This window comes from Eptesicus fuscus, chromosome 4, assembly GCF_027574615.1.
Source record: "Eptesicus fuscus isolate TK198812 chromosome 4, DD_ASM_mEF_20220401, whole genome shotgun sequence".
NCBI lineage: Eukaryota > Metazoa > Chordata > Mammalia > Chiroptera > Vespertilionidae > Eptesicus > Eptesicus fuscus.
Window position 1 is genome coordinate 31,436,044 of NC_072476.1, and position 123,452 is coordinate 31,559,495.

A 123,452-nucleotide genomic window follows, 5' to 3' on the forward strand; every position below is an offset into this window, starting at 1 on the left:
TAAGTAGTTTATGTGTGCCATGAGATGAATGGGAAAGGTTGAAAATCGCTGCTGTAATCAGATCGCCGCCTTGCTTTTTCCCACCTTCATGCACTCTTCCTTACATTCCCTCCTTAATTCTAAATACATAAAAGAAGTTCCAAACTGTTGTTTTTCTTAGGTTTTTTTTTGTTTTTTTTTTCCAGTCTGATGAGATCTTGCTTCCAGGATATTCTGTTTGGCTCAAATAAATGAGGTTTGGACAGTCTTACATGGACCCCTATAACGTAAGCCGTCCCAAGGAGCCCTCCCACGTCAGAGGGTACCTGGACACCTATAATTTAGGAACCGCAGTAGAGGGTAGAGTGGGGAGTCTTACCCGGGACCAAGACAGCCAGGCTTTTCCAACCCGAGGCGCCAACCTCTGGTCCCTCCAGACCTTGCCCCTGCCTGGTGACTTCCCGCCCCCGACCCAAGCAGGCCAGCATTCCAATTCTGAGGTCGGGCAGGAGGGACCCGGACCCCCTGTGCACGTAGCCTGGGTCAGGAAACAGGGCCGCGGGGCAGAAAAAGCGGCGAACACCTTCCAAGCGCGACCTACAGCAGGCTGGACACCGCGGTGCACAGCCCTGGCCCCGTGGTGACCCACGAGAGGGTGGGCAGCGGCCCAGGGCACGCAACGAGGGGGACAGGAGAAGCGGTCCGCTCGGGAGTCCGGCCCACCGCAGAACCACGTGCCAGCTCTCGTGCCCGGATGCCCGGCCCGAACGCGGAGGGGGCGTGGCCCGGCGGCCCGTACCAAGAACACGGATCCGCAGGGGGAAAACCTGGCCCGGGAGCGCGCGGCCCTGTGGGGCGGGGCGGGGCCACCGAGGGCCACGCCCCCACCCCCGCGTTAGGAGCGGGCGGTGGTAGCACCTCAGTGGTGCGGGCCTGGTCCGGCTCAGATTCGGGAGTGCTGCGGGATAGCCAGAGGTGAGTGCGGGAAATCCAGGGGTCCTGGTCGGTAAAATACAGGCGCCTGGGCTCGGGGTGCCGTAGCTCCGCCGCCCGATGCCTTGTGGTCGCCGCGACCGCCCGGGCTGGCTCGGAAAGCGCGGCTCCCACCTCGGCTCATCCCGGGTGGACCTTCCCCTCGAACTGACCCCCCTGCGGCGGCTCGAGGGTCATCTTTTCCACAACCGAGGATGCCAGCCCAGCCCCTCGGGTCTCGGCGTCAGAGGGCGCCGGTTCCAGGGCCCGCGCTAACCCTCGGGCTAAGCCACTTCTCCTCTCCAAGCCTCAGTTTCCCCGTCGGTACGATGGCTCTCCAGGCGGCAGTTTTGGGGGTAACTCACGTAGGAGGCGCCCTGTGAGTGCGAATGGGACCCGAATCCGACCCAGCAGCATCAGGTGGGCTCAGTCTAGGGAGCAGGGCAGCCTGGCCTCTCCTGGGAATCATTTCGCGTGTGGTCGAGGCCCAGGCATCCCTGGGGAGTAGTGCCTGTCGCAGGTAGGTGCCTTGGCAGCCGCTGCGACAGATATTTGCCGGGCTCTGCTGGGCAGCCTTGACACCCTTACTTAGCTCTTGGGAGCTATTGGGTAAGAGGTCAAGGTCTCCTGGGCGACGGGAACTTGACCTTGCATTTTGCTTTTTATTTCTTAAGACTGGTCACCATTGTGTAAGTTGGTGACCAGTACTGAGGAGATTGGGGCCGTTTAAATGGACGTGACTGCCTCCTCTGTTGGACCTCCAAAGTGCAGCCTTCCCTCTGAGCTTGGCCAAGCTAGAGAGTAGTGCTGGCACCAAGGAAGACAAGGCTGGAGTGGATGGTCCTGGGTCTGAATCTTGGCACCTTGGCAAGGACGCTTAACTTCTTGAGCCTCTGTTTCCTTCTCAGTAGCACAGACAGTGATACGTACAGCCCACCCTGCTGCCACCACAGGTTTGAGGTTCTGTGGATCCAAAGAGGGTCTTGGAGGGAGGGTGACACTGAGAACTTAAATTCCTTTAAGCTGAACAATTAACTAACCTTCTGGGATTCATTGTCCTCACTGTGCAGTCCTATAATTCCTGTTGTTTGGGGAGAAGCCATTGATTCATTAACTGCGCACAAGTTCCGCCTACACAAATCCCCTTTGAATGGTTGTGGGGTTGGCTTGATCAGGGAAACAGTCCAAAAGTCTCAGTAAAGGAGAAAATGCAGAAGGAATCACCGTCTTGTCTTTGTGTCCCTCTAAGGCAGTGGTTCTCAACCTTTCTAATGCCGTGACCCTTTAATACAGTTCCTCATGTTGTGGTGACCCCCAACCATAAAATTGTTTTTGTTGCTACTTCATAACTGTAATTTTGCTACTGTTAAGAATTGTAATGTAAGTATCTGTGTTTTCCGACGGTCTTAGGCGACCCTCCTAGCGGTTCTCAACTTGTAGAGCCTAAGACCATCGGAAAACAGATATTTACATTACGATCATTAACAGTAGCAAAATTACAGTTATGAAGTAACAACGAAAATGATTTTATGGTTGGGGGTCACCACAACATGAGGAACTGTATTAAAGGGTCGCGGCATTAGAAAGGTTGAGAACCACTGCTCTAAGGAGTTCTTATTTTCCTTCTGAGAGAGTGGTCAGTTCTTGAGCTTCTCATACTTCTCATACTCCTGATGTAGAAAGCTGTTTCATTGGGCACATAGCTTAACCATTATCTCAAGAGTCCAAAAAACAGATCTGCATTTCAGAGAATGGAGTATTTCCAGTTGTGTTGTGGTGTTGAAAACTTCAGAGTGGTCTTAATTCTAAAATTCTTCATGTCTAGCACGTTAAAAAAAAAAAAAGGCAGGTAGGTTTTAGATAAAAGGAACCTCAGGGTTATACTTCAGCACCTGGAGATAGCAGCATTGACTGCAGCCAACAGGAATCAGGCAGGTAACTACCCCTGGGTGGTACCCTATATAATAAAAGGCTAATATGCAAATCGAACGGCAGAATGACTGGTCGCTATGATGCTCACTGACCACCAGGGGGCAGACGCTCAGCGCAGGAGCTGCCCCCTGATGGTTGGTGCACTCCCACAGGGAGGTGTGCCATTCTGCCAGAAGCTGGGCTCATGGCTGGCGAGCGCAGCGGCAGTGGCGGGAACCTCTTCCGCCTCTGTGGCAGTGCTATGGATGTCCGACTGAGGACTTAGGCCCGCTCCCCGCAGGGAGTGGACCTAAGCCATCAGTGGGACATCTGGGCTGAGGGACACCCCCCCCCCTCCTCCAAGTGCACGAATTTTGTGCACCGGGCTTCTAGTGAGTTTATAATCAGCCACAGATGTCAGTTGCCTGAGAAACCTGAAGTTTTAGGACCTGCCAATGACTGGCTTGATCCTCTTTGAAATCAGGACCTGAGTAAGTCCGAGTGTACTTGGGAAATAGACTTTGAAATCAAACTTCTTGACCAACCCTGAACATTTACTTGCTAAACGCATGGAACATTTTAAGTTAATAAGAATTTAGCTCTTAAGCAACTTCTTATTTTTTCCCTGATGGAAGCTTTTGTATAGTTGTAAGACCTTTAATAGTTCCAGAGAGCCCAGTTGTCCCTGCAATATCTCTGCTTCTTGTGATTTAGGAAGGAGCAGAGCACTGGATTGGGAGTCAGGGAACCTGAGTTCCAGCTGTGGCCCTAGCACTGTTTCTTTTGGCAAACCCATGGACCTCAGTTTAGTGCTTTGGGATTTAATTTGTATGTCTGATACTTTTGAAAGTTACAACCAGAAAACAGTAAAATGGAGAAATGACTTTTCATATAACTATTTTTCTGTTTACAAAAATATTAAGTCCTCATTATTTTAAAAACTATTACAGAAATATGCACTATAGTGAACACCCCACGTAGCCTTTCACTAAGACCAAAAAAAAAAAAAAAATCACTGCTAATGGTGTAGTATATATTCTCCAGATATTTTTCTTCGCATATAAAAAACATTTATTATCTGTTTTTAACTTAAAACAACAGAACCTTTTTACTATTTTAATTTTAAACAAAAACTTAGATATAACTAGTCATACTGTTCTGAGGCTTGCTTTTTATTACTTAACATGAGATCTTTCTATATCACTATGTAGAGAACCAACTCATTCTTTTTTAAAGCCTCATTCTTTTTTCTCTTTTTTTATTTAAAAATCTTTATTGATTTCAGAGCGGGGTGAGGGAGAGAGAGAAACATCAATGATGAGAGAGAATCATCAATTGGCTTTCTCCTGCATGCCCCTTACTGGGGATCCAGCCCACAACGCATGACCTCCTGGTTCATAGGTCGATGCTCAACCACTGAGCTACACCTACCAGGGTAAAGCCTCATTCTTTTAAAAATGACAGAATATTCTAGTAAGCAGTATTATTGAAAAAAAATTTATGTGGTTTGTAGCTTTTTGCTATTATGAATTCTCGATGAGTGTCTTGTTCTTTATCTTGTGCAATTGGGCAAATATTTTTGTATAATGAATTCTTAGAAGTGGAGGAGCTGGAACAATGTGAGCTTTTAAGTGTGTTCAGTTAATAATTATTGACTATGTACCAGGCAGTTTTTGAAATGTCATGGGTATAACAGTGACCAAAACAGACAAGTCCCCTATAGATCTGATTGTCTTGTGTGTGTGTGTGTGTGTGTGTGTGTGTGTGTGTGTGTGGGAGAGGGAGGGTGGGGGCGGGGGAGACAAATAACACACATGGTTTTTCAAATGGTGATAAATAATTTGGGATTTAACTTTTTATTATATGTGAGATTCATTTAAAAATTAAAATCAGCCCAGCTGGCATGGCTCAGTGGTTGAGCGTTGACCTATGAACCAGGAGGTCACAGTTCAATTCTCTGTCAGGGCACATGCCCAGGTTGTGGGCTTGATATGCAGTGTGGGGAGTGCAGGAGGCAGCCGATCAATGATTCTCTCTCATCATTGATGTTTCTGCCTCTCTCCCTCTCTCTTCCTCTCTGAAATCAATAAAAATATTTTAATAATAATAACAATAAAAGTATATTAAAAAAACAAAATCAGAAGAAATTAAATGGAGAAATTACTTTTTATAAAAATGTATTTTTTTCTGTTTACAAAAAATCTTAAGTGCTCATTATAAAAAAGACTGTCATAAAAATATGCAATATAGACAGTGAATGTCCTTCATAGCTTTACACTGAGACTTTTTCCCCCCCCATGGAGAAAAATAATGCAAAAGAGACAGAAAGAGAGAAAGAGAAGAGTGTAGAATGGTGTGACTTTAAATGTCAGTAGATATTGTCAAATTCCCCTCCAAAAATGATACCTTGTTATGTTCCCACCAACAGAGACTCATCATTTAAAAATTCATAATTCTAAGGCCAGTTGCAAATAAAAGAGAAGCTTTATTTCAGAAAAATTTGTGCCAGACTGTACGAAATTTATATCATGTATGCCCACTGTGTGTGCACATACAGACATACACATGTATATACTTTAAGTTCTTCTGATGACTCCAAAAGCTGGTGTTTCCTTGCCCACTTCATAGCTGGGAAGGGATCTCGGCAATGAAATCATTTGCTCAAGGCTGTGAGGGTGAAGCTGAGGCCTCATCCAGGGCCATCTTTTTCCAGGGTCCTCACTCCTCTTTTTGTGCTATATCTCATTTTCTGACTAAGAGGATTGGTTTTTTGTTTGTTTGCTTTGATGGAAGGAGAATCTCCTAATACATATAAGTAATTAATAACATGATTATTCGTCCTCACTTGCAATACCGCAAAGCACAATAAGCATGTCTTTCTTGTATGTTTCACTGTACATTTAATTATAGTGTAAGAAACTTAAATGAATATCTGATAGATGATGGCAGTTCTTTATTATTCTTATTATATAGGCTGCAGAACAAAATTCATTTTTCTGGACAGTTCTGTTATCTGGCATTTGACAGAAACTTAGACTTATTGGGTAGGTAGGGAGAAGCTCCTGGGTCAGTCAGCTTAGCAGTTTACACAGGGAGTGGCCCACACCAGGCCTTAACTTTCTTCATCAATGAAGTGGGTGAAAGAAGGACTATTTTCCCTTCTTCCCTGGAACAGCTCAAGAGATGTTTATACATATTTCTGCAGTAATGCTCCCTTGGCAGTGTTTCTGTCCTGTGGAATGACACTTATAAAACACATATTTGGTCTTCTGGGTCTAAGCTTCTATGTTTAGGGCCTGGTTTAGGCACTTGTGAACTCTGCCGGGAAGGGGAACAAACATAAAGTAAACAATTATGGCAGAGCCTTCAGTTCATTCTCGAGATAAATGCATATGAAGTGCTTATCCTTGGTGCTGAGGAGCACTCAGGATGAATTGTCCTTATGTGGGGGGAGTCTTGCAAGGCCCAATAGAAGAGGTGACATTTGAGTTGGGTCTTGGAGGGTAGGTAGGGAACCCACCAAGGCACACCCGCTCTGGGGCATGTAAGGTGTAGTTTGTATGAGGGTTGGAGTGATTAGGGCTTACCTGAAGGTGGCTGTGAACAGGGAAGGTAGCTGGGATGGGAAGGTCTTTAAATAGGCCATTGATGTGACTGGCACAGAGTGTTTTCCTGTATTGAATATTCAGACTTTCTTCTTGCCCAATATCTTTCTCTCTGAGTGACTTCATCATTTGGGAATCTAACTCTGCCTGAATCTGTATCATACCATTTTAGAGCTCCACATCCTAAAAGGTTTTTTTCTTCTCCACCCCCTCCCCACATGAGGTGGTTACATTAATTGTATAACTGTTGGTGTGTGTGTGTGTGTGTGTGTGTGTGTGTGTGTGTGTGTGTGTGTGTGTGAGAGAGTGAGAGAGAGAGAGAGAGAGAGAGAGAGAGAGAGAAGGTGGCAGAGGATTCCCATGGGCAAACCATGGCTCTTTGAATTTTTAAAAATATGTTTTTATTGATTTTAGAGAGAGAGGAAGAGGGTGGGGAGAGAGAAACATTGATGTGAGTAACATCCTTCGGCTGCTTCCTGCATGCCCCCTACCTACACTGATCTTATCATCCCTCCTTTGATCAAGCCAGCAACCCAGGCATGTGCACTGATCAGGAATTGAACTGGCGACCTTTTGGTGCATGGGATGATGCTCAACCAACTGAGCCACACCGGCCAGGGCAAACTATGGCTCTTTGAAGATTAGTGGCTCCTGTTGGTTGGGTCTATTGGAGCCAGGTTCATCAGCCTCTGTTATGCCTGATGCTGGTTGGTGTGGCAGCTTGGTTAATGCTTGGGTATGTTTTGAACAAAGCACCTGGTAGACCTTCTGAGTGGCTTATGGAGAAAACTGCTGATGTGGGGGGCTTATTTATTTTACTTGTAAAGATGACTATGTTGGGGAGAAATATAAGAATTATCTTGTAATTGTGGTGCTGGATGGTGAGGCATTCTAATATCCTTTGCACAGTGTCTGTGCACAGCTTAGAGAATGTACAGATGCTCCCAGAAATTAATCAGTTTCAAGACTAGAATATAATGTTGGGTCAGACTGTGGTGCCATCAGCTGTGGACTGTTTCTCAGAGAATTGGATTCTTTAGGAGACATCCTGTGGTAGAAAAATAGAATGGAAGTAGTTGGTTTTTGTCTACCTGTTTGTAATAACAGGAGGAAATGGATTCTGTGGCGTGTGCCCTCTGATGTGGGACTTATATAATTTACTTCCAGGTGACATTTATTATTTATGTTTAGTCATTTTTTAATCTCCCTGTAGCTTTATCTTTAGTGCCTTTTCTTGTGGTCCTGCCCACCCCACCCGGTTTGCCAAGCTCAGCCTTCCACATTCCCTCTTCCTTTGGTGCTTATGTAAGAGCACCATGATCTTGCAGTACTTCGATCCTCACAAGCACACATCATCATTGCGTTGAGTAGGCTGGATCTGTACAAAGGTTTGAGGACGGTAGGAACACATGAACTCGTGCTCACCTTCTCTGAACCCAGATTGGCTCATTTTGTATCTTAGGTCATTTAGGGTCAGTTTCTAACACTGCAAAGAGGGATGATGGTTCTTGAATATACAGGAGAATATATTAGCCAATTGTGCTTGGCGAGGGGGGGAGGCGTTTAGGTGGGGACACATTCCAGGCATAGAGTCAGGGATTTGTAGTCTTGTAAGGAAGAGCATTTGTTGGTTTCAGAACCTTTGCAGTGTTATGTGGACCAGTTGGATGAAGTTCCTTATGTAATGTAACTTGCAAACTCTAAAAGGTCATTTAGCATGACAACAGAGATGAAAAAGCCCATGGCCCATGGCCTACCTGGAAACCCCACCAGCAAGATCTCATCCCAATTAGTGACCTCACCATCTTCCAGGTCTCTAAAGCTCTAAGGACAAATGACATCTGTCCCTTTTTCCTGTCTTCGTTCTGGATTTCCACCACCTTGCTGTCCTTTCATTGTTTTTGTCTTTGAATCTCTTTCCACTGCCATAGCCTTATTGTAGCCCCTTGTTATTTCCTGGTTGTGCTAGACCCATAAGTGGCCTTCTGAGTCTGTAATTCCTTCCCCACTCTGAAGACCTGCCCATGGTACCATTGCTAGATTGATCTCACAGCCCTATTTTTTTGTTTTTAATCCTCACCCAAGGATATTTTTTCCATTGATTTTTCTTTTCTTTCTTTCTTCCTTTTTTTTTTTTTTTCAGAGAGACTGGAAGGGAGGGAGGGAGGAAAGGAGAGAGGAGAGAGAGAAACATTGATGAGAGAAGGAGACACATTGCTTGGTTGCCTCCTGCATGTGCCCGGACCAGTTTTGTGCCCTTGACCAGGAATTGAACCTGTGACTCTTTGGTGTGCGTGCCGATGCTCTAACCACGTAGCAACACCAGCCAGAGCTCACAGCCCTGTTTTTATCACCCCTCCTTTGAATTTACAGTTGCCCTCACTGTCTTATTGTTTTGTGTTTTTCTTCCCTTTCCATCTACTTCCATAAAGGATATGGACGTAGCTTATAATAAAACGAGTCTAAATCTCCCTCTGCCTAATGGCAATATGCTTGGAGTAGACTGTGAATTCAGTGAGTACAGGGAACTTCTCATCATTTCCATGAGTATGAGCCAGTGCATGCAGCAATGCCAGGTGTAAAGGTAGTCATTCACTAAATACTAACTGGGTGAATGAAGGAATAAATGGATAAATGACTGATTATGCTTTTTCTCTCCCAAGTATACTGCTAAGCTTTCTTCTGCATATTAACTGTTAATATTGAGTCTTATCTGTATTTTTCAAGATTATTCTAAGATGCCACCTGAACTTTTTATAGGATTTTAGTTTTCCATATAGGTGTAAAATTGTAAATGTTTTAAGTTCTTCCAGCAATTGATAGTTTATTTAAAATTTAATTCAATAATCATTAAGAAGAGAAAGAACTTGAGTCCCCACCCCACAGTAGTCACGTCTATTTAGATATTTCTAGGTCAGCTACCTGGATGCCAAAAACATGAATAAACTTGTTTATTTTAAAAATTCTAATGAAATGAATAAAAGGGATCTAGTTTAACCTTTGAATGTATGTTATAAGTCAGGCCCTGTGTTGGATGTTTTATGTCCAATGTGATGATCATAACTGTGAAGATGGTCAACAAGGGGACTGAGGTTGAGTGATAAGTAATGTCATAAGTAAAGGGCCCCATTGTTTGTAGATGGCATATTTGGGGTTTGAAGCAAAGTCTGTTTACCTGTAAAGCCCATGTTCTTTCATGGCTCACCTGGCTTTTAAGTTTATTGAATGTCAAGGCCCACACTCTTTTCAGCAAAACCATTGAGAGAAGGACCCTGAGAGGCAGGTGACTGTACCAAAAATCAGTCAAGGGAAGCTATTGTGATTGAGCAGGCGTTTGCAGAGCACTTCATATGTACTAGGCCCTCTTTAAGATGCTGGGACTGTATATGTGTTTACAAGATCAACAGGATGATGATGGCTTAAGTGCAGGGGTGGAGGGAATATTCCAAAGAACAGTAGAGCATGACCCACAGTTAAGTAGCCCTTTCTGGGACCCATCTTGGGTAAGGGCAGAGAACTTTAGGCTCTAGTATAATAGTAAGGGCAGATATAGGGGATGGGAGCAAGAGAATAGACTCAGAGTGATGTATTTTATCATCAGGGGTAAAGCGGGAGAATCTGGGAAAGTGAATACAGAGAGACCCTTTGCCAGAGGTAGGAGACAGACAGTCCACAGTGGAGGTCCTGAGGTTTTAAAGCACATCTTATGAGTAGTGTCCTGCCGTTTTGCTATGAAAATTGAAAAGCCTGGCTTAGCTTCTTGCCCCTTAGTGGGTGGCTTTAAGCAGAACCAAGAGTTCTCAGAAGGAAGCACCGGTTCTGTTCAGATGCTCATGGCTAAAGAGCCAGCATGCTGTATCATTGTGTGTGGAGTGATAACTCTGGTTTGGGAGATTTTATTGATTCAGTAATTGGGTAAATATATGTATTGAACACCATGTTATACCAGGCTTCTTGATCACTAGGGGAACGGAAATACAGGATAGCTTCAGCCACACACCAGCTTCTACCATGCCTCTAGGGTGTATTTAATTTGGAGTAATATTATCACCTGATGGTACAACCAGGATGCCAACTGCAAAACGAATCCCAGGTCATTAAGGAAGCAACTTCTATCTGTAACTTTGCCTTGTTCTAAAAAGGTTTAGAAGGGCATGCAAGTGGATGACAGAGTGGTTCTATTGCCAGTTAGCCTGGTTTGAATCCGGCTTCTACCACATATCAATTCCTTGACTTTGGACACAGACTTTAACCTTTGAGATAATTGTGGTTCCTATACGTCAGAGGGCCTGTAAGGATGAAATGAAATAGTAGAATGTAATAGTTTAAGTGCCTAATCATATTAATTATTGGTACAATTAGTATTTATTTAGGAAAAAAATAGATGAGACAAATAGAAAATGATGGGGGTGGGGAGAATGGGACCTAGGGTTAAGGATACATAGTATAGAGGTTCTTCCATGATTTCCAGAGCAAAAAAAGGGAAGAAAAGCCCGGAATGGGAATGAGATTTCTTTTTGGGGTGATGAAACTATTCTGGGATTAGCAGTGATGGTTGCACAATGGGTGAATATACCATTAAATTATACACTTTAGAATGGTGACTTCTATGGTAAGTGAATTACATCTGTATTTTAAGAAGTCCAGTTTATAGGTCATGAATCCTTGAGCAGCTAGACTCCTAGTAGTTCTGCTGCTGGCTCCCCATCACGTTGAATAAGCTCTGCACACCTGTGGCAGACACACTTAACTGCTCACTGCATATTTCTGTGCTCCCCACATTTCTTATCCCTCTTGAGGTTAGCTTTGGCTAGTAACCTCTGAGAGGGAGTAATATGTGTCACTTCTGGCCTGAAGCATTTAAGACCTGGGTCTGATTCCTCCCATAGTCTTCTCCCCATCACAGAAAACCTAGAAGTTATATGCTGAGGAAGTCACAAGGAAAAAGCTGCTTGAACTACTTAGACCCTTTATGGAGGCCAAGTGCAGAGCAGTCACCTTGCCTACACTGGACATTGCATAAGTATGCATTAAGGCACTTGGGTATGGGTTGATGCTTAGAGGAGGACACCTTTTCCTAGTCTTGTGACCTCATTTCCCCTCACACAGGTGTGCTATTTGATGTGGTAGGCGTTTTTTCCAACAGGAAGCCATAGCAGATGCAGTGGCGCTGTGGTTCTTATAACTCAGCTGTGTCCCCACAGCCCGCTGCAGCCGGGTACACAGCTCTCCTCATAGCGTCTGTCAGAGGGAGCATTACACTGTCAGTGTCAGGAGCACCTTGAGTGACCTAGTGTACCTGTCCCAGGTGACAGCATGGTATAATGTCAGGCCAGCTTCAGAGGAGTTTATCTTCCTACTCACTAAGAGAACATGGTCAGGGCAATTTGAAACTGTCATTAGCCACTGGTTTATGCTGATGCACAGTCTTGTAGATGGGGTGTATTCATTGTGGATGCTTTTATAGACACTACAGTACAGTCCTCTATCACCATGGCATCTGTTTATTACTGACTGGTTATGTTGTTGTGAGTTTTTAATAACCCCGTTAAAATGGTTTGGAACAAGTACAGGCTACTGTTTACGCCACAGCAAACAGGTGAAGTTGGATTAAATGCCATAGTTTTTCCGTTCTGGCCAGTGGAAGATTGCAGAGATTGAGCTGATGTTGTCTAATGATGGTAGAAAAATGGGGACAGAGGGGCACTGGGGTTTAGCAAGAGTTCTGAGTTCTAAGCTGGGTGTGTGTGTGTGTGTGTGTGTGTGTGTGTGTGTGTGTGTGTGTGTGTGTTGTTAATCCTCACCCAATGATATTTTTTCCATTGCTTTTCAGAGAGACTGGAAAGGAGAAACAGGAAGGGGGAGAGAAACTAACATCCGTGTGACACATGATTGGGATTGGTTGCCTCAGAGGCTTTTGTGAGCACAGTGCTTTTTAGAGTTGCTCCCTTCTCTCCTGGTTAGCAATGGGTCTTATAGAGGGAGAGCTGCAGAGAAATGTTGAAAATGAATTGCTTTTTGGAAAATTATTTGACAGCAAATCAAGAGCCTTAAAAATACTTATTTCTGTTGATTCAGAAATATTTCTAAGATAAGCTCAGAAACTATTTTTAAGGAAATAGAGGTGCATGAAGATTTATCTTGAAAAAATATTCATCATGTTTATCACGGCATTATTTATTACATTGGAAAAAATGATTATATTTATAGACTGGAATAACATTTGAGAATTTACAATGTTTACAATTTAATAAATGAAAAAAGCAAAACAAAATTATATGTAGAATACTTGGGCTGGTGAACACACAATACAGTGTACAGAGATGATATATTATAGAATTATACACCTGAACCCTATTTAATTTTTTGAATCCTCACCCAAGGATATGTTTTCATTGGTATTAGAGAGAGAGGAAGGGAGAAGGAGAGAAACTTCAATGTGGGAGAGAAACATGGATTGGTTGCTTCCGGTATGCACCCTGACCAGGGATTGAACCTGCAACCTTGGTATGTGCTCTACCTGGGAATTGAACCCGTGACCTTTTGGTGTATGGAATGATGCTCCAGCTGAGTCACCACAGGGCAAAACCTATATAACTTTATTAACCGATGTCACCCCAATAAATTCAATTTTTAAAAATCTGGAAAATTGAAAATAAATTTTAAAAATTATATGTAGTATGCACTCAATAATGTTAAAAATATATTTTATAGTATACACGTAAAAAAACGAGTAGAACAAAAACAAATAGTAGGTGTTTGGATTGCATTTTCTTTAACTTTGTTTTTTTAATGTAGCATATCTCTTCAGTAGGCAGATATTATTCTTGGCTCTTTATTCTGAAATTGTTTCAGATTTACAGAGAAGTTGCCAAAATAATCCAAAGAATTCTTGAATACTCTTCAATTAAAATTCCAAAGTATTAACATTATTCTGTGTTTGCTTTATCATTTTCTCTGTCTATACATGTTTTTAAACATTTTTTCTTGACCTACTTGAGATATGGTGCTCATTTATTCCTAAGTACTTCATTGTTTGTTTTCTAAAAATCAAGGTCATTTTCTTACATAATCATAGTACAATAATCAGTATCAGGAAATGAACATTGAAAATACTATATTGTCTAATCATAGAGGTGTTTTTTTTTTTTCAAATTTTGCCACTAATGTCTTATAACAAAAGAAAAACAATTTTTTTTCCTAGTCCAAGATTTCATTTAACTGTAATCACTTTTTAGTTTTCTTTGATGTAGACTGATTCCTCAGTCTTTTTCTGTCTTTTATGACCTTGACATTTTTGAAAAAGTCATGCCATTTCTTTGTAGAATATTCCTCAGTTTGGATTTGTCTGATGTTTTTTCATGATAAGATTAAGGTTATGTATTTTTGGCAGGATATCACAGAAATGGTATTGTGTACTTAGGAACACAGGAACATCATCATATCAGGTGGCAGGTGATGTCACTTTTCCCCAATATTAGAGCTGTTAAGTTTGATCACTTATGGTGGTGTCAGCCAGGTTCTCCATTATGAAATTCTATTTTCCCCTATGTAATCAATCAGTTTCTCATCAAACGTTTACCCACAAGTTTTAGCATTCATAATTCTTTTTTTTAACATTTTTTTTTTTATTGATTTCAGAGAGGAAGGAAGAGGGAGAGAAAGATAGAAACATCAATGATGAGAGAGAATCATTGATTGGCTGCCTCCTGCACGCCCCCCAATGGGGATCAAGCCTGCCACCCGGGCATGTGCCCTTGACCAGAATCGAACCTGAGACCCTTCTATCCACTGAGCCAAACCGGCTAGGGCTAGCATTCACAATTCTTGTCTGAGATAGTTATAACTATGGTGGTTGCTGATAAGTGGTTTTCTGTCTTTCATTTCTTCTACATTTATTAGCTGCCATTCTTCTGTAATGAAGAACTTTCTCTTTTTGCCCATGTATTTATTCATCTATATATTTATCTCAGTATTGACTCATAGGTTATTTTTTTAATCCTATGGGTTATAATCTGTCACTATGTTCTTTATGTTCAAATCGTCCCAGATTTGGCCAGTGAGTCAACCCCCCCATCCTCATAGATTTCTATGTCCTTTGGACATGTCCTGTCATTACTCAAGCCCTTCCCTATTCTTTAGCACAGCAAAATGCTTCAGGTTTATTCACTACTTTTCCTTCCCTAGTTCTGGAGTCAGCCATTTTTCCAAGGAGCCCTGGTTCCTTTAGATGGAGAATGGCTTAGAAACCAAGATGGCTCCTTGTTCCTGAGTAAGTCTAGGCCCTCTCAGCAGACAAAACTAGGAAATACACATAATCATATACATATGTCTAGATCTATCTTAATATATTTTAAAAAAACATTGTGCACATGGATACCTCCAATTTCAGTCCAACACCACAGGGTTCATTTCTCATTCTCTTTCCATATTTGTAACTTCCTTCTTCAGTATGCAATCCAGCTCCCATATATTTATTTTTAGTTTCCAAAGTAGCACATGAATATCAGATGTCTCATTATAGAAGGACAGACAAAGCAAAGCTCTCTTTACATACCCACCACCCCAATCATATTCTAGACATTCAGGAAATCACCATTATATTGTACCTATCCTCTCGGATCATTTTCTGGAGAAATATGTAATTTTCCTTTTATTTCACTAATTGCTTCATAATGAGGATATGACTTTCTTTTTTATTTAATGTGTTTTGGCAGTCTAATGTGCCATTAATTTCATCTAATTATTTTTAACTACTGCACAGCATTCTATAATTTGGATTGAAAACATAGCAGTGCTGCAGTGAACATGTCACTGGCCCAGTGAGAGGCACATTACAAGAAGAGAATCCCTGGTCCTGGGGACCAGGGTGTGTGTGGTTTTTTCCCATAAGAAAATAGCTTTAAGAATATTTTTCTGATTAGGTAAATAACACATGCTTATTATTTTTTTAAAAAAAGCTGTAAGTAATACATTAAACATAAAGTGGGGGAAAAATAAACTCTCACCCCTGATGCAATATTTTTGTGATGATCCTTTTATATATCATCTTTTGCATACACATACATAAATATTTTCATCATTGGGGCCATAGCATATATGCTATTGTATTTTAGACGCTTACTTATTTTGCAGTAACTTGTGTATAGTAAGTTTCACAAACCTTCAATGTACAGCTTCATGAATTTTTACATAGATCAGCTCCCCCTGTAACTACCCTGGAAGTACCAGGTCAAGATACACATTGTCCAGCATGCCAGAAGCTTCCCTTTTGTTTCCTACTCATGACCCTTGCTTCAAAGATAACCACTATTCTGATATCTATAATCATAGATTACTTTTGTCTATTCTTGAAGTTAAACTATAAATGGTTGGTACTTTTTCATGTTTGACTTCTCTCATTCAGTATTACATCTGTTGAGATTCATTGTATTATTGCATGTAGCAGTAGGTCATTTGTATTCATAGCATAGCTGCAGCTACTTAATTTTTGGTTGTTGTTTCTTTCTTATTCAGAACTTTTAGTAGTAACAGCTACATTTATTACCTACTCTGGGCTAGGTACTGCTCTAAACCTTTACAAATGCAGCTTACTTAACCCTCACAATAACCCAATTAAGTGAGTACTGTTATTGTAATAACATGTACATGACTCTATCAGGTTGAAATAGTTCTCTATTATTCCCAGTCTACCCAGTGTTTTCATCATGAATGGATGTTGAAATTTGTTAGATACTATTTCTCCATCTATTAAGATGATCATATGGGGTTTTTTAAGCCTATTTGAGTAAATTACATTCTTTTTGAATATCAAACCAACCTTTATTCCTGTAGTAAACTCCATTTGATCATAATGTAGTATCTTTTTTATAAGTTGTAGTATCTTTTTAAATTTGCTAATATTTTAGATTTTTGCATCTATGTTTTAAGGTATGTTGGTTTGTAGTTGTTGTTTTTTGTTTTCTTTTTGGTACTACCTTTGTCTGGTTTTGGTATCAGGGTAACACAGGCCTCATAAAATGAGTTGGAAAATCTATTTCTGACAGGTGTTATATATAGTTGGTATTATTTCTTCCTTAAATGTTTAATAGAATTTACCAGTGCTATCTGCTCCTGGTATTCATTTTTGGTGAAGTGTTTTAACAGTGGAATTTGGATTATTTTAAACTTTTCAGGTTACTTATTTTTCTTGGGTGAGCTCTGAAAGTGTGTGCTTATAAAGAAATTTGTCCTTCCCATACTAGCAGTTAGCAGCTGTGCATCACTGCAGGTTGCCCAGGACCAAACCAGAGAGAGTCGGACCTGCATTACCACCATTTGTCCACCATCCAGAACTGAAATGTCAGTGCTGACATGTACACATAAGGAACTGTTGGACATTGAAATTGGGTCTCAAAAGAACTGTTGGCCCAGAAAGAAACTCACTACAGACCGATTCATTTGCCTGTCACCATAACCATTATTGCTTGTCTCATTTTCGGTTCTTATAAGTGTATTTCTAATAGCACATGATCTCACTCATCTAGAGGAAATAATGAACAACATAGACTGATGAACAAGAACAGACCCAGAAACAAGGAGGCATCGATCAGACTGTCGGGCCTCAGAGGGAGGGTAGGGAAGGGTGGGATTAAAGGGGGAGAGATCAACCAAAGGACTTGTGTGCAAGCATATGAGCCTAACCAGCGGTTAAGGACAACAGGGGGGTGGGGGCATGTGTGGGGCGGGGTGTGGGATGGGAATGGGGGGATGAGGACAAATATGTGATACCTTAATCAATAAAGAAATTTAAAAAAAAGAAATTTGTCCATTTCATCTAAGTTATCAAATGTTAGCATAATGTTCATAATTTCCCATGTTACCATAGTAATGTCTCTAGAATCTAATGATGTCCCTCTTTTATTCCCTATGTTAGTAATTTATGTCCCCCCCTCTTTTTTTCTTATCAGCTTGGCTAGAGATTGATCCTATATGTAGACAACGTATCTAGCAAGAGTTTTATAAATTCAAATCTAGTTGAGAATTTAAGGAATTTTTTTAGAGAGAAAATCTTTTTTATTTAAAGATGCTTGTATTAATATTATTTAGGGAGGAAATCAGAATGGACTTCAGAAGTAGACACACATTTTATTTATTTATTTATTTATTTTTGTAGACACATATTTTAATTCAGTCTCTACAACTTACCATATCACACAAACCATTTAAACTGATCTGAGCATTGAACTCATCATTTTAGGCCATAATATTAATTTCAGTGGAGGTGGCTGACATAGTAACATACATACACCCAAGAAGTGCCAGGCCCCATGCTTGCTTATAATGGGCAACCACTGCTACTCTTATTTAACAAAGTGAGGAATTGGAAACAACCCTGCTAAAATTGCCCATTTATGGAGTATTCCCCCATTTTCCTGGGACAGGTTACTTACTTCTCTATCCTCACAGCACTGTGATTTTATTGCATTTCTCACATTTGACTGCAGTGTTTTCTGTGTTTCCTTGACCAGATTGTGAACTTTTGCACAGCAGAGCTGTGCTTTTCTCTCTCGTGCCCATATATATTTATGTGATCAAAAATATTTCAATGAATGAAGAATAGGGAAGTAATTAAGTAAATAATGGTACATCAAATCAGTGGACTATTGGACAGCCAAAGGAAATATCCTCATAAAGGGTCCTCTAACAGCATGAAAAAAAATGCTTATAAAACAGAATACATTTTCTTTGTTTTAAAGTTCCCTTTTTTAAAAGTATTTTTTTTAATTGATTTCAGAGAGGAAGGAAGAGGAAGAGAGAGATAGAACATCAATGATGAGAGAGAATCATTGATTGGCTGCATCCTGCACAACCCACACTGGGGATCGAGCCTGCAACCCGGGCATGTGCCCTTGACCGAATCGAACCTAGGACCCTTCAGTCCGTAGGCCGACGCTCTATCCACTGAGCCAAACTGGCTAGGGCCATTTTCTTTGTTTTATGTATGAGTGCATGTATATGTGTGTGTATAATATATTTATGTATGGAAAAAAAAGAAAGAAAACACTAGAGAGAAACACTATGTGGGTGATCAGTTTCTGGCCTGGCCTTTTTTTTTTTTTTTTTAATTTATTGAATTCAGAGAGGAAGAGAGAAGGAGAGACTGATAGAAACATCAATGATGAGAGAGAATCATTTTTAAAAATATATATATTTTATTGATTTTTTAAAAAATATATTTTATTGATTTTTTACAGAGAGGAAGAGAGAGGGATAGAGAGTTAGAAACATCGATGAGAGAGAAACATCGATCAGCTGCCTCTTGCACACACACCACTGGGGATGTGCCCGCAACCAAGGTACATGCCCTACACTGGAATCGAACCCGGGACCCTTGAGTCCGCAGGCCGACGCTCTATCCACTGAGCCACACCGGTTTCGGCTATTTTATTGATTTTTTACAGAGAGGAAAGGAGAGGGATAGAGAGTTAGAAACATCGATGAGAGAGAAACATCGATTCAACTGCCTCTTGCACACTCTCCACTGGGGATGTGCCCGCAACCAAGGTACATGCCCTTGACTGGAATCGAACCTGAGACCCTTGAGTCTGCAGGCTGACGCTCTATCCACTGAGCCAAACCGGTTAGGGCGAGAGAGAATCATTGATCGGATGCCTCCTGCACGCCCCCCACTGGGGATTGAGCCTGCAACCTGGGCATGTGCCCTTGGCCGGAATCATACCTGGGACCCTTCACAGGTCAATGCTCTATTCACTGAGCCAAACAGACTAGGGCTGGCCTGGCTTTCAATCAAATATTTGAGCAGGGTGAGACAAGGCTGGGAAGTGGTGGCTGTGCAGGAAGAGTCTGGAAATTCTGGCACAAATGGTTGTTGAGGTGCCTGAGTCCTGCATTCCTTTTCCTCTCTGTCACTGTTTGCAGATACCGAGTCCTCCCCCTTGGAGCCAGAAGGAGCAGTGAAAGTACCATTAGGGAGCAGCATCTGTGCAGCCCGAGTTGTGTCTTTTTTATTTATTAATTTTGAGGTGGGGGGGGGGGAGGAAGAGAGAGAGAGAGAGAGATATATGGATTTGTTGTTCCACTTATTTATGCATTCTTTGGTTGTTTCTTGTATGTGCCTGGACCAGGGATCAAACCTGCAACCTTGGTATACTGAGAGAACGCTTTATTAACCAACTGAGCTACTCAGCCAGGGCCTGGAGTTGGGTTTTAAAGACATAATTAGGACATGATAATGGTGTGCTGGGGGGAGCCAGGCCATTTACCCGGTAAGAAGCTCCTTGATAACGCTGAGACAACTCTGTGTGAAGCACAGACTGTTGTTAGGACCAGTTTGTGTTTTTTTTTTAAATTAAATTAAGTTTTATTTTATTTCCATCATCATTTATCCTCCTATACCCTCTACCACTTCCACCCACCTCCCTCCCCCCAGCCCCCAGTCACCACACTGTTGTCTATATCCATGAGTGCTTTGTCTTGTTTTTCTTTTTTTGCTCAGTCCCTCCCTGCTTCCTGCCAACCCCCACCCTGAGAGCTGTCAGCCTGCTCTCTATCTATGAGTCTGTCTCTGTTTTGCAAGGTAGTTTAGTTTGTTCATTAAATTCTACATATAGTGAAATCATATGGTACTTGTCTTTCTCTGACTGGCTTATTTCACTTAGCATAAGGTTCTCCAGATCCATCCACAATGTTGCTAAGGGTAAAATTTTCTTCTTCTTTTTTTACAGCTGAGTAGTATTCCATTGTGTACTAGTAAATGTACCCTAGCTATTTTATCCACTCATCTACTGATGGACACTTGGGCTGCTTCCAAATCTTGGCTATTGTAAATAACATTGCAGTGAACATAGGGTGCATATATTCTTTCGAATTAGTGTTTTGGGTTTCTTTGGATAAATTCCCAGAAGTGGAATCACTGGGTCATAAGGCAGCTCCATTTTTAATTTTTTGAGGTAACTCCATACTGCTTTCCACAGTGGCTGTACCCGTTTGTATTCCCCACCAACAGTGCACAAAGGATCCCTTTTCTCCATCCTAACCAACACTTGTTGTTGATGGTAGCCATTCTGACAGGTGTAAGGTGATATCTCATTGTGGTTTTAATTTGCATTTCTCTGATGGTTAGTAACATTGAGCATCTTTTCATGTCTATTGGTCATCTGTATGACCTCTTTGGAAAAGTGTCTATTCAGGTCCTTTGCTCATTTTTTAATTGGGTTTTTTTTGTGTTGAGTTTTATAAGTTCCTATAAATTTTGGATATTAATCCCTTATCAGGGGAATATGTTCTCCCATTCAGTTGTTTGTCTTTTCATTTTGTTGGTGGTTTCCTTAATTGAGCAAAAACATATGGGACCAGTTTTTTAAATAAAAGAGTTAGTACTTCACCCTTCCTGCCATTTTCATTTTCAGAGATCTATCCTAAGCCTCTTTCCTGGGGCATTAGGATATGCTATGGGATCACATATCACTGTGGAATGTCTGTCATTGTGTCCTTGCTTTCCATAGCTCTTATTTAATGTAAACTGAAAGAGAGAGAGAGAGAGATTTCATTCAGAGTGTTCAATGCAAGAGATCCAGGAGTCAGCATTTAAGTATTAAAGGTCAGAGCCTTGGGGTTTCCCTCAACATTGTTACCAATCAGCCAGTTCCATTTAATGAACATTAATTTGGTGGGTCTGTGTCCCAGGCCCCTAGGATGGCAGGTACTCTCTCTGTCATTAAACTCAGATCACCCAGCCTTCTGTTGGCACATTTGCTAAGATAGGGGTCCATGCCTCATAGCAGTTTGTTCTTTTTCCAGGCACCTTTGTCAGAAAGCTCTTCTTACAGAGTGTATACAACTCTTCCCTCCATCACCAGGCTCCACTTCTGCACTTTGGGGCCTCTCCTTTCTCTGTTTTCTGACTACCCAAAGAAGGTATCAGCTGCCTCTGACTCTACTTTTCCTTAGAATAGTAAACTTTCCAGTTCTTTACTGTTTCTCACGTGACATGTTTTGGGACTGCCCCATCCTGGGAACTCTTTCTGGTTGTGTTCCAGTTTGTCCTTGATGCTACATGTGGAGTCATCTGTACCTCTACTAATGAGCCCTTAGTGCACATTCACTTTGGGAGGTCATATGGACCTTGGCCCATCTCATTCTCATTTCTGTAAAACGGGGAGGGTGCATCATTGTCTGTGCCACAGGCTTGCTGCGTGTGTGTTGTGGGGGGAGGAGGGGTGTCGGGTCTGATTGCTCTCTAAGGGTTCTTGTCAGACTGTCATCCCTTATTCCTGCTGATGTACTAGAGGCAGAAGCAGCCTTCAGAACTGGTCTTACCAGAACCTGAGTAAATTAAGGCAAGTCTCAAATTTGTGTTTCTCTTTGCCTTATTTGTATTCAAACTTAATTGAGACAAAGGGATGGTCAGGAGGATGAAGTTGTGTTAGAAAAACCCAGTCTTCCCTCCTGAGTCTTTCCTTTACTCTCACACTACTACCACAATCGCAACCCTTCATTTTCTGTGACAACAGCTGGGAGTCCTACAATTTAACTCAATTCTGACATTGTCTACCTGCAGATATATCATCAGATCCCATAAGACCACCCTGTCAGATGCCAGTTGCAAGTCTAAGTGCTAGTGACCGAAGGCTATCAATGGGGGTTCTAATGACCTCCTCCTTGGGTTCAGTTAATTTGCTAGAGTGGCTCACAGAACTCAGGAAAACAGTTACTTACCTTAACCAGTTTATTGAAGGATATAGTAAAGGGTGTAGATGTACAGCCAGCTGAAGAGGTTCATAGGACAAGGTGTGAGGGGGTCCTGAGTGCAGGAGCTTCTGTCCTGTGGAAGTGGGAGTATGTCACCTCAGGATGTGGATGTGTTCACTGACCTGGAGGTCTCAAACTCCATACTATTGGAATTTTATGGAGGCTTCATCACATAGGCATCATCAATTATTAACTCCATTTTCTGGAGATTGAGGGTTGGGGCTGAAAATCCCCAGCTTCTAATCATGACTGTGTCTTTCTGGTGACCAGGAGACATCCAGGAGCTGCCTCATTAGAACAGAAGATACTTCTATCACTCAGGAAATTCCAAGGGTTTTAGGAGCTGTTCCAGGAACCAGAGACAGAGACCAATATATATTTTCTATTCTCTCACAGAACTCCTCTGAAGTATCTTGTGCCCATAAATTGCCCTGTGCTGACTTTTAATAATATTACTAAGTTATATCCACAAAAGGCTCTGGAGTATGTTGCCAAGGGCTTAAGGCATCTGTGGGTTCACCCCACATGGTGTTCAGGCTAAGTGGCCAAGGCTCCAGAAAGACTGATTGAAACAAGCCTGCAAGGCTCTCCACGACCAGCTGCAGTTCCGGTTCCACAAATTGTCAGCTCATTTTGTGCTGAGTGATGCTGGCTCTTCTGTCTGGTTCTCGCCAAGTCATGCTTTCACAGATCCAGCTTTCACAATACCAGTCATGTGTCTCCAGATCACACTCATAAGCTGTTATGTAGGGGAAAGGTTGTTAGTTAGAGGCATTTGAGCATCTGCTGTGGAGCATTGGCCTGAACGTGTTCTCGTCTAGACTGCCTTGGTCAAGGCTCTGTGACTTACTGATATCATGACGTGGTGCAAGCACCAGTGTATGGCAATACCATCCTATGGCATAGTTCTTTCTAATCATGTCACACCCTTTCCCTATCGTCACTGTCTACCCAGGACCCAAAGACTTTAGACACATAGAGGGCTCCTGGGTCCTGGTCTCAGTCTCATTTAAAAGACTCATCTCTTACCACCCTTACATCCACACATATAAATGCATCCCATTGTGCTACACTTGAATTACACCAAATTCTGTAGCCATTTTTCTTTCATGGTTAGGCCTTGATACATGCTAATTCTGTTGGGGATTTCTCTTATCTCCCTTATCTGATTTGTGGACTGTTTCATTTTTCATGACCCAGCTCAGATGCTAGTATAACTTCTTTGACTGTTTTGGACCATCTTACTTTCTTTGTCCTCAGACCTCTATTCTCTCCCCCCCACCCCCACCCCCCAGGCTTCCCCATGGCATTGCAACTGTTGGGCTATGCCTATGAATGACAGCAGTGAATTGGTGCTCTCCATCCCCCACCAGTGTGGTGGCAGAGGAGGCCTGAAAAAGAAGATTTAAATAAAAAGAGAGGATACAATAAAAAATCACTCACTAGCCCTGGCCAGTGTGCATCAGTTGGTTACAGGATGGCCCTGAACACTGAAAGGTTGTGAGTTTGATTCCCAGGTAGGCACATACCTAGGTTGCAGGTTCAGTCCCCAGTCAGGGCTCATGTGGGAAGGCAACCGATCAATGTTTCTCTCTCCATCTCTCTAAAATCAATAAGCATGTTGTCGGGTGAGGATTAAAACAAAAGAAATCACTTACCATACTAAGAACTATGAGGTTCTCAACTTGACTGGAAAAAGATAATCAACAGATGCCAACATCAATGTGATACAGATGTTGGAATCATACAAGATATAAAGAAGACCCAAACAGACATCCTAGAACTGAAAAATACAATACTGAAAAATAAAAAACCTCAATGGATGGCTCCACCATAGAATGGAGAAGACAGGAAATCATCAGTGAACTTGAAGATAGAACAGTAGAAATTGCCAATCTGAACAACAGAGAGACTAGACTGATAAAATTGAAGAGTCCAGCAGGTGTGGCTCAGTGGTTGAGCATCGGCCCATGAACCAGGAGGTCATGGTTCAATTCCTGGTCAGAGCACATGCCAGGGTTGCAGACTCAATCCCCAATAGGGGATGTACAGGAGGCAGCCAATCTATGATCATCTCTCATCATTGATGTTTCTCTCTCTCCCTCTCACTAAAATCAACTAAAAAATATTTTTTTAAAAAACTGAACAGAGCCTCAGGAGCTTATGGGACTAATAAACATTTATGTCATCATAGTCCCAGAAAGAGAGGAGAAAGAGGGTGGGCTGAAAAAGTATTTGAAGAAATAATGGCTGAAAAGTCCTCAAATCTACAAATTCAAGAAGCTGAGAAAATCCCAAAGAGGATAAACCAAAGAAATCCACACCAACCACATCTCAGTTTGGATGATGAACTTCATGGACACTAGCTAGAGAGGAATCTATTCCAAATGCCCTTTTGAGCACTGCTCTTTAGCAGGCTGCCTTGGGAAAGGTACCCTGAGCACCTCTCAGTTTCTGGAGGATGAGTTTTAGGCAAGAGCAGTCTTTATTTCCTTGAGGATTTTCCCTCACCTTAAAGCTACTAAACCTTGGCAGAGGTTTTGGGCCTGGGCAGACTGTTCTCACTGCAGCTGGGGGGTGGATGCCAGACTCATCTGGGCTGCCTCCGGGTAACAGTGACTGTTTGCTGCTGGGTGATTTGCATGCTGAAGGGGACGACTAAATTGCTTGCTCACTTCCTTCTTGCTGCATCAGGTGATGGGCTCACTCTGATGTCAGTGCCGGGTTGGTTGACCAGTCTTGTTTATTGACCAGAAGTTGAATATAGTAAATGAAAGCCACAATGCTTCATGGAAGGTGATTTTACTCTTTGATATTGTAAACAGTTGGATGGGGAAAGGGACCTTCTGTTCTTACCTTGTTTGTTCTTTCAGAAGCTGGTGAAGGTCCACCATTGCCCCTGACTGTAAATAAATAAATAAAGGAAGGGTTCTAGAGTAGCTGGGTTGGCAATACAGATTACGGAGTGGCTTTATAATCTGAAAAGCACAATACAGATGCGCCGTTAGAACACAGAGGTCAGTGATTTGTTCATCTCTTCTGCATTGTGGTGGGCTGCCTGCTGGCTGGTGCTGGGACTGTGTAGTTGCTAACCTTGGCCCATTAGTGGAAACTGGCTGGCTATTTAAATTCAGGAGGAATAGTGTCTGTCTATCTCTGCCCTTTTCTGTCTTTTATAATAAAAAACTTATGTGTAGACCTAATTTATAATAAAATACCAAGTCAGATCTGTTCTCTTTGGAGTGGTCTTTCCATATACCCCCTTTTCTGTGCCTAATTTTACAGATGGGGACATCAAAACCTACTGCCCTTAAGAGATTTACAGAGGCTCAGCCAGTTGATGGCAGGGGTGTGGCAAGACTCTGGTCTAGTTAATAAATTACTCTTTCTCTTTTCTCATGTCCATTTCTCTCTCTCTCTCTCTCTCTCTCTCTCTCTCTCTCTCTCTCTCTCTCTCTCCCTCCCTCCCTCCCTCCCTCCCTTCCTCCCTTCCTCTTTTCTTCTGTTGCTGACAAATCTTACCTTTGACCCCATGAGCTCAGCACGTGGAAAGAAGAAATTACTCACAGGGCAGAAAGATCACACAGGGCTTCCAAAGTCTCCTTGGAGTGCCTGCGGGGACCTCAGATAGTCTTATGGTCACCCTGTCACACTGAAATGGAGGACACTTGTCAGGCAGGACATCAAAAAATTTCCCATCAAAATATGTCACACAGCAGAGGAGAGTGACTGTCATAGGATCTTTGTTCCCAGACTACTGAGGCCCCGACAGTAAACCTCCAGAGGTGCCTAATTTTCCAGTGCAGTGGAAGTCCACATTAGTGAAAGCCCACATCTGTCCACGTTAGTACTGTCTTGGGATAGTTCAGTTTCAATGTTAGATCTACATTTCTTTTGATAACTTGTGTCTTTGCAAAGGGTTTTTAGTGGTTGTTTAGACTTGACTACTTCCCATATGGAACTATTAGGTATTGATTTGGGCCTAGAATACCCCCAAAATTTTACTGAGATACCAGGGATTCCATGAATTGAGAGAGTTTGGGAGCCTCTGTCCCATTGCCAAATTTCATTTAAATCTATAATCTTCAAGTTAACGATTGATGTAAATTTTACATTCTGTGGCATAATGTATTTATTGACTGCCTTCGCTCATTCCATGGGTAGTTAGTGAGCACTGGATTATGTGTCAAGTAATTTGCTAGGAAAGTGTGACCCGTAGAAGTGACATTTATGCTGAGGTCTGAAGACTGAGTAAGAAACAACTAGAAGAAGAACATTTCAGGCACAAAACGACTCTGGAGCAGGGATACAAAGATGCAGGCTGGAGATGTGTGTGCTTCCGTGTGAAAATAATGGTTTAAGTAGATCATAATAATGGTTTAACAGCTTATTCACAGCTTCAGACCCCAGGAACGATGCTCTGTGTCCTAGTGTAGGAAGTGTGGGGCCAAGGTTTTTTCCCCAAGTTCCTTCCTTCTTGCCAGCCTGCCAGCCCTTCCTTCCCACCATGTGCCAGATTCAGAGGTGCCCATGAGTGTATTCTTCCCTCAGGAGTTCACAGCAGAGCAAGGAAGAGATATGTGTTCAACATGTCTTTCTTCTCGGATGCGTACGAAACATAGCCCTTCCCTGGGAAGCCGTAGTTTTGCCACTTGGCAAGGTGCTTACCCATTTGGATCCTCCAATTCCGCATTGCAGATCAGCCTCAGATAAATGTTCGCCAGCTGTTTTCCAGCGCTCCTCCGTAGCTCTTGTCTGTCTGAAGTTTCAAACTTCAGAGTCAGAGCTGCTGGGGACATTCTCAGTTTTGTCGAGACCCCACATCTGTGTGCTGACAGTGGCCAGTGTACTGATGGGGGGGCTTCAGGAGGAATAGTGTCTGTCTATCTCTGCCCCTTTCTGTCTCCCTACCTGCTACAGGGAGTCAGTTACATTTCCAGTGGGAGTGCCTACTTATTTTCACTGTTGGGGGCAGAAATTTCTGGTGGTCTGACTCTGAACTAAGACAGAGAGGCCTGAGATATTGCAAGAATCAGTAAGTGCAGGTATTAGAGACAGCAAGAGTGAAGAAGAGTGGACATAACTTCACAAACTGTGTTCTAATGACGCATCTGTATTGTGCTTTTCAGATTATAAAACCACTCCGTAATCTGTATTGCCAACCCAGCTACTCTAGAACCCTTCCTTTATTTATTTACAAGTTGATACTCGGTGCTCATTATCTGTCAGGCTGTGAACAAAGTGCAGTCCCTGCCCTTGTGGGCTAAGCCTGTTTTCAGGGAGATGGCCAGTGGAAAAACATGTGTCAAGTAGTGATCTGTCTTGTGAGGGGGCAAGGGAAGGAAGAGGGACCAGATATGATAGTGAGGCCAAGTCTCTCTCAGGTGGTTATAGTTGAGACTTGAATGAAGAGAGAGAACCCTGGGCAACATGTTAACATGTGCATAGGCCTTGAGACATAAGGGGGTTTGGAGAGTAGCATGGAGGCCAGTGTGACTGGTGAAGTGTGAGGAAAGGGCAGAGTAGTAAGAAACGTGGGGAGGGGCCAGATCATACAATGCTCATTGGGAAAGACTTCAGATTTTGTACTAAGTATGAAGCCATTTAAGAGTTTTGATTAGGGAAGTGACAAGATCTGACTTACTTTTTCCAAAGGATCCCTCCGGCTACTGTGTGGAGAAGGGCTTGTTGGGAGTTTCTTGCAGTGGTCTGGGTGGATTGAACCCAAACATTATTAAAATAATGGGATTGTATGAGTGCCGATGTGCAGTCTCCTTAGCCCTCCAATGCACCATTGCTTTGAAACCACCTACCAGGAATGAGCTTTCTCTTTTGAGTTGTACAATCAACTTACATACCTATCAACAGTTTTAGATTTAGTTACCCCTTGGTAAAGAAGGGGGCTGGGTGGCATGAGTTAGAAGGGCAGAAGGACAGGAAGCAGAAGTCCATTTACTACTGCTTTGTGAGGCATGCCAAGTGCGGGCTTTCCCATGGCAGCACATTAGTCCTGACCAGAACCCCCTGCTGGTTTCACCAGAGCTCTGAGTGTCTGCTGCCTCATGATTTTGTGGTCCTCCCAGAATCCAGCCCAACAGGTCCTCCCTCCATGGTTTTGTGAGAGCTTGGCAGAAGGCTTTGGGCATGACAGATAACACGACTCAGTTGGATAAAAAGATGACTAACACTGAATAAATATTGAATGTGTTTATAAGTTAATACTTAAACAGTCCTCTCTGTGGGCACTGGAGTTGAGTTTGTCCTTTAACATAAGATATCAAAAGGGATGAGTTGAGTTTATCTCAGGAGCTCAGACATTAGAAAGCACCTCAGATTAATAAAGCAAAGAATGAAGTTTGAGGGCCCATTCTGAATAACCCATTCCCAACAAGTTGCAGAAGGGAAGGGCTGATGTCAGGAGCCCTCAGTTGTTAGGGTGCTCTAGTTGCTCAGGGCCAGCCCGGTGGTTTCCTGGAGGCAGTGGCAGCTAACGGAAGTCAGATATGTAGCAATCTCCTATTGCCTGAGTTGCTGAGATATGACAGGCATTTCTAACTAAGTCTGGAAGCCATGCTTGTGGTGAAAGCAACCCAGTTGGTAAAAGCCGTGATTGCAAAATGGAATGATGCAATTCCAGAGCTGAGCCTAGCCTCGGTAGGTGGCAGAAGTGGGCTGCTGAGGTTTCTGGTACTCTTACTTTGGTCTTTGTTGACTCATATAACATCCACCTGTATGTCAGGTTTCAGTGGTGGAAGAACCAGTTGAGCATCTTTCAAGGAAACTAAGAGGGTTGATGTATTGATAGGTTCCCCATGACCATCCTCTGGTTTAGTGATTCACCAGGACTCATAGAACTCAGAAAAGCTGTTTTACTCCCAGTTATGGTTTATTATGGCAGAAGGGTACAGACTAAAGTCAGCGAAGGAAAAGGCTTCATAGGGTGGAGAAACCAGGAAATCTGTCTTTGTAGCTTCCAGTTGTCTTCTCTCAGGAGTGACACGGACAGCTCTTAATTCCCCCAGCAACTGTGTGTGGCAATGCATATGAAGTATATATCACCAGCTGGGGAAGCTCACTTGATCCTTGGTGTCCAGGTTTTGTTTTTTTGTGTGTGTGTCTTTTTTTCATGGTTTTTTGGTCAGTCTTTTTGGCATGGAGCGTCAGTATCTCTAATCTTAATCTCCAGCACTCCAGAGGTCAGACTGATACAATGTGATTCAGAGTCCCAGGTATTCACCTTAAATGACATTGCTGCCTAAACTATCTGTGTATACAGAGAAACTCTCACCAGGCAACATATACCAAGGGCTCAGAGGTTATTCCCCAGGAGCCAGCAGCTCCTACCCTGATGCTTGGCCTGTTGCTGCAGCCCATGGGCATGAGGCCCAGGCTGAAGCTGTCAGGGGTCCCCCCAGCATGCCTCAGGTGGACCCTACTCCTCCCTGCTGACGTCTGTTATTTCTCTCTTCCCACAGTTTCGTGATCAACATGGGCGACTCCAACACAGATACCAGCGCCACCGGATCTGAGACTGTGGCTGAGGAAGTGTCTCTTTTCAGCATGACGGACATGATTCTGTTTTCACTCATTGTGGGTCTCCTGACCTACTGGTTCTTCTTCAGAAAGAAAAAAGACGAAATCCCCGAGTTCACCAAAATTCAAGCCATGTAAGTGATGCTGTCGGGATCTCTCTTCCTCAGCATTCTAGAGCTCTGGGATGTTTCTGGCCCAAGCAGCATTCTGTACTTGGGCCTCGGTCAGGAGTGAGCCAGCCGAGAGCGACACAGGTTCCCTGAGGCATCTGGGGATGAGTCTTGGCTTTTGCCTTATTGGTAGACTGTGCTTCAAATCTTTTTTCATGTTTACACAGCACTTTAGAGTTATGTCTGTCTTATTTGAACTTCACAGGGACCATTCAGAGTAGAAGGCACCATTTTACCGATAGATAACCTGAGGCTCAGTGATGTTACAGATGCTGCCCGGGATCATCTGCACAAGGCAGAGCTGGAACTGGCACCTTCCCAGCCTGTGATCTTTCTGTTTACCCGCAAGATGATGAGACCTTGTTTCTTGTCTTCTTGAAGGAAAGATTTCAGACAAGAGACAAAATGCAGCAAAGCAAGCAAGAATTTATTGGCTACAGCAAAAACACACTTGGGACAGTGAAATAAGGAAGGGCATAAGTTGGGGGTGTGGGGAGCTGCTTTAGCTCACTGGGAAGTCAGAGTAAAGGGGGTCCTGGAGACAGGTTCAGGGGGTTAGCCCAGAATGAGCTACTCCTGCTGGGTACTTTGCATTGAGGATATTCTCTCTCTTGCAGGTGGGAATCTTAGGGGAACTCTCAGGGAAGGGTCTCAATAGAATATTCATTAGCTTTCCAGGTGTGCTCTTTCAGGGTCCTTGGGCGGATTGGTTGGAGCCAGGACAGGGGGTGATTAGTCAATGCAGCTGTCTGAGGCAGCCATGGTGTCAATTGTCTGGTTTTGCTGCTTCTCTGGGCCTAGAGCTGAAATACAACTGAGGCCTAGATGTTATCTCTAGGGAAGAAAAGTCAGGGGTCTAAACCACATGACTCGCTGATATGAAAGGTCAGGAGTTCAAACCAAGCACATGACTGGCGATATGCTAGGTGAGGAAAGGTTACCGTGGGGACGAGGTCCTTGTTTTCCCAATTTTGTCACTTGATCGGTGACCTTTTGTACCTGGCCCATCATCCATGTTCTGCTCATGTCTGTCTAGCTGCCTATTACATTTCCATTTTGTAAACAGATGGGATCTTAGAGGTGCTGTTGACACAGGACCATAAAGCAAGGTGATGACTCCTTTTAGAATTTAAATTCAATTCTTTTCACTACTGACAAGAAGAAAGTTGCAGTTTGGTGCTAAATGTGTCCTTAAATCTAACAGTTGCTAATTTCTTTTTGTAAGTGAAGAGGGCTATCACCAGCTTAGAGTTTTGGAGAGTGACACTATCTGAGGAAAACTATTTTTTCCCCTCAACTCTCAACACTCCCTGCACCAAGCAGTTCTCAAACTCTCCTCATACCAACTGTCTAGAGTTAGTCAGATCCCACAGGTTAAAGGCTCGGTCCCATATGACTCCCTGCCCCCTTCGGATGCCAATCAAAAGTCCAGTTTGTCACCAGTGCTTCTGACCAACCAGCTATAAACCAGAGGTTCCCTCCTCAGGGTGGATTAATTTGCTAGAGTGATTCACAGAATTCAGGGAAGCAGTTTTCTTACTAGGTTACCAGTTTATTATAAAAATATATAACTCAGGAACAGTAGATGGAAAAGGTGAGTAGGTCAAGTGTTGGGGAAAGGTCACAGAGCTTCTATGCCCTCTCCAGGTGCTCCACTCGATAGCACTTTCACCCATTCAGCAACCCTGAGGCTCTGCAAACCCTATTCTTTTGGGTTTTTATGGAGGCTCTGTTATGTAGGCATGATTGATTAAATCACTGGCCCCTGGGGATTAGTTCAATCTCCAGTCCCTCTCCCCTCCCCAGAGGTCAGGTGACGAGGCTGAAAGTAAATCTCAGGGTTGGTTCCCTTGGCTAGTAGCCCCATCCTTAAGGGCTTTCCAAAAGTCACTTCATTATAAACTCAGGTGTGGTTGAAGGGGCTTGTTACAAATAACAGAAGATACTTTTATCGCTCTTCTCACTTAGGAAATTCTAAGGGTTTTAGGAGCTCTGTGCCAGAAACAGGATGAAGATGAAATATGTATTTTTAAAATACATTTTTATTGATTTCAGAGAGGAAGGGAGAGGGAGAGAGGGATAGAAATATCAGTGATGAGAGAGAATCATTGATTGGCTGCCTCCTGCATGGCCCCTCCTGGGGTTTGAGCCTGCAACCCAGGCATGTGCCCTGACCAGGAATCAAACTGTGACCTCCTGGTTCATGGGTTGATGCTTGACCACTGAACCACACTGGCCGGGCTGCATTTTTTAATGTTACAATATCACACACAGGCAGTATCTAGCCTGACTTTACTAACACTGTTTTCTTTTTAATTTTTTTTTAGCCTTCCATAAAACTTCCTTTTAATAAAGTTTAATTAAAAAGGTGATTTAGTTTAAAGTAAAATATTAAGGAAGTAAGAGTGAAGTTTTTTTTTAGGTATGAAAAAATGAGGTGCACCACGGTCTCCTCAAGATTGAGTTCCATATCATTCCTGCACCAGGTCATGTTCTTTCAAGCAGGTGTGAGTGGGTCTGCCAGGCCAGGCTCTGTGCTGAGAGAACCCCAGGGCACAGCTCCTTGGGGGATCCAAGGAACAAGTCGCAGGTACAGAAGATGGGGCTATGCTCAGGTCAGATCTCCAAGGGTTGGGCAGGGTGAACATTCAGGTTTCTGTCAAGTCCTAATTCCCTATTCCACTTTTGGTAACAGTTTTCTCTCCCAGAAAAGTTATAGTCCTCCAGCTTTAAAGCAGATATTCAGGGAATACAATTTATTAAATCCTCACTTAATATTGTTGATAGGATAATGAAACCAGTTTTGACACAGGCTTGATAAAAGCAAGAGTTAAGTTCCTAGGGCATTCATTATTATTAAAATTATGTTGAATGAAACAACATTACATAAGGACCTACTTTACCATTAACAGGGCATTAATTTTACTTTTATTTTATTTTATTTTATTTTATTGATTAAGGTATTAGATATGTGTCCTTATCTCCCCATTACCCCCCAACCCCCCATTCATGCCCTCACCCCCCTGGTGTCTGTGGCCATTGGTTAGGCTTATATGGATGCATACAAGTCCTTTGGTTGATCTCTCCCTCTTACCCCCACCCTCCCCTACCTTCCCTCTGAGGTTTGACAGTCTGAAAGATGCTTCTCTGTCTCTGGATTTGTTTTTGTTCATCAGTTTATGTTGTTCATTATTTTCTATGAATGAGTGAGATCATGTGATATTTATCTTTCTCTGACTGGCTTATTTCGCTTAGCATAATGCTCTCCAGTTCCATCCATGCTGTTGCAAATGGTAAGAGGTCTTTCTTTTTTACCACAGCGTAGTCCATTGTATAGATGTACCACATTACTTTTACATTTTAAAAAATTTAGCAAATATTTACTGAGGCCCTACTAAGTCCTAAATAACCATGAATAAAATAGATGAAGTCCCCATGTTTATCAAGCTTGCAGATCCTGGGCAAGACCCTTAACCTCACTCTGCCTCAGTTTCTTCATCTGCCAAATGGAAACACTAACCCCGATCTCACGGGGCTCTTGCAAGTATTAAATGGGATAATGTTTATGATGGTCACCTAGCATTATTCCATGGTAGCTGCTTAGTGTTTGTGTCAGAATGTATTTTGCACCAAGCCCTAGCTAGGTGCTATAAGAATAAGAGGTGGCATTTACATTATAGAAGTTGAGAAGTGAGGATGTTGAAAAGGACTTTTAACAAGTGGTTTATGAAGCGCTTTTATGTGCATTATCTAATCAGGGCCTCTGCAACAGAACTGTGTGCTAGACCAGGTGGGTGGCCTCAGAGAAAGGCCACCGATGAAGAGGATGCTGGGGGGAGAGGGAGACTCTGGCTGCCAGAACTCTAAGAAAGGTATTCCCCCTGGTGGAGAGACCAGAAAATGTGCTGTGGGAGGTGGTATTGCAAATGTCCTAAAAGGTGGTGATGCATCCAGAGGCTGAGAGGGCTTTGACATCAGAGGGCCAGAGGAAGGACAGGAGGATGGGTAGGTGAGCCGGAATCCAGCCTGTTCCAACTGGGGCTGATTCAGGTGCATTTCTGGTATAGCAGCGTATTTTTGGTAGGGAAAACGTGATACTCAAGATAAGGGGACCAGCATCCAGTTCCCAGCTTACAGTAGCCCTGCATTTCCTCATCTGTAAAATGGAGGTGTACCCCCGACACCTACACTGAGTGGATATGGATGTTCCATGGGAGCACATGGAACTGCTGTTCTCCCTGTCACTTCTCTTACCTTGCAAGATGAACTTGCAATAAAACTCCTAGACCAGCCAAAACCGGTTTGGCTCAGTGGATAAAGCGTCGGCCTGCGGACTGAAAGGTCCCAGGTTCGATTCCGGTCAAGGGCATGTACCTTGGTTGCGGGCACATCCCCAGTAGGGGGTGTGCAAGAGGCAGCTGATCGATGATTCTCTCTCATCGATGTTTCTAACTCTCTGTCCCTCTCTCTTCCTCTCTGTAAAAAATCAATAAAATATATTTTAAAAAAACAAAAAAACTCCTAGATCAGGGGTCCTCAAACTTTTTAAACAGGGGGCCAGTTCACTGTCCCTCAGACCGTTGGAGGGCCGGACTATAGTTTAAAAAAAACTATGAACAAATTCCTATGCACACTGCACATATCTTATTTTGAAGTAAAAAAACAAAACAGCACAAACACCTGCATGTGGCCCACGGGCCGTAGTTTGAGGACGCCTGTCCTAGACTGTGGGAACGCTTGTATTTTGTAGATTCTAATTGTTTCTCTTTGCCAGGATGCTGAAACTATAGTTCCCTCTTCTTGGTCATAAAATTTTAACCTTATATATGTAGTGTCCCCCCCTCATTATATCATGTTGAATATTTACTATGGCCAGGGATTTTATAAAGGGAAACATTTATAGTACAGTGGCTAAGTTCTGGGCCCTTATAGTTGGGTGACTAAGGTTTGAATCCTGACTACCACATAGTAGCCATGTGACATTTGCCGTTACTTAATCTTTTGAAGGCCATATCCTCAACTGTAAATTGAAGATAATAATAGTACTTTCCTCATAGGATTGTAACAATTAAATGACTTAATCCATTGTAGAGCTTCTTGCCCAGTTCTGGTGTATGATGAGCCTCATAGTGTCATGTTATTATTTTTTCCTTATTATTGGTATCTCCAGTCTTACAGGAGACCTTCCAAGAAGGCATTATAATCTCACTAGAGGCCCAGCACACAGATTTGTGCACATTGAAAGGAAATTAATTAAAAGGTGGCCGGTGGGGTGGGGCTGGGCAATAGGGGCTGGCCACGCCCTGGAGCCAACCTCCCACGATCCCTCCCCGGCCGGCTGAACCTGGGGTGTCTGCAGAGTAAGCAGGGTCCCTCTGGCAGGGTCCCTCCCTTGGCCTGGCCTGCGGGGATTGGGCCGAAACAGGGGATTGGGCCGAAACCATCAGTCCGACATCCCCCGAGGGGTCCCGGAGTGCGAGAGTGTCTGCTCTCTGGTGGTCAGTGCACGTCTTACCTACCGGCCAGTCGGCCGGTCACTTAGCCTTTTTTATATATAGATTTTGCAGATGAGGAAACTAAGATGTGAGTGGTTGAGGAGTTTGCTCAAGGCCACCTAACTTATAAGTAGCAGAGTTGGCTTTTAAACCCAGATCTGCAAACTTCACGACCCATGTTTCTCACACTTTGCATGCTGCCTTCAGTCCCTTAGATAGAATCCATTTCAAAGATGGAAAAACAGTCTCAGAGAGATTACTTAGCTGATTCAACTGTCCACAAGCCTGGACCTTCCACTATAAACCCTACATTATGGTCCCTGACTACTTATTTTCGTTGAGCACCGGTGATCTCTGCCACAGCCCAGAGCTTCCTTTACCTAGCAGGTCAGTGGGGTGTGATATGGCTTAGTGTGGGGACTGTGTGTGGCCTGGGGCTATGCCATGAATTCCCACTATGATTTCTGGTGGCTTCTGGTTGGTGTTTTAAGGTCTTTTAAGGCCTTAGCAACCTGGGACACTGTGTCTAAACCTTTGGCCATGAATATTTTTAAAAACCAAACCAATGGGACCAAAATCAATGGGACCAACTATGTCTGACCAGCAAGCATGTTGAATAGCATGGAGACATTAAGACACATACCTGCAGTCCCCAGACCCTGGACTTGTAGGTACAGGGGATCCAGGAGGAGGCCCTTTGTGCTCAAGTGAATCTCTCCAGGTGTGCTGGCCTCCGGGGCCCTCATCACATTCTAGATTTGGCTTTCAGAACCTCAGGATCCCAGATGCCCTCTGCTGCCATTGTCCATGAGTGGCTGGCTGACAAAGATACCACCTGTGGACACTTCTGGAGCCTGGAGCTTGCTCTCTGAACAACTCAACATCAGTCCAGGAGGGTACTGGAGACAGTCTTTGCCCTCCAGGACAAGGATGGGAAAAGGTTTAATACACCTGTCATAGTAGACTTTGCTCTAACTTTTCCCCTGGGCAGGGTTCTACCTCAAGAGCAACACTGTGGGACTAGAATGTTGACAGTAACACAGGGGGAGCAGCACATGGTAGCTACCCAGCCTCTGGTAGAAAGGGGCAGGAGGTGATGTTGAAATCTGGGATCCATCAAGTCAGACAAACGTTTCTATGAGACTGTGTGTTAAGTCTTTGGGACAGACAGATGGCTAAAACGAAGTCCCTGCCTTCCAGTCCCTTGGGAAGGGCAGTCACAAGAATAGATCCATCTGGAGTGGGCTGTGCTGGAAAACACACTTGTGAAGAGCCAGGGACACCCAGGACCAAGGACAGGCTTTGACTTGAGGTTGTGGAAGGCTTTCAAGAGGAGGTGAGCCCTGGCCAGTTTGGCTCAGTGGATAGAGTGTCAGCCTGCAGACTGTGGGGGGGTCTCGGGTTTGATTCCAGTCAAGGGCATGTACCTTGGTTGCGGGCACATCCCCATTGGGGGGTATGCAGGAGGCAGCTGATCAATGTCTCTGGCTTTCTATCCCTCTCCTTTCCTCTCTGTAAAAAAATCAATAAAATACATTTTTTTTTTTAAAAGAGGAGGTGAGTTGAGTCTGTAAGTAGAGTGGGAGTTTGTCAGGCTATGGTGGTCCACCTGAGGTCGAGAGAGAAGGACCACATGATGTGTTAGAAAGGTAGTGCTCCGTTTGGTGGGATGGTGAGGGTGTGTGTTCAGGATAAGGGGGAATGGGGGTGTGGAAATGGCAGGCTGGAGCCTGATTGGAGTGTTCAGTGGAACAGTGAAATGACCAGACCCCAATTTCAGAAAAGGGCCTTTCAGGAAGTGGTCCAGTGAGATGATAAGGCCTGAGAAGAGAGTTCCAAGGAACAAGTAATGTGAAGGCATAGCTGATGGGCTGTGGGGGCCTGGCTGGGCGTGGAGAAGCCAGGAGGGACAGTTGAAAATGAGGCTGACAAGGCACACAGGCTCAGGAGCAAGTTTGGGAAGGAGCGGGAGAGGCTTGACATGGAGGGCGAGGATTCCTCTGGGAGTAAGCTGATGGGGCAAGGGATGTTAGCAAAGCCCAAATTTAGGAGATTTGGTGGATAAGAGGCAACTGGAGAAAATAGATCAAGGCTGTTAAAAGGAAGCCAGTGAAGTAAAAAAAAATTTTTCAAGACTGATCGAGAGCTGTGGTTAGCAGGGTTAGACCACTTACCACTCCTCTCTCTGGTCCTCAGGACCAACTTGTAGAGATGAGCATGAGATAGGTGGCAGCCAGCCCTCATCCAGCAGGCCCAAGCCCCCGGATGCTGTGCTCGCTGCTCTGAGAAGCACTGTAGTGCACCCCCAATCCTGACCCCCCACCTCTGCTTCACTTCTGGCACCTAAGAGTGCTTTAAAGAAAAAGAAGCTTTTTATTATGGAACATTTCAAATAAAAACCAAAGCAATGATCATCTCCCCACCAATCTTGTTTCTTTCACCTCCACTGCTCCTGGATTCTCTTAAATCAATCATACAATTTTATAATTAATCATATAATTCATAGAAATGATGAATAAAGAAATTATTATTTTACTAGAGGCCTGGTGCATGAAATTCGTGCACAGGGGAGGGGTGTGTCCCTCAGCTCAGCCTGCACCCTCTCCAATCTGGGACATCCCTCTCACAATCCAAGACTGCTGGCTCCCAACTGCTTGCCTGCCTGCCTGCCTGATTGCCCCTAACCACTCCCCTGCCAGCCTGATAGATGCCTAACTGTTCCCCTGCTGGCCTGATTGCCCCTAACTGCCCTCCCCTGCTGGCCTGGTCACCCCCAACTGTCCTCCCCTGCAGGCTTGGTCACCCCCAACTGACCTCCCTTGCAGGCCTGGTCACCCCTAACTGCCCTCCCCTGCTGGCCTGGTTCCCCCAACTGCCCTCCCCTATAGGCCTGGTCACCCCCAACTGCCCTCCCTGCAGGCCTGGCCACCCCCAATTGCCCTCTTCTGCCAGCCTTGTCACCCCCAGCTGCCCTCCCCTGCAGGCCTGGTCCCCCCCAACTGCCCTCCCTGCAGGCCTGGCCACCCCCAATTGCCCTCTTCTGCCAGCCTTGTCACCCCCAGCTGCCCTCCCCTGCAGGCCTGGTCCCCCCCAACTGCCCTCCTCTGCTAGCCCAGTCACCCCTAACTGCCCTCCCTTGCCAGCCTGGTCACCCCCAACTACCCTTCCCTGCAGGCTGGGTCCCCTTCAACTGTACTCCCCTGCAGGCCTGGTCGCCCCCAACTGCCCTCCTCTGCCAGCCCAGTCACCCCTAACTGCCCTCTCCTGCAGGCCTGGTTCCCCCCAATTGCCCTCCCCTGCAGGGCTGGTCCCCCCGCAACTGCCCTCCCCTGCAGGCCTGGTCACCCCCAACTGCCCTCCCCTGCCAGCCTGGTCACCCCTAACTGCCCTCCCCTGCTGACCTGGTCACCCCCAACTGCCCTCCCGTGCTGGCCCAGTCATTCCTAACTGCCCTCCCCTGCAGGCCTGATTGCCCCCACTTGCCCTTCCCTGCCAGCTGTCTTGTGGCGGCCATCTTGTGTCCACATGGAGGTGGCCATCTTTGACCACATGGGGGCAGCCATCTTGTGTGTTGAAGTGATGGTCAATTTGCATATTACATCTTTATTATATAGGATAGGAAATTGGAAATATTTCTTATGAAATTGTATGGAAATATGCATATATTTTAGTCTTCTAAAATTTAAGTATGCCCTTTTCTTTTTTTGATATATTTTTATTGATTTCAGAGAGGAAGGGAGAGGAAGAGGGAGATAGAAACATCAATGATGAGAGGGAGTCATTGATTGCCTGCTTCCTGCATGTTGGACTGAGCCCACAACAACCCAAGCATGTGTTCTTGACCGAAATTGAACCTGGGACCCTTCGGCCCACAGGCTGGTGCTCTATCCACTGGCTAGGGCAGGACACACCTTTTAAAACAGAACTTAATGTCATACTCCTGAAAGTCAACAGTAAGCTCCAGTATAGTTACTCAATCAGCATTTGTTCCTAGTTCCTTGATTGACTGATAAATCTTTTTAAGCTTTTTTAAAAAAATTAGGATCTAAACAAGACCCATACATTGCAATTGATTAATAAATCTTATAAGGCTTTTGGGGGCAGGGGCAGTCAACATGCAATAAATTTACCTTTTAAGAAAAATTAAGTAAAATTCACTATTTAAGTGTACAGTTTGATGAATCCTGAGATGTATGCAGGTGTGTAATCAGTGTTATAACCAATATACAGAATATTCCATCATCCCGAAAAGCTCCCCACAGGTCCCTTTGCAGTCAGTACCCACCCTTCTCTACCTCAGCAACCACTGGTCTTATTTTGGTCCCTGTAGTTTTGCCTTTTCCCACATGTCACACAAATGGTATTATGTAGCTACAGCCTTTTGTGCCCGGCTACTTCTTACTATGACAGGAAGTCTCTCAATTCAGGGGCTTCTATCCATTTTTTCCCTTGAAGCGTTTTTGAAGAAACCAGATCATTTGTTTCAGAGTTTCCCACAGTCTGGATTTTGCTGATTGCATCCCACAGGGGGTTGCTTGTGAAAAGCCACAAAAGAGCTCATGTTCCTGTGAGTTGTGTCTGGGGACTTACTCTGGACAGAAGGTCCAGGAAAGCCAGGAGTCAAGGCTGCTGGCATCGTTTCTATTCAGCTTTGTCTTTTGAGTGTCGACAGGTGGAAAGTGAGCTAGAGTTCTTTCCACATCTAACTTTCTGTAGAGAGTTTCTTGGCTCTGCCAAACATGAAAATAGAAACAGAAATGAGTTCACCCATTGTCCGTGGAAATGGTGAGGAAATGGGCTCAGGATGTTCACCCTGCCCCTGTAAGCACTGGCCAGGGTTTTCCTCCGCTACCTGACCACTAAGGGACTTCACCTGCCTTTCCTTCTTTCCTGTTCTCTGACGAGATGGGCTGGCTTTGCCCTGCTCGCTAGTGTCTGCATCTTCGATGGCGCATTGTCTACGGAAGCGATGCAGAACTGAACACAGGTGGATCTGTTGACCTTACTGGGCATCATCGGGGCACTTGGTGCTGGTGCCTCAGGGGTTTTGTATCCACACCTTTGCACTCACTTCTGCTGACTCCCCATGCTGGCTTCATCGCTGTTCCCCAGCTACCCTGCTTTCTTGCCCTTCCCCCTTTGATTGCAGATGATGGCAGGGCCATTTTGTTTTTCTCTGTCACTGACAAGCAGCTGAATATCCCTGAGCAGCTCCTTGGACCTCAGTTTCACTCTTCACTCTCCTGCACAATAGCAGCAGCCCTGCCTAACACCTGACTGGCCAAGTCACTGCCCAGTGGTCTTTAAGGTTCAGAAGAGAGAGGCCAAAGAACGCCCTGCGGTGTTGGGAGGGCAGGCGGCCAGGCCTTGGCAGGTTAAGGAGTCCTTATCTTGGTGGATACATGTTGAAGGCTGTCCATGAGGGGGTCCGTGAGAGAAACAACAGCCCCCTTGTGTCTTAGAGCACCCAAATGACAAGGACCTAGGATGCCTGGGAGGGCTGTGAAGTGTGCTTTCTGAATGTGCCCAGTGACACACCTGGGACTTGTGTGCCTTGACAGACAGGTTGGGGAAGGTAGGCACAGCCACGCTCAGTGAGAGCAGACATGAACCCTGATGCTGGACCACGGTGCTTGGAGTTGAGTTACCGCTTCACCCCCGAGCCTCACTCTCCTCAGGTGTCAAATGTGGATAGGAATCCTTGCCCACTTCACAAGCTTAGAGGATTCAGTGAAAAATATCTATAATAACAAAAGGGTAATATGCTAATTAGACCAGATGTCATTCCAGATGCCCTTCCTGACAAAGCTGGGGCCCAAGGGAAGCCAGTCCAGGTCCTGGGTGCCTGCGGGTGGCCTGAGGGAAGCCAGCCTGGGTCCCACATGCCAGAGAGAAGCCAGTGCCAGCAGCCGGGGGAAGGAAGGCCTACTCTTGCACGAATTTTTGTGCATCAGGCCTCTAGTGTGTGTGTGTGTGTGTGTGTGTGTGTGTGTGTAAAGCTCCTTGAATACTAGCTGGCATGCAGCAGGCACTCAGTAAGTAGAGATCCCATTTGCTTTTATTATCTTTGACCCATGGCCTCCCACACCTGCTTTAACCTCCAACCTGCTGAAGGCCGCTCTCTCAGGAGGCACCTTCCACATTGCTCTCCCGTCAGTGCTGGTTTCCATTCTGGTCCCATCAGTTGAGAGAGCTATGGTGTTTTTTATTTAAGCTCCAGAAAACCACTTTGTTTTCACAAAAGTCAGCTTTTTCAAACTAATAGCTTTCTGGCCCAAGGACTACCCATGGTAGAGAAATCTGGGCCCTCTTGGTGGAGCCACTTCCCACGGTAGAAACCTCAAAGTCTAAGCTTGTTCTGTGCCAGCCAGCCTGCGCACAGCCCTGCACCATCGTGTGTCGTGTCTCAGCTCTCAGCCTCCCTCTGACTAGGGGACCTGCTACCTTGGGGCCTGGAGAACTTGCCGTCACACACTGGCAGTGGAAGGGAGCTATTCAAAAGCATCTGCCCTGTGTGTCGCCAAGGGCAGGAGAAAGTCCCAGAAGAAATCAGTTTGGCTGTGCAGAAAATTAAATTTGAGTTGCAGTTTTCAGAAATCCTGAGCGTTCCATGGGACTGAAAACAAATGAATCACACTGGGACGTCTTGGTTCATCTCTGTCCAAGTGACTCAGTGCTTTTGTCCACCCCCCTTTTGTCGTTCCCACACAGAGGGCTCCAGTTGACTTCTGAAGCCTGAACCAGAGACTCCTGCTCCCAATTTAGGAGTGGAGAGCCCTAATTGGAACCTTTTGTGCTCCATTCTGGAGCTGTGTGGTCTCTGGGCTCATAGCCTGGGCCAGCTGTGGCCTCTTGCGTTGGGGTGTTTACACTTAGGTTATTTGAAGGAGCGCTCCTTTAGGCGAAACATCTCAGCAGCAAATGCAGTGACCACCTTGCCAGGCAGTCCCCCACCGCGCTACGGGAGGGTAAGATGTGCTGGTTTCACAGCGCACATGCTCCAGGTGACAGACTGAGACTAGTGTTTTAGGCTCTGTTGCCCTCAGTTCTTTTGTGGGGCGGGAGACGGGAACCAGATTTAATTTAATATGATCCTGAGGCACCGGGGCAGCGGGATCAATGCGGCTTCCTTTATGGAGAGACGGCCCTGCCATAGCAACCTGCACAACTGCCTTCTAGTGTCTAGAAGAGCTTTATTCAGCCTCCATGAGTTCCTTTTATTTTATTTTTTTCAAATGGGAAAGGAAAGGAGGAGGCTGTGGAGAGAAAGGGCTCTGATATAAACAGTTTCCAAGGAGACCCGAGGATTGGGGTTGGGAAGGTTTTCTCCTTCCCTCAGTCCATACCGAAGGAGGAGGGGTGGGTGCCCAAACGCAGGGGATCACGGGAGATTTCAGCCCAGAGTCCTGGTTCCTCCCTGCTGGAACTGCCAGATGTCCCAGTGTTCTCAGGCTTATGGGGACGGATGCACGCAGGGGCTCAGCCGAGATTCCAGAGGGAGGACTTTGGGGTGTCCCGGAGCACTTTCAAAGTTAATAGGCCCAGCCCTCTGTAGAGGATAGACAGAACCCGACTTCCTAACTGCTGGCTCCTGGCCTGTGTCCAGAAGAGAGCTACAGCCTGCTTTCTTCCTTAAGTCCTGGAGCTGGGAGTGAGAAACCATGGGGTGCATGTACTCATCTCCGCAGGACGAGCCCACCCTGAGGTCAGTCCCAAACTGTCCCTGGCAGCAGACTGTGTCTATGGCCCTCTGACTGAGGGACACTTGACACCTGTACTCTAGGGCAGCGGTCGCCAATCGGTGGTCCGCGGACCACTGCTGGTCCGTGAGGTCCAAAAGGTTGGCGACCCCTGCTCTAGTGAGTTGGAACTTCTTTTTGGGCAGGGATGCCCCGGAGGCATGAGGAGGGTGCTGTGTAGGGTTGACCAGTATAGTTGGAGTGGGCAGGGGCACTGTTGGTCCCGTCAGTCCCGGATTCGTAGGCTACATTGTCCTGCTTCTGAAGGACGGGATACGGACTGGAAACCAGGAAGACCCCAGTCACTGACTCCTGCGCCTGTGAAAGATCAGGTTCCACGTGCAAATTCCTATGTGGAGCTGTCAGGGGGGTAAAGCCAGTCAAGGGCACTCGGGTGTGGAGACAGGTTCTGCTGTGCCCCTGCAGGTCAGGTGTAACGAGTGAGAACATCAGGAAACAGCCCTATTGGGGCACTGGCTAGAGGCATGGGGTCTTCTTCAGTTCCCTCCGGTTTTCCTAATCTCTGGAAGCCATCCCTGGAGACTAGGAGAGAGGGTGGGAGTGTTCTTCCTTTCTCTGGGTGTTGAAGCTAGTAAGGGACCAGGCTGGCCTTACAGAAGTGCTCATGCTTCTTGGGAGAACCCTTCTTCCGGGAGAGGCAGGGCTAGCCATCTTGCCTGCCTCTGACGTTCCCAGCCAGACCTGCCTAGAGGGCTCCCCTCTCCGCTCCCAGAGCTTCCAGCCTGTGACTCCCGCCCTGTGACATTGCATTAGGAGGCCACACTGAGGCCCTCCTCCCCACCCACTACGCACTGTCAGGGCTGTAGCTGAGTTCCCCCCGGCTACATGGGCCTCATCTAGGAGCCCTTCGGCTGCCGGTTCCCATGGCTTTCTCTCTTGGGAGCCGTTTTGTCTCTGAGACTAGAGCTCAGCTCTTCCAAGAGGCCCTTCCTGGTTTCTCCAGGCATGGTGCCTGCTCCCTCCAAAGCCCTGTGGTCTGGGCCGTCTGATCCATCTGTGAGCCTTAGAAATCAGAGTGACCCAAACCACCTCATTCTACTGAGCACACCCTCTATCCCTGAGAACTAACCAAGTCCCAGGTGCTGTGCAAGGCACTGGGAGGCTGCAGAGCCAGATGCAGTATTTTCAATAAGAGGAACTTCAGGCCTTGAGAGGCCATGACTTGTCCCAGGCTCATCTGGTGGCAGAACCGGGATTTGAACCGAGTCTCTGCTCCTGATGTGTGGCCTCTCCCATCCCCCCACGATTATCCTCAGGGCCCATGTTTCTCCCTTGTAAGAAAGAGGCTGCCTTGTTTAGTCTCTTGCCCTTGGTGCTGGCACAGTGCCCTGCCCACCCCAGCTGGCACGTGTCACCTGCCGATGGAGGAGCAGCCCAGCATTCACTGGGCAGTGGGGGTGCTTCTTGTCCCTTTCTTCAGCAAGGCATCAAACCCACCTTCTTCAGGTTGTAGCTTCTGTGGAAGCCTCTTCCTTTTGAGAAGAAGTAGGGTTTGGCTTTTCAGCTGATGTCAGGCCACCTCTGCCAACCTTCTGCTGGGCAGAGGACTCAGGACTGACCACCCCAGAAGCTGATCAAATGTGTGCTGACTGCCAGGGATTGTGCTGATTGTGGCCTCTTCCCTATTTTTAGACTTGTGAGTTGTCCCCCATTTTTTAAAACTTTAAAATGTATATTTAGTTATAAAAATAATGTGAAAATCAAAAAATTGGAAAATTATAGAAACCATCTTACCTATTATCCTAACCTTTCAATATTCTCTGTCAAGATGCTGGTATATTCTCTCCAGGCCCTTTTTCTGTGAATAGTTAACAGTGTACACTCCATTTTTTAAGGACACAAATTCTTGTTTTCCTCCTGCCAGTCACACATTATACCCTGAAAGAGGCTGAGTGTAAATGAAGGTGTGTTTGTTACCTTGCTGTCACACCATAGCTTGTGTTCCCACTGGCTCTGAGTGTCATTCTACATTTCTGCCAGGGCTTCTGCCATGTTCGTCCCCACCTAGGGACTAGCAGTGGTTGAAAAACTGAGAAAGAATTGCATATAAATGAATATTCCAAAAACTCAAGCCTAGCCCTTTTTAAGTGTCAACTAAATGCATTTAGTTTGTTTTCATTTTTTAAACTGAGTTAAAATTCACCATATTAACCATTTTACTAGTAAAGTGTGCAATCTTGGGGCTTTTAGTATAGTCACAGTGTTGTTCAACCATCGTCACTATCTAATTCAAAAAAATTTTCATCACCTCAAAGGGCACCACTGTTCCCATTAAGCAATCTTGCCCCCCTTCTCCCCCAGTCCCTGGCACCACTCTGTCTCTATGGATTTGCCTCTTTTGCACATTTCATATAAATGGAAATTGCATTTAGTTTTGTATGTTTTTTTCTCACATTTCATCAGAAACGTTTGTCTAGGTTGCAGATAGTTTTCTTAACCATCTGTTTAAATTTATGTTTAGTAAGTAATATATTATCATGACTCGGCATTCAAAGGGAACACAGCGTAGAATTCACATTGTTGTGCACCTTGCTTTCTTCATCTAACAGTGTGTCTTGGGGAGCATGCCATGTTAGTGCGGAGACAGAGGTTTAGTGTTCTATTTAGGCTGCACAGAAACTAGAGGGGTAGTGAGCATGTGGATGTTGATGGCTGGACATGGGTAGAAGTTGGACATGTAGGAAAGATGTCCAGACACAAGACCCCTTTGGAGTGTAGGCTGGAGCTGGGAGTTGGGAAAGAAAAGAGGCAGGCCTGAGGGCCTCCATTCATGCTCTTGCCATGGCCCTGCTCATGTTGGGATGTCTGCCTGGGGGTGCTAGGATAGTGGGGAGCTGGGGGGAGGGCCTCTCTGAGTTCCTAGGAGGCTAGGCCATCACAGGGTGGGAAAGCCGAGCAGGTGGCTGGTCCCCAGCTGCCTTCCTCCTGGCTCCTGGAGGGGCTGCTGCACTGACAGGGCCTCCAGGACAGAGGGAGAAGCTGGAGTGGCCAAATCAGGCACTGGGACCTTGCCTCCACAGGGCCCACATGTAACATTATTTACCACGAAGGCCCTGAAAGTAGCCTACTATTTCATTCTAAATAGTTTAGTAGGCCCTAATAGTCCTGGACCTACTAACCTAGTGAAAAACCCAGTGGGGGCTTAAACAGCAAACTTCCATCTTTATGTTTACAAGATTATGTGTCTAAACAGCTTTGCTGAGGCATTCTTAAAAGAAACTTCACTTAGTAAGTTTTTCCATGGACTTCAGGCATCTCCTCCTGAGGGACATCACTTTTACGCTGTTGTGACATGCATGTGTGCGCCTGCTGGAATCCCACTCTTTTCTACCCTCTTCCATGTGCTGGAGGATGTAGGGGAAAGAGCAGAGGCCTTGGAATCAGGCTGGGCCACTTACTGGCCAGAGGACCGTCTGCTGTTGAGCCTCTGTCGACTGTCTATTAAGTGGGCATTCGGCACCCCCTGTACTGGGGCTGCGGATGAGCCTTCTTTGTGGAAGGAGCTTCTTCAATTGTGATCTCACAGCACCTTCCCTGAGACCCTGCATTTCTAACACGTCACCTCAGGGGCAAAGTGCTTGGCCGTCTGCAACTGCATCCTCACCGCTGGCCAGCCTTGCTGACCAGCATGTGGACCCTCGGCTGGCAGGCTGAAGGCAGAAGGGAGCCGCTGCTCTAGGCAGCCTCCAGAAAGCCCTAACAGGGAAGGGGGAAGGTGGAGGCTCTGCGCCCTCCCCAAGGCCAGCCCCATCTCACTTCTGATCCCAGCTCATCCAACCTGAGACACATCCCACTTTGGGCCCCTTCATACCTCATCCAGTCCCTTCTGCCCTGCTTTGATCCCATTCATGACCCATCCATGTTTTATGAAAAACACAGCTGCGTGGCTGGACTTGTCTGAATTGGGAATTGGAATAATCTTGGCTACTCATTAAAAAAGATTTGTTAAATAAGTAAATGGCATTAGTGTGGAGGCCAGCCAGCAGCTAACTTCTGAAAAACTGGGACTACTCAACACCCTGCACACACCCACTGTCACTCTGTACCTCAGCTTTTGTGCAGGGACTTGGTGGTGCCCTCTGGCTGCCCAGAGACTCTGCTGTTGACTGTGGTCTGGCAGGGGAGGTGGCCAGGCAAGTGCCTAGAACTCCCCAGTGACAGCCATCAATCATGGAGCCTGCCTCATGCTAGATGCTCTTCTTTATATACTTTTTCTTGATTTGACCTTTGCAGAAACCTTTGAAGTGTTTTGTTATTCTCATTTTTTAATTGAGGAACAATTAATTCTGGTTCAAGTTCACTCAGCTGCGAGTTGGCAGGCTAAGAATGGCACCCAGGGGTGCCTGACTCCAGAGCCCCTGCCCGGCCTCCTCCACCTCATTGCCTCCCATGCCTGCCCAAGAATAAGTATAAACTTTTTATTGAAGTATAATATCTGCAGAAAGGTACATACAGATCGGTGATTCTCGCCATGTGAATACGTGGTAATCACCTCCAGATCAAATATTTTGCCCATGACCAGCACCCCGGGAGTCCCCCTGCCGTCTCCTGCCCACTGTCCCCACGTATTAGTTTTATCTGTTTGGAGACTTTATATAGTGAAATCATACATGTATACTCTTTTCTGTCTGGCTTATTTCACTCAACATCATGTTTATGAGATTCATTCATGTTAGTTTGTGTCGTGATCATCTGTTTCGTTGCTGACATGGAGAATGTTCCATTGTGTGAGTACACCACAGTTTGTTTGTTATGCTGATGGACAATAGGGTTTTTCCCTGTGGGGATTCGCATGTCTAATGCTGCCAGGAACATTCCTGGCACTCCTCTTGGTGCATAGGTACAAATGCCCTCTAATGGGTGCATCCTGAAGAGTGAATTTCTGGTTACAGGAGATACTGCCAAACAGCCTAACAAAGGAGTTGTGCCATATTGCCCTCCCCTGGAAGTGCTCCACCCCGCGACCTGGACATGAATGTTGGGCACCTTTCCATGAGTTTTGGCTGTTTAGGTACTCTCCCTAAGAAAGTGCCTGTTAAGTCTTTTGACAATTTTTCTGTTGGATTATATATTGTTTCTGATTGATTTATAGGGATTTCTTATATTCTCAACCCAAGTCCTTTGTCAGATATTCGTATTTTTCAAATAGCTCCTGTTTTTCCCACTTTAGATCTAAAAGTCCCTAGAGAGGCTCACTTGGCTTTTTTAGATGGCCCTACAGGCCTAAGGGGCAGGAAAGAGAGAAGAAAAAGGACAGGAAACAGGGAGGGGCAGGAGCCTGGCAGCCAGGAGGTAGAGAGTGGACAGAGGATCCTGAGGCTGTGATGTACCCAGCGGTAATGCTGCTCTCTGAGGGGACAGGGCCTAGTTCAGGGCTCTAGAAAGTGCCAGGATGACAGGGGAGTTGTACTTAGGCGGGGCCTTGAGGTGGAGCAGGGAGCTATTGGTGAGGAAGAGTAATGAAGATGCTCTGAGTGGAGGTGATGACTTGGCAGAATTCAGAGGGCTATCATGGAGAGACTGGTGTGTGGTGGGAGAATCGGGCAAGGCTGGGGACAGATTCTGAAGGGACTTGTGTACCCTATCCTGTGGGTCATGGGAGCCATTGAGGGTTTGAGAGTGAAGCAGGCAGCGGAACAGTAAAACCCATATTCAGAAGACTCCTGGGTGTTGTGTGAGTTAGGGATTGGAGGTAAGAAAAGGCCGTGGGGATCATTGGCTGTGGATGCTGAGGGATGGGGAAGTGAAGTCCTTGACTGTTCTTTGTTCTCATCTGTGTGGGGGTGGGGCTCCTGGCTCTGCCAGGTGTTGGATTTACTGTCAGGGAAGATGGAGGAGGCCTGGAAGCCCCGCATTGGACCAGAGGTGGCTGCGGGCATGCTCACTGACAGTGCTTCTTGATACTGCCACATGTATCCCATACTTACCTGACACTTGTTTTTCAGGACCTCCTCTGTCAAAGACAGCAGCTTCGTGGAAAAGATGAAGAAGACGGTGAGTTTGCTTTCTGTGTTTGTGCCCTTGCCAACAAGTCTTGGCGCTGGCGAATGCTTAGGGGAGTGCAGCAGGAGGCCAGCTACCCTGGACCGGAGAGAGTGGTGGGAACCCAGGCCCAGCTCTCTTACAAGTATGTTCTTCTCTTACCCAAAGCCCCGAAGCTCCAAAGCTGTTCTGCTTTTGCTGGGACCATTTACTTTGTTATCTGAATGTTTATTTCTTGAACAACTATAAGAACAAACGGTCCCTCCAGCTCAGGATGCCCTGCTGTCTCTTCCCTCCCAGTCCAGGCTCTGACCATGAGCAGATATAAACCTCACATAGCTGTGGTCATGGCACAGGTACAGTTTTATCTTTGTTTTCATTTATCTAAATATTTTTAAATATATTTTTATTGATTTCAGAGAGGAAGGGAGAGGGAGAGAGAGATAGAAACATCAATGATGAAAGAGAATCATTGCTTGGCTGCCTTCTGCATGCCCCCTAATGGGGATTGAGCTGGCAACCCCAGGCATGTGCCCTTGGCCAGAATCAAACCTGGGACCTTCAGTCCACAGGCTGACGCTCTATCCACTGAGACAAACCAGCTAGGGCTAAATTTTTTTTAAAGTTATATTTTTATTGATTCAGAGAGGAAGGGAGAGGGAGATAGAAACATCAATGATGAGAGAGAATCATTGATCGGCTGCCTCCTACACACCCCTGCTGGGGACTGAGCCTGCAACCCGGACATGTGCCCTGACCTGAATCGAACCATGACCTCTGGTTCATAGGTCAACACTCAACCACTGAGCCACACCGGCTGCACCATTTACCTAAATTTTTAATTGAATGGAAAGGTACAGCAATCACATGGTTAAAATCCAAAGCAAACTATTCAGTGGAAACTCTCTCTCTGGTCCCAGCCACTCATCATCATTATTCTTAGTGTTTTATGGAACCTTCTAGAGCTTCTTTGTTCACAGACAAAACCACAGAGATTCTTATTTTATATTACACTTTCTTAAAACAAAAGAATGGCCTAGTATATACATTGTTATAGACCATACTAATTTAATGATATATCTTGGAGATCCTTCCATAGCGATACAAGCACACCTTCCTCATTCTTTATTGTAGCTGCATGATTCCATTATGTGACTATACTCTTATTTCTTTAAACAATACCCTGTTGATGGGCACTTAAAATATTTCTAATCTTAAGGTCTTATAAACAATGCTGCTGTGACTATGTAGATTAATTTGCATATTTGCAAATGCATTAAAATCCCAGAAGTGGAATTATTCAATCAAAGGTGCTGGTATATTCATTTGTAATTGTGATGGAAGCTGCCAAATTGCCCCCCATAAAAGTCACACTAGGGCACTCTCATTAGCAATGTGTGAGAAAACCTATTCCTCTCAGATTTGCCATCAAGAATTTGTTATCAGAATTTGGGGTTTTGCCAGTTTTCTAGGTTTAAAAAAAAAAAGCTATCTCTGTATAGTTGTAACTTGCATTTTTCTTATGAGTGAGGTTAAGCAGATTTTCATGTTACAGTGGTATTCATTTTTTTCTGTTTTTATAGATTATCTGTTCAAATATTTTGCCCATTTTTCTGGTGAGATTGATCTTTTTTGAGGAACTGCTTAAAATTCTTACCTCTTGTCTGCGATATGAAGTAAAAATGTTTTTCTCAGTTAATAGTTGCCTTTGACTTGATTTATCGTGTGTGTGTGTGTGTGTGTGTGTGTGTGTGTGTGTTTGTAAAAGTTACATAGTCCACTTTATTCTTATTTCTATTACTTATGGACTTTGAGTCATCATTTGAAAGACCTTCCTCACTCTAAAGAGATAAAGGAATTCTTTCATGTTTTCTTCTAGTACTTTTATGATTTCATTTTTCATATTTAAAATTCAGTCCACTGGGACTTTATATCCTGGCACAAAATGTAAGGTATGGATCCAATACTACTGTTTTTCTTTTAATATATTTTTTAATTGATTTTAGAGAGAGAGGAAATGGAGAGGGAAAGAAAAGGGAGAGTGTGAGAGAGAAACATCCGTGTGTGAGAGAGAAACTTATAAGTTGCCTCCTACACACACCCCGGCCAGAGATTGAACTGCAACCTGGGCATATGCCCTGACTGGGAATCAAACCGGTAACCTTTCTGTGCATAGGATGACACTCAACCTATTGAGCCATACCAGCTACAGCTACTGGGTTTTTTTACAGAGTCGAAATTCCTTGTAATAGAGTCTGTCATTTCTCCATTGGTTTTATCATACACATAATTCCCATGGGTTTTTGGATCTGTTTCCATATTTCCCTATTTTTATACTTTGATCTAGCTGTCTGAGTATGTATACTATCAGACTGTTTTAATTATTGAAGTTTTATACTTGTTTTACTATCTGGTAGTGCCAGGCACTTCTCCGCCCCTTCCCATCCCTTCTATTTTTCAGTTTTCCTGGCTCTTATTTCAGATGTATTTATTTCTTTTGGGTAACAGTTTTATTATGATAAAATTAACATTCCATACAGTTCACCCATTTAAAGTATTTTAGTGTATTTTTAGTATATTCACAGAGTTGTGCAAACCATCACCACATTCAATTTTAGAACGTTTTCATCGTCCCCCCAAAAAACTCGTACCTGCCCAGCCAGTGTGGCTCAGTGGTTGAGCGTCAACCTATGAACCAGGAGGTCACAGTTGGATACTCATGCCCAGGTTGTGGGCTTGATCCCCAATGTGGGGCATACAGGAGGTAGGCAATCAATGATTCTCACTCATCCTTGATGTTTCTATCTCTCTCTCCCTCTCCCTTCCTCTCTGAAATCAATAAAAATATTAACAAATAAAATTACATGCACTCAAAGGATGAGACTTAATACAATTAGTAATTCTTACTGTTTCATTAAGGTTATTCTTAAGTGAAACTAACATTTCTACAATTGCGTGAGAGTGCAGAGTGTAATGACTGCTAGGTCCCTTTGCCGCCACTGTCTGGAATCTTACAAGGTTTATTTCTAAGTACTTTATATGTTTTGATGCTATCATAAATATTTAGCTACTATTTATATCCTGTTTGGTTCCCTTAACCTGATATCAGAAGCATTTTCTACTTTATTTAGTAGTTTTTATAGTGATTATTTTAAAATACCTCTTTAAATGATTTGTAGAAAATTCAGGAAATGTACAAAGCATGAGAACACTTTAAACCAATTGTAACCCATATGTTTTATTTTGTCCTTTTTACCTGTATCAGTTGGGGCTAGGTGCAAAAACCAGAGACCACTGTAGGGGTTGGGCTCTGGATACCACTGCAGAGAAACCTCATGTCTACATAGGGGACCAGAAGGGGGCCTGTGCCTCATTTCCACCTTCCAGATCTCAGAAAGCCCATCCTGTTGGCTGCGCCTAGTTTGCTGCATCCATGGCTGCAGGAAATCTGGGAATAGAGATGGGGCTTTTTCAGTAGCTGCTGTAGAAGGCACAGCAGGAGGGTGGGATGAAGAGTGTGTGACCCAATCCATATGGTACTTTTCCCTGTTGTCTACATTTTCATAAGTATGTGTTACTTTTATATTCATCCAGAAAACCTACCCATAATTCCCCATTTAGCTCTTGGTATATTTCTTGCCAGTCTTTTTCTTTTGTGTATGTATGCATATAAACAAAACATATACATATATACACACATACACATATATATGGGTGTGGATATATAACAAAATTGGATTATACTACACATACTGTCTAGTCATCCTTTTTTACTGAACACTATGTTGTGTCTTTCTGCATGTCATTTAAAAATCTGTCCAAAGTGTGATCTTTAGTAGCTGTGTGAGATTACCTTGATGACGGGAGTCAGCTGGGTGGCCTTTGCCCTCATCCACCTGGGAGCTGTGGCAGTGAGATCCTAGCCCCAGATTGACTTAGAAAGGACTTGAAGCAGCAAGGAAGCAGGGTGTCCTTGAGGTGCCCCACCTAACTGGCCTGCCCCTGTGGTCACCTGGAGTCTCTGGGGAAGCCTTTGCTGCTTGGCCCTTCACTGACCCTGAGTATCTGGCATCCCCAGGGCAGGAACGTCATCGTGTTCTATGGCTCCCAGACGGGGACTGCCGAGGAGTTCGCCAACCGCTTGTCCAAGGACGCCCACCGCTACGGAATGCGGGGCATGTCAGCAGACCCCGAGGAGTATGACTTGGTGAGCTCTCACCACGCTGTGGCCCTTCCTCCCAGCTCTTCCAGCAGCATTAATTTAAGGACAGCATCTCTGGCTCGTGGAGATGCTTTAAGGGTTGAGTCGACCAAAGGGACAGACAGGAATGGATGTCTCCTACCATTTGTACTAACAGCCAGGTGGCCCTAGTTTTAAGGACATTAAGAACACATGAGGAGGGTGGGGGGTATAAGAGAGTACGTGGGGATAAATGGTGATGGAAGGAGACTTGACTTGTGAACCCTCAATACAATGTACAGATGATGAAAGCCCATTTAAAAACGAAAGCAGGTCAGGAGAGGAATTTTCCATCTGAACACCCCACCTTACCCCCCACACTGACATGGCAAGGGAGCCAACTGAGGGGGAATCTGGGCTCTAATCCCCTGGGCGAGCCCCTGCCCCTGTGGGCCTTCCTTGCCTCATCTACAGATGAGGAATGTTAGACAGCCATCTCTGGGAACCTTTCTGCTGGGCTTTGAAATGAGGCCATAAACTCCTGTGTTCGGGCCAGAGCAGGAGCAGGGACGGGACCCGAGGGAAGAGTGCAGCTTGGAGAGGGACCAGGAGAACCTGAAAATGGAAAGGCCCTGTTTGGAGCTGCCGGGTTACTCCCCTCCCCCCTCCCTGTCACTCCTTCGGGCCACCACAGTACTGTCTGCAGAACTCAGCCCTGGCTTCAGCCTCAGCCTCCCTGTCTGACTCCAGCCTGTCTCTGAGGGCTGTGGAGGAGGCTCACCTTGCTCATTCTCCTCCTGGATTGGCTCCTTTGTCCTTGTTCTGCCCCTCGCATGGGTGCAGCTCTTCAAAATGTAAGAAACTTCAAGCAGCCCTCTTGCCTGTTTCTGGTCAGGAGAGCTAATGACAGCCAAGCCACCTGCCCAGGTGGAAGCAGTGGACAGGGAAGGGGAAGCCAAGCCTCAGGTACCCAGGAGGGAAGGAGGCTGGCGGGAGCCACTGGTCCTGAGGAGAATCCTCGAGGAGTTGCCTTCTGGCTTCTCCCCTGGTGGGGTCATTGCTACTCATTGCCCAGCTGCTCATGCAGCTCCGACAGTACAACAAATGTCCTTCCCCTCAGGACCACTCTCTTCTGAGTGCCAGCTGCTTCCTGCTCCTGCCACTCCATCTCCCAAACCAAACCGCCCTCCACCCTCTCCATGCTGCCTTCGGTCTCGGGGACAGGCATCTATCTGTCTCCAGACCTGGGTTTGGAGTCAGAGAACAGTTGGCTAGGAATTAGTGAGAGCCTAGGCCCTGCCGTGCTCCAGGGACTTTGAGGGACAGTGAGGATCTCTGTGGTGGCCAGGGCTGATACACAGGGAACCACCTTCTGAGTGCCAGCTGGTGCCTGGAACCCAGCCTGTTTGTGCCTGTCAACACCCTTTCCTCTGTAAGTGTACCCCCTCCACTTGACCCCTGGACTCGCTTGTCTGAACCCCATCAGGTACAGACCTGACCTCAAGCAGGCTGAGTCATGGTCGCTGGGCCTGGGCCCTGCCCTTGTCTCTCCAGGCCGACCTGGGCAGCCTGCCAGAAATAGAGAACTCCCTGGCAGTGTTCTGTATGGCCACCTACGGCGAGGGTGACCCTACTGACAATGCTCAGGACTTCTATGACTGGCTTCAGGAGACAGATGTGGACCTCTCTGGAGTCAAGTATGCGGTGAGTCACCCCATCTTTCCTCCAGTGGCTCCCTGGGCTCCCAGGTGGCAGATTGTGGTACCTCCCCCGACCTTTGGACCCCTGTGTCTAAGAGGTCTCACCTCATTCTGATCATGGAGGGCAGGCCAAAGTGTGAGGACAGGGTGGGGGAGGCTGGCAGGTAGCTTGAGTCTCAGGGAAGGCTGCTCATGGGGCAATGGAACCCCTCTTCCACCCTAGACTCCAGCACTAAGAGAGCTTCTGCTCCCATGTCCCCAGCCCTGCTTTGCTCCAGGGAGCATTTGTTGCTGGAGACTAAAGACAAGAAAGGTGTGGTGGGATGCCCAAGATTTGGCTGGACAAGGAGAACCTGGGGGGTGGGTGAATTGCCCCTGCTGGCCACCCAGGGTTGAGGCTTAGAGGCTGACTGTGGAGGGGGCCCTGGTCTGCAGGTCATCAAAACAAAACCACTTCCAGGGCCAAAGGTGGCCCACCTCACAGTGCTGTCTAGCAGCTTGGCCAGCGCTGTAGGGAAACCACCCCTGACTGCTGGCTGGGCCTCAGACCCGCCCCTCTGTCCACACAGGTGTTTGGCCTTGGGAACAAGACCTATGAGCACTTCAATGCCATGGGCAAGTATGTGGATAAGCGGCTAGAGCAGCTTGGTGCCCAGCGGATCTTTGAGCTGGGGATGGGCGACGATGACGGGAAGTGAGTGCCCCAGACCCAGCCTTGCATGCTGGCCCCCCTCCCCAGAGCCTCCCACCCCAGATGTCAGGAACCCTCAGGGTTAGGGATTGGCTGTGGCACAGGGGAGTGCAAAGCCATGGGGTCTGCTGCAACTCCGAGACACACAGGGAAGGGAGCCGCCTACCCTCAGCCCCACACAGGCTTTCTTTGCTTTTCCCCATCCTCCTGGTTGCCCAGCTCAGATAGAAACCATCCATGGTTAGCACAGATACTCGAGATACTTCCTGATGCCATGGGTTATATCACTGGGCGGGCCAGCTTGAAATGAGCTTTTGGGGGTGCTGCGGAGTTCAGACCTTTGGGGAAGCCAACCCATTGCCACAATTGGGTCGACTGGGGCCTGGCTCATCACCTCCTCTCCCCAGCCTGGAGGAGGATTTCATCACATGGCGAGAGCAGTTTTGGCCGGCTGTGTGTGAGCACTTTGGGGTGGAAGCCACTGGAGAGGAGTCCAGGTGAGTGTGTGCCCATAGATTGGGCTGGGGATGAGGGTGAGGGTGGGGGTGGGGGTAAGGGTCGGGGTAGAGTGAGGGTGAGCGTGGGGGTGAGGGTGAGGGTGAGGCTGGGGTAGAGGTGAGGGTGAGGGTGAGGGAAAGTGCCTCCTAAGGGTGGGAGACCTGGCCTGGTTGTTGGTGGTGGGACTCGAGGATGAAAGGCTGGTGAAAGCTCGGTCAGGTACAGGAGGGTGCCGAGTCCCAGGCTAAGGTGCTGGCCTGCCTTCCCTTCTCAAAGAACCCCTTGGAAGCTGCTGAACCCCAGGCTGCACCAGCCCTTCCCCAGCTCTATGCTGCTCCCTCCCACCTCTTGTGTCCAACCTGGACCCTCATATACCATCTCCTGACAGTGTCACTCCCTGACTCAGCCTCCCTCCTATCTTGGGACTGATCCCCGAGCCTCCTACCGGCCACCAGCTCCCAGCCTCACACTTGGTCTTCCCTTTCCAGCATTCGCCAGTACGAGCTTGTGGTTCACACAGACATAGACATGGCCAAGGTGTATGTGGGTGAGATGGGCCGTCTGAAGAGCTACGAGAACCAGAAACCGTGAGTGGAGAGCATGGTTCGGGCCAGGCCCTGTGGCTCTTGGCATACCCATCTCAGGCGCCTGGGGACAGGAAACATCGGGTAGTTTGTGTATCCCTGCAGACCCCATCCTGTGGAGTGTCCTTATCTCCACCCTTTTCCAAAGGTGGGCATGAGTGAGGGCATGAGGCCCAGAGCAGAGAGAGGGGAGGCTGCTCCATGTTTAGGGCCCTCAGGACCCCTCCCCACCCAGTGGTCCCTCAGGCCAGGGCACAGCCTCTGAGAGACTGGCATTTGCTGTTTGTACATTATTTGCTGACATTTTGCTCTGTAAATATATTGGGGTGGGAGGTACATACCAGTTCCTGAACCAGGAAATAACAAGTTCTAGGTTGAACTTTGGCAAAAGGGCACACTCCTTAAATTCTCCCTCAAGTTTTTGTCCAAAAACATAAAGTTCCTCACGTGGGCCCTTGATTTGCCTTACACCGGGTGCTGCCCAGGAAAGTCCTGCTTGTACCACCAGGATTCAAGACCAGCAGCTCTGCTTAATCAGCCCGGCTGGAGTCCCACTATAACAGGAAGTTCTAATGTTGCAGTGACTGTACAGAGTAAAAGTTCACCTCCTGGCCGAAACCGGTTTGGCTCAGTGGATAGAGTGTCGGCCTGCGGACTCAAGGGTCCCAGGTTCGATTCCGGTCAAGGGCATGTACCTTGGCTGCAGGCACATCCCCAGTAGGGGCTGTGCAAGAGGCAGCTGATCGATGTCTCTCTCTCATCGATGTTTCTAACTGTCTATCCCTCTCTCTTCCTCTCTGTAAAAAATCAATAAGATATAAAAAAAAAAAAAGTTCACCTCCTGTTCCTGTTGTAGGCCCAGGCACGTTGGGTGAAGCAGCTCTGCTCCACACAGTCACTCAGGGACCCAAGCACCTCTGCCTTGGGGAGCTACCTACCTTCATGGGCCTAGTCCTCCTTTGCACTCAACTCACCATTGGGTTCAGAGTATGGAGGGTTTCCCAGCCTCAGTGTCCATATCTGTAAATGGAGACATTGATAACCAAGCTCCACCTACTTTGTGCAGTTGTCAAGAGCACTGCTTGGGATCGGGCTGGGAGAGCCCTTTACATACTTGGAGAGGTTTCCTCATGGCCCTTGGTGCCAGCTCTGAGTTCTGTGAAACCAGAAGGGTCCCTTTGGGGCAGGGAGATTCAGATTGAAGACCTGGCCAATCACTGAGCTGCTCTCCTCCCCACCCAGCCCCTTTGATGCCAAGAATCCATTCTTGGCTGTCGTCACCACCAACCGGAAGCTGAACCAGGGAACTGAGCGACACCTTATGCACCTGGAATTAGACATCTCAGATTCCAAAATCAGGTACCAGCTACTGCCACTCCCTCTCCCACACCTTCACTCGGGGCCTCCTGATTTGGGTACAGAGGCCTTCCACCCTCCTCCTGAGCCTTACGTCTACCTCCCTCCAGGTATGAATCGGGTGACCATGTAGCTGTTTACCCAGCCAATGACTCTGCCCTGGTCAACCAGATCGGCGAGATCCTGGGTGCTGACCTGGATGTTGTCATGTCCCTGAACAATCTTGATGGTGAGTTCTGGAATCAAGGCCACTCCCCCTTGCCTGCCTGGGCCTGAGGTGGCTGACAGGAATAAGTCCCTTGGCAAGGCCCGTAGGTTGAGCTGCTTAGGCCTGAAGCCCTGGTACCCACAGTTATCGGTTCTGTGGCAAACTTGGGGGGCAGGGAGCAAAAGTAGCTATGGAGGTCTAGTCCTCTACCTTGGGGTTCCCTCCATCCCTTCACCGGCATAGCCCTATGAGGGAGGGCGTAAGGGCGGGAGGGAGGGAGAGAAGAAGGGAGGCCTAAAGAGGGGACTCCTGGCAAGGGCCCTGTTCCCTAGGCCTGGCTCCACCATTACTGGCTACTGATGACCTAGGGCTGCCCTCTCCGTTTCAGAGCCTGCATCCTCTCACCTGTAAACTTGGGGATCAGAGTCAGCAACGCTAACAGCCCTCCAGGTCCATGCAGGGTGCTCAGAGTGCAAGAGGCACTAAGTATGGTATAGGATTTCCCCCAAGGTTTCAAAGGCCTACCTCTGGCCTCTTGCTCTGACCCCTTGGTACTCCCACTGACCATCCACCTGGGGCCCAGCTCTACCTGGTACTGCCCTACTCACTCTCGTCCTCGGTCTCCTAGCCTGGCTGCTCCTTCTCACCAGGAAAGGGGGCTGATTTATATTATAATTAGTTATGACAGCAGTGGAGGCACAGTGGACACACACTGGGTCTGTCTCTCTCGTTCCGTGGGGATGTCATGTCCCTGTGCCATCGGAGGTGGCACCTTGCTGGGGAGGGTGTGGTGTGCTCACTCTCCCCCCAGGAGAATCTGAACCCCTGCAGGGGACACTTCATTGCTGAGAACTGCTCAGAAAGAGGTGCAGAGGCTCAGAACTCCCCACGGCAGATGTGTAGCTTTAGGAAAGGTGCACTCACACAGCATTTCCTGCAGTGTGAAGCCTGAGCCCTGTTTCTGGGCTCAGTACAGAGGGCTGTGGGGTGCTGGGAACACCCAGCTTTTTTATCTGGGTGCTAGATACACAAGGATGTTGTGAAAATTCATTATGCTATACACATATAACTTGTATGCTTCATGTAGGCTATACTGCAGTAAGAAGTTCAAACCCTTCCAAAAAATAGACCCAAACCCTTAAATGCTGAGCCCTTCCTGGGCCAGGCCCTGTGTCCTCGGCAGAGGCTCGTCTGCACAGGCTTTATATAAACAGCCCCCACAGTCATGCCTCTAAGAGGGGGAGATGCTTTTTGTCTGGAAGGAGGCGGTCAGTAAAGCTGGCTGCTGACTGGTGGCAGAGAAGGCTGCAGCAAGGCTGGCAGTGGGGCCTGCACCAGGGGCTGCACCTGGAGCGTACGGACGCTGCACCAAGAGCTCAGCTATGTGCCGTGTAGACCTCCAGCTGTATCCAAGCATAAAAACTGACCTGGAGGGGCCCTGCCATCACAGCTGAAAGCCGCAGTGTTGGCATCTCAACAGTCATGAGCCTGGGGCCCCCACAGTAGACTGGGCTCAGCCCGCAGGCAGGCACACACTGGGCGAGCCCTGCCTCTGCGGCCCTCTCTCTGAGCCGCTTAGGAACTGACTCTGCTCGAGTGGCAAGGTCCCGCCTCTGAGGACTACCTGTCTGGCCTGAAGTTTGAGGCTGTCTGAAAGCCTGAGACTCAGCCTGAGGGCCCGCAAAGAGCTGGCCCTGCTTCCACTGCCAGCTGGGCTGCCTGCTTCCTGCAGAGCAGCCTTCGGCTTCCCCCACCCCAACCCCATGGCACCCCCCTCACCAAATCCTCCTTCTCTGTCCCTGCAGAGGAATCCAACAAGAAGCATCCATTCCCCTGCCCCACCTCCTACCGCACAGCCCTCACCTACTACCTGGACATCACCAACCCGCCACGCACCAACGTGCTCTATGAGCTGGCCCAGTACGCCTCGGAGCCCTCAGAGCAAGAACACCTGCGCAAGATGGCCTCCTCCTCGGGCGAGGGCAAGGTAAGTCTGCTGCTTTCACCCCCAGCACCCAAACTGCCACCACCTCAGCCCTGGGTTGCAGCTCCACCAAGCCACTCTTCAAGGGGTTTGGGTCCAAATTCAGCCCTGTCCCCTGGAACCACTGTGTGCCCTCACCCGTGGCTCACCCCAAGTTCTGTCTTCCCCAGGAGCTGTACCTGAGCTGGGTGGTGGAGGCTCGGAGGCACATCCTGGCCATCCTGCAGGACTACCCATCCCTGCGGCCCCCCATCGACCACCTGTGTGAGCTGCTGCCTCGGCTGCAGGCCCGCTACTACTCCATCGCTTCTTCCTCCAAGGTGGGGAAAGGCTGGCAACTTACAGAAAGCATAGCATTGGCTTCTCTGAGGGCCTGGGAGCCCTGAGCACGGCTCCAGCTCTGACCCAAGCTCCTGGGTTCACTGGGCAGAATTCCATTCACTGGGCAGAATACCCAGTAGGCTGGCTGTAAGATTGCACCCTGCTTCCAGCCCTGGTGGCAAGAGCCAGTCAGGAAAGCTACTGGAAAAGGGCTTTGGGGGGTTGGGCACCATGAAGGGTATGGAGAAGCCTTAAGGCAGCTCCGGTGACAGGGCTGGTGGCAGGATTCGGCCTCGGGCACCACTGTTGATCTCACTCCTGCCCTCCTCCAGGTCCACTCCAACTCTGTGCACATCTGTGCTGTGGTTGTGGAATATGAAACCAAGTCTGGCCGAATCAACAAGGGTGTGGCCACCAGCTGGCTTCGGGCCAAGGAGCCCGCAGGGGAGAACGGCTGCAAGGCCCTGGTGCCCATGTTTGTGCGCAAGTCCCAGTTCCGCCTGCCCTTCAAGGCCACCACACCTGTCATCATGATAGGCCCTGGCACTGGGGTTGCCCCCTTCATAGGCTTCATTCAGGAGCGGGCCTGGCTGAGGCAGCAGGGTGAGTATGTGGGCCCAGGTGGATGTGAGGGGTGCGGGGAGGGGCAGGGATGGGACAGATTCCATGCCCACGCTGGGCACTCTCCCCTCCAGGTAAGGAGGTGGGTGAGACGCTGCTCTATTATGGCTGCCGCCGCTCTGACGAGGACTACCTGTATCGTGAAGAGCTGGCCCAGTTCCACAAGGAGGGCTCCCTCACCCAGCTCAATGTGGCATTCTCCCGGGAACAGCCCCAGAAGGTGAGGAAGGGGCCGATGGCTCTGGCAGGGTGGAGGGCTGTGAGACTGGCCTCCTCACGGGCACCACCCTCTGCCCTCAGGTCTACGTCCAGCACTTACTAAAGAGGGACAAGGAGCACCTGTGGAAGCTGATCCATGAGGGGGGCGCCCACATCTATGTCTGTGGGTGAGTGAGGGGAAAGGAGTGGAAAGATTGAGGCTCTGTCTGCCCATGGGGACACTCCTTGCCCAGCCCCCAATGCCACCTTCCCCCCCACAGGGATGCTCGGAACATGGCGAGGGATGTGCAGAACACCTTCTACGACATCGTGTCTGAGCTGGGGTCCATGGAACACACCCAAGCCGTGGACTACATCAAGAAACTTATGACCAAGGGCCGATACTCCCTGGATGTGTGGAGCTAAGAGTCCCGCTCTGCCCTCACGCCCTATAGACTTGGCTTCCCCATATAATCACTTTCCTCCCCTTCTGCAGCTTCCTGGATGGGTTCTGCTGGGCCGTGTCCCAGGATGCAGACTCAGTGACAAAGACTGCTCTGAGCCCAAGATGTGCCCTCTGAGGCCCCCTGCCTAAGGGCATATGGCCACGGGTGACCAGGTCCTCACTTGGTGAACACCTCAGGCCTCCAGTGGCTGTACAGAAGGGGCTCTTCTCTCAACTGAGCAGGCGCTTGGCCCCTCTACGTGATTTTCAATGAATGTAAATAATTTTAAATAACCTCTAGCCCTTGGAATAAAGTTGTTTTCTGTATTTGCCTGATGTTCCTCAAACAGATCTGGGGCCTCCACCTAGGTCTACTTAATTGAGACACCAGAGAGAGCAGCTCAGGAGTCCCAAGAACCCGTGCTGTGGCAGCACAGAGAACCACCAGGAGACCACACACCTCGCGCCACCTCTGTGCCTCTCTTCCTTTATTAAGGCCACTGGCCCCCAGCTTGCCACAGGCTGGGACACAGGTCCACATCTTCTCCAGCATAGCCTTTGGGGCCCACAGAGCCCACAGAACCCAGAGAGCAGAAAGACGTTGGGAACGAGGGAGTCCCACCTCCTAAAACAACACATGGGGTACAGAAGCCCCTTCCGGGCCAGTGGGCAGAAGACCCAGCCTCAATCTGTCTTGCTCCTGTGCCGCTGACTGTGGAATTTCTGGTGCACGACCCGCAGGGTGGTGAAGAAATTGCCAAGGAAGAGGATGAGGAAGGGGAGGCCGCACATAAGCACCTGGGAGAGGAATCAGGATTAGGACAGAGGCCGAACCACAGTCCTCCCAGCGTGCTTCCCAGGGTCCCTGGCTCACCTGCCACTCCTTGCACTCAGGATCCCGGGCCAAGCTGAACAATGTCACCGCGTTAAAAAGCTGCCAGAACTGGGAAGGAGGGGGGGGGGGTTTCACATAGAACCCAGTCCCTGTTTGAGCCAGAGCAGGGGCTGGACAGCCAGATGGAAGGGGACACAGATACAACTTACATGTCCAAAGAAAAGAAAGGGCAGCAGGAAGGTGAGGCCCCGCCACATCCAGGACTGGAAGCCCTCTGTGAGGGAGAAGGGGCAGGGCATAGAGTAACCAGTGACAGAGACAGACGCTATCACTCAGACCCAGGCAGAGAGGAAAGGACTTCCCCTTCCCAGCTTCCTGGTCATGGTCCAGTGGAGGGCCACACCCGACTCACCCACAGTGAGATCCATGGTGTGCCTCTCACCCAGGGCCCGAAGGCGGTACAGACAGCCGCTCTGATAGTAATACTGCAGGAACTGCACGAAGCCTGGAGGGTGGAGGGCATCAGGATTGAGCTGGAGCCCAAGTCCTTTCCCCGCCCCTCTCTCTGGGCAAGTCCTGAGCTGAGCAAGGACCTGAGACACTCACTCTGGTACATGGAGAAGGACAGGAATTGGTTCCGGAACTTCTGATACATGAGGCCGTCGGGCCTAAGGCAAAAAGCAGAGGGAAGGGTGGGAGCTTGGGGATGCCGAGTCTTCCTGTCCTGGCTCCACCACTTCCCCCACTGCCAAGGCCCTGAGACCCAAGCTGGGCCACTCACCATGTCAGCATGACTCCCGACAGGAACGTGGACACATAATGATGGAAAACCCACCAGCCTTTGATCCTGTATCAGGAAGCTGCTGTCACTTCTGTAACCCTTAGCCCCCAGGATTGGTGCTCGGGGACAGGGAGCTGTCTGAGGTGGGAAGAAACCAACACCCCAGCCCAGTCCCTGCTTCTCAGAGGGCCGTGGCACCACCACTCCACTTTCTAGGGTAGCTCCAGTACCCCCTCCCTCCCCCCAACCTCCCAGGAGCTGGGGTCAGGCCCTTGCCCACCCACCTTGAACCATTGTTGATAAGGATGCTCTCTCGGATGGTCAGTGTGCAGTAATACCAGACCAGCAGGAAGTTGAAGGCGGCGTCTGTTACCCTGCAGAGAGAAACACAGGGTTTGTGCTGGAGCCGGAGAAAACAAGGTCTGGCCCCGAGCAGTAGGACACCCACCTGGAGTTGAGGAGGAAGCGACAGGTGAAGGAGATGAGGATGAGGATGATGGTGAGGTAGAGCTTGAACTTCTCGTACTCATCTTTGTAGGCAAACCTGGGGTGGGCACACACACACATGGGACAGGCTGGGATGCTGGTGGGACCCACCCTCACCTCTGCCTGAGAAGGGAGGCACCTGCTCCAGCCACACCTGCATGCATGGCATGGGCCAGCATGAGGGAGTAGCCCCTGAACCCCAAGGCTTGGCCAGGGCAGTTGGAGCAGTGGAAAGGCCCCAGAAGGGTGGAGAGCTGGGCTGAGAACCAGCCTACAATAACCAATTACTTAGCCTGCTTGCTCAGGAGTGTCACGTTGACGTTGCCCAGAACCAGGCTCAGGTACAACCTAGGGAAGGGGGAGATGGAGTAAGAAGAGGCCCCAAATGAAGGCAGCCAAAAAGCCGAGCCCTGGAGTGTGCCAGACCAATCGCTGGATCACCACCCCCTCCGCCTTCCCATGGCCTTGGCTTAGGGCTCTGACCTTGGGATGCTGTAGACCAGGAAACACTGACACGCAGCCTTTGTTTCTGCCTACTCCTAAATCCTGCTTCTAGGTAAGCAACTTTCCCTCCCTCCTTTGTCATCGTCACCTACGCTCCCCCAGCGCCCCCCACCGTGGGTCCTCGAGCAGCCTGGCTCTTCCACCCCATGAAAGCCTAGCCCACATCTCAGATCGCTCCTGTGGGTCTGGGCAGTGCTGGGTGAAGGATCACCATCTAGCACCTACCCTACAGTTCCTGCTACTTTCGAGAACCTGCAGCCCCAAGTCCACTGCAGCAACCCACACTCACAACCACTCCAGGACCACCTCCCAACCAAGAATGGCCTCCTCGGCAACACTGGTTATAATTCTGATCAGAGTGCCCAGCCGCCCAGCCCTTTTCACCACATGGACCCTCCCCACACAGAGGCTCCCAGGCACTGTTGACCCTGCTCCTCTTTCCTGAGCCAGCTAAGTCCCCAAGCCCTCCTTCACATGTCAACCACTTTCTTGCCAACTTGTAACTCCCAGTTCCTGGCACTACCATCACACCCATCAGCTAAGCTTGTCTTGTCCTTCTCTGCCAGAGAAACCTCAAGATTCAGAGACACAGTCATGTACTAAGCAACTAACACACATGGACTCTTGTTCACATTCAAGCCATATGGATGGGCTCAGAGTGGTTAAGGGACTTGCCCAAGGCTGTGAAGAAATTAGTGGACACTTAGACAAGGCTGCCTCTCAGGATGGACTGGCTCCCCATCCCATCCTTTCTCCTTCCTGGCATCTGACACCTCTCCTGCCTGCACTGTCACGCTTATCTCTGCACCTCCTCTCATCCCCAAACAACAGGGGCCCGGGTCCGGCCCTCTCCATCTTCCCAAGAGTTTTCCTCCATCACTTGGTGTTCCTTTTCTGGGTCTCTCCCTCTGCTGGCCCACCTTTCAGCAGGTAGGTATACTCATTTGTCCTATGTTTAAGGTGACCAGACGTCCCGCTTTTGGCGGGACAGTCCCGATTTTTAACAATTTGTCCCGCGGCGTTTTAAAAAAGTCCCGATTTTTGGAAAGAATGCACGACAAGCTAGGGAACATGGGAAGGGAATATACGGTTTTTGGCGGCCATGTGGCTATTTAGCCAGGATATGAGTTTTATATTATTTTTGTTAATTTTATAATGTTAAACTTTAATAATAACAAATAATTGTTGAGAACTGATTATCGAGAACTGCTTCTCAAAGTTCGCATTGTTGATCAGTTGTTAGAATTCTACCACCATTGTTTGGACTTAATGAACAATGGCATTTTTAGGGATTGGCAACGACGAAAACATTTTGTAACTCTCTCAGACGATACACATCGTACTGCGTGCTAGTTAGCTAGTTAAACAAGTGATGTCATTACAAATCAGCTATTCAGATAATTTAGGTAAGTAATTTATTTATTTATTTCATAAATACATAAATTTTCTTGAATTTAGCAGACAGTACTCGTATTATTTATATTTTATAGTGGCGGCAAAAAGTCTAGCGCCGGCCTTGAAAGTGACACTTACGACTTACGTTACTGCAAATTCAGAGGAAAAATAATACAAGTTAGTATTGTTATTATTTAGAAAGAAATATAGGATTAAAGTAATTTTTAAAATATAGTTACTTTATAACAATCAAATTAATTTAATTTATAAACTAACAATAAAATATGTTCATGTAATTATGTACCTACTTACTGTGTTTTTAAGCACTATGTATATAATAATTTATAATATAATTTTAAAACTATTTTTTTTAGATTTTTAACATAAGAAAAGATGCAAATTCAATGATGATCTAAGAAGTGAATTCCCTTTTATTAAAAAAAAACAAAAGCGATTACAATATAGACCAAATTTTTAATCAAGAACCCCCCCCACACACACCCGGGTCGAAACCGGTTTGGCTCAGTGGATAGAGCGTCGGCCTGCGGACTCAAGGGTCCCAGGTTCGATTCCGATCAAGGGCATGTACCTTGGTTGCGGGCACATCCCCAGTAGGGTGTGTGCAAGAGGCAGCTGATCGATGTTTCTCTCTCATCGATGTTTCTAACTCTCTATCCCTCTCTCTTCCTCTCTGTAAAAAAATTAATAAAATATATTTATTTTTTTTTAATATATTTTATTGGTTTTTTACAGAGAGGAAGGGAGAGGGAGGGATAGAGAGTTAGAAACATCAATCAGCCGCCTCCTGCACACCCCCTACTGGGGATGTGCCCACAACCAAGGTACAAGCCCTTGACTGGAATTGAACCTGGGACCTTTCAGTTCACAGGTCGATGCTTTATCCACTGAGCCAAACCAGTCAGGGCCAATAAAATATATTTAAAAAAAAAAAAAAAAGACCCCCCTCCCCCAGTCAATGGTGTCCCGCTTTATCAATGTTAAAATCTGGTCACCTTACCTATGTTCAAAGTTACACATACGCTCAAGCAAAAGCTGCACCCCAGCCCCAACCCTCACACTAAGTTCTAGGTACTAGTTCCTCTTTCCATTCACAGCCAAGCTTCTGAAGTGTAACCTAAACTTGGCTCTCTCCTCAGCTCTTCTGTCATTCCCAATATCAACTTCCACCCACACCGTCCTGTGAAGTGGTTCTCTCCAAGGTCACCATGACCTCCAGGAAGTATTTCCCCTTCATTACTACATTTGACCCCTGAGGCCATCTGATCTGAGGCTGGTCACTCCTTCTTACCTTGCCCTCTGGGACATGCTCTCCCCCAGCTGTCTGGCTACCTGCCATCTCTGCTGGAATGTTTTTCACTCAGCCTAGGATTCTGCACTGTACCTACTCATCCTTCTCAGTTGTGGAAGTGCATACTTACTTGACCTGTCACTCCCCTGCTTACTGGGCCCAAAGTGGGCTCTGCAGCCTGGCTCCCCTGCGGTCTCATCAGGACCTCTCACCTCCCACTGCTATTACTGCCTTCCTGAGTTGGCCAGGCTCAACTCCACTCAGGCCTCAGCTACTCCCTGACCTCCTGGGCTGGATTAGGGGCCTCCCTTACTCCCCTGTTCACTATAGGTCCACCCCAAAGTACCCAATCACAGTGAGCTGTCACTCAGCTGTCTCCCCTGAGATAGACTGCTCCCCTGAGGATGCTTCACTGCTCCGCCCAGAGTGGGCCCAGGGAACATCTGCTGACTGAACGATCAAGCAGAGGAAGAGTGCGCTTCAGGCCCATCTGCCAGGAGTGGCTGTGAACTGAATTTGGGGGCAGGGTCTCACCCATTCTTCTTGGGCAAATAGGCTTCCATATCGAAGAAGAGGCCTTGGCGCTCCTTGATCTGGTTCTCCAGCTCTTTCGAAGCCTCCTGGACCGCCACTGGGAGAGAGGGTTTGCATCTGCAGGTGGGACCACAGAAGCCAGTCAGAGCAAGAGTATCACAGTAACACCTGTGGGGCAGGAGGGCTACCATGGCTCAGAGAGGGGAGGAGCTGTGCCAAACACTCCCAGAGTCAGCGCCAGCCCTCCACCCCACCAGGTGAGACACCCACACCCAAACCAAGACACCAAGACTGAGGAGCCATGGAGGGCCCTCGGGGGGGGAGGGGGTCCTAACTTTTTTAGGACGAGGGCCAGCTCCTGGAGCTTCTTCTTCTGCCGACTGATGGAGCTGGTACAACTGTTCTGCAGTTTGATCAGCTCTTCCAGCTTCAGACGGTACAGCCGGTGGGTCTCCTGAGGACCAGGATGAGAGAAGGGTCACACTGGTCGGAGGGCCATTGAGCCAGAGCCTGCTGGGCAGGGGCTGGGGCACAGATTCCTCCAGGGCTCCTTGGGAGGGTCTCAGCAGGAGATGAGGCAGCCAGCTGTGCCCCCAGGGACCTCCCTAAGGTTGCTCTCTCTCCAAGGCAGGCAAGGAGATAGGGTTCTTTCTGCAAGCCCAGAAGCACCCATGGCACCCCTCTCCCAGAAACTGGCTAGTTCCCTGAAGGATTTTTTAGTCTAAGCTCATCTACTAGTTGTTTCCACCCCTCTCTGCCCCACCCTGAGTCTGGGCTCTAAGCCCACAGGTCCACCTTCTGGACCAAACAGGCTACCTGAAGCCACCCTGGCCTTGGCCAATGCTCCTGCCTATCCAGCCACATGTGCAGGTGGAGCTGGGAATGTGCAAGATGCCTCTGCTCGGGCACTCCCTTCATCTTCCTCCCAGGTTAAAGGTCATCAAGCTTCAGTCCTTGGTCTTCCTACTATAAGACCAGTCCCATACACCTCCCCCAGTACCTTTGGCCCAAAGCCTCCCGGAGCACTTTGCCCTGGTGGGTGAGTCTAGAGAAGCAGCCGCCTGGAGACTGGGCAAGGGGCAATGTGAGGAAGGTCAGGCAGGGGCTGAGGCCAAGACAGTGGTGATCAGGCTGGGAGACTAGGTCGGCTATACTTAGGACTCTAGGGAGAAGCACTAATGGCAGCAGGTATGGCCGGCCAGGGGTGCAGCTAGGCTTCAATGTGAGCAGGAAGGGACTGGAATCAGTCCAGGAGAGGTAAAGTCCTAATCAAAAACACAGCTTTCCTGAGCTCTACCCTGAGTATTGTTTCTCTTGCCACCACGCCCCCTCAGAACCCAGCATGTTCCACCTCGGCCCACACCCAGCCCCACCTCTCCTTCTTCCTCCCTGGACTCTCCACAGAACAGCAGAGCGGCCAATACAAGCCTGCGCCAGCCAATTCCTCCAGCGGCTTCCCACTGGTCTCAGAGAGACTCCAATCCCGGCCAGGCCCCTGAGATGCCTGAAGGGTCTGGTCCACCCACTTCTCCCCCGACCCTGCAGCAGCCACTGTCCTTCACCCTGGATCGGCCCCGCCCCATCCAGACCCGGGACTTCACCTAAACACCACCTGCCCTGGCCCAAGCCCGACTGCCTCCCGGGGTGCACCCCGGGTGCACTCAGTCCAGATGTGCTCCCTAAGGGGCGGGACGGCACTACTCGAGGCTCCGGTCGGGCGGCGCCCACCGCATGTTTGCTGAGCGACTGACCCAACGCTGGGCCCGGCCAGCTCTGACTCAAGCGGCCATTCTTCTGTAAAAAAAGCGAGGTTGGGGTCTGGGTCTCTTTCCGAGGCCCTCGCGGGAGGCCCTAGGTCCCACGGGCGCAGTAGGGTCCGCCGGGGTCTCCGCGGCCGTGCGGGCGAAGTGTGCCTCCGTCGGACACTGACATGAGGCCGAGAGGAGAGTCCAGGCGGGACCCCGGGGCCCCGGGCCTCGCCGCCCTCAGGAACGACGCCAGGGTCCCCAACTCCTGACCGCTGTTCCCCGCGGCCAGACATACCGCGGCCCGACCAATGACCCCCAGCCAGAGAGACAGGGCTCGGGGCCAATGGGCGCCCGCATGGTCGCTCACCTGGATGCTCTGGAAGTCCTGCTGCAGCTCCTCCCAGTCCCGCAGGCAGTCGCCCAGCGGGCCCGGGGGCGTGGGATGCATGGCTGCCAGGCCCCGCGCCAGCCGAGGGGAGGCTAGAGGACGCCGCTGCAACCCGGGCCGGCCGAGGTGCCTCAGTGTCCACCGCCTCCGCCCCCGTCCGCTTCCGGGCTCGCGCCGCGGCTCCCACCAATGGGAGCAGGGCCTGGAGCCGCGAACGCACTGGCCCCGCCCCCTCCGGAGCCAATCCCGGTCCGGGGCGGGGCCTGGGCGGAGCCAAGTGCTCCCTGAGCCGTTTGCCCGGCGACTCGGGACCTGGACGAGGTCTGGGGCTGCAGCGGTCCCTCGCTGGGCTCCGCTAGTTGTGCCAACCGCGTGGTGTAGCCAGCAGTGCCCCGGCCCGTCATGCTGGAAGTAATCCAGAGCCCACAGAGGTGCCACCTGCTTCAGAGACTTTCGTTCTTGGGAAGTTGCGGCTCAGCGAGGAGGGAATTCTGAACCTCTGACCTCGCTTGGATGTTTACAGCGGCCTCCTGTCTCTGCCCCCAGGCTCACCGCTACTGTCCCTTCACACAGCTACAGACTGCCCTTCCTAAAACAAGGCTAATCCCCACCATGTCCCTGACAAAAACTTCCCAAAGGGTCTGCCCTGCCTACCACAAGGACCCTAACGACAGAGGCATCACTGCAGCCAACCCAGGATGTGTTCCAGCTAAGAACCTGACTAAAGCCTGCGTGGCCAGAAAAGCCCTTACCCCACTCGAGGGCTTAGGCTTGCTGGGGGTAGGTGGGACCTCCAACCTTCTGCAGAGGTGAGATGGCATTCACCTCTATGTCCCCAGCCCTGCCCAGGTGGCAGGGAATATTTGCTGAATGAACAATTGGTGGACATCCTAAATTCCTCATCAGTCCCCTTGTCTGTGCCCTGTCCTGACTCCAGGCTCGTTCTATGGGTGCTACGAGTGCTCAGAAGTGCATTCTGAAGAAAACTCCTTTTATGACCTGAGGAATTTATAGAAGCCTGGGTGTGGAAGATGAGAGGACTAGGAATCTCTTCTTGGTGAACACAGGTAGGCAGAAATGAGTGGGAGGAAGGCAAGGAAATTGGTACAAGTGATGGAATGGTGGGGCACGCTGGGACTGGAGATGAGACAAAAGTGTACCCTTAGGCCAGGAGCCTCTCAGTTGTGGAGTTTGGGCTTGCATCTCTAGGACTGGGGAATCTGTGCCCATGGGTGGGTATTGTGATACCCCTATGATCTACCACTGGCAGAGGGAACCCCTAGAGCTCCCCCAAGGCAGCCTTCAAAGGGTCCAAGTCGTGGGGGGCACATGGGGCTGCTCTGGCAGCCAGATGCTCTTCCAGAGGCAGCCTCAGGAGTGCAGTGGGGGTGGTCCAGGAAGACGGGGGGATCAGGGTGCTTGCTGAGTTTGAGCAGAGTAACTGCTATGTAGCATGAACAAGGAGCTTGGGAAGAATCAATGCAGGAAGCTGACAAGAGGCTCCAGTAGCAAAGGCCTTTTTCCACACCAACCTGGTTACACATCCCAGCCCACGCCCCACAAGAAGCTCCCAAGCAAAGTTCTTCAGGACCCATAGCTGGGCCACAGAGATCAGCAGAGTGGAACTGAGATATCTGTGACAAAGCCTCCGAGCACAATCGTCTCCCATTGTGATAGCTGAGCCACTAAGGCCCGGTTTGGACGCACGTTGTTTTTGCACTTCTTGACGTATTCCCAGGACTTCTGTGAACATAAGGAGAGAAAGACTTCAGAATTGGACCTGGGCTCCTCCCACTTAGATCACAGCCAGCTCAGGAGGGACAGGAGGCATTTGCCCATGGGCCAGCAACATGGCTTAAGGGCTGGACACAATAAAGGTTAATACATTAGGTCAGTGGTCGGCAAACTCGTTAGTCAACAGAGCCAAATATCAACAGTACAACGATTGAAATTTCTTTTGAAAGCCAAATTTTTTAAACTTAAACTTCTTCTAATGCCACTTCTTCAATATAGACTCGCCCAGGCCATGGTGTTTTGTGGAAGAGCCACACTCAAGGGGTCAAAGAGCTGTATGTGGCTGGCGAGCAGCAGTTTGCCGACCACAGCATTAGGGCAAAGGAGTCAGAGCTGACAAGCCCCTCTGCATCTCTGCTTCTGAATGTAGAGACAGGAATCATTCTTATTTCAGAGGCTCCTGTGAAGGTTGAGGCAACATACATGAAACCTCCTGTGAACAAGAAAGCATCGTGCCCATGCCTGGCACATGGTGCAGCCTCAACAGAGGTTTGTGTTGTAAGTGGATAAATTAAGGGAAAGGGGAAGAGAACTGTGGGCTAATTCTCTGAAGAAGGAAAATCAAAGCTGCCTTCTTTCAGGTGTCCACACTAAAATGTAGGAATGGTTATTACTGGAAGTCCAGTGACAAGCTGGTATGATCTGGATTGAGAACAGAAGAAGAAGAAAAAGACAAAAGTGGTGCCTCAACAAACTAGGAATAAAGGAAAACTACCCTAACATAATAAAGGTCATATATGAAAAGCCCACAGATAACATCATACTCAATGATGAAAGATTGCTTTTCCTTTCTTTGATCAGGACAAAGCAAGGATGCCTGTTTTCACCACTTCTATTCAATGTTGTACTGGAAGTCCTAGCCAGAGCAATTAGGAGAAACAAGAACAAGAAGAAAGAAAGAAAAGTCATCCAAATTGGAAAGGACGTAGTAAAATGATCTCTTTTTGTAGCTGACATGTTCTTATGTGTAAAATACCTTAAACACACACACACACACACACACACACACACACACACACACACACAAACTTGTTAGAATAAATGAATTTAGCATATTTACAGGATATAAAATCAACACTCAAAATCAGTTGTGGGACATCTGTAATACTGTCAAGAACAACAAAAAAAACAGTTGCATATCTATACATTAATAATGAACATTCCAAAAGGGAAATTAAGAAAACAATCTTCTCTATATATAAAAAGCCAGTGACCCGAACGCTGTAACCACCAGAACAACCAGTCACTATGACGCCCACTGCAGCCAGCGAATGAGCAGATGTGGGGGTGGCCAGTTGGCCAACCTCCTGCAGCCCCACCCCCCAGCCAGCCTCATCCCTGGCCTCTCCCATCCCGATTGAGGGCAGGGCGGAGGCCAACACCGCCCCCCCCCCCGTGGCCCTTCCCCCCCACCTGGCCCCACCCCCAAAGGGCCCCCACCACCCCTATCGGCCTGCGGCCCCTCTCCCCAGCCAGCTCCGCCCCCAATCGGCTCCCCGACTCTGATCAGGGGCAGGGCCGGCTGGCCAACCACCCATGGCCCCTCCCCCAGGCCTCTGGTCCCCAATCGGCCTCCCCGATCCCGATTCAGCTAGTGTTCCCTCCCTGCAGCCAGCTCCGCCCCGATCACCCCACACACACCAATCAGGGGTGGGGCTGGCCTGCCAACCTCCCAGAGCCCCTCCTCCAGACACTGACCCCTGATCAGCCCCCACACCCCATTCGGGGGCAGAGCTTGCTGGCCCACTGCCCACAGCCCATCCCCACGGCCAGCCCCACCCCCAATCGCGGCCCCCCATCCCAATCAGGGGCAGGGCCCGTTGGCCAATCACCCTTGGCCCCTCCCCCCAGCCAGCCTAGACCTGATCAGGCCTGGTCAGGGTGGGCCACCGGCCAACCTCCCACTGTCTCCTCCTCCCAATAGGCCCACCCCGATCCACCCTGATTGGGACCAGACCGGCCGGACCATATCTGTGCATGAATTCGTGCACTGGGCCTCCAATTTTATCTATAATAACATCAAAAATAATAATTTGCATATTAATTTTATTAGGTAGGATAGCATCAAAAATAATACTTAGGAATAAACTTAAGCAAGGAGGTGAAAAACTACAAAATGTTGATGAAAGAGACATAAATAAATGAAAAGATATCTAATTTACATGGAAGACTTAATATTGATAAGATGTCAATACTACCTGAAGTGATCTATACATTTAATGCAATCTCTATCAAAAATCCAACAGCATTTTTTTTTGCAGAAATAGAAAAATACATCCTATAAATCATATGGAATCTCAAGGGATCACTGAATAGCCAAAACAATCATGTAAAAAGAAAAACAAAGTTGGAGGACACACAATTCCTGATTTCAAACCTTCAAAGTTATTATAATATTACTAGAGGCCCGGTGCACGAAATGTGTGCACGGAGGGGGGGGGGTGTCCCTCAGCCCAGCCTGTACCCTCTCCAATCTGGGACCCCTCGAGGGATGTCCGACTGCCTGTTTAGGCCCTATCCCAGACATCCCTCTCACAATCCAGGACTGCTGGCTCCCAACTGCTTGCCTGCCTGCCTTCCTGATTGCTCCTAACCGCTTCTGCCTGCCAGCCTGATCACCCCCTATATAATAAAGCGGTAATATGCAAATTGACCATCACTCCAACACACAAGATGGCCACCCCCATGTGAACACAAGATGGCTGTCACAAGATGGCTGGCAGGGGAGGGTAGTTGTGGGCGCTCAGGCCAGCAGGGGAGGGCAGTTGGGAGGGACCAGGCCTGCAGGGGAGGACAGTGTGGGGGGACCCAGGCCAGCAGGGGAGGACAGTTTGGGGGGACCAGGCCTGCAGGGGAGGGCAGTTGGGGGACACTCCGCTGCCAGCCTGATTGATGCCTAACTGCTCCCCTGCCGGCCTGATTGCCCCTAATTTCCCTCCCTTGCCGGCCTGGTCACCCCTAACTGCCCTCCTTTGCAGGCCTGGTTGCCCCCAACTGCCCTCCCCTGCAGGCCTGATGTGTGTCCTGATCCCTCTCCAATCTGGGATTCCTCGAGGGATGTCCAACTGCCTGTTTAGGCCCAATCCAGGACTGCTGGCTCCCAACCGCTCGCCTGTCTGCCTGCCTGATTGCCCCTAACCGCTTCTGCCTGCCAGCCTGATCACCCCCTAACCACTCCCCTGCCAGCCTGATCAACGCCTAACTGCTCCCCTGCCGGCCTGATTACCCCTAACTTCCCTCCCTTGCCAGCCTGGTTGCCCCTAACTGCACTCCCTTGCTGGCTCGATTGCCCCTAACTGCCCTCTCCTGCTGGCCTGGTCACCCCTTACTGCCCTCCCCTGCCAGTCTGCTCGCCCCCAACTGCCCTCCCCTGCACGCCTGGTCACCCCCAACTGCCCTCCCCTGCACGCCTGGTCACCCCTAACTGCCCTCCCCTGCTGGCCTGGTCACCCCCAACTGCCTTCCCCTGCAGGCCTGGTCCCCCCCAACTGCCCTCCCCTGCAGGCCTGGTCCCTCCCAACTGCCCTCCCCTGCAGGCCTGAGCGCCCACAACTGCCCTCCCCTGCCGGCCATCTTGTGACAGCCATCTTGTGTCCACATGGGGTTGGCCATCTTGTTGTTGGAGTGATGGTCAATTTGCATATTACCTCTTTATTATATAGGATAATAATCAAAACAGTGTCGTCCTGGCATAAAGACACTTAAGACCAATGAAGTAAAATAGTCCAGAAATAAACCCTCAGATATATGGTCAAGTGATTTCACCAATGTGCCAAAACCATTTAATGGAGAAAGGACAGCCTTTCTAACAAATGGTGCTGGGAATACTGGATATCTACATGCAAAAGAATGAAGCTGGACCCTATCTTACACCATGTACAAAAATGAACTCAAGCCCTGACCGGTTTGGCTCAGTGGATAGAGCATCAGCCTACAGACTGAAGGGTCCCAGGTTCAGGTCCAGTCAAGGGCATGTACCTTGGTTGCGGGCACATCCCCAGTCAATGTTTCTAAATCTCTATCCCTCTCCCTTCCTCTCTGTAAAAAAGCAACAAAATATATTTTTTTAAAAACGAACTCAAAATAATCAAAGATCTAAATGTAAGAGCTAAACTATAAACCCTTAGAAGAAAACATATAGGAAAAGCTTTATGACACTGGATTTGGCAATTATTTCTTGAATATGACACTAAAAACACAGGTGATAAATAGATAAATCGGACTACATAAAAATTAAAAACTTTTGTGCATCAAAAGAAACAATCAACAGAGTAAAAAGGCAAGCCACGGAATGAAAGAAAACATTTGCAAGTCATATACCAGCTTTATATCCAGATATATATCCAAGTGTTAATGTGAAGAATATAAGAAACTCCTAAAACTCAACAACAAAAACCAATCCAATTAAAAAATGGGCAAAGTGCCCTGCCTGGTGTGGCCAGGTGGTAGAGCATCCTCCCTTGCACCAGGAGGTTGCTGGGTTGATTCCAGGTCAGGGCACATGCCCGCGTTGTGGGCTCAACCCCCGGTAGGGGGTGTGCAGCAGGCAGCCATCGATATTGCATGTGTTTGCTCTCACATTGAGGTTTCTCTCCCTCTCCCTTACTCTCTCTCTAAAAAAAAAAAAAAAAAAATCAACAAACTATTCTTTTTTAAAAGATGGACAAATAACTTGAATATACATTTCTCCAAGGAAAAACACAAGTGGCCAATAAACATATGAAAATATAATCAGTATCACTAAACATTAGGAAAATGCAAATCAAAATTACAATGACATACCACCTAACACCCACTAAGATGGATACTTTAAAAAAACAACAACAATACACAGCCCTAGCTGGTTTGGCTCAGTGGATAGAGCGTTGGCCTGTGGATGGAAGGTTCCTGAGTTCGATTCCGGTCAAGGGGCATATGCCTGGGCTGTGGGCTCGATCCCCAGTAGGGGGCGTGCAGAAGGCAGCTGATCAATAATTCTCTCTCATCATTGATGTTTCTATCTCTCTCTCCCTCTCCTTTCCTCTCTGAAATAAAAATATAGTTTTAAAAAACAACTGTTGGTGAGGAAATAGAGAAATTGAAACCCTTGTGCACTTCTGTTAAAATGTAAGATGGTATAGCTACTGTGGAAAACAGTATGGAGATTCCTCAAAAAATTAAAAATAGAATTACCATATGGCCCAGCAATTCTACTTCTGGATATATACCCAAAAGAATTGAAAACAGGGTCTCAAAGAGATTTTTGCACATCTATGTTCATAGTAGCATTATTCATAATAGTCAAACTAAAACTCCATGCCCATTAAACAATATCTACCATTCTACTTTCTGGATATATGAATCTGACTTCTCTATTTCATATAAGTGGAATCATACAGTATTTGGTCTTCTATGATGGGCTTATTTCACTTAAGATAATGTCCTCAATTGTTGCAGCATGTCAGAGTTTTCTGCCCTTTTAAGGCTGAATAATATTCTATTATATGAATAGACCACATTTTATTTATCCATTCATCTGTCAATAAACTCTTGGTTTGCTTCCACCTTTTGTCTATTGTGAATAATGCTGCTATGAATATGGGTATACAGTACAAACATCTCTTTGAGTCCCTGCTTTCACTTCCTTTGGGTGTATACCCAGAAGTGGAATTGCTGGATATCCAAGACTCTTTCTGGGCTACAATTGCACCTGCAAAGAGGACACTGAGTCAACAGCCAGAACCACTGGCAATGGGCTCTGACCACGGTCATTCTTTGTCCCTCCAAGCACACTCCTGGACAAATGTGGGAGCTTGTCAGGTCCTATCCATGACTTCTGAAATCAAGTATAAGCTGTGCCAAACTAGACTCGCCCTCCCCTCGGGATAGGCCTGCGATTTCCTAGGGCAGTGGGCAGTGGGAAAGTAATGCCCTGGGAGTCAGGAGCCCTCAGTTCCCACGAGGTTTGTCGTGGTGGGTCCCTACTTCCTTCTCCTCTCTGGACTCTGCTCCCCTCAAGGGTAAAATAATTGTTGGAGTGAGTACCTGCTGAAGCCCTGCCAGCACTGCAATTCTATGACTCCAAGCAGCAACAACAATGCACCTCTCTTGAAGAACCATGAACAAACCCTAATAGACAGACTAATTGCAGTAGGGGACATGTAGAAGGTACTGCCAGTTGCAGCCTTGCACAGTCTGAGTCCCTGGGCCTGCCCCATGTGTCCAATCTCAGATCTCCAGCACAGACAGTCGGGTCCTTGCCCTTGAGTGTGGTGTGCCCTGGACTTGGAGCGCCCCTCCCTGACCCTTCTCCATCTCATCCCCCAATTAGGGTCCTGAGGCAGTGCCAGGGACGGTTTCTCCCAGGTGCAGCTCAGACCCCACCTCATGGAGGAGGCTATAGTTAGAGCCTAGGCCAGGGAATGCATACCTTCAAGGTCTGCTCGTTCCGGTGCATGAGGTAGGCCAAGATGGCCGCGCAGCTGCGACTGATGCCCAGGGTGGAGAATATCAGGATGACAGAGCCAAGTTCAAGGTGGATATCTGCAAGAGGAAGGAAGGTTTTGGGGGGATGCCCCTTCCCTGTGGACCTGAGTTGATGTAAGATGACTAGCCCCAGTGGGTCCAAGAGTGGATTCAGAGCCAGTAAGTACACCATGTCCTAGGTAAGTCACATGACATCTCTAGGCCACTGTTTCATCACCTGGCAAATGGGATTCTCAGACCTCACTGGCAATTCAAGAGAATCACACCTGGGCATTCAGCATTATCATGCAAAGGCATTTTCTTGGCTCTCCAGGCTTTCAGACCAGGAAGGTCTGCTACCAGTTGGCCTCCTTGGGTGGGAATGAGAGGAGCGTCCCCCTAAGAACACATGGTACTGACAGAGACAGTGTTGCTGGTGTGAAGCCTGGCTTTGCCACTCACTATTGTGGGGTGTGGGCATGTTACTCTTAGCTAGAGTTTCCTCATCTGGAAAATGGGATAACAGTATTCTGCCTACCTCATAAAGCTTTGTGCTGTGCTTAGCCCAGTGCTGGCACAGAAATGTCAGCTGTAAGCATACCTAAAAAGGACACTGAGTCTGTGTGTGAATCTCGCCCAGTGAGGGATGGTGAGGAAATCTAAGCTGTCATCCTAGGCTGGTTTGGTAACCCCCAAGAACTGAAGATAACCATTCCAGTGCTGGAACAGGACTCAGAGATGACTAAGGCCAACTGACTCATCTTATGAATAAGGAAACTGAGGCACCAAGCAGTTAAAGACTGACCCAGGGCCACCCAGTAAGTCAGGGCTGGAGAGGGGGCCTCTTTGTGCCATAGAGCTCTGCCATCCCATGGGACATGTGGCAAGACTGTCTCAGCTGCTACTTAAGTGATAGTTGCAACATTCTGTGAAAATAAGAGATGTTTGAGCCAAAATGCCATCCTTTGCCCCCTGTGCAGCAACTCAGGCTAGGGGCTGAGTTGGTGCCAAGTAGGTAGTCCTGGGGTGGGGCCTCTGACCTGACTCAACCTCACTCACTCCAAGTATCTTACTCAACTAGGGCAATCCTGAGCCTGGGGAATGACTGAAAGATGACTGATAGGCACTGCTGTGTGTGGTGAGAGGACAGAGTGGCACTGGGCACAAACAATGCAAATCAGGGAAGTCAGAAGCTCTGGAGCCTTCCTTCCACCTCATCTTGCTACCCAGACAAAAGGGCAGGAACAAGTCACCTCTGAGTCACCAGAGCAGGTCTCCATGAACAGAGGCACCCATGGTGGGGCAACACCCTCATTTCATGACAGGCCAACAGAGGCAGTGAAGCCAGGCCCAAAAGGGCCTACCAGTCCAGGGAAGGCCACAACATATGGTATTCGATCCAGTCTGGAGCTCTTATTTGGCCCTACTGCCTCGGAGGTAAACGCATGGCTGTGCATATTGCTGATGGCCCTGGAGAAGCACCTTGTCTTGGGGTTGTCCACACCTGGTTGGGCGTGTGCTGCCCTTTCTCTCCTCAGCACTGAGAGTCCCAATCAGGAATAGGCATGTGGACGAGATGCCCCTTCCCTGTGCCCCTGGGCATAGGCCAGTTGCTGCCTTGTTAGAAAATGCTCCCTACCAATAAAGTGACAGAGGTGGCGCAGAAAGGGGGAAATGATGGCTTCCAAGGAGTCTTCTATCTGGATGTGCAGAAGCTTGTCAGCGTTGCCTACAAAACTAAACAGAAGAAAAGCACAGGTAATTGGGCAGACCACACACAGTCCCACTATAGTGCCCCTTGTTCATAGCAGCAGGACCATAGGGTAGGAATGCTGGGCTAGATCAGGGAAACGTGGGCAAGGACCTGAACCCCTCTCAGAAAAATAGCACCTACCTCATAGGAGTGGAGTATGGATTAAATCAATCTATATACAGCATTTAGCAATCTGCTTGGCAATAGTAAGTGCTCAGTAAATATGACATTATTATTATTCAAACATGGTACTTACCTAGAATATGCTGCAAACAATAAAATGAGGATGGGAGGAAATATGTCATGATTTTGGAGAACGAGCCTGCTATGTTAAATGGAGAAAATAAGGTAAGAGGGATAGAGAATAGCGTTTGAGATAGGGTGGTCAGGGACGGCTTTACTGAGGAGGTGACATTTGAGCAGAGGCTTAAAGGAGGTGAGAGAACAAGCCAGGCAGTTATCTGAGGAAAGAGTGTTCCAGGTATAGGAGAATGGAAGTGCAAAATCCCGGACAGACAGTACGTTTACTAGTAGTGTATTTGAGAAACAACAGGGAGGTCAGAGTGGCTAGAGTTTTATGAGCATGGTGGAGAGATGAGGTGAGTGACATGCTTAATGAGAGTGTGCCTGCAAGGAGCCTGGCCCAATGCCCAGAATGCTGTAAGCACTTCATAACGTTTTTTATGAAGACTATGGCCTACTGGTGACATTCAGTATACAGACCACTGTGGCATGCAGAAAGTTCAGTAGACTCAGAAAGTAGGCTGGTTTGGTTTAGTTTCTGTTATGAGCACTTGCTGTGACAAATACAAGCACAATGAACCATCCATTCATCCATCCATCTTTCCCTTCTCACCCTTCTCTCCCTCCCTCCCTTCCTTTCCACCCACCCACCCATGCCCACCCATCCACTCTTTCCTCATAGGCACTCACTCAATGCCTACTGTGTGCCAGACCTTAGGCTGGACCCTAGTGGACACAAATATCAAATAGGGCCCCTCCCAGCTTCAAGAAGCTTCCAGTCTGATGGGGGAGGCAGACGCATAAACAAATGGCTACACTCCAATTAGTAGATGCTAGGATAAAGACCTGCACATGAAATGGGGGATATTTGCAATAGTGTCAACAATAAAACATTTTTAAAAGACCTTCACATGATACATGAGAGGAGGAATGGGGAGATTACAGTGGAGAAGGTATCTGGATAGAGAAGGTTGAAGAATACATGGTTAATATATAAAAATCAATTGGATTTCTATGTACCAGCAACAAATAATCAGATATTGAAAATCTTAAAATATCACTTATAATCACATAAAAAACTCCAAAAGCTTAGAAAAAAATCTTGACACAAAATGTGCAAGAAATGTACACTGAAAACTATAAAATATTTCTGAGAGAAGTTAAAGAGCAAAGTAAATGGAGAAATAGACCATGCTCATGGATCATGAGATTCATCACTGTTAAGATATCAGTTCAATCCCAATCAAAATTCTAGCAAGCTTCTTCGTAGAAACTGACAAGCTGATTATTAAATTTATATGGAAATGCAAACAAAACAACTTTGAAAAAGAACAAGATTAGAGGACTAACACTACTTGATTTCAAGATTTATTAGAAAACTACTGTAATCAGCAGTGTGGAACTGGTGTAAAGAAAAACATATACCGCCCTGCTCAGTGCTTGAGCATCTATCTACCTATGAACCAGGAGGTCACGGTTCAATTCCTGGTCAGGTCACATGCCTGGGTTGCAGGCTCAATCCCCAGAGTGGGGTGTGCAGGAGGCAGCCGATCAATGATTCTCTCTCATCATTGATGTTTCTATCTCTCTATCCCTCTCCCTTTCTCTCTGAAAAAGGAAGGAAGGAAGGAAGGAAGGAAGGAAGGAAGGAAGGAAGGAAGGAAGGAAGGAAGGAAGGAAGGAAGGAAGAAAGAAAGAAAAGAAAGAAAGAAAGAAAGACATATGCCAATGAAAAATAATCCAGAATTTTTAATTTTGACAAGGATTTTCAATAAAGGTATCAAAGCAATTCAACAGGAAAAGGATCATATTTTCAACAAATTATCTCCACATGCAAAACAACAAATGTTGTTCCATTTCTGGCACCATATACAAAAATTATTTCAAAATAAAAACATGTGAAGTTTAAATCCATAAACTTTTAAAAGAAAATCCTTGTCAAAATTCAAGTGTCCAGTCCTAGCCTGTTTGCTCAGTTGTTAGAGCGTCACCCACGGACTAAATGGTCACCGGTTCAATTCTGGCCCTAAACAGGGTGCATGCAGGAGGCAACTGGTCAATGTGTCTCTTTCACATCAATGTTTCTGTCTGTCACTACCCCTCTCTCCCTCTTTTAAATTTATTTTTATTGATTTCAGAGAGGAAGGGAGAAGGGAGAGAGAGACAAACATCAATGATGAGAGGGAATCATTGATCGGCTGCCTCCTGCACGCCCCCACTGGGGATCTAGCCCACAACCTGGGCATGTGCCCTTGACTGGAATCGAACCCAGGACCCTTCAGTCAGCAGTCCAATGCTCTATCCACTGAGCCAAACCAACTAGGGCCTCCCTCCCATTCTCTCTAAAAATCAATAGAAAAAATATCCTTGGGTGAGGATTAACAAAAATAATTTTTAAAAAACCTTAAGTGTTCATATATGCATGGGTCTGTTTGAACTTTAATCTGCTCCACTAGTTTATTTTTCTATCCTACACCAATATCACCATCCTTACTTGCTGTGTTTTTTAAATCTTAATATTTGGTCAAGTACAGTAACTTTTCCCATTTGTTGTTCTTCAAATATTCAGCTATTTTTGCCCTTCGCATTTCCATAAAATTTATACATTTTAGAATTACTGTATCAATTTCCACAAACCTGTTGGAATTCTATTGGCATTACTCTGAATCGACAGATCATTTGGGCAAGAATCAATATCTTTACAAAACTGATTCTTCTAATCTATAATGACAGTACATCCTCTGTTTATTCAGATCTTTAATAATTTACAGTAATGCTATATAATTTTCTGTGTAGAGATCTTACACATCCTTTATGAGATATAATCCTAGGTGTTTAATATTTTTGTGCTCTTGTAAACTGTTTTTTAAAATTTCAGTTTGTGTTTATTTGTATGCAGAAAACAATTTATATTTGTATATTAATCTTGTACCAAGCAACCTTACTTAAATCTAATCATTTATCTGCAGGTTGTTTTGGATTTTCTGTGTATACAATTATATTGTCTGTGAATAATGATAGTTTTTTTTCCCTTTTGATTCATATTTTATTTCTTTTTCTTGCCATATTTCACCAACTAGCTTCTCCAGTACAATGTTAAATAGGAGTGGTGATAGTGGCATTTTTGTCTTCTTCCCAGACTTAGAAGGAAAACTTGCAACATTTCACCATTAAGTGTGATGGTTGTTGCAGAGATTTTTGTCGTTATTTTATTAGCTCAAAGAAGTTTTCTTCTATTCCCAGTTTGCTAAGAGGTGTTTTTTAAATCATGAATGTATAGTGAATATTATAAAATGTTTTCACTGCGCCTGTTGAGATAATCCTGATTTTTGCTCTATTTATTGATATGGTAAATTAACGTCTTTGGAATAAACTCAATTTAGTCATTATGTATTATCCTTTTTATAAGGATACTAGAGCCCCAGTGCACGAAATTCTTGCATGGGTAGTATCCCTAGCAGCAGCTGGCCAGGGCCTCCCTTCCCTGGCTGCCAGCTGCCAGCCAGGCCTTCCTTAGTTCTGCATCACCCCCTGGTGGTCAGCACACATCATAGCGAGAGATCAAACTCCTGGTGGGACACAAACTCCCAAGGGGACACTTTACATATTAGGCTTTTACATATATATAGATTAATGTATGTAATGTGCTAAGACAGTGGTCAGCAAACTCATTAGTTAACAGAGCCAAATATCAACAGTACAATTGAAATTTCTTTTTTTAAAAAATATATTTTATTGATTTTTTACAGAGAGGGAGAGAGATAGTTAGAAACATCGATCAGCTGCCTCCTGCACACCCCCCACTGGGGATGTGCCTGCAACCAAGGTACATGCCCTTTACCGGAATCGAACCTGGGACCCTTGAGTCCGCAGGCCGACGCTCTATCCACTGAGCCAAACTGGTTTCGGCTGTTTATCTTCCTTTTGTTAAGATGTATGAGTACCCTGTAAATTTTGGAGATTAGGCCCTTATTGGATATAACATTGGCAAATATGTTCTCACATGCAGTGGGCTTTCTTGATGTTTTGTTGATAGTTTCTTTTGCTGTTCAGAAGCTTTTTATTTTGATGTAGTCCACTTGTTTATTTTGTTCTTAGTTTCCATTGCCCTAGGAGCTGTATCGGTAAAGATATTGCTACGATGTATGTCTGATATTTTGCTGCCTATGGATTCTTCTAAGATTTTTATAATTTCCCGTCTTACATTTAAGTCCTTTATCCAATTTTGAGTGTTTGTGTACGGTGTAAGTTGGTGGTCTAGTTTCATTTTTTTGCCTGTATCTGTCCAATTTTCCCAACACCATTTATTGAAGGGACTGTCTTGACTCTATTGTATGCTCTTGCCTCCTTTGTCAAATATTAATTGAGCATAATGGCTTGGGTTCTCTGTTCTGTTCCATTGATCTATATGTCTGTTCTTGTGCCAGTACCAGGCAGTTCTGAGAACAGTGGCTTTGTAATATAGTTTGATATCTAGTAGTGCGATCCCTCCAACTTTTTTCTTTTTTCTCAAGATTGCTGGAGCTATTTGGGATCCTTTTTTATTCCATATGAATTTTTGGAGAGTTTGTTCTAGGTCTGTGAAATATGCTGTTGGTATTTTAATGGGGATTGCATTGAATCTATAGATTGCTTGGGGTAGTATGGACATTTTAATGATGTTGATTCTACCAATCCATGAACACAGTATATTCTTCCATTTGTTTATGTCTTTCTCTATCTCTTTTTTTTTCAATGTCCTGTAGTTTTCCGAGTACAGGTCTTTTACCTCCTTAGTTAAGTTTATTTCCTAGGTATCTTAATTTTTTTTGTTGCAATAGTAAATGGGATTTTTTTTTCCCCAGTTTCTCTTTCTGTGAGTTCATTATTAGTGTAGAAAACACAATTTGGCCAAAACCGGTTTGGCTCAGTGGATAGAGCGTCGGCCTGTGGACTGAAAGGTCCCAGGTCCGATTCCGGTCAAGGGCATGTACCTTGGTTGTGGGCACATCCCCAGTAGGAGGTGTGCAGGAGGCAGCTGATCGATGTTTCTCTCTCATCGATGTTTCTAACTCTCTATCCCTCTCCCTTCCTCTCTGTAAAAAATCAATAAAATAAAAAATAAAAATAAAAAGAAAACACAATTTGTATAGCTGAGATCCTTTTAGGTGTACTGATATTTGTTTTAAGGCCAAGAAAAGTTGATTTGGCAAAAATGTTACATGTCGTCTTGAAAAAAGTGTATATTGTAGAACACCTTCAAAGACTAGAATAACATTACTGCTATTGGTTGGAGTGTCCTATAAATGTTGATTAGGTAAAATTGGATGATAGTGCTCTCCTAGTCTTTGAAATTATAACTTATTTTCTGTCTAGTGAGAGAGATATTGAAATCTCTAATTATAATTGTGGGTTTCTCTATTTCTCCATCAGTTTTTACTTTATGCATTTTAAACTTCTTTTTTTTAATATAAATATATTTTATTGATTCTTCACAGAGAGGAAGGGAGAGGGAGAGTTAGAAACATCGATGAGAGAGAAACATTGATCAGCTCCCTCCTGCACACCCCCAACTGGGGATGTGCCCGCAACCAAGGTACATGACCTTGACCAGAATTGAACCTGGGACCCTTGAGTCGCAGGCCGATGCTCTATCCACTGAGCCAAATCGGCTAGGGCTAAACTTCTATATTAGCTACTTACTCATTTAAGTCTATTACGTCCTCTAGAATCTAGACTCTAGATTAATTGACTACATTCCCATAATGAAATGATCTTTATCATTGGTAGTATTTTTTTGCTGTGAAGTCCAATTTATCTAACAATAATATAACCACTCAGAAGTTCTTCGTAGTTAATTACTATTATCAGTCTGGAGTATCTTTTTCCATCCATTTAGTTTTTTAATTAAATTTATTGGGGTGACACTGGTTAATAAAATTACATAAGTTTCAAGTGTACAGTTCTATGATACATCATCTGTATATTTCATTGTATATATACTACCCAAAATCAAATCTATCCATTTTGTTTTAACCTATCTTTGTCTTTATATTTAAAATAGATTTTTTTGTTGTTAATTCTCACCCGAGGATATTTTTCTATTGTCTTTTTAAATAAGTCTTTATTGTTCAGATTATTACAGTTGTTCCTCTCCCCCCCTCCCATATCTCCCCTCCACCCGGTTCCCACCTCACCCTCTGCCCTTACCGCCCCTCATTGTCCTCATCCATAGGTGTACGATTTTTGTCCAGTCTCTCCCGCACCTCCCACACCTCTATCCCCCCCAAGAATTGTCAGACCACTCCCTTTCTATGCCCCTGATTCTATTATATTCACCAGTTTATTCTGTTCATCAGATTTTTATTCACTTGATTTTTAGATTCACTTGATAGATATGTATTTTTTGTCACTTTGTTGTTCATGATTTTTATCTTTACCTATTTCTTCTTCTTCCTTTTCTTAAAGAATACCTTTCAGCATTTCATATAATACTGGTTTAGCAGTGATGAATTCCTTTAGCTTTTTCTTATCTGTGAAGCTCTTTATCTGACCTTCAATTCTGAATGATAGCTTTGCTGGTAAAGTAATCTTGGTTGTTGGTTCTTGCTATTCATCACTTTGAATATTTCTTGCCACTCCCTTCTGGCCTGCATAGTTTCTGTTGAGAAATCAGCCGACAATCTTATGGGTACTCCCTTGTAGGTAATTAACTGTTTTTCTCTTGCTGCTTTTAATATTCTCTCTTTGTCTTTTGCTCTTGGCATTTTGATTATGATGTGTCTTGGTGTGGTCCTCTTTGGATTCCTTTTGTTTGGGGTTCTGTGCGCTTCCTGGACTTGTAAGTCTATTTCTTTCACCAGGTGGGGGAATTTTTCAGTCATTATTTCTTCAAATAGGTTTTCAGAATCTTGCTCTCTCTCTCTTCTTCTGGGACCCCCATAATTCGGATATTGGTACGCTTGAAGTTGTCCCAGAGGCTCCTTACACTATCTTCATATTTTTTGATTATTTTTTCTTTCTATTGACTTTTTAAAGAGAGAATAAAAGGGAGGGGGAGAGACTGAGAGAGAGAAACATTGATATAAGAGAGACACATCGATTGGTTGTCTCCTGCATGCGCCCCAACCAGGCCCAGGGATCAAGCCTGCAACTTATGTATGTACCCTTGACCAGAATTGAATCCAGAACCCTCAGTCCACAGGCCAATGCTCTATCCACTGAGCTAAACCAACCAGGGCTAAAGTATATTGTAGACAGCCTACAACCTCTGCCTTTTAATTGAAATATTTAGACTTTTTGCACTTAGTGTGATTACTGAATTTTTATATGACTCCATTTAGCTCTTTTGTTATCTTACTAATCATATCTCTTATTTTTATTTTGTTCTATTTTTTGGTGGTTGCTTTAGAGTGTATAGAATACATCTTTAACTTACTATAGTCTACCTTCAATTAACATTATACCACTTCATGTAAACAGAGTAAAAACCTTACAAGTATATAGTTCTATTTTCCCTCTTCCTGCCTTAGTAAATTGTGGGCATATATATTACTTCTACATATGCTATAAACACAAAATGTATTGTTGTTATTTTGTCTTTAAATAATATGCTTTGAAAAGATTTATAAACAAGGGGAAAGTATTTTATATAATTACTAGAGGCCTGATGCACAAAGATTCATGCAAAAATGGGCCTTCCTTCTCCTGGCTGTTGGCACCGGCTGCGCTCCGGCCAGAACCGCCTTTTTGCTCCAGCCTGGAACTGCCTTTCCACCTTCCCATGCTGCCCAGAGCCCCGGAGCTGCTGGAGTGGTGCGGAATGCCTGCGTCGTCGCCATGGTGATGATGCAAGTGTCCTGCCCTGCCCCCGGCCACTCAGTGCCTGCATATGCAAATTAACCCACCATCTTCGTTGGGTTAATTTGCATACTCACTCCTGGTGGGCATTGCTAAGGTATGGTCAATTTGCATCTTCCTATTTTACTAGTGTAGATAGAGGGCTGGTGCATGAAATTCATGTACAGTAGGGGCCCTAGGCCTGACTAGTAATAGGGCCAATCTGTGGGGCCATCAGGGGGGCCCCTGCTGGCACCTGCCTTGGCTAGCCTGGGGCCAGCTCCTGCATTGAGTGTCTGTCCCCTGGTGGGCAGTGCATATCATAATAATGGGTTGTTCCACCATTTGGTCAATTTTCATATTAGACTTTTATATAGGATCATTTCTGGTGATCTTGATTCTTTTTGTATATATTCAGATTGCCATCTGGTATCGTTTTCATTTTACCTAAAAGACTTCCTGTAATATTTTTTTGTAGTGTACATCTATTTGTTGATGAACTGTTTTAACTTTTGCATGCCTGGAAAAAGTATTTTCCCTTCATATTTGAAATATATTTTTTACTGGTTATATTTCTAGGTTCCCATTTTCCATGCAATATTTCAGTTTTCTCAATTTCTTTGTTTCTCATATGAAGTCTGCTACCATCTTTATCTTTGTTTCTTGGTATGTAATGCATCTTTTTATCTAGATACTTTTAAGATTTTATCTTTTTCACTGATATTAACCAATTTGAGAGGATGTGCCTATTGTGGATTCCTTTCTGTTGAGATGCTTGGGTCTGTGAACTTATAGGTGTGTGTTTTTTTTTAATCAAACTTGGAAAAATGTTGGCCATTATTTCTTCAAACATCTCCCCACTTTCCTCTCCTTTTGAAATTCCAATTACACATATGGTAGTAGGCCACTTGAAACTATGTTAATCTCACTGAAGTTCTGTTCTTTTTTATTTGTCTTTTTCTTCTCTATGTTTTATTTTGTATACTTTCTATTGCTATATCTTCAAATTCACCAATCTTTTTTTCTGTAGTGTCTATATGCTATTAATTTCATTTAGAGTATTTTTCATTTTAGACACTGGATTTTTCATCCCTAATTTGGGGCTAGGTTTTCCTCACTACTGAGACAATACTCTTCTCAGTACTCTATTTGATGCCCTGTATATTATGAGTTTTATCTACTCTGACTTGAAATACGAACGATTCCTGGCCCCACGTAATCTTTGAGGATTGTACTGTCTATTAATTTCCACTGTTTTTTCTCCCAGCCTTGAGTCATTTCCTCACATGCATGTGCTTTATGTACTCAGCTGAAGACACAGGGGGGCTCTCTGCAGATGTCCAGAGCCCTTTCTTTGTATTCAGCCTTCTATTTACCATGCAGGTCTCTCTTGAGAACTCTAGTCAACTTGACCTCTCTGGATTCTTGATGAAGTTAAAAGTGAAAACCCTACTCCAGTATATGCTGTCTTCTAAGAGACCTTTCAACTTTCTAAATGCATGTCACTAGGAATCATATATAAACAAATGATACTTAACATTTTAAAAATCAATAGTATTGCTACTTACAATGGGCCTGTCTCCAGGGAGACATTGACATGTGCTTTGATTTTCAAATCCTTCTGAATTTTAGGATCGCAGGCTTGCCTGAAATCGCCCAGGTAGATCCTTCCTGGCACTATTTCAACAGGATATGCCTGAAATTCATCCAATTCCTGGGGTGGGGAAGGAGAGAGGTTACTAAAAACATTCCCCAGGGAAATTGTTTTCATTTGAAGTTGGTTTCTTAAAATATGGCTCAGCAAACAAGCTTAGAAAGTTTATCCAGGACAGTGAATGAAATTGAGATCTGGGCATTCAAAGAGATTGGCAAGTAACAACTTGCATGAGGAATTACAGGGCTGGTAGTAACAGAAGGACTGAGCTAAATAGCATCATGCTAAAGCATGCTGAATATGAACATCAGCATCCTTCTTCCTTCCTTGCCACATGTTTGCATTGGCCGTGGAGTCTAATACCCTGTGGCCAACAACTGCATAAAAAAAAGCCATTTTTAAAAAAATATTTTTTATTGATTTCAAGAGAAGGAGAGATAGAAACATCAATGATGAGAATCATCGACTGGCTACCTCCTGCACGCCTCCTATTAAGATCAAGCATGCAACCCAGGCATGTGCCCTGACCAGGAATCAAACTGTGACCTCCTAGTTCATGGGTAGATGCTCAACCACTGAACCATACTGGCTTGGAAAGAACAGCCCTTTTATTATACTCAGAGTCCACCAGAACTTAAATACTTAAAAAAACCCCGACTAGCCTCAGCAATCCTCAGAAAGAAGAATAAAGTAGGTGGGATCTCAATACCAGATTTCAAGCTGTATTACAAAGCCACTGTTCTCAAAACAGCCTGGTACTGGCACAAGAACAGACATATTGATCAATGGAACAGAATAGAGAACCCAGATATCGACCCAAACCACTATGCTCAATTAATATTTGACAAAGGAGGCATGAACATACAATGGAGTCAAGACAGTCTCTTCAATAAATGGTGTTGGGAAAACTGGACAGATACATGCAAAAAAATGAAACTAGATCACCAACTTACACCATACACAAAAAATAAACTCAAAATGGATACAGGACTTAAACATAAGACGGGAAACCATAAAAATACTAGAGGAATCCACAGGCAACAAAATCTCAGACATATGCCACAAGAACTTCTTCACTGACACTGCCCCTAGGGCAATGGAAGCTAAAGAGAAAATTAACAAATGGGACTACATCAAAATAAAAAGCTTTTTTACAGCAAAAGAAACCATCAACAAAACAACAAGAAAACCCACTGCATGGGAAAACATATTTGCAAATGCTATCACTGATAAAGGTTTAATCTCCAACATCTACAGGCAGCTTATGCAACTCAATAAGAGGAAGATAAATGATCCAATAAAAAAATGGGCAACAGACCTAAACAGAATATTTTCAAAAGAAGACAGAAGGAAGGCCAAGAGACACATGAAAACATGTTCAAAGTCACTTATTATCCGAGAGATGCAAATCAAAACAACAATGAGGTACCATCTCACACCTGTCAGAATGGCTATCATCAACAAATCAACAAACAACAAGTGTTGGCGAGGATGCGGAGAAAAAGGAACCCTCGTGCACTGCTGGTGGGAATGCAGACTGGTGCAGCCACTGTGGAGAACAGTATGGAGTTTCCTCAAAAAACTGAAAATGGAACTCCCATTTGACCCAGTAATCCCACTCCTGGGAATATATCCGAAGAAACTAGAAAAACCAATCAGAAAGGATATATGCACCCCTATGTTCATAGCAGCACAATTTACAATAGCTAAGATTTGGAAACAGCCTAGGTGCCCGTCAGCAGATGAGTGGATCGGAAAACTGTGGTACATCTACACAATGGAATACTATGCTGCCATAAAAAAGAAGGAATTCTCATCATTTGCAGCAACCTGGATGGAATTGGAGAACATTATGCTAAGTGAAATAAGCCAGTCAATGAAAGAAAAATACCACATGATCTCACTCATTTAGGGATAGTAAAGAACATTATAAAGTGGTGAACAAAAAGATAGATACAGAGACAGTAAAGCATCAAACAGACTTTCAAAGTACAGGGGGAAAGTTTGGGAAAGGTGGGGGAGTTATGAAATCAAACGAAGGACTTGTATGCATGCATATAAGCATAAACAATGGACGCAAAACTCTGGGGGGGGAGGGCATGTGTGGGTGTGGGGTGGGGGGGTAATAGTAAGATATGTACACATATAATACCTCAATAAAAATATTAAAAAAAAAAAAAAAAAAAAAGAAAAAAAAAAAAATAAAATAAAATAAAAAAAATAAAAAAACAACACCCCCCCACACACACACACACACACAAAACCCACCTCACCAGAGCCTATCTGTCATTAGGAAATGAATTCTGATGAGTTTTGACAGAGAGGTAGGAAGAATAGGCCACCATTTAAATGGGAGCTTACTGAATTCCAGGTCCAAAGTTATAATAAGAAAAATTTTGGTTTCTTTGAAAAACAAAGAAACAAAGAAAAGGATTATTTCTACATTCCCCAAAGTATAAGAAACACTGGTCCCTCACAGTGCACTGTGAAAAAAGGGTTCAGAGAACCAAGTACATATGGGAAGCATATTCCTCTCTAAGAAACTCACCATATACATTAGCAATTAAAGGCTCAAAGAAGTCTGGCAGTAAAGAAATCCACTAACTCCAGCCATTATGGGAAACAGTATGGAGGTTCCTAAAAAACTATAATGGAACTACCCTATGATCCACTAATCCCACTTCTGAGTATATATTCAAAGGAAACAAAATAACTACCTCAAAGAGATATCTGCACCCAGATGCTCACTTGAGCATCTTACCTAATAATAGACAATCATGTAAATTGACCATACCTCCACTACACCCACAGCCAATCAGAGTGAGTATGCAAATTAGAAGGCCAAAGATGGCAGCCGCCCAACTGCTCCAGGCGCGGAGTGGCCAGGTGGGGCAGGACACCTGCTATGAGAGGGAGGGCAGGGGGTGAAGGGATCTACAGGAGCGGAGTGCCACAGTGAAGACAAGCCTGCAGACTCCAGAGTCTGCAGCAAAGACAAAGAAGGCAGACTATGGCTGGAGTGAAGGCCTGGGTCCTGGGTGCTGGAGGAAAACCAGTGCTGGAAGCCAAGGAAGGAAGGCCTATTGCATGAATCTCTTCATGCAACGGGCCTCTAGTTATATATAATAACCATATTTTACAACATGGAAACAACCTAAGTGTCCATCAGTGGGTAAGTGGATAAGGAAAATGTGGCACATATATACCATTGACTATTATCCAGTCATAAAAAAGAAGGAATTCCTATTAATTTGCAATAACATAGATGGGCCTTGAGAGCATTATGCTAAGTGAAATGTCAGACAGAAAAAAGCAAATCATCTCACTTATATGTGGACATCTGCAAAACTCATAGAAACAGAGAGTAGAGGTGTGGTTGCCAGGGGCTGGGGCAGAGTGGAAGAACAGGGAGATGTTGATGAAAAGGTACAAACTTCCAGATATAAGGCAAATAACTCCTGAAGTTCTAATATACTGCATTATATACTTGAAAATTGCTAAGAGAATAGATTTTAAATGTTTTCACCACACACACACAAAAGGTGATTTTGTTAGGTGATGGATGTGTTAACCTTATCATGTTAATAATTTCACAGTATCCATAATAATGAAAGCCTAAGCGACCATCGCAACCAAACAGACGACCGAACAGGCTGCGTGGGGCAACCAGGCCAGCAAGGGGGTTAGTGAGGGGCAACCAAACGACTGAGCAGCAGGCTACATGGGGCAACCAAGCCCACAGGAGGGACAGTTGGGGGCGACCAGGCTGGCAGGGGGGCGCAGTGAGGGGCAACCAGGCTGGCAGGGGTCAGTAAGAGGGGACCAGGCCAGTGGGAGGAACAGTTGGGGGCGATCAGGCAGGCAGGCAGGCAGGCAGGTGAGCAGTTAGGAGTCAGTGATCCCAGATTGTGAGAGGGATGTCCTGGATTGGAGAGGTTGCAGACTGGGTTGAGGGGACACTGCCCCCCCCTGCACGAATTTTGTGCACTGGGCCTCTAGTATCCATATATAAATCATCAAGTTGTATACCTTAAACTTATACCATGTTATATATCTATTACACATCAATAAAGCTTGGAGGATTGAAAATATGATTGTTACAAGGAAAGATTATTAGAGCGCCAATCACGTGGTTAGAAAAAAAATCATCATTAAATAATAAAACTAATTTTATAAACAAGTTGGAAAACAGCCAGAAAAGCACATCAGTCTAAGACGGTGGTCGGCAAACTGCAGCTCGCGAGCCACATGCAGCTCTTTGGCCCCTTGAGTGTGGCTCTTCCACAAAATACCACGGCCTGGGTGAGTCTATTTTGAAGAAGTAGCGTTAGAAGAAGTTTAAGTTTTAAAAATTTGGCTCTCAAAATAAATTTCAATAGTTGTACTGTTGATATTTGGCTCTGTTGACTAATGAGTTTGCCGACCACTGGCCTAAGACATGCTTTTCAAAGTGTGCCTGTTCTCAAAGTGTGCCTCCAGGGAACAGAGAGCTGGTGAAAATTTCCTAATGGTTCCTTGGACTGAGCTTTTGTAGCTTAGATGTTTGTAATAAAACACTGGCTACACAGTTATTGCTGGCATGAACTGAAAATGTATTTGTGATATTAGTAAAATAAAACCTAGGCAAAACCTCAAAAAAAAGAAAAAAATAATTCCACTAACATTGTGTAAACTGACGTTTCTAATATCTGTTAGGTCATAATTTTTCCATCAGTATTCATGGAAAATGCTGACCTACGTAACTTCAAAGGTCAACCCCAGTTCTAAAAATTCCTCTGGCTCTGAGTCTGACTCAAAAATAGCATCTCAAGTACCTAAGACTACTTCACTGTCCATTTCAAAGCCTTCTGGCATCAGTACATCTCCCCTCCCAGTGTACCCACTGTGAGCCCACATCCTTCCCAAGCTGACAGCCTCAAAAAACTATCAAAGAACAGAGCAAATCCTCAAGTTTGCAAAAGAGATTCATGACCCTTTTACCTGCAGGGAGACCCACTATTTGCAGATGTTGACCCAAAGCATCCCCAGGGCTCAGGCTGACCTCCCTCACTCAGGATGTTCAGCTTGCTGGAGCCAAATGAAATCCTAGTTCCATTTAGAAAACCTCACTAAACACCCATCACAAATCTATCAGCTCTCTTTCTGCAGCTTTCAAACCAGCTTCCTTCCTTTCCTGTGCCTGTGCAGGCTGCCGGGGAAGAGGGTGTGACATGGATAAAAACATTCTGTGCTGTAAAGAGCAAGCACATGTTAATTCTAAATGACTTAATTTTGATAGCCACATCAACAAATGCAAAACAAACAGATATCTACCCTGGCTGGTGTGGCTCACTTGGTTGAGCATCAGCCCATGCACGGAGAGGTTACTGGTTGATTTCCGGTCAGGGCACATGCCCAGGTTGTGGGTTCAATTCCCAGTAGGGGACAGGCAGGAGGCAGCCAATACATGTCTCTCTCTCTCTCTCTACCTCTCCCTTCCTCATTCTCTAAAAATCAATAAAAGTATATTAAAAAAAAAAAAAGCAGGCATCAAATTAACATGTCCAAACAGCCCACTGCTTTCCTCCCACACTGCCTCCTTCTCCTGTGTCCGCCACCTCAATGAGCCACACCATAGCCCCCTGTCACCCACACCTAAATCAGGGCATTATACTAATCTCCTCCTCCTCTCCCATCCCCCCCTCCATATTTTTTAAAATATATATTTGTTGATTTCAGAGAGGAAGGGAAAGGGAGAGAAACATCAATGATGAGAGATAATCATGAATGGCTGCCCCATACATGGCTCCCACTGGGGATCGAGCCCGCAACCCGGGAATCAAACTGTAACCTCCTGGTTCATAGGTCTACCCTCAACCACTGAGCCATGCCAGCTTCCCCCCCCCCCCCAGCCCCGACCCGACTCCAAATTAATTAATGCCACTTCTTAAGTATTTCTTGAATCTATTCTCTACTCTTCATCCCTACCTCTTACAAAGTCTCTCCAAATCTACTCTGTTCCCACTGATATGCTCTCTGCACTGCAATCAGAGTTGATCTAAGTACAGTCTGACTATGCCTCCCCTCAATGTAAAACATTCAGTAGCTTACCATCATCTCTCTAGTGTGGCCTGCACACTCCTTTTAGTCACAGAACTCTTTTACTCAACGTGAAATCTTACGTAAGGGACACCAAATGTAAAACAGGAAATTATAGGTCACTCTGTCTAAGGTAGAGGGGCAGTCTCAGAGCCTAAATTTGGTGTCTCCATCTCCATTCATAGAAGGAGTTCCTTGGGAGCAGTTAAGGACACCCCTGCTTTACAGTGTATCAGAACAATAGCAGGAAGTGGATGGGGCTTTCACTCTTGCTCCTGAATTAGTAACTGAGCAAGAAGAGACAAGTAGTAGGCACCTACATTCTAGAGTAGACCACAAACAATTAAGGTAGAACTCCACACCAGGCCCTGGTAGCTACCATCAGCCACCACCCCACCCCTCTTCTCAATTTATACAAGGCAGGTCACAGATGTACATACATGTCAAAACTCACCACATTGTACATTTTAAACATGTGCCGTTTTTCCTATGTCAATTATCCTACCTAATAATAGACAAATATGCAAATTGACTGCACCTTCGCTACACCCAAGCCACGCCCACCAGCCAAACCACGCCCACCAACCAATCAGGATGAGTATGCAAATTACCCCAACCAATATGGCGGCTAATTTGCATATCAAGACAGTGTAGAAAGAAGCCAAGAGCTGCTGAAGAGAGCAAAGCTGCGGAGAAGCAAGCAAGCCGAGGGGAGGAGAAGGGAGGAGCGGAGGCGGGGCCAAGGGAGAAGGAAGGAGAGCAGGTGACTGGCCGAGAAGGCGGGGCGGGGGAGAAGGGAGGAGCCCAGGCAGGGCCGGGGGAGAAGGGAAAAGCAGGCTGGCTGGCGGAGAAGGCGGGGTGGGGGAGAAGGGAGGAGCGGAGGCGGGGCCGGGGGAGAAGGGAGGAGCGGAGGCGGGGCCGGGGAGAAGGGAGGAGCGGAGGCGGGGCCTGGGGAGAAGGAAGGAGAGCGGGCGGGCTGGCGGAGAAGGCGGGGCCGGGGAGAAGGGAGGAGCCCAGGCGGGGCCAGGGGAGAAGGGAAAAGTAGGCTGGCTGGCAGAGAAGGCGGGGTGGGGGAGAAGAGAGGAGAGTAGGCAGGGCGGGGTAGAGTGCAGCAGGAAACCCTATTGCAGGATTTTTCCTGCAACGGGAATGCTAGTACCTTAATAAAACTTTAAAAGCGGAGGGGCAATGAGTTATCAGCAGTGTCATGTTTGTAGAGAAATACTGCCTTTGAACACTGTAAAGCCAGTAAGCAGTGCTCCTCTAGTAGTGAGGAGGAGTGTCTGTAGGATGGGGAGATTGGCTATACACCTATTGAGCTGAAAATCGTAGTGTGGTTACCTTCATGAAGGTACAGAAGATAGGACAAATATGTGATACCTTAATCAATAAAGAAATTTTTTAAAAAAAGAAAGTACATAAGATAGTCCTTTGGAGAGCTAGATTTGGGAACAGGTATGACCTCAGAGATGGGTTCCCACCTTTTGCACAGGCTAATTGGAACTGCCAAGTCAGCAAGGCAAGGCGAGGCTGTAGTGATCACAGTCCCTGTGGCTCATTCGGGAATTCGGGTGAAGGAGTATGGATGGATACAGTGGGGGGGTCATGGGCTACCAAAGGAAGGAAAAGGTTGGGAATTAAGGGTATTTCTGGCTTAAAATCTCAGCTGGCTCTCTCTCTGAGGAATCTTCAATAATAAACAGCCCCTGTCCCCAACAAACTCCGAGGAAACCAGCAACAAAGGCCCCAGCAACACATAGAACCAGGTGAAGTCAGAGTGAGAAGAAGGCACCTCCCCTTCACCGACAGCAGTCAGTCACACACTGGATCCTCAACACCAATGGGGCCAGGCCCTGAAGGTTGGAAGAGAGGAGATGTCCTTGAAGCCAACCCCACTCTAAGCCCCCAGCAAACCCAAGGCTGCCCAGTTCTGGGAATGGGAAGAGATGAGATTTGGTTTGAGATTGGAATGTTAAACAAGCCTAGCTTGTATTAGACTGATTTTCCTTATTCCCTTTAAAAAATTATTTCAAAAATACACAGAAGTAGAAAGAACAGTGTAATAATCCCCTAGATCTATCACCCCTCTGCAAACATTATCAACTAATGGCCAATTTTGTTTCATCTATACTGACCTCCAACCAATCCCAGATTATTTTGCAGGAAATCTCAGATATCATATTCTTTTACCCATAAATATTTAATTATGTCTAAAAGATACCAACTCATATTTTAAAAAATATAACCATAATAATGTCATCACAACCTAAAGAAATATAGGGTGGGGCAAAAGTTTACAGTTGTAAGTATACGAAACAAGAGTTTATTCTTGTATTATTATTTATTAATTACTAGAGGCCCAGTGCATAAAAATTCATGCATTGGAGGGGGTGTCCCTCAGCCCGGCCTGCCCCCTCTCACAGTCCAGGAGCCCTCAGGGGCAGGAGGCAACCCAGCAATCAGGGGAAGGTGACGCCCCATCACATCTCTGCTGCTGCCACTGTCAGCAGTGCAAGCCTCGGCCAGCCCTGGTTACTTGAACCTCTGGCAGCCCTGGGCAGTTGGGCAGCTGCCATCTGAGGCTTGCCTGTGCCTCAGACTGGCCCTGGGCAGCTGGGGGGCTGAGGGAACTGGGGGACTCTAGAGGCAGGCACCCCGGCGGGGCTGAGGGGACTGGGCGCCACCATCTTGTGGCTGTGGGCGCCGCCATCTTTGAGGGTGTGACAGTCAATTAGCATATTCCCTCCTTATTGGCTGTAGGCACCGCCATCTTTGTGATATTGTGAGGGTCAATTAGCATATTCCCTCTTTATTAGATAGGACTAGAGGCCCGGTGCATGAAATTTGTGCATGGGGTGGGTGTCCCTCAGCCCAGCCTGCACCCTCTCCAATATGGGACCCCTTGAGGGATGTCCAACTGCCCATTTAGGCCCGACCCTACTGGCAGTTGGATATCCCTCTCACAATCCAGGACTGCTGGCTCCCAACTGCTCACCTGCCTGCCTTCCTGATTGCCCCTAACTGCTTCTGCCTGCCAGCCTGATCACCCCCTAACCACTCCCCTGCCAACCTGATTGATGTCTAAATGCTCCCCTGCCAGCCTGTTTGCCCCCAACTTCCCTCCTCTGCCGGCCTGGCCACCCCTAACTACCCTGCCCTGCAAGCTTGATCGCTCCCAACTGCCCTCCCCTGCTGGCCATCTTGTGGTGGCCATCTTGTGTCCACATGGGGGCAGGATCTTTGACCACATGGGGGCAGCCATCTTGTGTTTTGGAATGATGGTCAATCTGCATATTACTCTTTTATTAGATAGGATAGAGGCCTGGTGCATGGGTGGGGGCCAGCTGGTTTGCCCTGAAGGGTGTCCCAGATCAGGGTGGGGGTTCCCTTGGGGTGTGGGGCGGCCTGGGCGAGGGGCCTGTGGTGGTTTGCAGGCCGGCCACGCCCCCCGGCGACCCAAGCAGAGGCCCTGGAATCTGGGATTTATTTATCTTCTACAATTGAAACTTTGTAGCCTTAAGCAGAAGCCTGGGCTGGCCAGGGTGTTTGGAAAGCTTGGCTTCCTCCATCACCAGGGAAACCCAAGCCTCCCTCCTGCTCTCTCTGTGGCCGTAGCCATCTTGGTTGGGTTAATTTGCATACTCACTCCTGATTGGCTGGTGGGCGTGGCTGGTGGGTGGGGCTTGTGGGTATATCAGAGTGGTGGTTAATTTGCATATTACTCTTTTATTAAATGGGATAATATTATTTTCCATACAAACAACTGTAAACTTTTTTTTTTCAGTTTGTGCAATTTGGCTTGTATTTACTGTTTTTTTTTTAATTATTGTTTAAAGTATTACATATAGTAGTACATGTCTCCTTTTTTTCCATTGACCTTCCCCCAGCCTCTCCTACCCCCCTGCACATGCCCTCACCCCACCCCACCCCCAGTGTCTTGCGTCCAATGATTATGCTTATATGCATGCATACAAGTCCTTTGGTTGATCTCTTACCCACCCTCCAGGCTTCCCGCTGTAATTTGACAGTCTGTTCAATGTTTCTCTGCCTCTGTATCTACCTTTTTGTTCATCAGGTTATTTTATTATCTATAAATGAGTGAGATCATATGGTATTTTTCTTTCACTGACTGGCTTATTTCATTTAGCATAATGCTCTCTAGTTCCATCCATGCTGCTGCAAATGGTAAGAATTCCTTCTTTTTTTATAGCAGCAAAGTATTCATTGTGTAGATGTATCGTAGTTTTCTAATCCACTCATCTGCTGATGGGCATTTAGGCTGTTTCCAAATCTTAGCTATTGTAAATTGTGCTGCTATGAACATATGGGTGCATATATCCTTTCTGATTGTTTTTTTGTTTTGTTTTGTTTTCTTAGGATATACTCCTAAAAGTGGTATTCTGGGTCAAATGGCAGTTCCATTTTTAAATTTTTGAGGAAACTCCATACTGTTTTCCACAATGGCTGCACTGCATTCCCACCAACAGTGAAGGAGGGTTCCTTTTTCTCCGCATCCTCTCTAGCACTTGTCATTTGTTGATTTGTTAATGATAGCCATTCTGACAGGTGTGAGGTGGTACCTCATTGTTGTTTTGATTTGCATCTTGTAAACCTACTTTTGTCCTACCCTGTATAATAATAATTCCTTACTGTCATCAAATACCCAGTTAACATAAACATTTCTCAAATCGTTTTATGACTAAATGTAATTTTTCATAATTGAAAGTGGCCAGAAAGTATGGAATCTCCCCAAGATGTTACTAAGGGCAAAAATGAGAGCACAGCTAAAGGCAATTACTGAAAAGAATGAAAGCCTTAGATGTTTGCATTCCACTGCAGTCAGACTCCTCAATAACCAGATACTGCACAATGCCCCCTAGGGATGGATTCCTGCCTGCCAATCATGGCTATCCAGTGCTTGCTTTATATGCCCTCACCCCTCTTCCTCACAAGCTCCTCTTCCTCTACATTTGGCCCCAGAAGGTAGTGCCTCTCCTCTGGGCTCCATACACCGGGTGTGCCCCTTGTCTCCCCTACTAGATAAGAACTTCTCAAAGGCAGGGACTGCCTTCTCACCCTTTTGTATCCTCTGGGCCCAAAAGTGAGGAAAGTTGAGGCAGCTTGAATCATGACACCTATTCCTGCCTTTATGACTTTGACTACAACCCACAATCCAGAATTCCCTGCCTTCTGAATAGGCCCATCTTTTAAACTCCATGTTGGCTCTTCCCCAAATGTGACAATTATAAATTCATAATCTTGGACTGGACTGCTTGGCTACCCCAAGTTCATTTCTTAAGCCCAGCCTTCAATATTTCTTTCATCTTTTCCATGTTGTCTTTCTCCTTCCCAGTTCCCCAACCCATGGTCCTCAAGGGAAGGCCATGCTCCCATGTGAGCTGCCTGTGCTCAGCACCCTGCCTTACCTGTGGCATCCAGATGATCTTCTGTGTCCGGAAGAAGTGGTACATGGCTGAGAAGGACTCATAGCCCCCTCTCAGGATCTGAACGGGGTGGCGGGTGAGGTGGGCTATGGCTTTGCCACATGCAATGGCAGCTCCTCCGGCCAACAGTTCTAAGAGTGGAAACCAAAGAAATGAATGTCTCCTGCATGTTGCCCATTTGTCTAAAGCTTCAACAAATGGCCACTTTATTCTGAAAAGCAATTATCTAGGAGGCTGAAGCAAATATAGAAATGGGTGTTACAATTAAAATGTGAAAGCAACTTACCACCAAGAAAGTTAATCTTTTTCTGTAAATATACATAGTATCATATTGTATGCTGCATTTTGTGTACCATACAGGTCACCTCTTTGTACATGGTACAGCTAGTGTACAATTCAATGGTTTTTAGTTTAGTCACAGAGTTGTATAATCATCACCACAATTTTATAACATTTTCATCACCCAAGAAACCCTGTACCAGTTTGAGGGGTTCACTCCTCATTTCCCTCCAAAGACTCAGCTCTAGACAACTGCTAATCTAACTTCTCTATGGATTTACCCACTCTGGACATTTCATATAAATGGAATCATACATTATGTCTGACTTCTTTCACTTGGCATAATGTTTTCAAAGTTCATCTATGTTGCAGCACATGTCAGCACTTCATTCCTTTTTTTTAAATATATTTTATTGATTTTTTACAGAGAGGAAAGGAGAGGGATAGAGAGCTAGAAACATCAATGAGAGAGAAACATTGATCAGATGCCTCCTGCACACCCCCCACAGGGGATGTGCCCGCAACCAAGGTACATGCCCTTGACCGGAATTGAACCTGGGACCCTTCAGTCCACAGGCCGACGCTCTATCCACTGAGCCAAACCGGTTTCGGCTTCATTCCTTTTTACAGCTGAATATTATTATATTGTGTGGTTCTACCACACAAAATATTATTCATTATCCATTCTTAAATAAATATTGGTGGATGTTTAGGTTGTTCCCACTTTTGGCAATTAGAAATAATGCTGCTATGAACATCCATGAGCAAGTTTTTGTGTGCACATGTTTTCATTTCTCTTAGGTACATATCTAGGAGTGAAATTGCTGGACCATGTAATAACCATACACCTAACTTTTGAGGAAAGTGTCAAACTTTCCACAGCGACTGCAACATTTTACATTCCAATAGGCAGTGTATGAGTGTTGAAATTTTTCTACATCCTATTTTCTACAACAATTCTTTTTTATTATAGCCAGCCTAGTGGGTGTGAAGTGTTATCTCATTGTGATTTTTTTTAATACATTTTTATTGATTTCAGAGAGGAAATGAGAGGGAGAGATAGAAACATTAATGATGAGAGAGAATCATTGATTAGCTGCCTCCTGCAAGCCCCACACTGGGGATTGAGCCCGCAACCGGGGCATGTGCTTTAGCTGGAATCAAATCCAGGACCCTTCAGCCCACAGGCCGACACTCTATCCACTCAGCCAAACTGGTCAGGGCCTCATTGTGGTTTTGACATCAATTTAATCTAAAATGCTTTAAGTGATCTGTAGACTATTAGACTGTGTAAATTAGATATGTGACAGGAAGTTTATATAATTAAGACTAAGCCAAGATATCCCAAGGCCAGGATCTGACCCCTAAAGAGAAATACTGTGCAGTAGACTCTGGAAAGCTAGCTAAAGGAGAAAGGGATGGGCATGGACTCTGACAGCTATAACGATCCTTTGTCCAGGAAAAGAAGGCCAATTCCAGCAGGGGCTGCTGAGGAAAAAAGCCGCTTGAGACCCATCTGGAGAAACTGTATTTGGGGAAAGAACCTGCAGACAATAGCAAGGCCATGAGAAACCTGTAGCTGGCAAAACAGGAGCCAAAGCCCACCTCTGAGGGCCTGACATGGAAGCCAGAGAGCCCTGGATCTCCCAGGGTCTCACAGCCCCATCTCTTTCTTGAGTAAGAGACTGAGTAAGGATGGGGTAGGTCAGAGAGTCCAGGCAAGTTAGGGAGAGAATTCCAGGCCACTACTGCCTTTAAACCAGACAGCTACTCCCCTGCCAATATCACACAACCAGCTGGAGTATTCACATACAGGGACGATGGGGTCAGAGATGGAGGAAGGTCAGTTTCCAGGAGATAATTAGAGACTCAGATGGAAAGCCAGGGCCCAGGTTATCAAGCAAAGATGTAATGGGGTTAATGTTTTTGAAACATTAAAGTTGTTAATTTTGCCCTAGCTGGTTTTGCTCAGTGGTTGGAGCATCAGCCTGTGGACTGAAGGGTTACAGGTTTGATTCAGGTCAAGGATACATACCTCAGTTGCAGGCTCAGTCTCCAGCCTAGTAAGTTGGGCATGTGCCCGAGGCAACCAGTTGATGTGTCTCTCTCACCTTAATGTTTCTCTCTCACACATTAATGTTTCTCTTTGTGTCTCTCTCCCACTCCCTTCCATTCTCTTTCAAAAAAAAAAAAAAATCAATGGAAAAAATATCTTCCAGTGAGGATTAACAACAACAAAATTTTTTTTTTAATTTGTTCATTTCTATTCCCATTAATCTTGAGTTCTCCATGGACATGAGGTTTCTCACACCTTGAACTGGGTCACCCACTGCTTCAAGGGGAGGAGGGCAACCACCTGGTACAAGGGAGTCATCACTCAGCCTGACCTTTAAGTTACATTATTTGAGGTCCTTAGCCAAACAATTGTCTTGAAAGTCAGACTTTGCTGAGGGAGGAGAAAAAAAAATCCAAAAATTCCCAAAGCTTCTCTTCACAGTTGGTGTAAATGTCCTGGTCCAGGGAGCTCCACCCACACATATCATGAGCCCATTGTGGGTGTCTATAATACATGTTTGCAAGGAAGGATGATTTAACATAAGGGAAATGTTGCTCATACAAGAAGGGGGCTGCCCCTTGCATGCTAAAAAAGATCTTAGAGAGAGCATCCTAGAGACTTAAGACAAGGGAAGATACTTACTGGATTCCTAAGAAGACACTCAGCTGAGGGGGTACAAATATACTGGCTGGGGAAGGGGGTAAGAGGGCTAAAACCAGCTGTGTCCCATTTCCCACTAGGATTCTGAGACTCCCACAGCAGAGGTGGGGAGTGATTAACATAACATTGGAAGCTGCAGCAGGCCCAGGAGTGAGGAGCACGTGTGGAAGGTCAGGGAAAGCCTGGATAGGAGGGCACAAGGCTGAGTCCCTCAGAGCCAGTGCCATGCAAGGTGGAGGGAACCACTCATGACTTACGCTAGACGTGGACATTTTGGGCACAGCCCATGGCCAAAGGCCCCATAGGCTGAGCTGCACCTCTTCCAGAGGCCAGCAGAAAAGGACTACATAGAGACCAACACCTGCTTCAAGGATGTGATGAAGGTTCCCCCTCAAGGAAATCTTTCCCAGAATTTTTTGAGGGTCAGGGAGGTGGGTGCTTAACAGTGGAAAGGAGAAAGGGGTGGTGAGAGAAACCTTGATATGGTCTTTTACCCCAAAGACTGAATTTACCTGAAAGATTCCACTGTAAAGGAGAAAAGTTGTCTTGAGTGGGCAAGGTGTGTGCATGAGTGGTTTTGGTTTTTATTGTTTTGCTGTTGTTTTGTGATTGTAGTTACCTACTCAGTGAGAACAGGGCTGCATAGCACAGTGAGGTCAGTTATAGAATGTAGAGAGGGTTATTTTTATTGATCACTGCTCCCTAGGGTTTTAGGGTCCAGCCTACATCCTAGGATTAGCAGACCAGACCCACCCTCATAGGAATGTACTGCAGACTGTGAGAGTTTGGGGAAGATAATTTCCTGGCTAAGGACCTCCTAGGAAGACTGGCTTTATTAAAAGTGGAAACCTAGTGCCACCCAGTGACCATTTGTGTGAATGCCCCAGCTCATAGACCCACCTACACATATTAGTGACTGAGCCACAAACAGCAGAGCCCCATGTCAATGGCCAGGGGTGGTCAGCCCAAAGCAGTGGCTGAATGGAGATTGCTGTGGAACATCAGTAAAGCACATTAGAATGAATCACATTTTAATGCTCCAGCTCAGGGCTTGAGTGACTTTGTACTGTTTTCCAACATCACTACCCAGGCCTTAAAAGACTGGACAGAGCCAAAGTATGTAGGTTTGAATCCTGCCACCACTTACTAGGTGTGTTGTGTGGTTTTTTTTTTAAAGTCCACAAATTCTTTCAAATGCCTCCCTTTAAAAGGTTGAGTCTAATTCCCTTCCCCTTGACGGTAGACTATACTCAGTGACTTCCCTCTAATGAATAGAATGTGGTGGAAGCGACTGTGTATAAGCCCCAAGACTAGGTCATAAAAGGCATGTGGCTTTCCCTTTCTCTCTCTCTCTCTCTCTCTCTCTCTCTCTCTCTCTCTCTCTCTCTCTCTCATCACTCACTCTGGGGCAGGGGGGCAGGGGAGGTTTACCAGCTGCCATGTCACGAGGCCATGCAAGCAGTCCTATGGAGAGGTATATGGGGTGAGGAACTAAAGTCTCCTACCAACAGCCAGAATGAAACTGAGGCCTCCTGGCTATAGTTATGTGAGAGAGTAATCTCAGATGGAGATCATCCTGGCCTAGTCAGACCTTCCAACGACAGCAAACTTGGCTGACATCTTGACTAAAACCTCAGGACTGACACTGTACCAGAACCTGCCAGCTAAGCTGCCCCTGAATTCTGGACTCACAGAAACTATGAGATAATTACTGTTTGTTATATCAAGCTACTGAGTTTGGAGGTAGTTTGCTATATGGCAATAGATAACTCTCTAGGTGTGAGATCTTGGGCAAGTTACTTTGCCTTTCTGGGCCCTAATTTCCCCATTTATAAAATGGGGATGTTACCTATTAGGAGACAATTATCCATGTTCTCTCACATCTTGACATGTCCTTTAAACAAGGCAGTGGCTTTTCAAGGATATTTATATAACCAACAGCTTTAGAAGATAGACTGTTTTTCCTCCGGAGCCAATGATGGGTAGGCTTCTGCCCATTATAAAAGATTCAGGCCTCCTAAGCTCAGAGTTCTTCTAAAATACAATGTACTATGTGAATAAGTGTACTTGGCTGTCTTCATGTCACCCTGTGAGAACTGGGACTTGGGCACAAGTGCAGGAAAATGAAGACATTCTGGTTACTTCTATTGCTCTGACTTTGTCTTTGACCCAGGAGCCTCATGTCTTCAGCCAGCATCTCTGAAACGGTGGCAGGTTCAGAGCTCTTCCCAGTTCTTCATACTGCCATCCTCATAGGGATGTACTGCAGACTGCATGAGTTGACCCAGGGAGAGCACCTGACATGGTTCCTGGCATGTGTCAAAAGTATTCAATAACTGTTAACTTATTCTTATGGCTAGTGTAAAACCTACCGTTTTTACTACTGCCAGAGTTGTCACTGTCATCTTTTAGGATTAGGTCCAGGCAGCTGGAATTGTTATCATACACCACACAGTACTTCACACACTCTAGATCCACAGACTCCGGGATAAGATATTTATCTCCCTTCTAAAGAAACCACAAGAGAAGCCTGTTGACAGGTGGGTTCAGATAAGCAAATATTCCCTGCACATCAGCACCAGGAGGAGCAGGAGGTAGGACTGTGCCTGTTTTCCTGACTGTACATGGGCACAGACCACTGAGCGTTGACTGGAGAGTCTACTAAATTCCAAGGATCTTCCACACCCACATCCCCTGCTATGAAAAGCTGACCACAGCTGACTGGACCAGAAGTAAGTGCCTGGCCAAAGAACAGTTTGCCTACTGACTCACCAACTGAACTAACATATCCTATCTCTGGGGGCAAGTGGTTGTTGATAGGGGCCAAAGCCAAAATCCCTCATAAGCAGATTTGAATAAGCAGAAGTCATGAGCAAGCAGATAAAATGAGGCCAACTGTAAGCTCAAATATAAGTTTTGTGAGAGCAGGAACACTGATGTATCCTGGATTTCTAGAACAATGCCTGGCACGTTAGGCTACAAATATGGTTAAAGGAAGGAATGGGCAAACAGGTCCATGAGGTCATGAAGAATAGTCAGGAAGTGGTTGAGTCACTATCATGGTGGACACAAGGGCAAGAACAAGGGTTGCGTTCTGCCCACAAGGAAATGAGCTCGAAGAACCAGACTTGCCTAAGATCCTAAAGGGTATTCCAGAGCTCCAGAGACCTGGCAAGGCACCGGCCTGGAGGTTAGTCCTCATTTGTTCTCAATGCTTCCCGAAAGTCCCCCCTAACTCAGGGGAACCTGAGTCTTACTCTGTCCCTTGGGACCTGTCTGGTTGACATATAGGCCCTGACAGAAGACCTGCATGTGGGCTAGGACAAGCACACATCTACTCTACAAGAGAGAGAGATAAGGCCCGTACAGGTACAGACCAGGGAAGTTCTCTGGAACTTGAAGTGGAGAAATCATATTTGTCTACAGGAATTAGCAGACCGTTGGTGCTCAGATTATGAGCAGGATTTATTCAGGTGATAATGAGGAAAGGGGGGTTCTGGGTGTGGAAAAAAGCATAAGCAAAGGGAAAAGTGGAGCAAATGGGAGAGCAGGGAGAGGTGTGGCTGGACATTCATTCAGTTATTCAATAAACATTTGTTCAGGACCTACTTTGCACTTACACTGTAGGTTCTGGAATATAGAGATTTTAAAATATATATATTTTGATTTTTTACAGAGAGGAAGGGAGATGGATAAAGAGGTAGAAACATCGATGAGAGAGAAACATTGATCAGCTGCCTCCTGCACACCTCCCACTGCGGATGTGCCCACAACCAAGGTACATGCCCTTGACTGGAATTGAACCTGGGACCCCTCAGTCCTCAGGCCGGCACTCTATCCACTGAGCCAAACTGGTCAGGGCTGAAATACAGAGATTTCTTTAAAAATATGTTTTCATTGATTTTTTTTAGAGAGAGAGGAAGGAAGAGGGAGAGAGATAGAAACATTGATGAGAGAGAAACATTGATTGGCTACCTTCTGCATGCCCCCTACTGGGGATTGAGCCTACAACGCAGGCATGTGCTTTGACCTGGGACTGAACCAGTGACCTCTTGGTTCATGGTTTCATAAAAAAAATTTTTTAAAGGAAATTGCCTGAGTTGGTCTGGAGGAGTCAGAAAGGCGCACAGGGTAGGAGGCATTTAAGATGAGGCTGCAGAGGCAAGTGGAAATTTGCCAGATGGACAAGGACTGGAGGGGTGTTTGAGGCAGAAGGAACAGCTTATAGTCATTACCTTTAGTCAACAAATAGCTATGGAGTACCAACCTGATGTCAGGAACCAGAGAGAGCACCCAGGATGCAATAATGAGCAAAGCATACCCCTACTCTGTGCTCAGAGAGAGCAGTATGTTCAGAATCCGCATGGATTCTATTTCCTAGATCTTAAGAGACCATTGGTTATAAGATGCACCACCAATTTAAGAACAGTTGCAATCAGGAATGTACATAAAAAGAGGGATTTATTGGCATACAACAATACTTCAGGTAGGGCAGGGAGCAACTGGTCCCGAGTAAAACCTGAACCAGGGCTATAAAGCCCAGACCTCCCTCTCAGACTCTCCTCCTCTGCTTCTCCTGCACCCTGACTTCACCTTCTCAGACAACTTTTTCTGAGGCCCAAGTCATGGCCACCAGCGATAGCGATGCTCAGACTCCCATCCTCCAAACTTCACTACCAAAATAGAAAGAGCTGCCTTCTTTAATTCTAATTCTAAGCTGTTCAGTTTTTATCCTTGACTGATTTGTGGCCAGGGTTTGGATACTATTGTACTGAGCACCACTAGAGCCCCCCTGGTTTGAGCAGGGAGAGAATAAATCCCCCCTCAAAAAGGGGCGGGGAGGGAGGGAGTGCCAGGCAGAAAATAATAGATGTGTTTTTGAGGCAAATCAATTGTAGGGTACATTCTAATTTAAGAAATGTGACAATATGAGGGGCTAGGGGTATGGGCATCTTAGAACCAAAGAAACACAACAGGGCAATGCTATTGAGATGTTAGGTGAAAGAAGTATGCTGGAGATAAGGCTGGAGAGGGAGGTGCATCAGGTTGAGAGGTTCTGTGTCCTGCTGGGGCTGGGAGTTCACTAAAGGCTGCAATCTGCTGGCAAAAACATTGGTGAAGGAGGCAAGAGGTGTCAGTCTGTCTAAGGGTTCTGAAGGGCTGAGCCAGAGAGAATGGCTCATTTCCAGAGTTGGGGGTGCTGCCAGAATCAAAGGGATATGCAGACTTGAGAGCTGAGTTGAAAACTGAAGGCCATGCATCATGAAGGGGCTCTGAATAGGCAACAAAAAGCAAAGAAGGAAACGCAGGGGATTTAGAGCTAGAGGAATGGAGCCAGAGAGTTGAAAAATCCAAGGGCAAAACAAACAAACAAACAAACAAAAAACCTACAGAAACACACACACACACACACACACAACAAAACAAACAACAAACCACACACACACACACACACACAAAAAAAAAACAGATAAAGATGGATTGATGGATTGGGTTTGGGAAAGGATGTTAGGCAGCAAGCTTATCCTGGAAAAATACATGAGCCAGGGCCCATGCTCCCCGTCGAGTTATATCTGGGAAAGAGCTAGAGTTAGAATACCCAAAGTGGCCGTGGGAATTTTATGAGATAAACTTTTAGAAGTAAAATTGACAGGATAGCTCAACTATGTGCATACTTGAAGCTGGGAGCTTGGGTAAGATCTTTGAGCTAGAAAGTATACTAATAGATCTGAAGGAGACAATTATGTTGTCTAGATAGCACAGTGGTTTTCTTTATATGAAGCAGGAGAAAATGAAGCTGAACCAAAGAGACAGAGAAGGAACCAGGGAGGCAAGAAAGAACCTGGAAGTCAAGGGCAGAGAATGTGGTCAGGACTGCAGAGATCAGAGATGGATCCTGAGTGAAGGCTGCCAGGCATGACAATGTCTTGAGAAAGAAGATAACCAGTGGAGGTAGAGAAAAGGGCCTCACTCCCAGAGTCAGGCATGGTGACTGCTAAAGAAGGGCTTTGTCTTTTTAAATAGATGGATGGAGAAAGGAAGATGGGAAGGGATCTGATAGGAGGGAGCAGTTTCAATCTTTGAGTTACAGTAAACATATGGTTTATTCCTTAAGTAGAATAAACCATATTGGACAAATGTATATGGAACAGACTCACCTATGGTCTGTTCCCTAAGTAGAACAAAAGCTCGAAGAGGGTAGAGACAATGAATTAAGGGCATCTTGTATTTTGTTCTATCGCCAGGGTTTGGAACAGTGCCTGGCACATAAAGGAATTAAATCAATATTTGTTTAATGAAGCTGTTGACCATGGTGGTGGGAGGGACACCCTAGGGAGTACGTGAGAAGTGTGGGAGACCCTCATGTTGGATGCACAAGGGTGGTCCTGCCCCTGCTGCCCAAAGTGTCCAACAGTAGATGCCACTTCCTGGATCTACGATAAAACTTCCCACTCTTCCCATCTTCTGTAAGACAGCCAGCCTGCCCCAGATTCTGATGATATCAGGATACCTTCTTCACTCGACGGGCTGTAATCACATGGCTTTCATCATACTCCTGTTTGGAACGCACATCTGAAAAGGAAGAGTAAGCACATGGCCAAACTACTTAGAAAATTCACATCATCATCATATATTTTTTTGGCCGATAAGTTATAGCTACTGTCAGCTTAAAACTCAAGGTGTTGTTCCACTATTCTGAGCTGCCCACACCAAGACTCACCTGCCCCATCACAACCACACATCTCCTTAAGGGGTAGTGAGACTCTGTATCTTGATTTAGGGGCAGTTTTCTCTGAGGCCCCCAAAAAATGAGGAGCGGAGAAATCAAAGCCAGAGTGAGTGCATTCTAAATGCCCCCATGGGATTTTAGACCCTAGAACCTAGGAGCTAAGGTTCTAATGCTCCTGGCAAGGTGCATTATTGATGCTCCTTAAAGTTGGGGGAACATGGAACAGAAATTAAGCCTTATGCATAAATGCTACATATGACTGTTATCCAAAATAGAGTTCCTAATGTTCAATAATAAGAAAACAAACAACCTAATTAAAAAATGGGCAAAAGATATGAACAGACATCTTTCCAAAGAAGCTATACAGATGGCAAATAAACATATGAAAAGATGTTAAATATCATATATCAGAAGGGAATGGAAAATTAAAACAACACTGAAATACCACTTCACACCTATTAGAATGTCAAAAATCCAAAACATGGACAACACCCAAGGCTGGTGAGGATGTGGAACAACAGACACTCTCATTCATTGCTGATGGGATGGCAAAATGGAATGACCATTTGGCAGACAGTTTGGCAGTTTCTAGCAAAACTTAACATATTCTTATCAGCAATCATATTCCTTTTATTTTACCCCTGTATTTCTTCACACAAAAGCCTACACATAGATGTTTATAGCAGTTTTATTCAGAATTGCCAAAACTTAGATGCAATCAAGATGTGCCTAATATATATCTAATATATAAAAGGACAGGGCTGTAACCACCAATCACAACCGAAGGCTGACCAATCGTAAGTCCTTCAGTCAGCGCTGGGTTGCTGGGGCGACCCAACACTGACTGCCCAGGGGGCTGAGACCCAGAGAGAAAGGCAGGGTCTGATCCGCAGCCTCAGTGGCAGTTGTTGATCAGTACTTTCCTCTCTCTTTCTCTCCCTCTTTCTGAGCTTTACCAGCAGCTGGGCTTTTCTTTCTCTCTCAGCTTCTGGGGGGGGGGGGGGGGGGGGGGGTGGGAGCCTGCTATTAAGCCCCACCTCTCTGATCAGGCCCAGAGATAGGCCCGGAGATGCTGACTAGCATAGGAACCGACCAATCAGAACCAAATGTGGGTGCTGTGAAGAACCAATGGCTGACTAGAAGGCAGAGCTTCTGACGCTGACTGGCATAGACACCGACAATCAGAACCAAATCTGGGTGCTGTGGGGAGTCAATGGCTGCCTAGGAGGTGGAGCTTTTGACACTGGCATAGAAACCGACCAATCAGAATCAACTTGGCCAGCAGAGGAGGGCAGTTGGGGGCGAGATCAGGCCGGCAGGGAAGGGCCATTGGAGGTGAAATAAGGCCGGCAGGGGAGGGCAGTTGGGGGCAACCAGGACAGCAGGGGAGGGCAGTTAGGGGTGATCAGGCTGGCAGGCAGAGGCAGTTAGGGGCAATCAGGCAGGCAGGCAGGTGAGCAGTTAGGAGGCAGCTGTCCCAGATTGCAAGAGGGATGTCCGACTGTTGGTTTAGGCCCAAAGGGTCCCCAGTTGGAGAGGGTGCAGGCTGAGCTGAGGGAAACCGCCCCCCCCCCCCCGCCGCCTCCGTGCATGAATTTTGTGCACCAGGCCTCTAGTAGATAAACTATGATAGATCCAGACAATGAAATATTATGCAGTGCTAAAAAGAAAACTGCTACTAAGCCATAAAAAGACAGAGGAAAGTTAAATGCATATATAAGTGAAAGAAGCCAATCTGAAAAGGCTACATATTGTATGATTCTGACTATATGACATTCCTGAAAAGGCAAAACTGTGGAGACAGTAAAATAATCAGTGGTTTCCAGGGGTTAGTGGGAAGAGAGAATTGTACTAGTAAGAGCAGTGAAACTATTCTGTATAATGCTATAATGATGGATATATGTTATTATATATTTGTCCAACCCCACAGAATGCATAACACTAAGAGTGAACCCTAATGTAAACTATGGACTTTAGATGATAATGACGGGTCAAAGTAGCTTCATCAATTATATATACTGTCATGGTACTGGATGTTGATAGCTGGGGAGGCTATCTGGGGGCAGGGAATATATAGAAACTCTCTGTACTTCCTTTTCAATTTTGCTGTGCTAAAAGTGAACATAAAACCTAAAAAAACAAAGTCTATTTTTAAAACATACGAAAGCATTAACCATAAAAGAAAATATTGACAAATTTAATCCTTCAAATTAAGAACTTCTATCTCTTTTCATCAAAATACAATATTCAGAAGGTAAAAGGGCAAGCCACAGAATAAAGAAAATATCTGTAACACAAATAACTAACAGAAGACCTGTACCCAGAATTATAAAGAACTCATAAACCAATGGAGGAGAAAAAAACTTCAGACATCTGAAGATATCTTTATTTTAAGACATTTTTTTAATTGATTTTTTTTGCGGAGAGGAAGGGAGAGGGATAGAGAGTTAGAAACACGATGAGAAACATCGATCAGATGCCTCCTGCATGCCCCCTACTGGGGATGTGCCCGCAACCAAAGTACATGCCCTTGACTGGAATCAAACCTGGGACCCTTCAGTCCACAGGCTGATTCTCTATCCACTGAGCCAAACCGGCTAGGGCTATTTTAAGACATCTTGAAAAACAGCCCTGACCGGTTTGGCTCACTGGATAGAGAGTCGGCCTGTGGACTGAAGGGTCCCAGGTTCAATTCCGGTCAAGGGCATGTACCTTGATTGCGGGCGCATCCCCAGTGGAGGGTGTGCAGGAGGCAGCTGATCTATGTTTCTCTCTCATCGATGTTTCTGGCTCTCTGTCCCTCTCCCTTCCTCTCTGTGAAAAAGTAAAAACAGCTCAAGGTCACATCCTAGAATAACCCCTGTCCCCCTTAAACTATCTAAGAAAATTCAAGACTCCCACAAAACTTAATTGGTTGTTCCCCCCAACACCTGAAGATAGGGGCCCTGTCTCCCAGACTCTGGGGAGATAGAAGCCTTACTTTGATGAGTGCTAGTTAGCAAACCTAGATGGATTTCACTTGGACTAGTCCCCATTGCCCCCCCTTTTTTTAAATATATTTTTTATTGATTTCTTACAGAGAGGAAGAGAGAGGGATAGAGAGTTAGAAATATCAATGAGAGAGAAACATCGATCAGCTGCCTCTTGCATACCCCCTACTGGGGATGTGCCCGCAACCAAGGTACATGCCCTTGACCGGAATCGAACCTGGGACCCTTGAGTCCACAGACCGATGCTCTATCCACTGAGCCAAACCGGTTTCGGCCCTCATCCCCTTTTTGTGATTTTTCACTTCCCTGACTCTACGGAGCCCCTATTTGCCCCACACCGTACTCCCTCAGTCTCCCTTTAAAACACCAGTCATTGCAGACATATGAGCCCAACCAGTGGTTAAGGGCAACAGGAGGGTGGGGGCATGTGTGGGGAGGGGGGTGGGATGGAAATGGGGGGACGAGGACAAATATGTGATACCTTAATCAATAAAGAAATTTAAAAAAATAAAAAATAAAAAAATAAAACACCAGTCACGCCCCGCTGGGTGTTGCTCAGCAGTTGAGCACTGACCCAGGAACCAAGAAGTCACAGGTTCGATTCCCAGTCAGGGCATATGCCTAGGTTGTGGGCTCAATCCCCAGTGGGGGGCATGCAGGAGGCAGCCAATCAATGATTCTCATCATTGATGTTTCTATCTCTCTCTCTCCCCCTCTCCCTTACTCTCTGAAATCAATAAAAATATAAAAAATAAAAAAATAATAAAACACCAGTAAACTCTGCAAACTCCCTATTGCAAGAGTATATTACTGATTAAAATTTGTACCTACTACTTTTTTTTAGAAGTGAAAATTTATTTTTTTCAAGAAAAACGATTTTAAATATAAAAATGTTACATGTAATAAACGTTAACATTTCAAGAAAAATGATCTTAAATATAATAATGTTACATGCAATTATTCAAGAAAAAATGATCTTAAATATAATATTACATGCAATAAACATGGATACAGACAATAGGGTGGTGAAGGCCTGGGGTGGGACGGGATCCTGGTGAAGGGGATAACGGGGCGGCGGGGGGGGAGGGGGGAGGCATCTTTAATAGTCTCAGCTATAAAGATTTTAAACAATATAAATAAATAGAAACGAGTGAAACTAAAGTTAGCTGGGTAGGAAAGCAAGAGAAGATACTGAGGGTAGGAGCCATGACTTTAACCATGAAAATCATTCTTGTTTAAAAATGAAATAATGGACACAGCATTTCAACTTGGGATGATGAAAAAGTTCTGGAGCCAGACTGAGTGGCAACAGTTGCACAACAATGTGAATGTACTTTAATGTCACTGAACTGTACACTTTAAAATGATAAATTTTATATGTACAAATTACCACAATAAAAAATAAATATTTGTGGCAGGTAGAGATGTTATTAGACTATTTCAGAATAATATATTTTCTATGGAAGAAAGTAACTTTAAAAGTCAAATTTCAACTTTTGAGAGTAAAGACAGAGTATTCCCTCTTATCACGGTTCCAAACTTGAGCATGTATAACAGTCACCTGTAAACATGGAGATCATGGGGACCCAGGAATATTATGTTACTGTTTCCCTGTTCACGGACTTACTTTAAAGCCTATACCATAGGGAGGTAAACTGCTGCACATGAATAAGGAGGGATGCACAAAGTTGTTCATTGCAGCACTATCCATTAGAGGCACACAATGCAAGCAACACATTGCAGTCAATTAGGAATAGATCCATATCATAACTAACAGTCAAAGTAAATACATTAGATCTTCACATTTAGACATGGGGGGATCTCAAAAATATAATTTTAAGCCAAATAAAGTAAGTTGCATAATGATTGTACATTATGATACTATTTGTGTAAATATTTAAACACATTATTTTGGGATGCCTGCATATGCAGTAAAAATGTAAAAGTATAGAAGCAGTTATCTTTGGGGAGGGAAAGAAGTGGGTTCAGGATGGGAAACAGAAGAGGAGTACATCTGTGTCTGTAACATTTAATTTATGTTAAATCTGAGTACATGGGTGTTTATTACTGTTGCTATATATCTGTTAGATGTTTGCTATATTTCACTAAAACAAGAGGACTCAGGAACATCTAGATTTAATCTGGAATGATTTCCAAGTCATGTGAATGAGTAGCAGCATTTTACACTATGCCTAATAAGTTTGATTTCTAGTCATTTATTCCTCTATCCCCAAAAGTTTTTTGGTTCATCAAAAATAATGTTTGAAGAGTGCTATCCTCAAAATATTTTTAAGTACTTACCCAATAAACAGAGATAGTTGGGTTCAGTCAATCTGGATAGTTTTGTGACCTGATTCAAGATGTTATAAAGCTCTTTTGGTTCACATAGAACCAAATCAGTCATCCTATAGGGAAGAAACAATAACGTAAAGCTTATTACCTCTTTCTATTTTAAATGAGTATTCAAAAAGTAAGATATTGAATTAAACTCTTTCTTAATGCATCTTCAGGCAAAGATTGAAGTAATCATGAACATAATCAGGAAAGCCTCAAAATTCTGTAGTGAGCCCTGGCTGCTGTGGCTCCATGGTTTCGAGCATGGTCCCCTACACTGAAACGTTGTGGGTTTGATCCAGTCAGGGCTCATGCATGAGGCAGCTGTTTAATGTTTTCCTCTCATCTCTCACCTCTCTCTCTCTCTCTCTCTCTCTCTCTCTCCTCCTCCTCCCCCTCCCCCTCCCCCTCCTCCTCTTTCCCTCTCCCCTTCTCCTCCTCTTTTTCCCTTTTCCTCTCCCCCTCTCTTCATTCCCCTCTCTCTATAATCAATGAAAAAAATATCCTCAGGTAAAGATTGATAAAAATAAGAATAAATTTTGTAGTGAAATGTGTGTAGAGAATAAAATATTGAACTATATAATAACATATGAACTATGTAAATAACAAGCAAGCTATAAAATAGTCAACAGTTCATTTGTTTTTTAGCATATAATTACTGAGCACCTACTACATGCCAGGCACTGAAAATAACTGTGGCAAACTAGACCTACCTTCATGAAGGTTACATTCTAGCATGGAATGCAGACATTGGACACAAAACACAAGTAAGAAAAGCATTATACTGTCAGTGTCCCATGTTGGAGGAGGAGCTAATGAGAGAACCTAACCTAATTTCGGGAATCAGAGAAAGGCTGTCTGAGATGTGACAGCTAAGCTGAGACAGGAGGCTAGGCAAGACTTAGCCAGAAGAGAGGGTGGAAAAGAAGGCAAGAACATTCAGTACCTGAGAGAGTTTAAGGAGACGGGTATGGCAACAGCAGGGAGAGAGTAATGAGTGAAGACCCTGAGGAGGCTTTTGATAAGGATCATGAAGGTCAGTGTTGGGTGGAGAATTGCTGATGTGTACTGACAAAATCGCCTGGCCAACTTGGGCCTTGGCTCCTGACTACAGGGCTGAGATACTGGTTCCTGAGCAAGACTGGTGCTCCAAGGACACTGGAGGGGAAGGGCTGGGCCTGTGGAGCAGCTCCCTGCAGGGAAGCCTCCTTTTAGCAAGGGGTGGAGGCTGCAAGGAGCTGCCCAGCACCAGTAGGAACCGATTGAGAAGTTGAATCCAGAGGTAGGTAATCTTGATCAAAACAGTTAGGGTCCACTTCAGTTACAGTATGATGCTCAGGGAGAGCCAAATCCTTGACACCTCCTCAAGAACTTCTGTTCTCAGCCTCCCCTCCATCAATTTCAACCTCTACATGGATCTATTAGCACAAAACATCATCTGTACCCATCTTTGTCTTCTTTACAGCAAGACTTCTCAAAAGGGTGGTGTTGAATCACTGTCTCCACTTCCTCACCTCCAAACTCTCTACATCCTAATCCTAGCTATGCCATTTATTATGAGCTACCTTATGGTAATTAGCCTCTGTGTGCCTCAGTTTGCATCTCTGTAAAATGGGGATAATATTAGCATAATAGTTCTATAAAATGAGCATAATAGTACCTATTTGTAGTGTGTGGGTTAATGAAATTACACATAAGGTATTCGGAGCAGGGAGGAAATAAATGCTCAGTGTTGGCTATTGGCACAAGCTTTTCCCCTGGAGTTTCTAACCCTATCAAACCACAGAAACTGTTCTTATCAAGGTCATCACAATGTCCATCTCACCTAATCCATTAGTCACTTCTCTATGTGCTGAAATGATGGGAGTTTCTTAGCTGCGTTTAACCCATTTGAGCATTCCTCCTTCCCCAGTACTCTCCACTTCCAGAAGTACACACACACACACACACACACACACACACACTCACACTCTCCAGGCTTCCCTCCTACCTCTGTTCCTGCTGTCTTCTTTATGGGAGGCTCTATCTTCACATAAGAATGCCCTTGGTCAGTCACCTTTCTTCTCTATCTATACTTTCATTCTAGGAAAGGGCTTCTCAACCTCAGCAGTACTGATATTTGAGGCCAGACAATCTTCTGTTGTGGGGGCTGACCTGTACATCATAGGATGTTTAGCAGCATCCCTGGACTCCACCCAGTGGTTGCCAGTAGCAAACCTCCCCCAATCCAGCTGTAACAACCAAAAAAGTACAGGAGTTGCCAAATGTCCCCCAGGAAGAAGAGATATAAAAAACCCATTCACAGGATTACTGCCACATCACCTTTTCAATTGCCATTTTCTCCTCTTTTGAATTTGAACTCTGGAGTTAGTTATTGATATACTGTTATATGGTTTGGAGATTACGGGCTTCTTTTTTGTTTGTTAGGATGCTCTGATCTGACATTTGACGTGAACACAAAGTGCTAGATGTTCTTGTCGACTTCCATCAATGAGATGGGGAAAATCAGTTCTTGGTAACATCCTTTATAATAATGGTTTGATTTTTTTTATTTCAAGAGAATCTTTTTTTCCAATGCTTTCCCCCCTTTTACCCAGTTTCCTTGTCACTTGCTATAGATGGCTTTTGTATTCGTGCAGACTATGTTGTAGGTCTGTTTCATTTAGTAAACTGAAAATTATTGCTTAATTTTAAAAATGCTAGTTGAGAACCACCACTCTAAAATCTAGAGTCTAGCTGATTCATCTCACCCCTGTATACCAATGAGTCCCAAACTGTATCCCTGCTTGACTTCTCCACTGAGCTTGACTCCACTTGGATGCCTAATTAGCATCTCAAATGTAACATAACCAATATTGGGCTTTTAATTCACACATGCCCACACCTCTAATGCATGTTTATCTTTTAGTCTTCTCAGTCTCAATAAATAGCACCATTATCCACCTAGTTACAGAAGTCCAAATCACTAATCCCTATTTCCCTCCACTCTTCACATCTACTCTATTAGCTCTACTACCTAAATATATTCCAAATCCATCTACTTCTTTCCATCTGCAGGGTTAAAATTCTAGACCAAGATATTATCATCCCTCTCCTGATTATACAATACTTGACAATTGGACTTCTTGCTTTCTCCCTACAGTCTAATCTTCACATGGCAGTCAGGGTGATCTTTTTCAAAATATAAGTTTGTCTTCACCTCACTTGTCATTACCTGACATTATCACTCATTGTTTGTTGGCTTTATCAACAGTCTCCTCCCACTGAAATGTATGGCTTGTTAGGACAGGGACCTTGTCCTTCTTGTTCACTACTGTGGTCACCAATGGGGCCTTCTTGACATGATGTCATACATATAGATTCCACCTGTAGGATTCCATGTGTAGGTTCTGAAGGACCTCCCCACCCACACCTCGGGTCAGGTCCTCAGCTTCTGAAAGCCCTGTCTGCAGGCCATTCTGGAGGTGGTGAGTGCAGGGGAGAGAGGACAGGCTTTGGGACTAGTCCAACCACTTCGTTAAGCCAATCTAAAAACTGGCTCCAACCTATCTGGTCTATCGCTCACACCCCATCCTTAAGCTCCCACCTACTGTATATTTCCCCATTACAATCTCTATCTCTTTATTCAGTAGCTCAAGGGGTTGTCTCTTGGCATCCAGGTAAACACTCAGCCACAGGGATCTTCTTCAGACTTATCTCCTTCCCAAAGACAGCACTCTCCCTGGTCAGGCAAGAACTGCCCCTCATATGCTGGTCAAGTGCAGGAGGGATGAGAGCAGTTTCTGAACCTCACAACAGGGTTCTGAGAGATGACACAACCCCATGAGCTGAAGATCAGTGGTACCACTAGCCTGGGTGGGTGGAGGACTGAGAGCTAACATCCCTTTGAACGCTACACTGAAATCTACAGGGTTTAAGATGTTCTGGCTCCACCATTTGAGCTCTAAGAATATTTTGATATTGCACTTTTACATAAAACTATCAAACTATTTTTGAGATTTTGCCAAAAGTATTTTCCTTAATGGATTCCATTGATTTATTCCTTAATTGATTTTCTATATTTCAGTTAACTAATTCTAATTTTTTTCACTTTCCATTTTGTTTAGTCAAGATTATTTTTTCCAAAATCATGTCTTTTTTCCATGTGAATTTACATTAAAGATTTGATTCATCAAACAGATTTTACTGAGTATGATTTCTGCTACTGTGAATTTCATTTGTACTGATTATTTCTACAAAGTCGTTTCCAACAGTGGAGTCAAAATGGCAAGTTTAAGACATCCCCCTTTGGACTCTTTCAGCACAGCATTGCTCTTCTTAAGAGACTTTTAGGGAGTTTAGGGAGATAGTTCTTGCTGGGTTGATGAAGCATGCAGGTGGGAAGGGTGGTCTGCAGATCTGGTTTGATGGAATGAGAGACTGAACTTCTATTAATTGACCCATCAGGGAAATCCACACAACTTTCTGGGTGGCAAGCAAAGCCACCTACTATGTCAGGAGAGCAGTGTGCCAGCACAGGCCTTGTCCCAAAACACTAGACACCCACCAGTAAGAAGGTACCTCATCCTCCCTGTGATGACCTAACTCTAAACCAAGGGGCTTGTGTATAGCTCTCCCAGTCAGGCAAGAGCAGTCCTGCAGTGGGTCTGGTGAGCTCAGCTCCACTGAGAGCACGTCTATATTTGAGGAAAGCAGTCAGTTGGAAGGGGTTGCCATAGCCTGAGACTGAAGGGGAAACTGGCTGGACCCAGCCTTTCTCAATGCCTGGGGCCCTCCATTCTGACTGACTGCATGTCTGTAAGAGGCTAGGCCTGACCTCAGGCTTCTCACAAGAGTTCCCAGACACTCAGAGCTTGGTCTAATGCTCGTTCCAACTCAATCTGGTGGGTACAATTGATGGGCATTGGCTTCTGGTGGAAAAGGAGCATCACTTAATGCTTCTGGAAAATCCAGACAGACCATGAACTTCACTTTGGGCTCTTGACTGAGCAGGGACCAGAGAACTGCACAGATATGAGTCAGGGTCCACAGCCAGCCCCGTTACCCCCTGGTTCTCTGTGGGAAACTGAGGCTGTGCCAGGATGACCAAGGCTTAAATACAGTGGCACATATCAATACCCTCACTTGCAAACTGAGACAGTGATACACACTAAAAAGGCTACATGAATGTTACATTGAGATAACTGATATAAACTACCCAGTACTGACCCTGGCATAGAGCGGGAGCTTAGGAAACAGAAGTTCCTTTACTCCTACCCTATCTCTCTCTTTTCAACTTCATCTAGGAGCCGGTGATGGCTACAAGCCCAATACACAGAAAGCACCATTCAAAGAATCTCAGGCCAAATACCATAGCAGGATCTGGCCAAGCTTATAAGTGATAGGGACCAGTGTGGTTACCCGAGGATCTGTACAGTCTTTCCTTGATTCCAGCATAACACTTCTTGTGCCTAAACCTTGAAAGCTAGAGGTAATAGTCCCAGGCCACAATACCCCAGAGCTTCAGAGTATACAGAAGTGGTACGGAAATCTCGTTTCAGAGGGGCACCAGGTCCTACTAGTGATAGCCAGTACCTTTGTATTTTAGAAGTAGCAGGTATGGGCCTGAGGTCTAGAACCAGCTGCTCACATCCCTATCCCTTATCTCCTTTCTTGCCCTCACTTCCATGTCCCCAAATCTAGGCTCACTGCATCTGAGAGGTACCTAGTGGTCTTGTGAAGTTGACAGGTCTACCTATGCAGCAAATCAGTTGTCGGAGATAAGGGCTGGTGAAATGCAACACCCATCTCCCAAAAGCTGTGGCCACACCATGTCTGGCCTCACCTCCTCCAACTCTGCCTCCAGCATTTGTTTTTCCCCTGCTCCTTGATGGGCTTAGGCCTCACCTTCTGGTCCTGACATGGGTCCTTGGCCCTGACTAGGCTCTGAACTCAGCTTTTCTTTCACTTCCCTGACTTCTGACTGGTCTGGAAGACTGAAGGTTTTGTTCCTGACTTAGCTCTATCACCATCAGTGACTCTAAGCTCTTGGGAGCTCTTTGCCAGCAGCTTCCTGCTGCCTCTACTCTGCCAGTCCATAACCTTATAGTTGCTCTACTGGAATGTATCTTGGAGAGTCAAATCCTTTTGACTTTAAGCAGGAATGGGCCACAACTAAAAGCTAAATCTATCTATCTAAATATGGTGCTGCTTTAAAATATACGTCCCCAGTTTCCAATACCCTAGAGGAAAATAAAGAAAACTATCATGCAAAGTGGAATGATTATCACCTCTCTCTTTGTTTTAGCTCCAAGGTTCTGAAAGGAAAGATTTAAATATTTCACTTGAGGAACGATTTTAGGGTTGAAGAGAAAGTAGATTACTATACAATATGTGACCTAATAGCAAACATCTAATAGCTCTTAAACAGAATCTAAGCCTACGGTACAAAATGGTCAGTATATGTGCATGTGTGGCTTGTGTTCGTGTGGGGTTATGAAAGGTGGGTATCAATGTATTTGTATATTGTGTATAAAAATATACAATGAAGAACATGCAAAATGAATCTATGGTGACAGGAAGTAGCAGTTTTGGGGAACTGATGAAAAGAATCATGAGGAAACTTTCTGGAATGAAAATGTTCTATTACATGTTTGGGTGGACATTACAAGGGTATAAATGGTCAAAACCAACTAACTGAATACTTAAAATTGGTATACTGTATCATATATGACAATCAAAAATAAAAATAAATCCCCTGTGTAGATCCATGTGTTTATGTGTTCAAAGATGGGAATACAGCCTAGCTAGTGTTGCTCAGTGGATAGAGCATCAGCCTGTGGACCAAAGGGTCCCGGGTTCAATTCCAGTCAAGGGAATTGTACCTTGATTGCAGGCTCCTCCCCAGCCCAGGCCCTGGTTGGGAATCATGCATAAGGCAACCAATCAATGTATTTCTGTCACATCGATGTTTGTCTCTGTCTTTCCCTCTCTCTTCCACTCTCCCTAAAAACCAATGGAAAAATATCCTCAAGTGAGGATTAAAAAAAAAAAAAAGATGTGAATACACAGGTGTGTATATGGATATGAGTCTGTAGCCCAACCTGTATGTCCATGATCTTGGTGTGGGATCTGGGCATAGGAAACAATGAGGACTTGGACACACTAAAAGTACACACTACAGAACTTCAGCTTGGCTCCCATAACCACCAGTGAATCCTCTTTTCATCCTTTCTCATTTGTCCAGGATTTCCCCCAAGGCCTACAACTC

The 123,452-nt window shown here is 45.9% G+C and overlaps 3 protein-coding genes and 1 long non-coding RNA gene across 8 annotated transcripts; 2 read left to right on the forward strand and 2 right to left on the reverse strand.

Annotated features, from left to right (window-relative positions):
- Positions 1-886: 886 nt before the first annotated feature.
- On the forward strand, positions 887-62,273 carry LOC103286027 (NADPH--cytochrome P450 reductase). 2 transcript variants are annotated; one of them, XM_028145306.2, is made up of 16 exons: positions 887-954; positions 29,696-29,887; positions 49,124-49,172; positions 53,239-53,367; positions 54,895-55,044; positions 55,610-55,734; positions 56,139-56,228; positions 56,718-56,816; positions 58,056-58,172; positions 58,280-58,398; positions 60,183-60,364; positions 60,532-60,681; positions 61,015-61,285; positions 61,378-61,523; positions 61,604-61,689; positions 61,783-62,273. In XM_028145306.2, exons 2-16 carry the CDS (start codon positions 29,709-29,711, stop codon positions 61,925-61,927), a joined length of 2,037 nt encoding a protein of 678 aa, XP_028001107.2. In that variant the 5' UTR covers positions 887-954; positions 29,696-29,708; the 3' UTR covers positions 61,928-62,273. The 2 variants fall into 2 exon arrangements, with proteins under 2 accessions (XP_028001107.2, XP_054570830.1); XM_054714855.1 differs by lacking the exon at positions 887-954 and adding an exon at positions 25,215-25,237.
- A 143-nt stretch (positions 62,274-62,416) lies between these two features.
- TMEM120A (transmembrane protein 120A) lies at positions 62,417-70,089 on the reverse strand. Of its 2 annotated transcripts, XM_008141461.3 has the most exons (12): positions 69,906-70,089; positions 68,126-68,244; positions 67,791-67,907; positions 64,337-64,396; positions 64,011-64,106; positions 63,847-63,936; positions 63,563-63,628; positions 63,388-63,449; positions 63,194-63,286; positions 62,991-63,055; positions 62,821-62,889; positions 62,417-62,744 (listed from the first exon to the last, which is right to left on the reverse strand). In XM_008141461.3, the coding sequence occupies exons 1-12, from the start codon at positions 69,984-69,986 to the stop codon at positions 62,631-62,633; spliced, it is 1,032 nt and encodes a 343-aa protein (XP_008139683.1). In that variant the 5' UTR covers positions 69,987-70,089; the 3' UTR covers positions 62,417-62,630. The 2 variants fall into 2 exon arrangements, with proteins under 2 accessions (XP_008139683.1, XP_054570831.1); XM_054714856.1 differs by lacking the exon at positions 63,563-63,628.
- A 223-nt stretch (positions 70,090-70,312) lies between these two features.
- On the forward strand, positions 70,313-72,624 carry LOC114231530 (uncharacterized). Its single transcript, XR_003617493.2, has 3 exons — positions 70,313-70,735; positions 70,864-70,993; positions 72,522-72,624. It is a non-coding gene; the product is annotated as an uncharacterized LOC114231530 (long non-coding RNA).
- Positions 71,433-119,516, reverse strand: STYXL1 (serine/threonine/tyrosine interacting like 1). Of its 3 annotated transcripts, none has more exons than XM_028145312.2 (9): positions 119,418-119,516; positions 116,171-116,274; positions 110,661-110,722; positions 106,522-106,657; positions 101,137-101,285; positions 89,547-89,692; positions 79,804-79,901; positions 78,130-78,242; positions 71,433-71,669 (listed from the first exon to the last, which is right to left on the reverse strand). In XM_028145312.2, the coding sequence occupies exons 1-9, from the start codon at positions 119,432-119,434 to the stop codon at positions 71,538-71,540; spliced, it is 957 nt and encodes a 318-aa protein (XP_028001113.2). In that variant the 5' UTR covers positions 119,435-119,516; the 3' UTR covers positions 71,433-71,537. The 3 variants fall into 3 exon arrangements, with proteins under 3 accessions (XP_028001113.2, XP_028001114.2, XP_054570832.1); XM_028145313.2 differs by lacking the exon at positions 119,418-119,516 and adding an exon at positions 118,194-118,277; XM_054714857.1 differs by lacking the exons at positions 106,522-106,657; positions 116,171-116,274; positions 119,418-119,516.
- Positions 119,517-123,452: the final 3,936 nt, after the last annotated feature.

Bases quoted from the DNA above. Each gene is read 5' to 3' on its own strand.
- LOC103286027 (XM_028145306.2), top strand. From the start codon at position 29,709: ATGGGCGACTCCAACACAGATACCAGCGCCACCGGATCTGAGACTGTG. The intron at 53,368-54,894 runs GTGAGCTCTCAC...TTGTCTCTCCAG, and splicing joins ACCCCGAGGAGTATGACTTG to GCCGACCTGGGCAGCCTGCC. The intron at 58,173-58,279 runs GTACCAGCTACT...ACCTCCCTCCAG, and splicing joins ATCTCAGATTCCAAAATCAG to GTATGAATCGGGTGACCATG.
- TMEM120A (XM_008141461.3), bottom strand. From the start codon at position 69,986: ATGCATCCCACGCCCCCGGGCCCGCTGGGCGACTGCCTGCGGGACTGG. The intron at 68,245-69,905 runs GTGAGCGACCAT...CCTGGTCCTCAG, and splicing joins AGGACTTCCAGAGCATCCAG to GAGACCCACCGGCTGTACCG. The intron at 63,450-63,562 runs GTGAGTGGCCCA...TTTTTGCCTTAG, and splicing joins TCGGGAGTCATGCTGACATG to GCCCGACGGCCTCATGTATC.
- STYXL1 (XM_028145312.2), bottom strand. The intron at 89,693-101,136 runs GTAAGGCAGGGT...TCCCCACCCCAG, and splicing joins AGATCATCTGGATGCCACAG to GAATTGGATGAATTTCAGGC. The intron at 71,670-78,129 runs GTATGCATTCCC...TTATGTTCACAG, and splicing joins GGAACGAGCAGACCTTGAAG to AAGTCCTGGGAATACGTCAA.